This window comes from Giraffa tippelskirchi, chromosome 7 (assembly GCF_054371585.1).
Source record: "Giraffa tippelskirchi isolate mGirTip1 chromosome 7, T2T-mGirTip1v1.2.pri, whole genome shotgun sequence".
NCBI lineage: Eukaryota > Metazoa > Chordata > Mammalia > Artiodactyla > Giraffidae > Giraffa > Giraffa tippelskirchi.
Genome location: NC_137281.1, coordinates 4,971,967 through 5,115,752, shown reverse-complemented (window position 1 = coordinate 5,115,752; position 143,786 = coordinate 4,971,967). Strand labels below are relative to the sequence as shown.

The following is a 143,786-nucleotide window of genomic DNA, read 5'->3' as shown; positions in this document are numbered from 1 at the left end:
TTTGAGCCCCGGGGAAGCCCAGGTATCTGCGTATCGTACTGTATATTATACTGTTGCCTGTGCATTCAGTAGGATGCAGATAGTAAATTAATTTGTGATTATTTTTCTGTCCGTCTATAATGTCCATCACTTCTTGGCTGACAAAAGAGGTGGGATTCTACACCTGGCAATGCAGGAGGCACAGGGTCTAGGTCCTCTTTAAAGCAGGCCTCTGAGCTTGCTTCTAACCTGCCTGGACACTGCCCTGACTGTGAGTGCCCTGACTGCCTGCTGTGAGAGCAAGGCTTGCAGCACCAGAGATAAGATAGGGGACAAATCTTGAGATTGTCAAGCCCTTGGGGGACCCTGGCCTACTCAGCCGCAGACTTAGCAACATTATAGGTTTTGTAAGACAAACAAATAGCATTAACATGCAACCAGAGCTGCTCTTTGCTCACAGGTTCCTGATGATATCAGTTAGCGTCCTGGGATTATAAATGGGAACCCAAAACTGCAATCTTTGAAGTCTCACCCATGACTGTAACAGGCTACCTGGGACCTTTTCCCCACTGGGTCTCCAGATGGGCTGTACCCCAGGACTTCGCAATGCTGTTTGAGTCTGTATGTTGGTCAGAACCCAATTTGGTGATGTATCTTCTGCTGTTTCTACTTCTCTTTGCTTTTATTGTTAGCATATTGAAAGTTAGCTAGATAATTCTATGATAAGAATTTGTGTTATTTATTTCTACAGAATGAGTGGCTTATTTTGTTAACAAATCTTTGAACCTGAGACGAAGGTGACAGCTTTTGCAAAACTTTAATTGGCCCTGTGAGCAGTATTTGTGAGACAAAATGCCACTCTGTAAGAAGAAAGAGGTTAAGGCTGATGAAGTTTTTATTCCCTAATGCGAAGATTCTCCTTTCTACTAGTTAGCTAATACATGGGACATCTTCACTGGATGGTGTGAGAATTAGAACCTTAAATTAAACAGGGCTGTACCCTTAGCAGTTACTGAATGTTTGTGATTCTCGCCCATTGAGAAAGTATAAGAATCTGCCCTGCTGGATGAGAGTCTGAATCCTCCTGTCTCCTACAGTGAGGTACATTAAATGAAAGTGAAAGTCGCTCAGTCATGTTGGACTCCTGGCAACTCCATGGACTATAGAGTCCATGGAATTCTGCAGGCCAGAATACTGGAGTGGATAGCCTTTCCCTTCTCCAGGGATCTTCCCAACCCAGGGATCGAACCTAGACTTCCAAATTGCAGGAGGATTCTTTACCAGCTGAGCCTCTGTCATCCCCTTCTCCTGCCTTCAATCTTTCCCAGCATCAGGGTCTTTTCCAATGAGGCGGTTGTTTGCATCAGGTGGCCAAAGTATTGGAATGTCAGCTTCGCCATAAGTTGTAGGGGCCACTCTGTAGTTGCATGCGTGGGCCCCTCATGCCAGTGCTTTCTCTTTTTGTGGTATGTGGGCTCTGTGTGTGGGCTCAGTAGTTGTGAATCCCGAACTCAAGAGTACAGGACCTTCAGTTGGGGCGCACAGGCTTAGTTGCTCTGAGGCATGTGGGAACTTCCTGGATCAGGTGTGTGCCCTGCATCAGCAGGCAGATTCTTCACCTCTGAGCCACAGGGAGGCCCCAAAACTTGTTTCTTTTCATGTATCTTGGAGCCAATGAACTGAGTAAATTAAGGTTACTGTATAGAATGACAATTGCAATATTGAATGGCCGTTATTTAAGCAGAGAATGTTTCATTTACTAATTCTTTGTTATTTAAAGATGACGGTTGTTATGTTTTACAAAGTATAACTGACATGAAACGCTTCTTGTTATAAAAGCCTGTATGTCTATCTACTGATAGATTTATAGGAGGTATTTAGAAAAGTGTTCTTTCTCTTTTTTTTTTAAATTATTTTAGGGAACTACCTGAAAGTCCAGGGGATAGGATTCAGCACTTTCACTGCAGTGATTTTGGGTTTAATCCATGGTCAAGGAACTAAGATCTCATAAGCCCCATCCATGATGTGGGGGGGCAGGGGGACTGTTTTAACAAATTCTTTATTTTCACCATGCAGTATTTGTTGAACAGTTGTCAACTGCCATTTATGTTTTACAATATTCATTAGAATACTTCCTTGGGATTATTTACCATTACACTGTATTCCTCTTTGATCCTTGCTTACTCAGTCCCTCAGGCCTGTCTGACTCTTTGTGATCTCATGGACTGTACCCCTCCAGTCTCCCTGTCCATGGATTTTTACTATTTTTTCTCCTCAATTATGAGACAGAAGTGTATTTACTACCAAGTAGAATGAGCTTTGAGATCATGGTGGGAAATACCTTTTCCTTTGAGGCCTGACATGAGTTTGCGCAAAATGAATGTTTTCCTGATTGTGTCTTTGAAACTTGGCTACCCTAAAATTAATTTGAATTCTATGTAATTGCTGTTGTGTTTGTTTTTTTTTTTAGGAATTTTATTCTTTAAGTGTTCCTTATATTTTTAAGTTCATCATTGGGAAGATTCATAATTCTGTTCAGGATGGGTATGACTTTTGGTATAATATCATGTGCTCAACATGAAAGAATTTATTTATTAATTGTAATTAATAGGATACCTGTGGTTCTTTATATCTTGTAGGTTTGTCTTGTATACATATGACCAAGAAATTACAAGCAAAAGGAAACAGTAGAAAAGGAGAAATTTTGCAAAGAGTGATGTTTGGAAGAGCTGAAACCTATGAAACCAAAGATTTTTTCCTCAGAAAGATACAGGAAACTGTGCATGGTTTTGAGAGTCTGTGGACAGATGCTGAAAGAAATGACAAAGGAATGTCTATATCCCATAACAGAAATCTCACTGGTGGAAGAGATCATCAGAGTAGAAATGATGGAGGAGATAAGCCTGTTGAAAGGCATGGATCAAGCTTTCAAGATCAGTTGCAGATACTTGAATCTGAAGGGACAGTTTCTGAAAGTCGTCAGGTTATGGCGAACATCAACAGTAGTGCCTCAGGTTTGCCACCTCGGAGAACTCGTAGTGTCCGCAGAGGCATTTCTCATAAACATGAGAGTGCTGTCACACATCCCTCAGAACTGGCACCAGACCAGGAAGCACACAGGAAAAAATCCTACAAATGTAATGAGTGTGATAAAACGTTTCTTCAGGACTCAGAACTCACTAGACATCAAAGAATACATACAGGAAGAAAACCATATAAAGGTGACATGTGTGGCAAGGCCCTTAATGATAATGTGAGCCTTGCAGTTCATCAGAGAAATCATACTGGAGAGAAGCCATATACATGTGATGTGTGTGGAAAGGCCTTTACTCGCAGAGAAAGCTGTGCACTTCACCAGATCCTTCATACTGGAGAGAAACCATATAAATGTGATGTGTGTGGAAAGGCCTTTACTTACAAAAAAAGCCATGCACTTCATCAGACCCTTCATACTGGAGATAAACCATATAAATGTGATGTATGTGGCCGTGGCTATACTCGAAAGTCAAAACTGGAAATTCATCAGAGAATTCACACTGGAGAGAGTTCCTATAAATGTGATGTATGTGGCCGTGGCTTTACTGGAAAGAGACATCTTGGAACTCATCGGAGAATTCATACTGAAGAGAAACCTTACAAATGTAATAGCTGTGACAAACGTTTTTTTACACTGTCATCCTTAAATATACATCAGGCAGTTCATACAGGAGAGAAAGCATGTAAATGTAATTTATGTGGCAAAATATTCAGTTCCAGGGGTAACTTTGCAGTTCATCAGAGAACTCATACTGGAGAGAAACCGTATAAATGTGATATGTGTGGAAAGGCCTTTACTCGCAAAGAAAGCCATGCACTTCATCAGATCCTTCATACTGGAGAGAAACCATATAAATGTAAAGTATGTGGCCGTGGCTATACTCGAAGCACACATCTTGCAATTCATCAGAGGGTTCATACTGGAGAGAAACCATATAAATGTGATGTATGTGGCAAGGCCTTTATTGTAAATGGCAGCCTTACATCTCATCGTAAAGTTCATACCAGAGAGAAACCATATAAGTGTGATGTATGTGGTAAGGCCTTTAGTGTAAATGGAAGCCTTACATCTCATCGGAATATTCATACTGGAGAGAAGCCATATAAATGTGATGTATGTGGTAAGGCCTTTAGTGTAAAGGGAAGCCTTACATCTCATCGGAAAGTTCATACCGGAGAGAAACCATATAAATGTGATGTATGTGGTAAGGCCTTCAGTGTTAATGGAAGACTTAAATCTCATCGGAATATTCATACTGGAGAGAAACCATATAAATGCGATGTATGTGGCAAGGCCTTTAGTGTAAATGGAAGCCTTACATATCATCGGAAAATTCATTCTGGAGAGAAACCATATAAATGTGATGTATGTGGCAAGGCCTTTAGTGTAAATGGAAGCCTTATATCTCATCAGAAAATTCATTCTGGAGAGAAACCATATAAATGTGATGTATGTGGCAAGGCCTTTAGTTTCAGTGCAAGCCTTTCAGTTCATCGGAGAATTCATACTGGAGAGAAACCATATAAGTGTGTTGTGTGTGGAAAGGCCTTTAGACAAACTGCATCGTTCGCAGTTCATCGAAGAATTCATTCTGGAGAGAAACTGAGAGGGTGACATGCAGGAAGGACAGGTCTCCAAACAGAGGAAATAGGCTGCAAGTGTCTCTTAAAATTCTGTGTCGCTGTGATGACACCTAGTTCCACCTGAACTTAACTTTTCTCTAACCTTGAGCTAAACCTCGAGCATTTTTCTTACGGAAATGTTTTTCTTAAGCAATGTTAATGAAACTATGTATTTGCTTTGGAATTGGCCTTTCTTCAAAATTATTCCTCCTAAGATGATCATCAAATTTAACTATCATCAAACCATGGGCTGATGATAGCTCAACAAAACAGTATTCGTATCAATTGCTTTATGGCTGGGGGATGATACACCTCTTGCCATCCTATCTCAAAAATACAGATTGTGGGAGAGGGGCCTGCTGAAACTCCCTCAGTCTTGAGGTGTCTCTCTTATCTGATGAGTAACTTTCTAACGGACATAAAACAGCTTGCTAAAACTAGCAGTGAGGCACTCTCCATCCCCCTTCTGATGTCTATGTTGGAAGCTTTCTCTGTCTCTTTTTCACTTTAATAAAACTCTTGCTATACAAAAGCTCTTGATTGATCAAGCCTGGTCCCTGCTGCTGCTGCTAAGTCACTTTAGTTGTGTCCGACTCTGTGCGACCCCATAGACGGCAGCCCACCAGGCTCCCCCGTCCCTGGGATTCTCCAGGCAAGAACACTGGAGTGGGTTGCCATTTCCTTGTCCAATGCGTGAAAGTGAAGTCGCTCAGTCGTGTCCGACTCTTAGCAACCCCGTGGACTGTAGCCTACCAGGCTCCTCCATCCATGGGATTTTCCAGGCAAGAGTACTGGAGTGGGGTGCCATTGCCCTGGTCCCAGCTAAATCTTCAGAGATCGCGAATCCCACACTATTCATGATAAGTTATCAAAACCTTACAAATGTAAGAATTGTGACAAAGGTTTTAGCACACAGTCAGCCTTAACTCACCATCAGGGAGTTCATCCAGGAGAGAAAACATAGGAATGTGATGTATGGCTGGTGCTTGAAATGACCATCATAGGAAGCATCAGATAATTCATAGTGGAGAAAAACATTACAAATGGAACAACTGAGAAACAGTGCAAATGTAATGAGTGTGGCAAAGCCTTTAGTTAGAGTTCAGGCCTTATAATTCATCAGAGTAGTCATACTGTATATAAAGCATACAAATGAATGTGGCAAAGCTTCTATTTCATGTTCAGCCTTAACTGACCATCAGGCAGTTCATACAGGAGAGAAACTGAAGAGGAAAAGTTAAAATTTTACCTCCTCCTCCTCCTGCCTCTAACTCAGCTTGCTTCTTGCAAAGTCTAGAGCACGTAGGTCTCAGAAAGTGGGGATTCACAATACTAGTGACCGGAGCTTATCCCATTCACCCTTGTCCTGCTCTTTGCAATCGCCCTAGCCCCTGCAAACCTGCTTAATCATGCCTGTCCGTGTATAAAAACTCTGTAAGCCCTTTGTTCGGGTCTCAGAGCTTGGAGTGTTAACTCCTCTGGGCCCACCAGCGTAATAAACCTGAGTTCTCCAACTCGCCAAGTGTGGTGCTCGATTTCTGCAGCATTTCTGGAGGCCCCAGCCAGATTCCACCCACTCTGGCCCCTTAGCTGCCGGACTGGTGGCTTGGCTGGGTCAGAGCAGAGGAGCCCCGAGTCGGATGAGGAGGCGCGCCACCCGACGGTATTCTAGGCTCTCTTTCGGACCGGCGTTCCAATGCTCCAGATGGCCACACCCCAACTGGGCTCACCAGGAACGGCCACAGGGTAAGGTAAGGCCCCAGGGCCGGTCCCCAGTCAGGAGGTCCTACCCCAGTGGGTAGAAGAGGAGACTGATCACCTTCTTGGGAAGGGAGCATCAGATAGGGAGACCTGGGGACTTGGGGAAAGGGACGTATTGTGATAAACGGAGTGATTGTGTGTGCATGATTGCTGACTGAAGGAAGTAAAGGTGAGCTCCACAGTCCTCAGACTATGGAGCCTGAGAGGGTCCAAAACCTGTGGTTCCATGACGACCTCAAGGCTGAAAGGTGGTGCCAGTCTCTGGGGGATTTGATCCCTCCCTGTGAGGCTGGTCCGGGTCAGGGATTTATACCGACCTGCCAGTGGTAAGAGGCGTCTTAAATCTCCCTTGGGAGAGCAGCCAGGGGGATGAAAAATGAATATGAACAACTGTGTGACCTGATTCGCTGGCACTTCAGGCTCGATTGTGTGGCTTCACGGCCTTCATGGCTACGGAGTCTGAGTGGGCCCTAGCTTGCAGTTCCGTGGCGACTTCATACTGCTTAAGGCTGTGTCTGCCTCTGGGGGATACTGTCCCTCCCTGCGAGACACATCTGGATCAGGTGTTTATACTGATCCGCCAATGCTAAGAGGCACCTAAGTTCCCCCTGGGGATGCAGCCAAATGGGCATCCAAATGGTCTCCTCTTTTGAGGGGGCATCCACCCTTGTTTGTCTTTGTGCCACCGACTCAGGGCGGGATACACAGGGAGGAAGAAATTATTGGTTACCGGTTATTCTTCTGTCGACTGACTCCTTGAGCCGACATCTAAGAGATTAGGTTTTCCTCAAAACACTGCCAGGTAGATTAGATTTGTCAACATGGGTAGAAGTTCCTTTAAGCCAACAGTTTTAGACTGCATGATAAAGAGCTTTAATAAGGGCTTTGCAGGAGATTATGGAGTCAAGATGACCCCCACGAAGCTTTGTAACTTATGTGAGCTCCATTGGCCATCCTTTGAGGTCGGATGGCCGCCAGAGGGCACTCGACCTGCCCACTGTCCAAGCAGTGCACCAGGTAGTCACTGGGACTCCAGGACGTCCAGATCAGATTTCATACGTAGACTCCTGGCTTCTAATAGCACAGACCCTGTCCCCATGGGCAAGATTTTGCACAAATGTACAGGGACAGAGTAGGGTATTTGTGGCCCAACCACTCAGAAAAAAGAAAGGAGCAGCAAAAAAACCTATATTCCAGGGACATCCAGTGAAACACCCACTACTGCCCCCACCATACATTCCCCTGACTCCACAAGCCCTGGCACAGCTAGTGCCGGACCCATTGCCAGACAGTCCACCTCCCTCCATGTCCCCCCGCATCACCTCATGAGGAGGACTCCAGCCCTGAGCCAGTAGGGAAGCGGCTCTGCTTGGCCAAACAATCTAACCAGCTGGCCACGGCCTGTCAGATGCCGCTGCAAGAAACTCAAAGTCCTCACAACAAGTGAACGAGGATGGCTCAGTCCAGCCTGGTCGCTCCATCTTCTATTACCAGCCCTTCAGCACTACTGATCTCCTAAACTGGAAACACCATAGCCCAGCGTACTCTGATAAACCACAGGCTAGGATGGACCTCCTGGAGTCCATTTTCCACACTACCCAGCCTACATGCAACGACTGTTATCAGCTCCTTATGTCTACACCACTGAGGAAAGGCGACACATCTCAAAGCCCGAAAATGGCTCCAAAGACAAGCCCCCACAGAGGGCTTAGATGTAGAAGGATGGGCATGAGAAGCGATGCCAGAGATGAGACTTAATTGGGATTTCAATATCAGAGAAGGACAAGAAACCCTGGGTCTCTACCATGATGCCCTTCTACATGGACTTCAAGTGGGAGCCAAAAAGCCCACCAATCTGTCCAAAATTACAACGATAACCCAAAAAGTGGATGAGACCCCCACGGATTTCTGTGAAAGACTGTAAGTGTTCCAGACATAGATCCTGTTTGACACTGAGACAGCTGAGAATCAATGAATGATTAATGCTGCCTTTGTGGCTCAATCCTGTGCAGACATCCAACGAAAGCTCCAAAAGCTGGAAGGCTTCGGCTGGTATGAATGCCACACAGCTTCTGGAGGTAGCAGATGAAGTCTTTGTGAACTGAGACCGTGAAGCCCAACAAGAAGCAGATAAAAGAATGAAACAGAAAGAAAGCGGCCCTGCTAGCAGTGGCACTGAGGAGCTCAGATCAAGTGAAACAGACTGATCCCTCGTGGAAAGGGGAAACTAAGAAGAGACCACCTCTATGCCATGAGCAGTGCGCCCATTGCAAAGAGACCAGATCCTGGAGGAATGAGTGCCCCCAACGCAGAGAGACATCAAAAGGGTCCAAGAAGTTCAGTCGACCCAGCACAGAAAGGTACCAGCCTGAGCCAATTGTCCAAAACCTTTTCAGCCTGGCTGGAGCAGAATCAGACTAGGAAACACCGGGCTCCCTGATCCTGGGCCCCTGGGAGCCCACAGTCTCGATGAAAGTAGGGGGCCAATCAATGACTTTTATGGTGGATACCAGAACTGAACACTGTGGTGATCACACCTGTGGCTCCCCTCACAGGCCAAACAGCAACTATTGTGGGGCCACAGGGGACATAGCAGCCCCCTCATTTTGCAAGGCCTGTTTGTGTCAGCTAGGGGGCCATCTGGTGACTCATGAATTTCTCTACTTACTGGAAGGCCCCATTCCCCTGCTAGGTAGAGACCTACTGACAAAACTGAGGGGAGAAATGACCTTTGCCCCCAGAAAGCCTGCAAGCCTGACCTTGGTGAGCCAGTCAGCTCTGATGATGGCCGTGACCATGCCCAGGGAAGATGAATGGCATCTCTATTACTCAGGGAGGGAACAAATAAATCCCCCCAGACTGCTAAAAGAATTCCCTGATGTCTGGGCATTGGGGGCCCAGGTTTGGCCAGAAACTATATGCCCACTGTAGTGGACCTGAGGCCAGGAGCCACTCCTGTTAGAAACAATATCCAGTACCACGGGAGGCACGCCTGGGAATTCGGGACCACATCTGGCGCCTACGAGATGCCTAGATCCTAATCGAATGTCAGTCTCCCTGGAACACTCCGCTCTTACCAGTCAAAAAGTCTGGAGGGAACGACTACTACCCCACCCACTGTTGACCTTTGTGCTGTCAACAATGCAGTGATCACCATCCATCCAGTGGTCCCAAATCGCTACACTGTCCTGAGTCTCTTACTGGCTCAGACAAGCTGGTTCACCTGCCTGGATCTCAAGGATACATTCTTCTGCCTCCGACCAACTGACCAACCAGCCCTTGTTTGCCTTTGAATGGGAAGATCCACACGCCAGGAGAAAGACACAGCTGACTTCGACCAGACTGCCACAAGGCTTCAAAAACTCATCCTGTTTGGTGAAGCCCTGGCTGTGTACCTTGCTGCATTTCCCGGAGAAACTTTCAACTGCACCCCACTCCAGTACGTGGATGAGCTGTTGCTAGCCAGTCCCACCCAGGGGACTGCTGGAGGCACCAAAGCCCTGCTGGATCTACTCTCCACCACAGGGCACAACGTGTCATGGAAAAGGGGCATCGGGCACTTGGACAGGAGAGGAAGCAAGCCATATGTTCAATAGCTTTGCTGAACACCAAGAAAGGAATCAGTGAGTTTCTCGGGGCTGCTGGATTCTGCCAGGTCTGGATATTGGGTTTCTCTGAAATTGCCAAGCCTTTGTTTAAAGCCACAGCAGTGTATGATAAGGACCCCCTAGAGTGGGGACCTGAATAGGAAAAGGCCTTTAAGGACATAAAGAGAGTCTTGACCAGTGTTCCAGCATTAGGGCTGCCTGATGTGACACGGGACTTTAACCTCTTTGTACATGAAAAAAATCACACTGCACTGGGGGTCCTCACACAAACAGTTGGGCCATGGCAGCGCCCAGTTGCATACCTGTCCAAATGACTGGATCCAGTGGCCACAGGATGGCCGCAATGCCTCTGGGCACTAGCTGTCAACTGTGGTTTTGGTCAGAGAAGCAGATAAGCTTACTCTAGGACAAAATATAAATGTAAAGGTTCCACATGCTATTACTGCCCTGATGAACAGCCAGGGGCATAAGTGGTTGACCAACTCCAAGATGACTCACTATCGTGAAAGTGAAAGTGAAATCGCTCAGTCGTGTCCAACTCTTTGCGACCCCATGGACTGTAGCTCACCAGGCTCCTCCATCCGTGGAATTTTCTAGGCAACAGTACTGGAGAGGGTTGCCATTTCCTTCTCCAGGGGATCTTCCCAACCCAGGGATCAAACCCAGGTCTCCCGCATTGCAGGCAGATGCTTTACTGTCTGAGCCATCAAGAACTGCTTTGCAAAAACCCATGGGTCCAACTCGAGACTATGCGGACTCTGAACCCCGCCATGTTTTTACCTACAGAAGCGGGAACTCCCGATCATAACTGTGAGGAGCTCATAGATGAAATCTACTCGAGTAGGCCGGACCTGACAGACACTCCCCTCCAGAACCCAGAACTGAAACTGTTCACTGACGGAAGCAGTTTCATCCAAGACAGGCAGCACAAAGCAGGCTCTGCCATAACAACAACTGACGAGATAGTGAAGGCCGAGGCCCCGCCACAAGGGTGGTCAGCACAGCGGGTAGAGCTATGGGCACTCGCCCAGGCACTAAGACACGCCGAAGGGAAAGGCGTCAACATCTATACTGAGGCAAGGTATGCCTTTGCTACTTTACATGTACATGGAGCCATTTATAAAGAAAGGGGACTATTCACAGCAGGGGGAAAGGAGATTAAAAAGCAAAAAAATCCTTCAGCTGTTAGAAGCAGTCTGGAAGCCTTCCCAAGTGTTAGTCATCCATTGTAAAGGCCATCAGCGAGGAACTGATCCAATCAGCAAGGGGAATCAGTTGGCTGACCAGGCAGCCAAGGCGGCAGCAACCCATCCAAGCCCCACAGTGGGCCCAATCTTTAAGGTCCTCTTGGCACCAGAATTGCCTCCATCCCCAAGGTATCCCAAGGAAGAAGATCAATGGGCTCTAAATGAGGGAGGAATAAAAGAAAAGGAGGGCTGCTGGAAGCTCCCAGACCAAAGACTCTGCCTCCAGCAATATAGAAATCCAGCTGGTAAAACAACATCATGAGAAAACTCGTTTAAGAAAAACTGCACTGGAGAGCTTACTGAGCCACTACTATTTCTTTCCTAAGCTCCCAACCTTGTGTGTGCAGATCAGGGCTAGCTGTGTGACTTGTGCTCAGAACAATGCCAGTGAAGGACCGAGACCCAACCCAGGGGTGCTGACAGTTGGGACACTGCCCTTTGAAGGTCTAGAAGTGGATTCTACTGAAGTCAAGCCCTATAGGGGCTTTAAGTATTTCCTTGTGATAGTCTGCACCTACTCGGGATGGGCTGAAGCCTACCCCATGTGCACTGAACGGGCATGAGAAGTAAACAAGGCCCTGTGAAGAGACATGATCCAGAGATATGGGCTGCCTCTCTCTCCATAGGGTCTGACAATGGGCCAGTTCTTGTGTCTCAGATAACCCAAACTCTATCCAGGACACTGAGAATCAAATGGAAGCTTCACACCGCTTATAGGCCACAGAGCTCAGGGAAAGCTGAATGCATGAATTGTACCCTCAGGACAACATTAGCTAAACTCTGTCAGGAGACCAGTTATCTTGGGTCAATATGTTAACCCCCAGCCTTACTCTGAGCCCGATGCACCCTGAGTCCTCAGGCTATTCTCCCTTTGAGATCTTATATGGGAGAAAACTCCCAGTGATAGGAAAACTCAAGGGAAACCCACAACTAGCTGACCTGGAGATGTCCCGACACCTCCAGATCCTGGGAAAAGTCTTCCATCATATCACCTGAGAAACCTTAGAAAGGACACCCATTCCTTTGGGCAAATGGGTTCATGCCAATCAGCCAGGAGATGAGGTATGGGTAAAGATTCGAAAAAAGAACCACGTCAGCCAGTTGGGACAGGCCTCACACGGTTGTCCTGGCAACACCTACTGCTCTTAAAGTTACAGGCATCATTCCTTGGATCCACCACACCAGAGTCAAGAAGGCAGCAGCTTCCTGTGATGAGGACACCTGGAAAACAGTTCAGGACCCTGAAAATCCTCTCAAGGTCTGGTTCCAAAAACAACAGCCCTCACCCACAAAAGACGCTGAGCCCCGCTCTAGTCACCCCAGAAGCTGACTAGTCCACACAGGGCAGAAGCTTGAGGATTCCTCAGCCTTGCTCCAGTCACACTCCGGCAGCTGGCTGATCAACGCATGGCAGAAGCTTAAGGATCTGGCTATCCAGATATCAATGGGTGTTTATTGTCAACCCTGGCCTCTATGCCTGATTGGTATTATTGCTGTGCTCTTTGCTATAGGACTAGCTTCAGTCACACCCCAGGACTGGGATTTGGGTGAGAAGCTGCGGTTAGCTCTCTGTTATCTCACCTTAGTGGGAAGCCTCATTCTAATTAGCTGTTTCTTATGATCGATTCTCCCTACTATCTAAATCGCTCATAGTATAGCTGACCCCCCTTCATGATAGGCTCAGTTGCTATAGCCGTGACATCCCAAAGATGGGGAGAAAACCTTTTGCTAGTGTTCAGTTATCTGCTTTGCAACCATTCGGGGTCCCTTGCTGTAATAGATGGTGCCGTTCCTTATCCATCACGCATCTGTCAACATTACAGTCAACACTTGGAAAATTGCTTACTTACCCATCAGCTAAAACAATGTATAGATAGCCAATCCCATAGGCTGATCATCTACTGCCTTCATAACCATGTGATGTATATCCAGGGTCCTGGTGCCAAAAATGTTTTCCAGTTATGCCCCCCACTGCTGCTGCCTTTCCCCCACCAGAGGATCCAAACCCTGGGCAGTATTCTGATACCATGGCATTGCCACCATGCCCCTGCACCTCCGTCTACCCCCAAATGCCACGCAGATGTTACAACTCAAAACAGGTGTCTGTCTGCCAAATAAATGGAAAAACCTCCTCGACAGGGACAATAATGCAGACAAATGAAATCATAGACCAACTTTGCCCTAAAAAATCAGGCTCTGCCTGTTGGCAATATGACCCAGTTTACAGAGTTAACTCCCCTTTAGACCTTCATCTGTACCAGGTTCTCAATGCAACTCATCACCTTCTAAATGACACCAACCCCCAGTGGGCCAGGGATTGCTGACTTTGCTCATCCTTAGGAGCTCCATGGTATTTAGCTACACCGGTACCATCAAAATAATGCAAGAGCCATGGGAATTCCTATAGATCCACCCTTACAAGGGCCAGTCTTAAGGGCAATGGAGTTAACTCAAAAGGTTCCAGAATGCTTTACAAATGATGGAGGAATTGAACCTGTAGGCAGTTTAGCCAGGGACCAGTGTAACTGCCTGTAGGCAGTTTAGCCAGGGACCATGTAATCATGGATGAGTGGCCCACTCGTCCTCCCACAAACACAATATGTTGCCGCCCCATCAAGGCCTTTTCTTTGTGGGACAGATGCTTACTTATGTCTACCAATCAATTGGATGGGTATCTGCACCTTAGCTTTCCTCACTCCCCAGATGAATATTGTCCCTAACAACCAGACTCTCATTTTACCTCTGACAGCACATCTGTGGTCAAAAAGAGCCATCCAGTTTATACACCTACTAGTTGGTTTGGAAATTATGACTGGGATAGGTATGGGAATAGGAGGAATTGCTTCATCAACCACCTTCTACCGTACACTGTCCAAGAACTTCACAGACGACATTGAGAGAGTAGCCATATCTTTAGTGGCTTTACATGACCAACTAGATTCCCTGGCTGAGGTGGTTTTACAGAATAGGAGAGGGCTTGACCTACTGACAGCTGACAAGGCAGGCCTCTGCCTCTTCTTGAATGAAGAATGCTGCTTTTATGTAAACCAATCAGGAATAGTCAGGGACATAGCCCAACAGCTAAGGGGATGAATCATAAAAAGGAGAGAGGAACTAGCGAATTCCTGGGCTAAATGGAACAATATCTGGAGCTGGGCATCGTGGCTTCTCCCTTTAGCCAGTCCTCTCTTCATGTTCTTTGTGGCGCTCTTGTTTGGCCCTTGTATTCTCAATGCAATTACACAGTTCATAGCCTCTCAGAAAGAATCCATAAAGTCACAAATGGCTATAGCTCAATATAGCCCCCCTAAAGGATGGAGAGCTCTGAATGTCCTTCCAAACATGAGATGATACTTTGTACAATGACAGCAGTGAAGAGGAAAAGTTAAAATTTTACCTCTTTCTCCTCCTGCCTTTGTAACTCAGCTTGCTCCTTGCAAAGTCTACATCACGTAGGTCTCAGAAAGTGCGGACTCACAGTACTAGGAACTGGAGCTTATCTCTCTCACCCTTGTCCTGCTCTTTGCAATCGCCCGGCCCCTGCAAACCTGCTTAATCATGCCTGCCCATGTAGAAAAACTCTAATCCCTTTGTTCAGGGCTCAGAGCTTAGAGTGTAAAAACCCCTGGGACCGCCGATGTCATAAACTTGAGTTCTCCAACTCTGAGTGTGGTGCTTGGTTTCTCGAGTACCGGTTTCTGCAACAAAACCACACAAATGGAATTTGTATGACAAAGCCTGCAGTCACAAGGAATGACTTTGCAGATTATCTGAGAATCAATACTGCAGTGAGAACTTAGAAATGTAATGAATGCAGTAAAGTATATGAAGTTTTTGACCTTCAGAAAAGTCAAACTGGAGGAACACTGGTAGATGTGGCAAAGCCTTGATTCTGTATTCAGACCTAACTAGAGATCTCTTCAAGAAAATTAGAGATACCAAAGGAACATTTCATGCAAAGATAGGCTCGATAAAGGACAGAAATGGTATGGACCTAACAGAAGCAGAAGATATTAAGAAGAGGTGGCAAGAATACACAGAAGAACTGTACAAAAAAAGATCTTCACGACCCAGATAATCACGATGGTGTGATCAGTCACCTAGAGCCAGACATCCTGGAATGTGAAGTCAAGAGGGCCTTAGAAAGCATCACTATGAACAAAGCTAATGGAAGTGATGGAATTCCAGTTGAGCTATTTCAAATCCTGAAAGATGATGCTGTGAAAGTGCTGCACTCGATGTGCCAGCAAATTTGGAAAACTCAGCAGTGGCCACAGGACTGGAAAAGGTCAATTTTCATTCCAATCCCAAAGAAAGGCAATGCCAAAGAATGCTCAAACTACCGCACAATTGCACTCATCTCACACGCTAGTAAAGTAATGCTCAAAATTCTCCAAGCCAGGCTTCAGCAATATGTGAACCGTGAACTTCCAGATGTTCAAGCTGGTTTTAGAAAAGGCAGAGGAACCAGAGATCAAATTGCCAATATCCACTGGATCATCAAAAAAGCAAGAGAGTTCCAGAAAAACATCTATTTCTGCTTTATTGACTATGCCAAAGCCTTTGACTGTGTGGATCACAATAAACTGTGGAAAATTCTGAAAGAGATGGGAATACCAGACCATCTGACCTGTCTCTTGAGAAACCTGTATGCAGGTCAGGAAGCAACAGTTAGAATTGGACATGGAAAAACAGACTGGTTCCAAATAGGAAAAGGAGTCCGTCAAGGCTGTATATTGTCACCCTTCTTCTTTAACTTATATGCAGGGTACATCATGAGAAGTGCTGGGCTGGAAGAAACACAAGCTGGAATCAAGATTGCCGGGAGAAATATCAATAACCTCAGATATGCGGATGACACCACCCTTATGGCAGAAAGTGAAGAAGAACTAAAGAGCCTCTTGATGAAAGTGAAAGAGGAGAGTCAAAAAGTTGGCTTAAAGCTCAACATTCAGAAAACTAAGATCATGGCATCCGGTCCCATCACTTCATGGGAAATAGATGGGGAAACAGTGGAAACAGGATGAGACTTTATTTTTTTGGGCTCCAAAATCACTGTTGATGGTGATTGCAGCCATGAAATTAAAAGACTCTTACTCCTTGGAAGGAAGGTTATGGCCAACCTAGATAGCATATTTAAAAGCAGAGACATTACTTTGTCAACAACAAAGTATTAGTTATTGTAATAACTAATTAAAAATACCCAGTTTCCCCCTCAGTCATTCTCTCCCATCAGAAATATTCCATAAGCCTCTTATCCTTCTCCTTCAGAAGGCAGACAGACTGAAAACCACAATCATAGAAAACTAACCAATCTGATCACATTTACCACAGCCTTGTCTAACTTAATGAATCTATGAGCCATCTTGTGTAGGGCCACCCAAGACGCACAGGTCATGGTGGAGAATTCTGACAAAATGTGGTCCAGTGGATAAAGGAATGGCAAACCACTTCAGTATTCTTGCTTGAGAACCCCATGAACAGTATGAAAAGGCAAAAATATAGGACACTGAAAGTTGAAATCCCCAGGTCGGTAGGTACCCAATATGCTACTGGAGATCAGTGGAGAACTAACTCAAGAAAAAATGAAGAGATGGAACCAAAGCAAAAACAACATCCAGTTGTGGATGGGGCTGGTGATGGAAGTAAAGTCCAAAGCTGTAAAGAGCAATATTGCATAGGAACCTGGAATGAATCAAGGAGTGAGTCCATGAATCAAGGCAAATTGGAAGTGGTCAAATGGGAGATGGCAAGAGTGAACATCGACATTTTAGGTATCAGTGAACTAAAATGGACTGGGATGGGTGAAATTAACTCAGATGACCATTATATCTACTACTGTGGGGAAGAATCCCTGAGAAGAAATGAAGTAGCCATCATAGTCAACAAAAGACTCCAAAATGCAGTACTTGGATGCAGTCTCAAAACCGACAGAATGATCCGTCATTTCCAAGGCAAACCCTTCAATATCACAGTAATCCAAGTTTTTCCAGTGGTCATGTATGGATGTGAGAGTTGGACTATAAAGAAAGCTGAGTGCTGAAGAATTGATGCTTTTGAACTGTGGTGTTGGAAAAGACTCTTGAGAGTCCCTTGGACTTCAAGGAGATCCAGCCATTCCATCCTAAAGGAAATCAGTCCTGAATATTCATTGGAAGGACTGATGCTGAAGCTGAAACTCCAATACTTTGGTCACTTGTTGACAAGAACTGACTCATTGGAGAATACCCTGATGGTCAGAAAGATTGAAAGCGGGAGGAGAAGGGGATGACAGAGGATGAATTGGTTGGATGTTGACCGAGTTGATGCACATGAGTTTGGGTAAGCTCCAGGAGTTGGTGATGAACAAGGAAGCCTGGCGTTCTTCAGTCCATGGGGTCGCAAAGAGTTGGACACAACTGAGCGACTGAACTGTACTGAAAAGTAAACAATGTCCTTGCTAAAGAGTATCAAGGGGGACATTCTTCGTCCCCCTTCTGATGTCTATGTCAGAGGCTTTCTCTGTCTCTCTCTCTTTTTTTTTTTTCCTCTGTCTCTTTTCATGCTTTAATAAAACTCTGCTGCACAAAAGCTCTTGAGTGAATAAGCCTAGTCCCTGTTCTCAGAGCTAAATTTTCTTCTTCAGAGATCAAGAATCCGACACCGTTCACAGTAAGCTATCATCCTGCGGGCTCGTCCGGGATCTTCAGGACAAGGTAAGAACGCTCAGAGCTTTAGACTCTCTGCTTTCTCAGTATACACGTTTTCTGCCTTACCTTACTAACTCTATGGTGTGCTTGTGTGAATGAATGACACTCCCTGCGCGAAGCAAGTGATGAGCCCTTTTCTGTGGTTTCGCGGTGCCTCATAATGACTGAAGGCAGCCCCCAAAGGGGAGCCTTGTCGGGGGTTTATACCGACCTGCCAATGCCAAGAGACACCCAACATCCCTGGGAGGGGAGAGGCCAGAGATGGGCAAGGCGTGTGGACTGAACTTTCCTTTCTCGATCTTTTCCTGGTCTCTTTGACCATTTTGTAATTGCGTGGGAAATTAGAACAACTAACATCATCTGTCGGATCCTGGACTTTCAAGGGACTTGTGATCCCTGCTGTTACTATGTACTTTTACTTAGACCCCAAGTATGGAAGCGCCTAGCCTTGCTAGGAGCCGAAAGTTACTAGGAGCACGTATGGAGAAAGGTGGAACTCTAGCTCCAGGAGTGTCTCTCAGGCTAGAGGTCACTCTCTTGGCTGCCTGCCTAAGGGGCCAGCGACCTGAAAATGAGTCTTTGTCATGGCTGTGCCTCTTATCTATATGGATAGAAGCACTGCTGGTGACCGAGGTTTTTGAGGACGCAGATTGGTAATCGCAGGATCTGTTCAGATTGGAAGTACAGTGGGCTTCTTCCTTTGGTAGTGGTAACTGTTAGTGGATCAGAGGAGGCTCTCTGGTGGCTTTTGTCTCAACTCCCTAGATATTCCTTTTGTGGAATCTGGGAATGAAGTGGAAGGATTGGCCCTAGTAGCTTGAGGACAAAAATCACTTTTTTCTTGCTGGCAAACCCTCCGCCACCTCTTTTGCTATCACATATACTGGCGTGGTGACACTCAGGAGGGACATCCTGGTTGTTGTTCATTCCTTTGTGACTCACCGCTTCTACTGCGGTCAGGACTGTACTCAGGAATGTGTCCAGGCACACATAAGACGGATGCTTCCCCTCGTAGTCCTAGCTTGGGAAACATTCTGGGAAACTACTCTGGCAAATCAAAGAAAGGTCTTGGTGGTAAGGAACTGAAAATCAATCTGGGATGCCATCAGGTCTACCCCTGGTGCATCTCCAGTCTGCCTCGGTGGTAGAACTGCGAGGGACGAGTAAGATGCGTATGTCAGTAAGGGACAGACTGTAAGTCCGACCAGGGAAGGAAAGATTCAGTGGAGAGTCTGTCTACACCCCCATATAGAGCAGGGAGGGACGCTTCCGGTGGAAAGAAGCCACAGCTGTGGATGCTGCTTTTTTCTCTCTCACAGATGGGAGCTAACAGTTCCATAACCACTCCTTTAAAATGTATTTTAAAAAGTGGGACAAGTTTGATCCCCAGAGTTTAAGAAAGACATGCCTGATCTTCTTCTGTGATACTGAATGGCCATGGTATTCTTTGGAAGACAGGGAATGCTGGCCTGTTGAAGGGTCTCTTAATTACAATGCTGTTTTACTAGACTGGTTCCATAGAAAACAAGAGAAATGGGTAGAAGTGCCATACGTGTTGCTCTTTATCTCTCTGCGAGACATTCCAGACTTATGTCCTAAGGGTGCAGATTTGGGTGTGAAGCCTTCAGCTCCCTCCTGTCCTCTTACTTTGCCCCTGTATCTGGGGCTCCCAACTGAACAGGCTGAGTCAGGGCACCCTTCCAGGAGGGGTTGCCTCAGTCTCGGTAGAAATTCAAATAGTCCCAATTGCAGTCGAGACTATCGAGAGGATCCAAAAAGTACATAGTACTTTAAAGGACTAACTTTACTTTATGAGATTACTTGGAGAGATGTAATGTATGTCTTGGGACAGACGCTGACTCCTGACTCGAAAACTTGAGTTTTGAAGAAGATGCTATTTTTGGAGATGAATGGCTTGAACATAAAACAAGGGAAAGAGGGGACATGAAATAGCCCTCCTTCTTACTAGGAGCCAAGCAGTTCCTATAACAGAGCCACTTTGTCAGATGTATTCTTGAAGGACTCAAGCGAGCACGTGCTAAGACTGACTTATGCTAAGCTGTTTGACGTAGAACAGGGAGACAGAACAGGGAGAGAAAGAAAGTCCTGGCAAATTCCTAGATAGACTAACAGGAGGCTCTCCACAAGTTTACTGATGTTGATCTCGAAATTACAGAGGGGGAAATGATCTTAAAAGATAGATTTCTCACTCAGTCGGCTCCAGATATCTGCCATAATTTATCGAAAACAGGCGTATGGACCAAATCAGTCTTTAGATAATCTGTTGCAACTGGCTCAGATGGTATATTATGGTAGAGAATACGAGGAGGAAAATAGGAGGAATAAAAGAACCAGGCAAAAGATTGAAGCCCCAACAATGGCTGTTAGACCTGCTCTGAAATAGCCTGAGAAAAATGCCCAGAGGGACCCAGGTGAAAAGGGATGAGCTTGTTATTACTGTGGGAAGGAAGGGCATCTCAAGCAGGATTGCCCCCAGCTCCATGTCCAGTCTGCAAGGGACCACACTGGAGAAGAGACTGCCCTCCGAGGTTTAGGTCCCAGGGGTCAGACTCTCAAGACAACCAGGACCAAAGGTGCCCAGGGGTCCCCACACAAGCTCCCAACCTATTAACACCTGAGGAACCCCAGGTATTAATAACTGTGGAGGGCCAATCCGTCGATTTTCTTTTGGACACCAGGGCAACTTTCTGCTCATTAAAGCCCCTGGTCTGCTTTCCTCCACTACGGTAATGAGGCTGTCTGGACGAGCCAAATATATTTCAATCACTGATTTGAAGGACGCTTTCTAGAGTTAAAGCTATATTAGATCATCCTCTACCTATGGCTTTAAGACAATGAGAGGATTCTTGGGCATTACAGGCTACTGCCACATTTGGTTTCCAGGTTATGGGGACTTGCCCGTCCTTTATATAAACTTATAACTGGGACTCAGCAGGTCCAAACCAACAAGCTGGTTTGGTCCCTAGAGACTCAAAAGGCTTTTAAGTCTCTTTAAACTGCTGTCTTGCAAGCTCTCACTTTGACCTTGCCCACAGGATCAGAGTTTGTTACTGAAAAAAAACAGGCTATGGCCACATGGCTTAATGGTAATTGTTACTATTGTTTTGCTAATGCATAAAGCTCAAAAGTTTACTAATGGGTGAAATTTTACTGTAGTGACTTCTCATGATGTAAGTGCGATCTTAAACTCTAAAGTTCAGAGCAACAATGCTCCGTCTTTAAAGCTGCTATAACTCAAGAGTTGTCAAAAATTCTAGGAATAGAATATCACTTACAGTGTTCCTGGAGACCCCAGTCTTCAGAAGTTGAAAAGGCTAATGGCATTATTAAGAGGCGTCTGTGTAAGCTAACTCAGTAAACACAAGACGGTTTAAAGTTCTACCTGTAGCTTTAATGAGGACTTGAACTGCCACTAAGAAGGTATTCTCTCTATGACAGATCCTGAAGCCTTAAAATTAACTATGTGACTCAGCTTTTAGCTTTTCAACAGACATTACCAGACATTACCAGGAGGTTAACTCCTGACCCAGCCTTTGAGTCAAACTAGCCACTGTTTGAGCCAGGAACGAAGATGGGCCTGAGAATCTAGGTGGGCTTTCTTTTGCTGACTCCAAATACCCTGAGTCTGCCTTTGACCCTCAAGACAGCACCTTCGTGTCCTGGACTCATTCCTATGCTGCATTCTACAATCTGTCTAATTGCTGGGTCTGCAGAGCACTATCCCTCTTCATCAACTGAAGACTTCTCATGGTGGGTTTCTCTACTTCAAAGAAAGGACTTTCTTCAACTCTGTGATAACATCTAACAAGCCTAAGATGGACTGGTATAACATATTGTACCTTAACTATGGACATAATGTGACTTTCAACTTTGATTATACATTATCTTGGTTTAATGATTATTTTCCTGCACATAAGAAAGTAAATGGGTCTAGCTCTGGTGGTTTTCTACCTGATGTTTATCAAATATGGCATGAGGTCATATGGCTAACTCCTAAAAAGGGACGCCTACTATCTAATGCTCCCAAATGCAGGGAACGAATAGAGCCAACCCCGGAAGTTAGCCGACAACGTATTATAATGATTAGAAACAATTGGGATTTTTGTCTCAAGAAATATGCAATGTAATCATTCCTGTGTTTTCCAGTCCCAGTTTAGGTCCTCCTTTTGCCTGGCCAGGCACTGACTGGGACTGGATCCCTTAGCCACGCTGGCTTGCTCCAAACAGGACCCACTGGATATGTGGCTCTTACCAATGGGCGTGGCTTCCCCTTGGCTGGATAGGTGTCCTGGTCTGGGAGCGGGATGGAAAATAATTTTCAGACATGAGACAGAGTGAAAGAAGAATAAAGTTTATTAGAGTGGGAGACGCTGTTAGAACAGCAGGCCAGCTCTAAGGAGAACCAACATTGAATGTTGAAAGAGGGTCCTTAGTCTGATTTATACCCAGGGTACAAGGAGTGGGGGAGAAGGCAATGGCACCCCACTCCAGTACTCTTGCCTGGAAAATCCCATGGACGGAGGAGCCTGATAGGCTACAGTCCATGGGGTCGCTAAGAGTCGGACACAACTGAGCGACTTCCCTTTCACTTTTCCCTTTCATGCACTGGAGACGGAAATGGCAACCCACTCCAGTATTCTTGCCTGGAGAATCCCAGGGACGGCGGAGCCAGGTGGGCTGCCATCTATGGGGTCGCACAGAGTCGGACACGACTGAAGTGACTTAGCAGCAGCAGCAGCAGCACAAGGAGTGGGATGGGGTCTTGCAGGTCATTTGCTGATTGGATGAGGCACGTATACTGGGTGGGGTGAAGAGTAAGGCAAAATACCTCCTCCCTATGGGGTAGAAGGGGAGACAGTTTATACTGTTCCATTAATAGTTACAACATGGCGGAGAGAAGGACGATAAGGGTCTGGTTTCTCCATTCCTGTATTCCAAGACCCTCCTTGGTTATCTACTCTTTTGTCCTTGGGTCACCGCATGGCTGGATAGGGAGATGCACCCTAGGTCTAGCTTTTACTGTTGGCTTCATATTTTCAGAGCTTCCAGAGAAGCCTACTAATCTGCCAAACCTTAAAACTCACGGGGCAAAATATGTATTTCACTGGTATGATTATCTGGCTGCAGTAGTGGTTCCCTCTCTGGGAACTACAGATCAGATGTGATGCTAAGAGCTGATACTCTGGCTAACTTTCAGCCCTTAATGCTGAACAAATACAAATTAGAAAGGTGGTTTTACAAAACAGATTGGCCTTAGATATTCTAAGGGCTGCACAAGGAGGAACTTGTGCCATTATTCATACCCAATATGAGCACTAATGTTACTGACTTTACTAAACACATGAACAAGATGATTAAGGCTACGGATTCTCCTGAAGCCTCAGTCACCTCACTTTGGGAAAGGTTAAGCAGCTCCCCATGGTGGAAAACTATCTTAATCATAATAATTCTAATGGTTCTGTTGTTAATATTTGCTCCCTGCATCTGTAACTGTATAACTGGATTTGTTTCTAACCCTTTGAAAGCTTTTAAGTTACAAACGGTTGTTCAGGCTCCTAGGAGTGCCACAGACTCCTCCAACTATTACCTGGGGCCACTGGACCAGAGACCCTCAATATAAGGGTTAGGAGAATATGTTGCCTCAACAATTTAGGGGCAGCACCCCATCACAGCAGCAAGTAGTTATGGAATGAAAACCATGCCCCATACCCTTGGCAACATAATTCTCCTAAGAAAAAAGGGGGGAATGAAAGAGTCAATTCCTAGGCAGGTTGATAAGAAGTCTGGGGTCCCCAAGGAGGAGAAAGGGGTCTGGGGTTCTCAAGGAGGAGATAGGGGCCTGGAACTCTCCAGAAGGAGGAAAGGACAAATTTTTTTCCCCCTCTACATTCCTTAGTCTTAGTCACATAAAATGGCCTTTTTTCTTTAAGCCTAGAACTGATGATTACACAACTCAGTTTAAACTCTGTACTAGGGATTATATAACAACAATGTATCCTGCTTGAGGACACTTTCTCCTTCCTGAAAACCTTCTGACTAATCCTGATATTTTAGAATGTATATTATGGGAGTGGATCTGGTAGGATCTTTCTATTGTTAAGTTCTAATCCTGTTATCCTAAAATGTAAATTGTGAGAGTGGGTCTGGTAAAATTTTCACAAACTTGAGACATTCTTTTGACTTATTGTAATAACTAATTAAAAAGTATATAATTCCCTTGCTAAAGACTAGTGAAGGGGACACTCTCCACCCCCTTCTAATGTCTATGTCAGAGGCTTTCTCTGTCCCTTTTCATACTTTAATAAAACTCTGCTACACAAAAGCTCTTGAGTGATCAAGTCTGGTCCCTGGTCCCAAAGCTAAATCTTCAGAGATCAAGAATCTGACACCATAAGCTATTATTGTGACCCAGATTTAATGTCTAATTTACAATTCTTCCCTACCTTAGGCTATCAAATACATTAGTCTGTGGGTTATTTTGAGACCTGTAAGATTAAAATGTACATAAGACAATCACAGGGGACATAGTACGTGCCCTATAAATATGAACACATTTCCTTCAGGACATAACTTCAGTCAGTTAATACACATAGAAATATTTATAAGTGGTGCAAAGTTGATAATTTTGGTGAAAATAAACTCTGTCTTCTCAAGAATTTATATGTTACAGTCTGCTTTGTTGTCCACATCTGACAGAGCTTTCTGAAACAACAAAGAAAAGGAAGAAAATATATTCAAATTTATAAACAAACAACAAACTGCCTAATTACCATCAAATGACCACCTAGTAATTTGACGTTCCATTCCATTAAAGAAGTATTGACTTAAGTAATATATATTATGATGTAAACAAGTTTTTCTCAAATGCATTTGAAGCTATGTCATCACAAGCATGGAACAGAAACACTTTTTATAAACAAGAATATAGTTCTCATTACAGGAGATTTTTTCTCTCTTCTTTAATAATTTTTTAAACTTATTTTTGGCTGTGCTAGGTCTTCATTATTGCACTGGCTTTTCTCTCTTTGCGGTGAGCAGGGGCTATGAATTCTGTACATAAAACACATAAACCTGGCCGGGCCTTGCTTGGAGACAGGAGTCCTGACGCTCCTTGTCTTGGTCAGTGCACAGCACTCAATGTCTTTTCTGTTTCCGGCTGTGCTGATTCAGTTTTGCTGCTCGTGGACTTTCTCTAGTTGCAGCAGGAGCTACCCTCTAGTTGCTGTGTGCAGGCTTCTCACTGCTGTAGCTAACTTTTGTTGCAGAGCACAAGCTTTAGAGCACAGGCTGAGTACTTGTGTTGCACAGGCTTGTTGCTCCTGGACACGTGGTATCCTCCCAGACCAGGGATCAAACCCGTGTCCAATGCATTGGCAGGTGGATTCTTTACCACTGGACCACCAGGGAACTGCCACTAAGTGTCTTTCAACTGAGGAAATCCCACTATCTTTCAACCAGGATCTGCGTGTATCTTTTAACTGGGGGGCTATGTATGTTAATACATTGCCATATAAAATTTGGTGTCCTTAACCAATAATTGGGTGATCTGAAACCAGGAGAGAATCCCCCAAACTTATCTGGACCTGCTGAGGAAGAGGATGGGCCCAAGCGGCCCTTCCGGAAATACCAAGGCCAGAATGTCCAAAGCACAGAACGGTGCCTGCTTTTCTCTGTCCTGCATTCCCCTCAGGGTGCACTGTCGCTGGGCCACTGCAGTGACTACTAAACTGGATCCTTGGATAAGTGGTATGTCAAGACATTTTTCTCCCTAAAAGGATTAGTATGAAGTAGCCCATTCTAAGAGCTTTATATTCTAGCTTGTCATTCACACAAATCCAGTTCTTCTTTACTTAAACTGCTTAAATTAATTCAAATCGCAGGAATATTCCTGGGTCCAGCCACCATCCCACATCAACCCCCACCCCACCCCCACGACCGCCTCACATCAACCCTCACCCACCCACAGCCCTGCGGCCACACCAGGCTTCAGTTCCCTGACCTCTGAATCGCTTCAGCCTCATCCGCAGGAATCCTGTTGTTAAGAGGCAACCTTCATCGTTTCAAACGTAATTATCCCACAGAATTTTACGCTTTTACTTTAAAACTGTTACTGTTATTTAAACTAATGAAGAATCTATGCTGCAACCCAACACGTGTAAAACCCTCTGTGGGCGTGTGTGAGTGCTTAGTCGCTCAGTCGTGCCCGACTCCTTGGGACCCTATGGACTCTAGCCCGCCATGCTCCTGTTTATCGGGATGCTCCAGGCAAGAACAGAAGCGGATGACCATGCCCTCCTTCAGGGGATCTTCCCAACCGGGCGATGGTACCCAGGGCTCCCGCATTGCAGCCGGATTCTTTTCGAGTCTGAGCCACCAGGAAGCCCTCAAGTACTCAACACTGACAAGATAACTCGGGAACCAAACGTAGAAGCTTGCGGGTGTCCTCTTGGCCCCGCTCAGTCCGCATGGTCCCTGCTCGGTCCATTTCGGTCCCGTTCGGTCCCGCTCGGCTCCGCCCCTCGCCGCCCCAGACGCAGGCGAGTATCGTACGCTCTCTCCCTCCGTGTGCCTTTCGCCTCCTACCTCTGGCAGAGGAGCCTATCGCGTCTCTACACGACGCAGGCGAGTTTACAGCAAATTCCGAAGCCGACTCTTGGTAGGTGCGGTCGCCCTGGGAATCGTGAGGTAGTTTTATGTTTTATTTTTCTTAACCTGCTCCTGCGGTATCCCCCTCTCCTCTATTTCCGTGGTCTCGGGTCACCTCGAACCTTCCTGTTCCCCAACCCGTTCCTCCACCCCAAGTCAATTCAGATGTGGCCGTGAGAGGCCCGGGGTCTGATTTCTTTTCGGTGTAAAATCCTGAGTTAACGCATATAGTGTACGAAATACCTAGTAATTTTTAGGGAAAAAGTCATTTTATTTATGACATGGCACCTGATCATTTTTTAAATATCCGAAAACACGTGTTCAGGAACTAGTTTTGAATTTCAGCTTTGGGACTGCTGGTGGAGCTGGAGTTTTTTCTCAGTATTAGGGAGCCATATTACTGTCCTTTTCAGGTTTATATGACCAGGGTACTAAATTGACTGCAAAGACTGTTCATTTTAGGAAATTATTTTCAGTGCTGCTAGTTACTGGTATGAGCACAGAACTCAAAGAGAAATATAAATATTCTCTGTGGTCAGTCTTGTCTGACTCTTTGCGACCCCAGGAAGTGTAGCCGGCCAGGCTCCTCAGTCCATGGGATTTCCCAGGCAAGAATACTGGAGTGGGTTGCCATTTCCTCACCGTGGGGATGTTACGACTCAGGGAAGGATCCCCCTTTTCTTGCATCTCCTTCATTGGCAGGCGTATTTTTTACGACTTAGCCATCAGGGGAACCCCTTTGGTCTGATACTAGTGTAGACAGTTTTCTTTGACTTAACGAAGTGGGTTTTGGTTGCATGTTTTCCAGTGATATGAAGCCCAGTGGGGATTATGCTGATATTTGGATTGCTGACAAGTGCAATGGAAAGTGGTGTATAATAGTAGGAAAATATCCTAAGAGACTGGAGAATTCGAAGACATTTGAGGGATAATTTTAGATTTTGTGCTTTAGGTTGACTGCCAGTGCTAGACTCAAGCCTGATATGATTACGTCCCTGGGGGGGCGGGTGGAGGAAGGGAGGTGAAGAGCAGTTACCTTCAAGTAATGAGGCCCAGTTATTTGTGGGACTGCTGTTTCTGGAATATAGTCAGAGATAAGAAATGGTTGAAAATACTTCCAGTAATAGAGCTTTGATGGAGTTGAGTAGGAGTGGGTTGTCTTCATTAACTAAAATTAATTGGAGAAGGGAGGTTGTTCTAGAATTGGGAAGATAACAAGAGTGCTGTACACAGCTGTGTAGAATGTAGAGACAGGGTTATTAATAGGCTCAGGTCTTGGTGTGCAACATGTGGGCGGATTAAATAAAAGATCTGTAGAGTAGAAGCCTGTTGAGGAATGGTATTCCTGTTAATGGAAGACTTCATAGGAGGGCTGTTGCACGCATTGCTTCCAGCAATTTAGCTGCTCAGAGCGGAGGATACTGATTTTACTGTGGTTAGAGTGGCCAGAAGCTTTGGAATCTAAGGGGGTATGAAGGAGGCCCCCCTGTCCTTAAAGAGCTGGGGTATCTTCCATTTAGCTCTGAGTGGGGGAGGACACTGGGCAGTGATATTGGGGCCTCTCTCTCTTTGTGACTTCTTCACTGAGCTCAATCCAACCAATTCTCAGGGGCCTAAACTTTGAGATGTCCCCAGTTGCTGGCAGGTTTTCCCAGGAGGATCAGCTTCTTGGTCTCCGTACTGAGTGCCCAGTGTCCTCGGAGTTGCCGCTTGTGAGTTTCTGTTGCAATGCCCATGCTCAGTGGTCTCTGCCGTGTAACCCTATTGCTCAGCTGCACATGAAAACTGGTGAAAAGTGGGAGAAAGTGGAGGGGAGCCTGTTGGGGTCTGCAGGAGAGTTGTGGGAAGGAGCAAGTGTGAGCCTCTGCTTGAGCCCCACGCGTGGCGTATGGGTGTGTTCCAAGTTTAGTGTTGTGACCAAGTTCAAGCTCACTGTGTCCCCCGTAAGACAGGCCAGTGCTTCAGAGTGACTGTCATGGTCCGTGCACAGCTTGAAAAAGGATTTCCAGACATGAGGCCGAAAGGGAGGAGAATAAAGTTTATTAGACTGGATGACAGTGTTAGCACAGTGGGTCAGCTCAAGGGAGAGTGAAATGCTTTCCCAGGCTTGCAGCCAAGTTTTATAGCCCTAAGAGAAAATTCCTACTGGAATGGTAGCATTAGGTGATTGCTTATGACGCTGTTGTTGTTCAGTCACTCAGTTGTGGCCCGCACTTTGCAACCCCATGGACTGCAACAAGCCAGGTTTCCCTTTCCTCCACCATCACCCAGAACTTGCTCAAACTCCTGTGCATTGAGTCAGTTTTGCCATCCAACCATCTCATCCTCTGTCGTCCCCTTCTCCTCCTGCCTTCAGTCTTTACCAGCATCATGGCCTTTTCTAATCAGCTCTTCACATCAAGTGGCTAAAGTATTGGAGTTTCAGCTTCAACATCAGTACTTCCAATGAATATTCAGGACTGGTTTCCTTTAGGATGGACTGATTGGATCTTCTTGCAGTCCAAGGTACTCACAACAGTCTTGTCCAACACACAGTTCAAAAGCATCAATTCCTTGGCTCTCATCTTTCTGTTTATTTCAACTCTCACATCTGTTTATGAGTCCTGGAAAAACTATATCTTTGACTATACTGACCTTTGTCGGCAGTATAATGACTCTGCTTTTTAATATTCTGTCTAGGTTTGTCATAGCTTTTCTTCCAGTGAGCAAGCGTCTTTGAATTTCATGGCTGTGGCCACCTTCTACAGTGATTTTGGAGCCAAGAAAATAAAGTCTGTCACTCTTTCCACTGTTTCCCCTTTTATTTGCCATGAAGTCATGGGACCTGATGCAGTCAAATCAAAAAATGTTTTTAAAAAAGAACTCAGAAATGTGCATTAGACGCTGAGTCTGTGGTTCTTCTGTTCTAACCAGTTGGTGGTTGAGCCTTTCTCTTGTGTGTCACTGGGGTCTGGGAGACTTCAGCTTTTCTATCAACAAGAGACAGAAGAGAAAGACATATATCATATGGTATCGCTTATCTGTGGAATCTAAACAAAGGGTACAAATGAACTTCTCTACAAAACAGGAATAGAGGTGCTGACATACAAGACAAGGTATGGTTATCAGGGCGTGAGAGGTGAAGGAATAAACTGGGAGATGTGGATTAACATACCTTTCACTTCATCTCACTACTATGCATAGAGTCAGTAAGTAATGAGGACCTACTATACAGCACAGGGAATTCAACTAAATACTCTGTAATGAGCTATATGGGGGAAAAAAACCTTAAAAAGAATGGATATATGTATATGTATTCTGTTGTTCCCTCGCTCAGTGGTGTCCAGTTTGCAACCCGATGGACAGTGGCATGCCAGACTTCCCTGTCTTTCGGTGTCGCCTGGAGTTTGCTCAAATTCATGTCCATTGAGTCAGTGATGCTATCTAACCGTCCTCTGTCACCCCCTTCTCCTCAATCTTTCCAGCATCACGGTCTTTTCCAATGAGTCCGATATTTGCATCAATTGGCCAAAGTATTGGAGCTTCAGCATCAGCATCAATCCTTCCAGTGAAAATTCAGGGTTGATTTCCTTTAGGATTGAATGGTTGATCCACGTGTTGTCCAAGGGACTGTCAAGATTCTTCTCTATCACCACAATCCAAAAGCATTAATTACTTGGTCAATTACTTTTATGGACCGACTCTCACATCTCTACCTGCTACTGGAAAAACAACAGCTTTGACACTAGGGACCCTCGTTTGCAAAGTGATGCCTTTGCTTTAAAATACACTGCCTACTTTTATGATACCTTTCCTCTCAAGGAGCAGGCCGTCCTTTCATTTCCTGATTGCAGCCACCTACAGCAGTGAGGGCCCGGCCGCCTCACCCTCCCACTGTGCCCACGAGGCCTGACTTCTCTCCAGCCCGCGCCCCTGACCGCTGGGCTCCGCTCGGGCCCCGCCTCCAAGCCGCGCCGCCTTTTCACTGCGCGTGCGCGCAGCGTCACACACCCGGAAGCGGCGAGCGGCGAGCGGAGGTCTCGGCGCCAAGTGAGTTTCTGTCTTGTCAAATTTTCTTCTGGTCGTTAGCTTTCCTCTGTAATGTGAGTTGAGGGTCGCTGCTGAGTCTAAATCTCCGCGCCCGTCCCACCACCCCCAGCAAATTCAGATGTCCCTGTGTGGCGAAGAGGCGCCTCCATTTTGCTTTAAAGTCGCTCTGAAGCGGATGCCTGCGTTTGGTCCCTGAGACGCTTCGTTTCGCATCTCTTTGCTGCTTAAAACCAATTTCTGAGCTCAGTGACCCCTCTGCCCTTTCTTCACCACGTGAAATTCTCTTGGGCGATGTGGGTTTATTCGCTCCGCGGTCCCCAGGCTCGCGCTCTCGCTCCCAGGAGGCCGCGCCGGCCCCCGCTCCCGGAGAGGCCGGGTTCTCTCCCCGCTGCTGGGGTTCTGGAGAGCCCGCCCCGCTCCTGAGACCCCCAGCCTCCCAGCCGCCCAGTCATCGCGTCTCATCAGGCCGGTAGTTTTGCCCCTCAGGCGTTCCTTTCTTAGAGCGTTACCCCGACTCCGTGTGGGGGGAGGTGGCCTGGGCCAGCCACGTGACACCCATGGTTCTGCGTCCCAAATACCAGCCGCTGGAATGTGTCTCTTGCGGGTGGGGGCTTCTTATTCATTCGCCATCCCTGCACATAGTAGGCCAGGAGGGTCAGAAGAAGCAGAGAGAGCAACTCCAAGAGAAATAGAAAATTGAAAATAGCATGAGGGAAGAGCGATGGCCACGAAGAGGATTGGTGAGGAACTTGCGGAGAGAGAGCAACGTGAAAGAGCCTTGAAGGTAATGGTGGGTAAAGGAGAGAAGTTTAGAGAAAAGCAGGATCTCCTTAAAGGTGAACAACATATGGAGGTGGTGTTGTTAAGTCTGAGTCTTTGCGACCCCTGTATCTCCCAGAGTCTGCTCAAATTCATGTCCAGGGATGCTATGTAACCATCTGATCCTCTGCCGGCCGTTTCTGTAGCCTTCAAGGGAGACAGGCTGTGAATCACGGGTCCCAAAGAGGGCGATGGGGGAGAGGCAGTTCACACAGAGAGCCAGCAAAGGGGATGCAAGAGTTGAAACCTTGACCTACAGACAATATCCTGCTGGCAGAGAAAGGGGAGCACTAGTGAACAGAAACAGTGACAGACTTTATTTTCCTGGGCTCCAAAATCACTGCAGATGGTGACTGCAACTATGAAATTAAAAGATGCTTGCTCCTTGATAGAAAAACTGTGACCAACCTAGACAGCGTATTAAAAAGCAGAGACATTACTTTGCCAACAAAAGTCTATAGTCAAAGCTATGGTTTTTCCAGTACTTATGTGTGCATGTGAGAGCTGGACCATAAAGAAAGCTGAGAACCAAAGGGTTCATGGTTTTGAACTGTGGTGTTGGAGAAGACTCTCGAGTGTCCCTTAGACTGCAAGGAGACCAAACGGCTTAATCCTAATGGAAATATGTCTGGAAGGGCTGATGCTCAAGCTGAAGGTTCAATACTTTGGCCCCCTGATGAGAAGAACTGAGTCACAGGAAAAGAATGATGCTGCATAAGATTGAAGGTGGGAAGAGAAGGGGCCGGCATCACCGACTGGATGGACATGAGTTTGAGCAAACTCTGGGAGTTGGTGATGGACAGGGAAGCCTGGCATGGCGCAGTCCATGGGATTCCAAAGAGTCCGACTCGACTGAGCAACTGAACTGAACTGAGTGATTGGAGCAGCTGAGAAAGAAAGTGAGCTGAAAGGAAGCATTGCACTTGGAGATGCCAGAGAGTTGGGAGGAAGGGAGGGCAGACATGGAGGAAGAAAGGCAGAAATACAGGGAGATTTTGGATTATTAGGGAGGTTGGAGAGAAAGCATCTTTATGGGGAACAGACGGCAGAGAGAGGCCGGATGGGAGTCAGGGAAGAAGTAGATAGGACAGGCACAGCAAGAGAGCCGAGGGGGAGAGGAAGGAGGACGGAGAAAGAAGTAGGGAAACAGATAAACCAGATGAAGTGGAAACAAGTAGTGTGCAGGTGGTGGTGGGGACTAGATCCAGAAGAGGGCTGAATCGATTGGATAAAGAATTAAGTCATGATATATTGATTTTTAGCTTTACAATCTAATAAATTTAAATCTTGCTCCTTTAAATTATACAGAGAAGGATGAGAATTGCAATACTTCTGTCTGTAAGGCTTGTGGTTGTTGTAATTATTTGTATTGAAAGATAGCATCCATGTGCAGAGTCTGTTGAATTGGTGGGTAAGGCAGTGACTTGACTCTCAGAGGTGGGTCACCCGCTTCCCTTTTCCTGGTGTGGAGTAGAGGTTGTGGGAGAGGAGAAGTGGTTAAAGAATTGACAGACTGTTACTACATGGTACCTTTTCAAGGAACTTTAAACATGTTCTTAGTGATGGTTTTCCGTTTTGCTTTCTCCTTTGTTTACATTTAATTCTTTTTTTAGCTTGGGATAAAGATTAGTTCATTTCAATATTTACTTTGTTGTAAACAACTATTGAATCTGAAAAGATTTGGTGGTCTCTTGAAATTAGTTCATGTTATTCTTTTGTAAATATGCTATATTATCAATTGGTTTTTATTTTTTTCCACTTTGCACCAGAGTTTTTCAATGAAAAAATTTTTAATAAGCTGATTAACTTAGGTTTGTTTCACATTTATTTGAAGCCCATTTCCTGTCTTCTCTTTATGTTATCTCTTGGAAACATTTTTTGGTAACTAGTAAATAGTTATAAACTGTTTTGATGAGTATGTAGTAAGAATGTGAATGATCTTTTTCATTGAATCAAGACCTAATTTAAGCAGTTAGTATGATGGTCCATTTTCCTCTCTTTTATGTGATCTAGTAACTAGTGAGCTATGAGTTGATCTGATGATGCTTCCTCAGGTCCAGAAGCTGAGCAACAGTGACCCCTGAAATGATTGGCCAAATTGGGTGTGTGACTGTGTGTGGCAGTTTTTCTTGGAGGGAGTTCCCACTTGTTATTAGAATTTGAAATGAATTCCAGTTTTCCACAATACAAAGGACAACTGTAGGATGGAGGCAGGAACACAGGCTCAGAGTCAGACAGACAATCATGAGCCGTCTTCTGTGAATAAAAGTCGATGTGAAGGGAGGCCTCCCACCTCCGCTGGCTTCCTCGTGGTGTCACGGCAGCATCCTAACTCCTCAGGTGGCTCCACAGCCCTTTGTCATCCTCAGGTCGCTGCCAATGTCTCCACCCTTATCCTGGGAGCTGACCCCGTTCTCATGGTCAGTCTGTCCTGGTCACATTCACTTAGTCCTTGTTCATAAACACCAAAACCTTCTGTCTCGGATCATTGGTTTTTCTCCTACCGTTGGTCATTAAATCGTGACCGTGGCTCTTGCTCTTTCTGTTCTTTCAGCTCTAGGTTAGTGAGGTCTCCGCATCTCCTGATATTCGCTGTCAAGTTAGCCACATTTACTGCCTCTGTATCACCCTCATCAGAGATGCCCTTCTCCTTTAATTATTTGGAGTGGTTCCTGTTTTCCCTTCATGGAGGGGGCACCGTGTTCCTGTTCCTGCCAGGATGCTTTCAGCATCTCACTCTCGGGGTGAGGACTAGGACTGTGGGTTGGGCACACACTTCTTATATTAGCTCCACCTTACTGCAGCAGGAGTCAAAATAAAGCCTTCCCTGAATTTCTCCTTTGGTCTCTTAACTAATGCTGTTGATTAAAGAGCCCAGGTTCCAGGTCAGTAACATTCACACAAGTGAACACACACATATATAATGACATATTGTGCACCCAAAAAATGGCGATTTTTGTCACTTGGGACAACTGGATGAATGTAGAAAACATTGTGCTAAGTGAATTAAGACAGACAGGGAAAGACTGATACTATATGTGCTTCCATTATGTGGAATGTAAAAAAGTGAAAACCACTAGTACCAGACAGTGGGATGGTGGTTATCTGGGGCTGGGAGGTGGGGAAGATGGGGAGATGTTGGTCAAAAGGTACAGATTTGACTTGTAAAATGAGTACGTCCTGGTGCAGCATGCTGACCGTAGTTGATCCTGTGTTACTGGAAATTTGACAGGAGAATAAATCGTCAGTGTTGTCAGCACACACGAGCCATGGGAATTTGGAGGTGATGAATGTGCTGGTTAGTGGTTTGTGATAAATATTTTACAGTGTATACATGTGTCATATGGTCACAACGTACATGGAATGTATACACAACACCTTCTTGATAGGCGGTTCTATGTCAGTAAAGCTGGAAAACAGGAAAGTGGGAAAAGCTGGAAAACAGGAAAGTGGGAAGTAGGCTGGACTTGACTCCTTGAGTGGTGTTCAACCCAGGCTTCAAATGAGATCATGAGGCATTTTGCCCAGGCATGTTTTGTACCCCTCCCCCAACAGACACGCTCCTCAGGTTCTCGTGTGGGGCCTCGCCCCAGGAATGTGCACAGGCTGCAGATGATTCTGATCTACATTGAGCACCAGGTCTCTTAGCCTCCACTTCTGAGACTGAGATCGGGCCCTGGGGGAGGGGAGGGCGCTCTGCTCTGAGTGGGGCTGGACCAGGGCCTGCTCTGTGACCTGAAGGGGATCATGGGGTGAGCGGAGGTGCCCCCTGCTGCTGTGTGCATGAGGCCTCACCAGGAGGGGAGTGAGATCCGAGGGAAAGTGTGGGAAAGTCCCGTGTTGGACGCTGTGCGGGAGTTGACCGTCCTGAGTCCCTCATGAGACAGTGGGCACAGAGGACTCTCTGCTCCTCATGGTGAGGGCTTCGCTGTGTGTGTGGGGTTGGGGCTCAGGAAGGGGGTGTGTTGACCCTAAGTATTAAACACCATGTTTTCCACCTTTTTTATATGCCTTGAAGACTCGTGTCACCTGAGGAAGCCCAGAAGAGGAGGAAGATGAAAGAAAACAAGTCAGGCATGGCTCTTTCCCAGGTAAGGTCATATTCTCAGTGGATTCTCAGTCTGTCCTTCCTGAAATGCCCTTCTCTGGACTCGCTAATCGTGTCTGACTCTGGAGTGTCCTGTCTGACTCCGGTACACGCACACTCACCTCGGGCCTTCCCTCAGGGCCTGTCGTCTCCACTTAGATCTCATCTCCCCGTGACCCGCTGACCTGGCCCTTGTGAGGAGGCTCCCCTGGGCACCGTCCTGGGCAGGGCTTCTCCCCCACGGGTTGGAGACGGGGTCTCAGTGCTGTTGGGCAGCAGGGACTGCTGAGGGCCCATCTGGATGCCCTGTCTGCTCTCTGTCAACCAGGGTAAGGAAGCTGCACGTAGATGTGAGGTATTAACATGCACAGTAGATGCTGAAATCTGGAAAAGAGACCAATGAAGGGGAATCGGTCCTGACTTTTTATAGTAAATATAAAACTAAATGAGGACCTCCTTGAAAATTTTAAGTGTTTGGGAGTGAAATGGAAAGTTCAGAAACAGACCTCAGGACTAGAGAGTGTTTTAAACTGAAATATAGTTTGCTGATTATTTATTCTTGCTTTTTGGCTGCATGATGCAGCTTGCAGGGTCTTACGTTGAACCTGAAACCCTGTGGTGGAAGTGCAAGATCTTAAACCCTGGACCGACAGGGAATTCCCCCAACTTTCCTCATCTTGATGCAATATTTGCTCATGGAATAAAAAGATAACCTTTGGATTTTGTTAATAACTACATATGTATCATTAACAATGTTACCATATTATTATATTTGAATATACTTTTCTGCTGTACTGGCTCTTCATTGCTTCAATGGCTTTTATCTAGTTCTGGCGAATGGTGGCCACTCTCTAGTTGCAGTGTGCGGGCTTCTCAGTGCTGTGGCTTCTCTCATCTTGCAGCCCAGGCTCTAGAGCGCACTGACTTCAGTAGTTTCACCTCCTGGGCTCTAGAGCTCTGGCTCAGAAATTGAGGCTGACGGGCTTAGTTACCCCTTGGCATGTGGGATCTTACTGGTCCAGATATCAACCTGGGTCTCTTGCACTGGCCAGTGGATTCTTTATCACTGAGCCACCATGGAAGCTCTCATATTATTTGTAAATACAGGTATTTTTATACGGATTAGAATAAATCTTCTGTATATATTTTCTGCTTGTTTTTCATTTTTTTGAGCTAGTATAAGATAATGTTGAGGACTTCCCTGGTGGTACAGTGACTAAGAATGTGGCTACCAATGTACGGTGCATGGGTCCCATCCCAGGTCCAGGAAGATGCCTCAGAGCAACTAAGCCCATGCGCCACAACTACTGAGCGTGAGTTTGGGAGCCCGGGAGACGTAACTACTTAAGCCCACACGCTCTAGACCCTGTGCTCCGAAACAAGAGAAGCCACTGCAATGGGAAGCCTGTCACTGCAGCTGGAAATACAGAAAGCCTGCTCACAGCAGCAAAGGCCCAGCAAAACTAAAATAAATAACTTTTTAAAAAGACATAGAATGCAGACAAATTACTGAAGTACAAATTGATGCATTTTTAATGTCCCAAAGATGCAGAAATACACATGAATAAAAGAAAATGGGAGTATCATCCCAGAATGTGTCAAAAGGCATCTCGTTGGAGTAGGAAATGGCCACCCACTCCAGTATTCTTGCCTGAAAATCCCATGAACAGAGGAGCATGGCGGGCTACCATGAGGTCACAAAGATCTGACATGACTGAGCGACTAAGGAGCAGCAACCTCCACACACAGCAGAGTGAGCTCTGAAAAAGAAATCTAAACCTCTGATTTACCTCCTGCAGATTCTTCAGTGACTTCTAGTAGCTTTTGGAATAAAGTCCTAAATCCAAAGACCTTGTAGAAAGCAGCCTCTACCTGGCATCACCCCTCTTTGTTCCCTGTGTCCCAGTCAGGCTGGCTGGCTTTCTGTTCACTAAACATCTTCCTACCTCAGAGCTGGCACTCAGGCTGTCCTCTCTGCTTGCAGCACTCTTCCATTTCCCACCTTGCCAATCCTAAGTGTTTCCTCCTCACAGAGACCTTGTCTGATTTCTTGATGTACGTCAGGACTTTCCGATAAATCTTCTCTTAGCACCAGGCCTGTTTCAGAGCACATATTGCAATAATAATGTTAAAATTATCGATGTAATTGGGTGGCTGGCTGCTAGACCATAAGCTCCATCATGTTCACTGCTGTATTCCTGGTTTGGGGCCCAGAGTTGACACTCGGTATATTTTGATTGAAAAAACAATAAACACAACACTTCCTTGTTTCAACCAGTTGTGTGTTTACGTGTGCATGTGTGAGTGCATGGATCTGTAATTCCATGCTTTTATTACAGAACATCATCTCATAAACATGTTTGATGCTGTGTAGCAGTTGAAATTGGATCTTAAGTGTTTTCCATTCCCTTAAGTTTTTTTCTACCTCATCACATGCATGATGGAAATAGTAGTTAGAGTATTGACATTGTGTGGTTGGTGGGAAGAGGGGTGACCCTGTATAGTGACCATTTATCCTATAGTCGTGCCCGATTCTTTGTGACCCAGTGGGCCATAGCCCTTCAGGCTCCTCTGTCCCTGGAATTCTCCAGGCAAGAATAGGGGAATGGGTTGCCATGCCCTCCTCCAAGGAGATCTTCCCCCCCAGAGATGTCAACACCATGTCACCTGCATTGCAGGTGGTTTCTTTACACTGAGCCTCAGGGCAGCCCAGATACCTACATATCAAACTGCATATTATAGTATTCCCTGTGCATTCAGAAGGAGTCAGATAGTAAATTGATTTGTGAATATTTTTCTGTCCATCTATCATGTCTGTCTTTCATTGGCTGACAGAAGCTCTGGGATTCTCACCTCCACTGCACTTCAGCTCCCTTGAACTTGTTTCAGGTATTCTCAGGGACTCTGTGGATGCACTTTTGTGCTTGGGTACTTAAGTCGTTGATTCCTTAGGTTCAGTTGTCTCTCCCAGCCACCTGACCTCAGGTGCTGTTGCCTCAGTTCTTAACTGTTTGATCTGAGCACATTCTTAGAATGACGAGTTTTGTCCCCAGTCAGATGGGCACAGATCTTCCACTGACGTGCTGTCATGTTGATGCCAAGTTCATCCGTGTAAAGTCTTTAGAGTAATGCTTAGGTGTAGGAAGTGCTGAGACACCTGGCATCAGTGTGATGATGTCATCCTCATCACAATGGGTGTTCTTTTAAAGCCCCTGGGACTTTGCTGTCTGAAGACACCAGACTTGGTGTAACTCATCTAGATAATGAAGGTCCCTCAGTGTGTAGAGTGTAGCACTTCTGCATAGACAACTCACTGAATGAATTTTATTTGTATATTCTTCATGTATTGTCCACACAAGTGACAAATTCACATTGATTGGAAGATGTCATAGTCTTATGAAACAACAGGAAATTAGAGACCCACAGTTTGTTCCAAATAGCTTTTAATGAATCTATCAGAATAATACATTACCTGAATTGCTCCTTACCCCTCTGACCTCTTCTCATTTCGTGTGAAAATAGGAATCCTCTCCAGCGCCTGTTAGAGAAATGTGCTTTCATTTCAGACACAATTGACCGTCGAGGATGTGGACATCATGTTCACTCCAGAGGAGTGGGAATGCCTGGACCCTGCTCAGAGGGCCTTGTACTGGGATGTGATGGAGGAGACCTACAGGAACCTGCTGTCTGTGGGTGAGGATCACTTCCCTGTGAAGTTGGAATCTGGTTTGGGGTATCTCTGCATTTTCCCTCTGTGTCTTTTGGGAGCTCCTGTTTTGCTTGACTGAGTCCACAGCCTTGTTGATTCAGACCTCAAAAAACTTTGTGATTGGCATCAGGAATTTAACCTCGTCCTTTCTTCAGGTGATCTGTGCACTGTGTGATACACAAGTTTCTCCACAGCTTGAGTATTTATAACTCAATTTACGTATTTATATATATAATACATATATTGTATAATGTAAACTATATGTTTATATATTTTTATATTTTTACATGTTTATATAATTTATATACTTTATATATAAATATGTTAAATATATTTATATATTTTGAACTTTGAAATATCCAATTCCCTGTTTTCTACCCCTGTGTTCTTGGTTCAGTAGTTCTTGGAAAGGAACTAGATACATGGATGCCTGTGTGCTCAGTTGGTACAGTCGTGCCTGACTCTTTGTGACCCAGTGGACCATAGCCCTCCAGGCTCCTCTGTACATGGGATTCTCCCTGCAAGAGTACTGGAGTGGGTTCCCATGCCCTCGTCTAGGGGCATCTTTCCCTGCAGGGGTCGAACCGACGTCTCCTGTGTGGCAGGTGGATACTTTACCTTTGAGCCCCGGGGAAGCCCAGGTATCTGGGTATCATACTGTATATTATACTGTTTCCTGTGCATTCAGTAGGACTCAGATAGTAAATTAATTTGTGATTATTTTTCTGTCTATAATGTCCATCACTTCTTGGCTGACAGAAAAGGTGGGATTCTACACCTGGCAATGCAGGAAGCACAGGGTCTAGGCCCTCTCTAAAGCAGGCCTCTGAGCTTGCTTCTAACCTGCTTGGACACTGCCCTGACTGCGTGCCCTGACTGCCTGCTGTGAGTGCAAGGCTTGCAGCACCAGAGATAGGGGACAAATCTTGAAATCGTTGATCCCTTGGAGGGGCCCTGGCCTACTCATCCCCAGGCTTGGCAACATTTTAGGTTTTTTAAGACAAACAAATAGCATTAACATAAAACCAGAGGTGCTGTTTGCCCACAGATTGCTGATAGCATCCTGGGATTATAAGGGGGAACCCCAAACTGCAATCTTTGAAGTCTCACCCAAGACCGTAACATGCTGCCTGGGACCTTTTCCCCACTGGGTCTCCAGATGGGCTGTGTCCCGGGACTTCCCAGGGCTGTTTGAGTCTGAATGTTGGTCAGAACCCAATTTGGTGATGTATCTTCTGCTGTTTCCACTTCTCTTTGCTTTATTTGTTAGCATATTGAATGTTAGCTAGATAATTCTATAATAAGAATCTGCTGTATTTATTTCTACAGAACAAGTCGCTAATTTTGTTAACAAATCTTTGAACCTGAGACAAAAGTGACAACATTTTGCAAAACTTTAATTGGCCCTGTGAGCAGTGTTTGTGAGACAAAATGCCACTCTAAGAAGAAAGAGGTTAAGGTTGATGAAGTTTTTATTCCCTAATGCGAAGATTCGCCTTTCTACTAGTTAGCTAATACATGGGACGTCTTCACTGGATGGTGTGAGAATTGGAACCTTAAATTAAAGAGGGCTGTACCCTTAGAAGTTACTGAATGTTTGTGACTTTCACCCATTGAGAATGTATAAGAATCCTGCTGGATGAGAGTCTGAATCCTCCTGTCTTCTACCGTGAGATACATTAAATGAAAGTGAAAGTCGCTCAGTCCTGTTGGACTCTTTGCGACCCCATGGAATTTAGAGTCCATGGAATTCTGCAGGCCAGAATACTGGAGTGGATAACCTTTCCCTTCTTCAGGGGATCTTCCCAACCCAGGAATCGAACCCAGGTCTCCCTTCATTGCAGGAGGATTCTTTACCAGCTGAGCCACCAGGGAAGTAACGTGAGGTACATAAAGGTAAATTAAAATTGTCTGAAAAGAAGTTACAACTGGAAACAGAATTGTGCACTTAGTGAGGATGATTGTCCATATTACAATGTCAAATTATATTTCAGCTGATCAACTCCTCACTTTTTAAGGGGGCTCTCTGTTGAGCTGGCCCACAGCTCTAACAGTGTCCACCACTGCCCTTTCTGTCTCCATTATCTTTGTCCTGTTGTAGCCTTTCTCTCCTCTCAACCCCTCTGTCTCCCTCTCCATCAGCTAGTCCCCTGCTAACTTCCCCTGTCTCTCAGTGGGTAGGGGGAGCCCAGCTTCCCCCACTCCTGCCCCAACTCTAGCAAATTTCTTTACCCCTTCAGATTCTTCTGATCAAGTGAAGACCCGCATCTACCCAGAGGGACAATCCATGATTTTCATCATCCCTGTGCCCCTGTTATCACAGTCAATTTGAGAATTATTTGATCTGTATTTTAGATACAAAACTGTGACTATAGAAGGGGAAGATAACGTTTTTGACACAGGGATTGCTGTGATATTCTTTAGAGTCTGGAGAATACTGGTTAAAATGATTTTTCTTTTGAGAGTACAAAACAATTTCTTTTTGCATATGGAATAAAAACAGCTAGCTTCTTAAAAAGCCCTACCTACAGAAAAGCTTGAAGTTAACTTTTACCAGGGATACAAGATGACTCTAGGGGTAATGTAGCTGCCTGCCAGTGTGGGAGACGCAGGAGATGTGGGTTCGATCCCTGGCTTGGGAAGATCCCCTGGAGGAGGCAATTTCAATCAACTCCAGTAGCGTCAGTGAGACATTTTAAGTCTGTCTGGATTTATGCATGTCTCAGTGTGTGTCTTTGATTTTGGATAATATTGCTGAGGTTTATTTGTAAATGAGCTCTTACTCAATTGGCTTTAAAAGAAAGTAAGCACTTGGCTTACCATTGGTGGCTCAGTGGTAAAGCATCCACCTGCCAGTGCAGAAGGTGGGTTCGATCCCTGATCTGGGAAGATTGCACACGCCTCAGAGCAACTAAGCCCGTGCACCACCACTACTGAACCCCCTGTGCTCTACCGCTTGTGGTCCACAAGAGAAGTAACTACGGTGAGAAGGTCATGCACCACAACTAGAGAGTAGTCCCCGCTCAACACAACGAGAGAAAGATGGAGCAGCAACGATGATCCAGTGAAGCCAAAAATAACAAATAAAGTTTTTTTTAAAACAGTAAGTGCGTACAAATCAGGTTCACTTGAACTGAGAAATATTCAGTATTAAATAGCTAGTATTTAACGTTTGCTCATCTATTAATACATGTCTTTAGTCATCAACATTGTGTAATCCTTCTATTGTATTACACTGAGAAATTTTGGACTATTGATGAGTATCCTGAGATGCTGTCTATAAGAAAGCAAATGTTTTTAGAAGCTATCACTGGTATTTTTGTTCACCAATCTAGAAAATGCTAATAGAAAGCACAGTTCATGGTTACTTAAGGAAAGTAAGATGGGTGTTTTCAGTAAAAAAGGTATGAGAAATGAAATTGAGTTTGGATGCTCATAGCAGTGAGCAGAAGCGAGCAGAAGCTGGAAGCAATGTCTTTGTTTCCCAGACCGAGAGTCCTGATCATTGGACCACAGCAGCCAACAGTTAGGGCTAAGGTCCCTAGTCTTGCCTGCCTAGTCAAGAACGAATTCAGATAAAGAGGCACAAGGTAAAGAGTAAAGAAAAAAAGTTTATTGAAAGGAAAAGTACATGCAGAAAGGCACATGGGCTAGCTCAGAGAGAGAGCCCCACCTTTGGGAAGTGTCAATTCTTTAGAAAGGTACTGTTTTCCAGGTCTTCCTGTACCCTTGGGCCAGTCACCTTCCTTTGTCCCCTCTGGTTAATTTGTCTCAGCACTCTCCCCTGGGGTGCAGACGCATACCGTAGCCACGATGGATCTCAAAGTGAAGGCTTCTGGGAGGACCAAGACTCGTAATGGCCTGGAATTATCCTCTGACTTGACCTCAACGAACCTTCCTGCACATGTGTAGTGTCTCCTTTAATAGACAGGGTTTTTTGCTTTCTTTGTCATTGCCATGGTTATTCCCTTGAGGTAAGAGACAAAGACTGGCTGTTTACCCTGTTTTTGTTATAGATTCCTATAGATTCCTCAACTGGAGGCCAGCTATCTTTTATCTCAGCAAACGAAGACACAAGGAGACTGATTGTAGATATTCAACCTGTAGCCCATCTGTCTCCTACATGAAAATTATATTTTATTAGGGAAAAAGAAATTAGGTCTGACTTACAGGTAGCTGTTTACAAATGAAAAAAGTGATTTAAAAAAGAAAGGAGAGAGAGGTTTATGGACAGTGGACCCCAAGAAAAGAGGTCCCAAAGGGTAGGTCTTTATAGGATCTTTAGCAGTGTGTCATTTGACTCCTGTCAATGTTGTTGCTTCACTTTGGGGAGCATGTAAAGAGATGTTTCAGAGGGATCTGTTTCTTCGGATCTGTTTCTTCTTTGTCCCCCTTCTGTGCTGGATTCCATGGGATGCCCACTTTTTGATGCATGTGGAGCAACGGTTACACCTCCAGAGACATAATCCTTGGAGCCAGCCTGGTTCTCTTCCTATTTGCTGCACTTGGGAGACTTCATTAGAAGAAGGGGAGAGACTGTCACCTCTTCGATTGCATTTGATGTCTCAGATCGTACACAGAGCTGCCCTCAACCTGTCTTCCTGTTCAGAGTCCTCAGCTATTCCTGTTGTTACTGCTTTTACCACAACCTTCAGGGGTGTGTGTAACAGGAATGTGGTTTGGATCTTCTGTGATTGTAACTCAGGAAACCTATAAGGACAGTGAACATTGAGGTCCTCTGTTGGATCCCCAGTCTTGCACGTGATGCATATATGAATCAGGCTGCATGTTCCCTCCTTGCTCATACTGTACAAAATGACCCGTGCTCATCCACTGAACCACATTTTCAGGACACAACCTGAATTGATATGTGGGGGGGTGGTACCTCGGAAACCATTTCTAGGTGGGATGGCTGAGTAAGGCTGTTAGTTACGCAGGTCAGTTCATGTGTCTCACTTGACCTTATCTTTTTAAACTCCTGAAGTTTGTTGTAACCTTTTGTAATCTGCTCTGCCCAAGGGGGCCCTGGTGGTTAAGAACATGTATGAATCCGTAGGTCTGGGTTTCAGTCCTGCTTTACTCATTCCTTTCATGTACCATGTGGTTGTGTACATGAACCCTGTGAATCCACTACCTTTATTTGAAAAATTGAGTTAATTCATGCTCTTAGATGTCATAAAATTTTGACTATTTTACTGAAAAGGTCAGAAGCTATTTTTTTTTTCCTGAACCATGTGGCAGACGCGATTGTAGTTCTCCATTCAGGGATATAATCTGTAACCCTATGGTGTAAGCATGTAATGCTACCCACTGGACCATCAGGAAATTTGCCTCAAAGGTTACTTTTGCATAAAATATATATTTACTTCATGTCATGGTTATTGTGACATGTCTCTTTGTCTGCATTACATATTGTATATTGTTAGTTTATATTTCCTTCCCAAGAGTTTGTCTCTGACTCTAGTTAATAAGTTTTCAAATAATATTCCATTTTGATAGCGGATTCTTTACCTCTGAGCCATAAGGAAGTCCCCAAAGCTTGTTCTTTTACATGTATCTTGGAGCTCATGAACTGAGTAAGTTAAGGATTCTGTATAGATAGGCAGTTGCTATATTGAATGGCTGTTATTTAATTAGAGAATGTTTCATTTTTTAATTCTATGTCATTTAAAGATGACAGTCTTTATGTTTTCCACAGTATAACTGACATGAACCACTTCTTGTTATAAAATGTCTGTACGTCTGTTTGCTTATAGATTTATAGGAGGTATTTAGAAAAGTGTTCTTTCTTTTGTTTTTACAATTATTTTAGGGAATTCCCTGACAGTCAGTGGACAGGATTCAGCACTTTCACTGCAGTGATCCTGGGTTTAATCCATGGTCAGGGAAGTAAGATCTCATAAGCCCTGTGATGAGGAGTCGGGGGGTAGGGGGTAGAGCTGTTTTAACAGATTCTTTATTTTCACTATGCAGTGCTTCTTGAACAGTTGTCAACTGCCATTTATGTTTTACAATATTCATTAGAATGCTTCCTTTGGATTATTTACAGGGTATTGGCTTTTTGATCCTTGCTTGCTCAGTCCCTCAGTGCTGTCTGACTCTTGTGATCTCATGGAGTGTAGCCTGCCCATCTCCCTGTCCATGGAATTTTTACTGTTTTTTTCTCCTCAATTATAAGACAGAAGTGTGTTTACTGCCAAGTAGAATGAGCTTTGAGGTTATGGTGGGAAAATAGCTTTTTCTTTGAGACTCGACACAAGTTTGCATAAAATGAATATTTCCCTGATGGCATCTTTGAAATTTGACTACACTAAAATTAATTTGAATTATGTGTGATCACTTTTTTTTTTTAACGAGTTCTATTTCTTTGTAAATGTTGCTTATATTTCTAAGTTCATCATAGGGAGGATTCTTAATTCTGTTCAGGATGGGTATGACTTTTGGTATAATATCATGTGTTCAATATGAAAGAATTTATTTATGAATTGTAATTAATAGGATACCTATGGTTCTTTATATCTTGTAGATGTGTCTCATATACATATGACCAAGAAATTACAAGCAAAAGGAAACAGTGGAAAAGGAGAAATTTTGCAAAGAGTAATGTTTGGAAGAGCTGAAACCCATGAAATCAAAGATTTTTTCCTCAGGGAGATAGAGGAAACTGTGCATGGTTTTGAGAGTCTGTGGACAGATGATGAAAGAAGTGACAACGGAATATCTATATCCCATAACAAAAATCTCACTGATGGAAAAGGTCATCAGAGTAGAAATGATGCAGGAGATAAGCCTGTTGAAAGGCTCCAGTCAGGCTTTCATGATGAATTGCAGATGCTTCAGTCTGAAGGGACAATTTTTGAATGTAGTCAAGTTTTGATGAATATCAACAGTAGCGCCTCAGTTTTGCCAATTCAGAGAACTTGTAGTGTACTCAAAGGCATTTCTTATAAACACGAGAGTGCTGTTATGCATCCCTCAGAACAGGCCCCAGATCAGGAAGCATACAAGAAAAAATCTTACAAAACTCGTGAGAGTGGCATAACCTTTCTTCAGCACTCAGAACTCACTAGACATCAAAGAATCCTTACAGGAAGATTACCATATAAAGCTGACATAGGTGGCAAGCCCTTTAATGATAATGAGAGCCTTACAGTTCATCGGAGAAATTGTAATGGAGAGAAACCGTATAAATGTGGTGTATGTAGCCACAGCTTTAAACAGAACACAGCCCTTCAAATTCATCTGCGAGTTCATACTGGAGAGAGACCATATAAATGTGATGTATGTGGCCACTCCTTCAAGCACAAAGCACACCTTCAAAATCATGGGAGAACTCATACTGGAGAGAAACCATATAAATGTGATGTGTGTGGAAAGGCCTTTACTCGCAAAGAAAGCTGTGCACTTCATCAGATCCTTCATACTGGAGAGAAACCATATAAATGTGATGTATGTGGCCGTGGCTATACTCGAAAGTCACAACTTAGAATTCATCGGAGAGTTCATACTGGAGAGAAGCCATATACATGTGATGTGTGTGGAAAGGCCTTTTCTCGCAAGGAAGGTTGTGTACTTCATCAGATCCTTCATACTGGAGAGAAACCACATAAATGTGATGTGTGTGGCCGTGGCTATATTCGAAAGTCACAACTTGGAATTCATCAGAGAATTCATACTGGAGAGAAGCCATATAAATGTGATGTGTGTGGAAAGGCTTTTACTCGCAAAGAAAGCCATGCACTTCATAAGATCCTTCATACTGGAGAAAAACCATATAAATGTGATCTGTGTGGACAGGCCTTTACTCGCAAAGAAAGCCATGCCCTTCATAAGATCCTTCATACTGGAGAGAAACCATATAAATGTGATGTATGTGGCCGTGGCTATACTCGAAGCACACAACTTGCAATTCATCGGAGACTTCATACTGGAGAGAAACCATATCAATGTGATGTATGTGGCCGTGGCTATCCTCGAAAGTCACAACTTGTAATTCATCAGAGAATTCATACTGGAGAGAATCCTTATAAATGTGATGTATGTGACTGTGGCTTTACTGGAAAGAGACAACTTAGAATTCATCGGAGAACTCATACTGGAGAAAAACTGTATAAATGTGATGTCTGTGGAAAGGCCTTTACTCGCAAACAAAGCCATTCACTTCATCAGATCCTTCATACTGGAGAGAAACCGTATAAATGTGATGTGTGTGGCCATGGATATACTCGAAAGTCACGACTTGTAATTCATCACAGAGTTCATACTGGAGAGAACCCTTATAAATGTGATGTATGTGGCTATGACTTGACTGGAAAGAGACAACTTAGAACTCATCAGAAAATTCATACTGAAGTGAAATCTTACAAATGTAACAGCTGTGGCAAATGTTTTTTTGCACTGTCATCCTTAAATAAACATCAGGCAGTTCAAACAGATGAGAAAGCATGTAAATGTAATTTGTGTGGCAAAATGTTCAGTTCCAGGTGTTATTTAGCAGTTCATCAGAGAACTCATACTGGAGAGAAACCATATAAATGTGATTTATGTGGCTGTGGCTATCCTCGTAAGTCACAACTTGTAATTCATCAGAGAATACATGCTGGAGAGAATCCTTATAAATGTGATGTTTGTGGCTGTGGTTTTACTGGAAACAGAGAACTTAGAACTCATCGGAGAATTCATACTGAAGTGAAATCTTACAAGTGTAACAACTGTGGCAAATGTTTTTTTGCACTGTCATCCTTAAGTAAACATCAGGCAGTTCAAATAGGTGAGAAAGCATGTAAATGTAATTTGTGTGGCAAAATGTTCAGTTCCAGATGTTACTTAGCAGTTCATCAGAGAATTCATATTGGAGAGAAACCATATAAATGTATTGTGTGTGGCTGTGGCTATACTCGAAAGTCACAACTTGGAATTCATCAGAAAGTTCATACTGGAGAGAAGCCATATAAATGTGATGTATGTGGCTGTGACTTTATTGGAAAGAGACAACTTAGAACTCATCGGAGAATTCATACTGAACTGAAATCTTACAAATGTAACAGCTGTAGCAAACTTTTTTTTGCACTGTCATCGTTAAATAAACATCAGGCAGTTCAATCAGATGAGAAAGCATGTAAATGTAATTTGTGTGGCAAGATGTTCAGTTCCAGGTGTTGTTTAGCAGTTCATCAGAGAACTCATACTGGAGAGAAACCATATAAATGTGATGTGTGTGGAAAGGCCTTTACTCGCAAAGAAAGCCATGCAGTTCATCAGATCCTTCATACTGGAGAGAAACCATATAAATGTGATGTATGTGGCCATGGCTATACTCGAAAATCACAACTTGAAATTCATCAGAGAGTTCATACTGGAGAGAAGCCATATAAATGTGACGTGTGTGGAAAGGCCTTTACTCGCAAAGAGAGCCATGCACTTCATCAGATCCTTCATACTGGAGAGAAACCATATAAATGTGATGTGTGTGGCCGTGGCTATATTCGAAAGTCAAAGCTTGGAATTCATCAGAGAATTCATACTGGAGAGAATTCATATAAATGTGATGTATGTGGCCGTGGCTTTACCGGAAACAGACAACTTGGAATTCATCGGAGAATTCATACTGAAGTGAAACCTTTCAAATGTAACAGCTGTGACAAACGTTTTTTTACTCGGGCATCCTTAAATATACATGAAGTAGTTCATACAGATGAGAAAGCACGTAAATGTACTTTATGTGGCAAAGTCTTCAGTTCCAGGTGTTACCTTGCAATTCATCAGAGAACTCATACTGGAGAGAAACCATATAAATGTGATGTGTGTGGACAGGCGTTTACTCGCAAAGAAAGCCATGCAGTTCATCAGATCCTTCATACTGGAGAGAAACCATATAAATGTGATGTATGTGGCCGTGGGTATACTCGAAGCACACAACTTGCAGTTCATCAGAGGGTTCATACTGGAGAGAAACCGTATAAATGTGATGTATGTGGCAAGGCCTTTAGAGTAAATGGCAGCCTTACATCTCATCGGAAAATTCATTGCCGAGAGAAACCATATACATGTGATGTATGTGGCAAGGCCTTTAGTGTAAACGGAAGCCTTATAACTCATCGGAAAATTCATACTGGAGAGAAACCATATAAATGCGATATATGTGGCAAGGCCTTTAGAGTAAACGGAAGCCTTACATCACATCAGAAAATTCATACTGGAGAGAAACCATATAAATGTGATGTATGTGGTAAGGCCTTTACTATAAATGGAAGCCTTACAACTCATCGGAAAATTCATACTGGAGAGAAACCATATAAATGTGATGTATGTGGCAAGGCCTTTAGTTTAAATGGAAGCCTCACATATCATCGGAAAATTCATTCCGACGAGAAACCATACAAGTGTGATGTATGTGGCAAGGCTTTTAGAGTAAAAGGAAGCCTTACATCTCATCAGAAAATTCATACTGGATAGAAAGCATATAAATGTGATGTATGTGGCAAGGTCTTTAGTTTCAGATCAACCCTTGGATTTCATCAAAGAATTCATACTGCAGAGAAACCTTACAAATTAACAATGGTGACAAAGCTTTTAGTGCACAGTCATCCTTACCTCTCCATCAGGCAGTTCATACAAGAGAAAAAGTATAGAAATGTATCTATGGGACAAAGTCTTCAATTCCAGCTGTTACTTTGCAGTTCATTGGAAAACTAATATTTGAGAGAAACCATATAAATGTGATGTATGTGGCAAGGCCTTTAGTCAAACTGCAAACCTTGCAATTCATTGGAGAATTCATACTGGAGAGAAAGCATTTGAATGTGTTGTCTGTGGCAAGGCCTTTAGTCGTATTGGCAAGCTTGCAGTTTATCCAAAATTCATACTGGAGAGAAACCATATAAATGTGTTGTGTGTAGCTGATCATTTACTTGAAGTGCACAACATGGAATTCATCAGAGAATTAATACTGGAAAGAAAACATAAATGTGGTCTCAATGTCAAGGCTTGTACTCTAAACACAAACCTTGCAGTTCATCAGAGAACTCGTATTAGAGAGAAACCTTACAATTGAAACAATGATGACAAACGTTTTAGTGCACAGTCTTAGCTCACTATCAGGCAGTTCATACAGGAAAGAAAGCATAGAAACGTGAAGTATGTGCTTTACTTGAAATGACCATCATAGGAAGCATCAGATAATTCATAGTGGAGAAAACTGTTACAAATGGAAGACTTGTGAGAAACATTTTAGTGCTAATGTAATGAATATGGCAAAACCTTTAATCTGAGTTCAGGCTTTGTAATTCATCTGAGAATTCATACTATATAGAAAGCATAAAGATGAATATGGCAAAGTTTCTAGTTCACATTCAGCTGTAACTGACCATTCGGCAGTTCATACAGGAGAGAAGCCACATAAATGGGATTTATATGACAAAGCCTGCAGTCACAAGGAATGACTTTGCAGATCATCAGAGAGTCAGTAGTGCAGTGAAAACGTACAAATGGTAGTGAATGGAGTAAAGTGTATGAAGTTTTGGGCCTTCAGAAAAGTCAAACTGGAGGAAAACTGCACAAATGTGGTAGATGTGGTAAAGCTTTGATTCTGTATTCAGACCTAACTGATCCTCAGGTAATTGATGTGAATTGAAATCTTACCCACGTAGTGCATGTGGTAAGTCTTTTGGCAGGTGTTCAGTTTTTTACAAAACATGAGAAAATACCTACTGGCAAGAATCCATACATTCAGAGCACAATCATACCTCCAGTGGAGGAAATCATATAAAGATAATGTCTGTGGCCAGGATTTCAATAACAGGCAGATCATTCCCTTCATCAAAATTCATTATTACTTTTGGTGCCAGTCAGTCCTAAAGACATCAAGTGACACATACTCTAGAGACCTTCCAAATGTTATCAATGTGGCCAGGCTTTTTGTTTACACCTTAAGCTTCTTGAGAATATTCACACTAGATAAAAACTGTATCAATGTAATAATAAGTGTGTCAGGGTTTTGAGGCAACAATCTGAAGTCACGCTTTAGTAAAGAACTCATTTTGTAGAGAATGCTTACAAGTGACATGAGTATGTAAACTTTAACTCGGGATCACATCTCACCGTCCATCAGATCATCCATACTAGAGAGAACCTTACCAGTGAAGAATATCTGGCAAGGCTTTTAGGTACTCCCTGTATCTCAGTGTTCACCAAATACTTAGAAATGCAAATATTATGGCAGTTGTGACAATTACTGCTCACTCTCTAGGTATCTAAGAACATACATCCTGGAGATAAACCACACTAATACAATATTTGTTGAAAGTTTTCGTGAAGAAACTTGAGTCAAAAGAACCAGAAAAGTATGCGTGTGTATCTGTTTCATCATTGATTGCTGCCATTTCTGTTGTACCGTTTTCTTCAGAATGTATCAGAAGTCTTGTGCTCTAATAAAATTTGTATAATTTTCCCCATAACCCTGAATGGATCATGTTTCTTCCAACAACACAGTTTTCGCCGCCTCGGTACTTCATAACAGAAACTAGCAATGCACCAAAGGCTCTCAAGGTTGAAAGAATGTAGAAGAATTTCTTTTCATGATGAAATCAAACAATAGACCATTTTGGGATTATATTCTAATAATTTGTACTTGAGTTATTCTTTCCACACTCTGTACGTAACGGTGCGGTTATATTTCCTGAGTCCTCTTATGCCAAAATGAAACTAATAGCATGTGCCTAATTTACATGAAGTGAAAATAGGAACAATAACTGTGCAAAAATTACGAAAAAAAAAACTTTGGAAATAAGGTTAAAAGTGATAGCTCTTTTTGACCTGGGAGCATTCTGAAATAAATTATTTTTTATTAATTTGTTATTGGTTGTATAGTTGTGTCTCACGGGATATCTCCAAAGCATGTAGGAATTTCCCAGACCAGGGATCAGTCCCATGTCTCCTCCTTGGCAGGCGGACCCCTCACCACTGAGCACCAGGGAAGACCCGGAACTAGTTTACAATCCACACTATATAATGGGAAGTTTTTTTGTTTGATAAACTAGAAATTTCATATATTCATTTCCCAATATGTTGGTTCTTGTTACTTTGCAGTCACTGAAAGAAGAAGCTGGAACCACACCCAAAGTTTGGTTTGGATATTGAGACAGATGAAGCCATACGTTGAACTCTTATGATAATGTTAACTGCTGAAGCTTTATAGTTGAAGCATGGTAGACTTCCAAGCTGTTCAGTTCAGTTGCTCAGTTGTGTCCGACTCTGGGACCCCATGGACTGCAGCATGCCAGGCTTCCCTGTCCATCACCAACTCTTGGAGCTTGTCAAACTCATGGCCATCAAGTTGGTGGTGCCATCCAACCATCTCATCCTCTGACATTGCCTCCTCCTCCTGCCTTCAATCGTTGCCAGCATCAGAGTCTCTTCAAATGAGTCAGTTCTTCTCATCAGGTGGCCACAGTATTGTAGTTTCAGCTTCAGCATCAATCCATCCAATGAATATTCAGGTCTGATTTCCTTTAGGATGGACTCGTTGGATCTCCTTGCATTTCAAGGGAATTGCAAGAGTCTTCTCCAACACCACAGTTCAAAAGAATCAATTTTGTGGCACTCAGTGTTCTTTATAGTACAAATCTCACATCCATACGTGACTACTGGAAAAACCATAGCTTTGACTAGACGGATCTTTGTTGGCAAAGTAATGTCTCTGCTTTTAAATATGCTGTTTAGGTTGGTCATAACTTTTCTTCCAGGAAGTAAGCATCTTTGAATTTCATGGCTGCAGTCACCATCTGCAGTGATTTTGGAGACCAGGAAAATTAAAGTCTGCCACTGTTGGCACTGTTTCCCCATCTATTTGCCATGAAGTGATGGGACCAGATACCATGGTCTTAGTTTTCTGAAGGTTGAGTTTAAGCCAACTTTTTCACTCTCATCTTTCACTTTCATCAAAAGGCTCTTTAGTTCTTTGCTTTCTGACATAAGGTCACTGTCCTCTGCATATCTGAGGTTATTGATGTTTCTCTTGGCAATCGGAGAAGGTAATGGCAACGCACTCCAGTACCCTTGCCTGGAAAATCCCATGGACGGAGGAACGTGGTAGGCTGCAGTCCATGGGGTCACGAAGAGTCGGACACTACTGAGTGACTTCACTTTCATGCATTGGAGAAGGAAATGGCAACCCACTCCAGTCTTCTTGCCTGAAGAATCCCAGGGACGGCGGAGTCTGTTGGGCTGCTGTCTGTGGGGTCACAGAGTCGGACACGACTGAAGTGACTTAGCAGCAGCAGCAGCAGCAGCTCCCAGCAATCTTGATTCCAGTTTGTGCTTCATCCAGCCCAGAATTTCTCATGATGTAGTCTTCATATAAGTTAAGTAAGAAGCGTGACCGTATACAGTCTTCACGTACTCCTTTCCCTAGGTGCAACCAGTCTGGTGTTCCATGTCCAGTTCTAACTGTTGCTTCCTGACCTGCATACAGATTTCTCAAGAGGCAGGTCAGGTGGTCTGGTATTCCCATCTCTTGAATTTTCCAGAGATTGTTGTGGTCCACACAATCAAAGGCTTTGGCATAGTCAATAAAGCAGAGATAGATATTTTTCTGGAACTCTCTTGCTTTTACAACGAATCAACAGTTTAGTCGCTCAGTTGTGTCCGACTTTGTGACCCCATGAACTGCAGCATGCAACGCCTCCCTCTCCATCACCAACTCCTGGGAGTCTACCTAAACTCATGTCTGAGTCGGTGGCCATCCAACCATCTCATCCTCTGTCGTCCCCTTCTCCTCCTGCCCTCAATCTTTCTGTGCATCAGGGTCTTTTTAAGTGAGTCAGCTCTTCGCATCAGGTGGCCAAAGTATTGGGAGTTTCAGCTTCAACATTAGTCCTTCCAGTGAACACCCAGGACTGAACTCCTTGCAGTCCAAGGGACTGTCAAGATTCTTCTCTATCTTCACAATCCAAAAGCATTAATTACTTGGTCAACTCTGTTTATGGACCGACTCTCACATCTCTACCTGCTACTGGAGAAACAACAGCTTTGACATTAGGGACCCTCGTTTGCAAAGTGATGCCTTTGCTTTAAAATACACTGTCTACTTTTATGATATCTTTCCTCTCAGGGAGCAGGCCGTCTTTTCATTTCCTGACTGCAGCCACCTTCAGCAGTGAGGCCCCGGCCGCCTCACCCTCCCACTGTGCCCACGAGGCCTGACTTCTCTCCAGCCCGCGCCCCTGACCGCTGGGCTCCGCTCGGGCCCCGCCTCCAAGCCGCGCCGCCTTTTCACTGCGCGTGCGCACAGCGTCACACACCCGGAAGCGGCGAGCGGCGAGCGGAGGTCTCAGCGCCAAGTGAGTTTCTGTCTTGTCAAATTTCTTCTGGTCGTTAGCTTTCCTCTGTAATGTGAGTTGAGGGTCGCTGCTGAATCTAAATCTCCGCGCCCGTCCCACCACCCCCAGCAAATTCATATGTCCCTGTGTGGCGAAGAGGCGCCTCCATTTTGCTTTAAAGTCGCTCTGAAGCGGATGCCTGCGTTTGGTCCCTGAGACGCTTCGTTTCGCATCTCTTTGCTGCTTAAAACCAATTTCTGAGCTCAGTGACCCCTCTGCCCTTTCTGCACCACGTGAAATTCTCTTGAGCGATGTGGGTTTATTCGCTCCGCGGTCCCCAGGCTCGCGCTCTCGCTCCCAGGAGGCCGCACCGGCCCCCGCTCCCGGAGAGGCCGGGTTCTCTCCCCGCTCCTGGGGTTCTGGAGAGCCCGCCCCGCTCCTGAGACCCCCAGCCTCCCAGCCGCCCAGTCATCGCGTCTCGTCAGGCCGGTAGTTTTGCCCCTCAGGCATTCCTTTCTTAGAGCGTTACCCCGACTCCGTGTGGGGGGAGGTGGCCTGGGCCAGCCACGTGACACCCATGGTTCTGCGTCCCAAATACCAGCCGCTGGAATGTGTCTCTTGCGGGTGGGGGCTTCTTATTCATTCGCCATCCCTGCACATAGGAGGCCAGGAGGGTCAGGAGAAGCAGAGACGGCGACTCCGAGAGAAATAGAAATTGAAGAAAGCATGATGGAGAAACGATGGCAACGAAGAGGATTGGCGAGGAACTTGGGAAGAGATTGCAACATGAAAGAGCATAAGCCTTGAAGGTAATGGTGGGTAAAGGAGAGAAGTTTAGAGAAAAGCAGGGTCTCCGGTAAGTTAAAGGTGTGCAACCTTGGGAGGTGGTGTTGAGTCCAGGGATGCTATCTAACCATCTAATCCTCTGCCGCACTCTTCCATAGCTTTCAAGGAAGAGGGGTTGTAAATCAGCGGTCCCAAAGAGGGCGACAGTGGAGAGGCAGTTCACACAGAGACCCCGCAGGGGAGATACAAGAGTTGGAACCTTGACCTACAGACAATATCCTGCTGGCAGAGAAAGGGGACTACTAGTGAATGGAAACAGTGACAGACTTTATTTTCCTGGGCTCCAAAATCACTGCAGACGGTGACTGCAGCCATGAAATTAAAATACACTTGCTCCTTGAAAGAAAAGCTATGACCAACCTAGAGAGCATATTAAAACGTAGAGACATTAATTTGCCGACAAAGGTTTATAGAATCAAAGCTATGGTTTTTCCAGTAGTTATGTATGGATGTGAGAGTTGGATCATAAGGAAAGCTGAGCGTGGAAGAATTGATGCTTTTGAACTCTGGTGTTGGAGAAGTCTCTTGAGAGTCCCTTGGACTGCAGGGAGATAAAACCACTCAATTCTAATGGAAATCAGTCCTGAATATTCATTTGAAGAATTGATGCTGAAGTTGAAGCTCCAATACTTTAGCCACTTGATGTGAAGAGCTGACTCTTTAGAAAAGACCCTGATGCTGGGAAAGACTGAAGGCGGGAGGAGAAGGGGACGACAGAGGATGTGATGGTTGGATGGCATCACTGAGTGGGTGCACATGAGTTTGAGCAAACTCTGGGAGTTGGTGATGGACAGGGAAGCCTGGCGTGCTGCAGTCTGTGGGGTCGCAGAGTCCGACGCAATTGAACTGAACTGAATGATTCGAGGAGCTGAGAAAGAAATTGAGCTGAAAGGAAGCATTGCACTTGGATGTACCAGAGAGTTCAGAGGAAGGGAGGGCAGAGATGGAGGAAGAAAGGCAGAAATACATGGAGATTTTGTATTATTAGGGAGGTTGGAGAGTAAGCATCTTTATGGGGAACAGATGGCAGAGAGAGGCAAGATGGGAGTCAGGAAGAAGTAGACAGGAGGACAGGCACAGCAGGAGAGCAGAGAGGAAGAGGAAGGGAGACGGAGAAAGAAATAGGGAAACAGATAAACCAAATGAAGTGGAAACAACGAGTGTGCAGGTGGGGGAGGGGACTAGATCTAGAAGAGGGCTGAATCGATTGGATAAAGAATTAAGATGTGATACATTGATTTTTAGCTTTACAGTCTAATAAATTTAAATCTTCTCCCTTTCAATTATACAGAGGAGGATGAGAATTTCTAAACTGTCTGTAAGGCTTGTGGATATTATAATTATTTGTATTGAAAGGGAGCATCTATGTGCAGAGTCTATTGAATTGGGGGCTAAGGCACTGACTTGACTCTCAGAGGTGGGTCACCCGCTTTCCTTTTCCTGGTGTGAAGTAGAGGTTGTGGGAGAGGAGAAGTGGTCCAACAATTGACAAACTTTGTTACTACATGGTACCTTTTCAAGGAACTTTAAACATGTTCTTAGTGATGGTTTTCCTTTTTGCTTTCTCCTTTGTTTACATTTAATTCTTTTTGTAGCTTGGGTTAAAGATTAGTTCATTTGGTACCTACTTTCTTGTCAACAACTATTCGCTTCTGATACGATTTTGTGGTCTCCTATAATTAGTTTGAGTAATTCTTTTCCAAATATGCTGTATTAACAATTTTTTCTTTCACTTTTCACCAACATTTTTCAATGAAAAAAATTTTAATAAGCTGATTAACTTTAGGTTTGTTGCATGTTAATTTGAGGCCCTTTTGCTGTCTTCTCTGTAGGTTATATCTTGGAAATGTTTTTTGGTAACTAATAAATCGTTATAGACTTTTGATGAGTACTTAGTAAGAATGTGAATGATCGTTTTTATTGAATCAAGACCTATTTTAAGCAGGTAGGGTGATGGTCCATTTTCCTCTCTTTTATGTGGGCTAGTGACTAGTGAGCTATGAGTTGATCTGATGATGTTTCCTCAGGTCCAGAAGGTGAGCAGCAGTGACCTCTGAAATGATTGGCCAAATTGGGTGTGTGACTGTGTGTGGCAGTTCTTGGAGGGAGTTGCCACTTGTTATTAGAATTTGAAATGCATCAGTTTTCCACAGTGCAACAGGGACAACAGTGGGATGGAGGCAGGAACATAGGCTCAGAGTCAGAGAGACAGTCATGAGCCATCTTCTGTGAATAAAGGTCAATGTGAAGTGCCGCCTCCCACCTCCACTGGCTTCCCTGTGTCCTCAGGGCAGCATCCTGACTCCTCAGGTGGCTCCCCAGCCCTTTGTCATCCTCAGGTCGCTGCCAGTGTCTCCAGCCTCATCCTGGGAGCTGACCCAGCATAACCAAAATAAATAAGCTTTAAGGAAGAAATAGAATGTTGACATACTTACTGAAGTACAATTGATTCATTTTTAATGTCCCAGAGATGCTGAAATATACATGATTAAAATGTAAATGGGAGTGTCATCCCAGAACGTGTCAAAAGACAACTGTTTGGAGATGGGAATGGCCACCCACTCCAGGGTTCTTGCCTGGGAAATCCTGTGGACAGAGGAGACTGGCAGGCTACAGTCCATGGTGTTGCAAAGACTTTGACACAACTGAGCGATGAAACAGCAACCTCCACACTCAGCCAAGTGAGCACATAAAAACAAATGTAAGCGTCTAACTTTCCTCTGGCAGATTCTTCAGTGGCTTCCAGTAGCTTTTGGAATAAAGTCCTAAGTCTATAGACCTTGCAGCACCTTTCAGAAATCAGCCTCTACCTGGCATCACCCCTCTTTATTCCCTACATTGCAGTCACACTGGCTGACTTTCTGTTCACTAAATATCTTCCTGCCTCAGAGTCAGCACACAGACTGTTCTCTCTGCTTGCCTCACTTTTCTGTTTCCCATTTTGCCAATCCTAAGTGTTTCTTCCTCACAGAGACCTTGTCTGACTTCTCAGTGTAGGTCAAGACTTTCTGTTAAATCTTCCCTTAGCACCAGGCCTGTTTCAGAGCACTTACTACAATAGTAATGTTAAAATTATGGATGTAATTGGCTGACTGGCTGCTGGATTGTAAGCTCCATCATGTTCACTGCTGTATTCCAAGTTTGGGGCACAGAGTTGTGCTCAATAAATTTTGATTGAATGAAAGAAAAAACTATAAAGACAGGTCTTCCTTGTTTCAACCAATTGTGTGTTTACATGTGCATGCATCAGGCATGGTTATATAACTCCATGGTTTTATTACAAAGCATCATGTCTAAAATACGTTTTATGCTTTGCAGCAGTTGCACTTGTATCTTAAGTGTATTCCAAGACCTTAAATTTTTTCTACCTCATCACATGATTGATGGAAATAGTAGTAAGATTATTGACAGTTTTTGGTTTGGGGGGTGACCCTATACAGTGACCATTTATACTGTTCCATTGCATTTCAGTTTTCTTGCACTTGTTTCAGCTTTTCTCAGGGAACTCTCTATGGATGCTCTTTCCTGCTCTGTTACTTAGCTGTTTGATTCTTTGTCAGGCTTAACCACCTGACCTCAAGTGCTGTTGCCTCATTTCTTAACATTTTGATGAGTGATTTCTTAGGGTGACAGAGTTTTCTCCCCATAAGATGGACACAGATCTTTCTCTAATGTGGTGTTATGTTGATGACAAGTGCATATGTGTAAAGTGTTTAGAATAATGCTTAGTGTGTAGGACGTGTTGAAGCACCGATAGTGTGATGGTGTCATCATCTTTACAATGTAAGATCTGGTGTTCTTTGAAAGCCACTGTGGACTTTGTCATCTCTAAAGATACCATTCTTGTTGTAACTCAGCTAGATATGAAATGTCACTCAATGTATAAAATGTAACACTTCTACATGGACATCTGATTGTTGAATTTTATTTGTATGTTTTTCATGTATTGTCCAGAGAAGGCAATGGCACCCCACTCCAGTACTCTTGCCTGGAAAATCCCATGGATGGAGGAGCCTCGTGGGCTGCAGTCCATGGGGTCGCACAGAGTCGGACACGACTGAAGTGACTTAGCAGCAGCAGCAGCATGTATTGTCCACACAAATGACAAGTGCGTGTCGATTGGAATATATCATAGTCTTATGCAAAAACAGGAAATTAGAGACCATCAGTTTGTTTCAAATAGCTTTTAATAGATTTATCAGAATACTACTTCCAGTGAATTGATCCTTACCCCTCTCACTTCCACTTTTGTGTGAAAATAAGAACCCTCCTCACGGGTGGTTGGTGAAATGTGTTTTCATTTCAGACAGAGTTGACTGTCCAGGATGTGGACATCAAATTCATTCAAGAAGAGTGGGAGTGCCTGGACCCTGCTCAGAGGGCCTTGTACCAGGACGTGATGGTGGAGACCTATAGGAACCTGCTATCTGTGGGTGAGGATCACTTCCCTGTGAAGTTGGAATCTGTTTTGGAGCATCTCTGCATTTTCCCTCTGTGCATCTTGGGAGCCCCTGTTTTGCTTGCACAGCCTTGTTGATTCAGAGATGAAAAAGCTTCATGATTGGCATCAGGAGTATAAGCTTGTCTTTCCTTCTGGTGATCTGCTGACTGTGTGATACACAAGGAGTTTTTCCACAGCTCGAGTGTTTGTAAGTAACCCTGACTTTAAACTTTGAAATATCCAAATCCCTTTTCCTTCCCCTGAGTTCTTGGTTCAGTATTTCTTCGAAAGTAATTAGATATCTGCATGTGTGCATGCTCAGTCACTACAGTCATATCCGACTCTTTGGGACCCAGTGACCATAGTTCTCCAGGCTCTTTTGTCTGTGGAATTCTCCAGGCAAGAATACTGGAGTGGGTTGCCATGCCCTTGTCCATGGGGATCTTCCCCATGCAGGGAACGACTGCATATTCCTGTATATTATGCTGTACCCTGTGCTTTCAGAAGAAGGCTGATAGTAAATTAATTTGTGAAGAGTTTTTCTATCTATAATGTCCTCATTTCTTGGCTGATAAAAGAGCTGGGATTCTACCCCTGCCAATTCAGGAGACGGGTTCAATGCCTGGTCTGGGAAGATCCCACATGTCACAGAGCAGCTGAGCTAGTGTACCACAGCTACTGAACCCGCACTCTAGAGCCTGGAAGCTGCAACTACTGAGCCCACATGGGACAGCTTCCGAAGCCCATGCACCCAAGAGAAGCCACAGCAGGTGAGAAGTGGAGCACTGTAACTGGAGAGTAACCCCCACTTGCCAAACCTCGAGTAAAGCCCAAGCAGCAGTGGACACTCACCATAACCAATATAAATCAATGAATAAACAGAAGTGTTGAAAATAACATTCATTTAGATAACAAGGAGAGGTTGGATTTTGGAAGAAGCCACAGAACACAGCATTTTTTCTGAGCAAGAATTTCTGTTTCTGATCTGAATCTTTTTTTTTTTTTTTTGTAGCACAAGGAAGGTCCTTGGATTGTGGAGGATGAGGTGCAAATGTCCAGAAACCAGATGAGTTGTAATGTATCAACAGTGTGACCAGAGGTCAGATCTCACAAGGACAGAGAGGACACCACACCATACATAGTGTTTGGGAAACTCCAAATGGGAAGTTCTGTGAGAAAACAGATGTTCAGTGTTTGTGAACTCTCACAGGAGATTTCTCTTCTTACCAGCTTCCTCCTACATTCTTTAACATGTGAAATGTATACCACCTTCTTGTGGTCCTGTGTCACCCAAAGACCCAAAGGCAGGGTCTTTTCTTTTTGGCTGTACTTGGTCTTTATTGCTCTGCATGCTTTTCTCAATTTGAGGCGAGCAGCGGCTACTCTCTAGTTGTGGGGCACACGGCTTCTCATTGCAGCAGCTTCTCTTGTGGTGCAGCACCGGCTCTAGCCTGTCCGTCACCAACTCCCAGAGTTTTGTCAAACTCATGTCCACCCGTTCGGTGATGCCATCCAACCATCTCATCCTCTGTTGTCCCCTTCTCCTCCCGCCTTCAGTCTTTCCCAGCATCAGGGTCTGTTCCAATGAGTCACCTCTGTGTCAGGTCGCCAGTCTATTGGAGCTTCAGCTTCAGCATCAGTCCTTCCAATGAATATTCAGGACTGATTTCCTTTAGGATTGTCTGGTTTGATTCTGCTGTCCAAGGGAATCTCAAAGAGTCTTCTCCAACACCACAGTTCAAAAGCATGAATTCTTCAGCACTTATGGTCCAAATCTCACATCCATACATGACTACTGGAAAAACCATGGCTTTGCCAATAAAGGCCTGTCTAGTCAAAGCTATACATGGAATTTTATTGGAAAAGTAATGTCTCTTTAATATGCTGTCTAAATTGGGGATGGTCTTGATCACTGCCTCCTGTACAGTGTCACGAACCTCAGTCCTTAGTTCTTCAGGCACTCTTATCAGATCTAATCCCTTTAATCTGTTTGTCATTTCCACTGTATAATCATGAGGGATTTGATTTAGGTCATACCTGAATGGTCTCGTGGTTTTCCCTATTTTCTTCAATTTAATTTTGAGTTTGGCAATAAGGAATTCATGATCTGAGCGACAGTTAGCTCCTGGTCTTGTTTTTGCTGACCGCATAGAGCTTCTCCATCCTTGGCTGCAAAGGACATAATCTGTCTGATTTTGGTATTGACCATCTGGTGATGTACATGTGTAAAGTCATCTCTTGTGTTGTTGGAAGAGAGTATTTGCTATGACCAGTGGTTTCTCCTGGCAAAACTCTGTTAATCTTTGCCATGCTTCGTTTTGTACTCCAAGTCCAAACTTGCATGTTATCCAGGTATCTCTTGACTTTGTACTTTTGCACTGCAGTCTCCTATGATGAAAAGGACATGGTTTCTTTGCTGTTAGTTCTAGAAGGTCTTGTAAGTCTTCTTAGAACCATATACTTCAGCTTCTTTGGCATTAGTGGTTGGGGCATAGAATTGGATTATAGTGATATTGAATGATTTGCCTTGGAAACGAACAGAGTTCAATGCCTTTATTGTTCCTTATGTTTTTAAGATCTTTGGGAATATTCATAATTCTTTTCAGAATGGGTATGAATTTGGTATCATATCATGTGTTTAACATGAGACAGTTTATTTATGAATTGTAATTATTAGGATACCTGTGGTTCTTTGTATCTTGCAGATATGTCTCAAGTATATATGATTAAGAAATTATAAGCAAAAGGAAACAGTGGAAAAGGGGAAATTATTCAAAGACTGATGTTTGGCAGACCCAAAAGCCATTAAATCAAAGATGTTTTCCTCAGGAAGATACAGGAAGCTATGCAGAATTTTGAGAGTCTGTGGACAGATAATGAAAGAAATGACAAAGGAATGTCTATATCCCATAACAGAAATCTCACTGGTGGAAGAGATCATCAGAGTAGAAATGATACAGGAAATAAGCCTGTTGAAAGGCATGAATCCAGCTTTCAAGATGAACTGCAGGTACTTCCATCTGAACGGACAGTTTTTGAATGTAGTCAGGTTGTGGCGAACATCAACAGTAGCACCTCAGGTTTGCCACCTCAGAGAACTTGTAGTGTCTGCAGAGGCATTGCTCATAAACATGAGAGTGCTGTCACCCATCCCTCAGAACTGACACCAGACCAGGAAGCACACAGGAAAAAATCCTACAAATGTAATGAGTATGATATAACGTTTCTTCAGGACTCAGAACTCACTAGACATCAAAAAATACATACAGGAAGAAAACCATATAAAGGTGACATGTGTGGCAAGGCCCTTAATGATAATGTGAGCCTTGCAGTTCATCAGAGAAATCATACTGGAGAGAAGCCATATACATGTGATGTGTGTGGAAAGGCCTTTACTCGCAGAGAAAGCTGTGCACTTCACACGAGAGAAACCATATAAATGTGATATGTGTGGAAAGGCCTTTAGTCATAAAGAAAGCTGTACACTTCATGAGATTCTCCATACTGGAGATAAACCATATAAATGTGATGTATGTGGCCGTGGCTATAGTTGAAGCAGACAATTTGCAATTCATCAGAGGGTTCGTGCTGGAGAGAAACCATATATATGTGACATATGTGGCAAGCCCTTTAGTGTAAATGGAAACCTTACACTTCATCCGAAAATTCATACTGGAGAGAAACCATATAAATGTGTTCTGTGTGGCAAGGGCTTTAATCAAACTACAAAGCTTGCAGTTCATCAGGGATATCATACTGGGGAGAAACTGTGTAAATGTGGTGTGTGTAGAAAGGACTTCAGTCAAACTTCAGGCTGTGCAGTTCATGGAAGAATTCATACTGGAGAGAGACCTTACAAATGTAACAATTGTGACAAATGTTTTAGTGAACAGTCATCCTTAACTCGCCATCAGACAGTTCATATAGGAGAGAAAGCATAGAAATGTAATTTTGTGGAAGAGTCTTCAGTTCCAGCTCTTACTTTGCAGTTCATCAGAGAATTCATGCTGGAGAGAAATCGTGTAAATGTGATATCTGTTGCAAGGGTTTTAGTCATATTGGAAGCCTTGCAGTTCATTAAGGAAGTCATACTGGAGAGAAACCATATAAATGTGATCTCAGCGGCAAGTCCTTTAATCTAAATGCAAACCTTGCAGTTCATTGTAGAATTTATACTGGGGAGAAACCTTAGAAATGTAACAATTGTGCCAAACATATTAGTGAACAGTCAGCTTTAACTCACCGCCATGCAGTTCATGTAGGAGAGAAAGCGTAGAAATGTGATGTATGTGGCCAGTGCCGTATTTGAAATGACCATGTTAGAAATCATAGATAATTCATAGTGGAGAAAAATGTTACAAACGGAACAATTGTGAGACACATTTAGTGCAAATGTAATGAGTATGGCAAAGCCTTTAATCTGAGTTCAGGACTTACAATTCATCAGAGAATTCATACTATATAGAAAGCATTCAAATGTGGCAGAGCTTCTAGTGCTTGCTCAGCCTTATCTGACCGTTAGGCGGTTCCTAGAGGAGAGAAACCACATAAATGTAATTTATGTGACAAACCCTTCAGTCACAGGGAATGATGTTGCAGATCATCTGAGAATCCATATGGCAATGAAAACTTACAAGTGTAGTAAATGCAGTAAAGTATATACACTTTTTGACACTCAGAAAAGTCAAACTGGAGGAAAACCACATGAAATGTGCTAGGTGTGGCAAAGCTTTGATTGTGTTCAGACGTAACTAACCATCAGATAATTAGTTAGAATTGAAGTCTTACCCACGTAGTGCATGTGTTATGTGTTCTGGAAGCCATTTGGTTTTTACAAAATTCATACTGGTGAGAAGCCATACATTTAGAGTGCAGTCAATTCCGCCAGTCTAGTTGGAGGGAATCATAAATATAATGTGTGTGGTCAGAGCTTCAGTAATGGGCTGATCATTCCCATCATCAGATTATTCATAATATAGAGACATGTTACAAGTGTAAGAGTATGGCAAATCCTTTACGTGGCGTTCAGGCCTAAAAAGACATCAGGTGATCCATATTGGAGAGACCATCCTAATGCAATCAATGTGGCCAGGCTTTTCAAGTGTTTACACCTTCGTCTTCTTGAGAATATTCCCTAGGTAGAAGCTATATCAATGAAATGAGCGCATCAGGGGTTTTAGACAGCAATCTGAAGTCAGGATTCAGTAAAGAACTCATTCTGGAGAGAAGGCTTACAAGTGACATGAGTGTATAGAACCTTTACCTTGGGGTCACAGCTTACCAACCATCAGATGATCCATCCTAGAGAGAAGAACCTTGCTAGTGTACAGAATGTGGCAAGGCCTTTAGGTACTGCTTCAAACTCAGGGTTCACTGAACACTTTATACTTAGAAATGCAATGACCATGATAGTTTTCAAAATTGCCTCTCACTCTTTAGGTATCTGAGAATAGATATTCTGGAATTAAATCACACAAATACAGTATTTGTGAAAAGGATTTTACTGAAACATCCCAAGTTGGGGAACATACTGGAGCAGTGCTTTACAGATGCAACAGAAGTGGAAAAAGTTTCACTGTGCATTGAAGTATTAGGTAAGAATTCATAGTGAAGAGGAATCTTGGAAATGGATGGGCAAGGGCTTTCTGCAGGCTTCAGAGTGCACTAGACTTCAGAATATATGTCTTTCAGAGAAACCACACAAAAGTAAACGTGCACACTGAAGCTTTAACCCATGGATCAAAACTGGAATGTGAGAGGATTTATATGGAGAGCAAGCTTGCACAGGTAATGAATATTGTGTAGTTTTTTCCATCAAATATTCACACCTTGGGCATAATGAAGTGATTTGTGCAGGTCAGAAACTGTACAGGTATACCGAATTTGGAAACACATTGAAGAAAACCATATTTCCTCAAGATTCCACCCAAAATTCATATCGGGGAGAATCCTTACAACTGCAATGAATTTGGTAAAATTTTGGACAGTTGTTACAACAGATCACAGAAGAGATAATTCATTTTAGGAAAACATGAATCTTTAGTCTTACAACAATGAACCTACTATATTAAGGCAGTATAATTATGTTAAGTATGTTGAAACTTAATAACGTGTGGAAATGACCCATTATCTTCAATTTGTATTTAATTACTTGAGTTTTCTTGAGAAGGTGACATTATTTTTTTATGACATTTCTGCAAGGTTTGAAAGCTTTTATAGCTTTCTTTGAGACATTCATGATGGTCTCTACAAAGAAATGAGTAAGATGAAGGGGCAGACTTCATTAGCTGTGGTGCATTCATATCCGTCTTTCGTGGGTAAACAGGGCCACTAAAATACCAAATTCAATGGTGTGTGAATTAGAATCAGTGAGGGACATAGAATAACGTAAAAAGCTAAGACATCATTCTTATGTTCCGGGTGCCCTTCCGTAGATAGGCTACCTTGGCTTATAGGACTGAATGCTGGACCATCTGACCATGAAAAGGGCAGGCTAGACATTACGGGACTTGGGCTTTTCTTGGGAGGAGAGTTGACAGGTTATTTGGGACTGATTATTATGTGGGAGAAGTTATACCAGGGAAATGCTGGTCGTTTTCTCCCTTAACTGGGAATTGCTGTTGTGTATAAATGATTAATGGAAACTTATTCTTGGAAATTGAAGAGAGCAGTTTTCCTGAAGAAAGTTTAGTCAGAAGAACCAGAAAACTATGTGTGTGTATCTGCCTCAAATGAATTTCTGCCATTTACGTTGTGCCTCTGTTTCATTTGAATGTATCATAAGTCTTGCGCTCTAATAAAGTTTGTATCATTTGTCCTATGACTCTGAATGCATCATGTTTCTTCCAACTGCACAGCTTTATGCCACCTCAGTTCTTCATAACAGAAACTAGCAATGCACCAAAGACTCTCAAGCTTGAAAGAATCTGGAAGAAGTTGCTTTCGTGATGAAATCAAAGAATAGATGACGATTTGGGGATTACATGCTAATAATTTGCCCTTGAGTGATTCTCTCCACACTGCCATCGTGGAGTGGTGATACTTCCCGGTGCTGTCTTTTGTGCCCAAATGAAACTAATAGCATGCGCCTAATTTACATGAGGTGAAAATGGGAATAATAAATGTGCAAAAATTAGGAAATGAAAAACTTCGGGAATAAGGTTAAAAGTGGTATCTCTTTTTGAGCTTGGAGCACTCTGAAAGTATTTTTGATTTATTTGTTTATTATTGGCCGAATAGTTGTGGCTCGCGGCGTCAGTAACTCCACAGCATGTGGGAACTTCCCTAACCAGGGATGTGTCCCATGTCTCCTGCATTAGCAGGCGGATTCCTTACCACTGAGCCACCAGGGAAGCCCTGGAAATCGTTTAGAATCCACATTATATGATGGGAATTTTTTTTTGTTTGATAAACTATAAATTTCATATATTCAGTTCCCAACATTTTGGTTCTTGTTAGTTTGCAGTCACCCACTGGAAAAGGATGGAACCAAACGCAAGGTTTGTTTTGGATATTGAGACAGATGTAGCCATATGCTGAATGTTATGAGAATGTTCACTGCTAAAGCTTTCTGGTGGGAGCAGGGTAGACTTCCAAGCTGTTGGAAAAAGCTTGACTAACCAGGAATGGTGACATTCTTGGAGTGTAAGATGATTACTGGATGGTAAGGAAGAGAGGGTACCTGCTCTGGTGAGCTACCTTGGTATCGAAGGAGAAAGTGAAAGTAAAAGTCGCTCAGTCGTATCAGTCGTATCCAACTCTTTGGGACTCCATGGACTATAGTCCATGGAATTCTCGAGGCCATAATACTGGAGTGGGTAGCCTATCGCTTCTCCAGCGGATCTTCCCAACCCAGGAATCAAAACGGGGTCTCTTGCATTGCAGATGGATTCTGTACCAACTGAGCTATGAGGGAAGCCCAAAGGAAGGAGGACTTAGTCTTTTTCTCTCAGCCCACCCAGAGAGGCAGCACGGGACGCGGTTGTTTTTAAAGTCAAACATGGTAGTCAAACATGGAAAAGCCACAGTGAGACTGTGTAAGAAAACACTGACTGTTTACTCATGCTATGAATTTATAACATTCCTTTTCCTGCTGTACCCATATGTTCCATTGTTCTATACGGTTTTTGAAGATGGTAGTAGCTTACTATTTATCTATCTTACTAAACAGATAAATTACTATTTACTATCTCTTGCTTAAGATATTTTAACAGTAGCCTAATGAACATTAATGTTTGGAAATATTTATTAGGTAATACTAAATAGAAGTCCCAGTTTTCCCGAGGATATTAAAGTGTTGATGTCAGATTATACAAATAAATAATAGCCTTCATGGTTCATTGTCAGCTGTAGTAAAATTCCTGTGTTTTTTTTTTACACTATTGTGATGGATTTTGCCACACATCAACATGAATCAGCGTAGGCATACATAGGTTCCCTCCATCCTAAACCCACTTCCCTCCCCAGCCTATCTCTCCAGGTTGTCACAGAGCAGTGGCTCTGGTGCCCCGTATCATACATCAAACCCCCCCTGTCTGTCTAGTCTACATATGGTAATATACATGTTTGAATGCTATTGTCTCAAATCATGCCACCCTATTTCTTTTGTTTTCTCAATAGTTTTTCCTTAGTGTTCTTTTTTCTGTCCACGTTTTGACCTAGATTTAATTGTAATTTCTGTTTCTTCCCTGCCTTACACTAAAAAATATATTAGTCTATAGGTTGTTTTGAGACTTGTAAGATTAAAATGCACATAAGACAATGGCAGGGGACATAGTACATGCCTTATAAATATGAAGAAAGTTTCTTTAGGACTTGTGTTCAGTCAGTTAATACATGTAGAAGTATTTATAAATAGTGCAAAGTTGATAATTTTGGTGAAAATAAACTCTCTCTTCTCAAGATTTTATATTTTACATTCATCTTTGTTGTCTACATCTGACAGCTGTCTGGAACAACAAAGAAAAGAAAGAAAATATATTACAATGTTAAACAAAAAGTGAACTGCCTAATTACCATCAAATGATCATCTAGTAATTTGACTGACGTTCCCTTCCATTGAGGAAGTATTGTCTTAAGTATTATATATTATGATGTATACAAGTTTTTCTCAAAAGTATTTGAAGCTATGTCATCACAAGCATGGAAGAGAAACACTTTTTATAAAGAAGAATGCAGTTCTCATTAAAGGACTTTTTTTTTCTTTAATAATTTTTAAATTTATTCTTGGCTGTGCTGGCTTTTCTCTCCTTGCCGTGAGCAGGGGCTATGAATTCTGTACATAAAATACATAAACCTGGCTGGGACTTGTTGGAAACAGGAGTCCTGTTGCTCCTTGTTTTGGTCAGTCCACAGCACTCAATGTCTTCATTTTTTTCTGTTGTGCTGATTCAGTTTTACTGCACTTGGACTACAAAGACTCTTCATTTTAGGAGATTAATTTCAGTGATGCTAGTTACTTGTATCAGCACTAGAATCATTGTATCAGCACTAGAGTCAAAGAGAAATATACACTGGTCGCTGTGCTCAGTCGCCTCTGACTCTTTGAAACGCCATGGAGTGTAGCCTGCCAGGCTCCTCTGTCCATGGGATTTTCCAAGCAAGAATACTGGAGTGGGTTGTATTTCCTAATCCTGGGGGTCCTTGACTCAGGGATTGAAGCCCCATCTCTTGCATCTCCATTGGGGGGCAAATTCCCACTGAACCACGTAGGGAGCCCCTATGGCCTGATACTAGTGTAGAAAATTTTCTTTGAATTAAAGAAGTGGGTTTTTGTTGGATGTTTTCCAGTCCATTGAAACCCAGTGGGGATAGGGCTGAATTTTGGATTGCTGACATGTGCGGTGGGTAGTGCTGTGTAATAGTGGGAAAAGATCCTAAGAGACTGGAAAATCTGTAAACATTTGAGGGATAATTTTACATTTTGTGCATTAAGGTTGATTGCCAGTGCTAGACTCAAGCCTAAGGTGATTATATGGGAGGGGTGGAGGGAGGAGCAGTTATTGTTCAGTCGCTTAGTCGTGTTCGGCTCTTGGCCACCCCATGGACTGAAGCAGCCAGGCTTCCCATCCTTCTGCATCTCCTGGAGCGTGCTGAAACTTGTCCATCCAGTCGGTGATGCCATCCAACCATCTCGTCCTCTGTAGTCCCCTTCTCCTGCCTTCAGTCTTTCCCAGCATCAGGGACTTTTCTAAGAGTCAGGTTTTCCCATCAGGTGGCCAAAGTACTGGAGCTTCAGCTCCAGCATCACTCCTTCCAGTGAACATTCCGGACTGATTTCCTTTAGGATTGACTGGTTTGATCTCTTGAAGTCCAAGGGACCCTCAAGACTCTTCTCCAGCACCACAAGCCAAAAGCATCAGTTCTACTATGTTGAGCCTTGTTTATGGACCAACTCTCACATCCTTATCTGACTACTGCAAGAACCATAGCTTTGAGATTAGGGACCTTTGTTGGCAAAGTGATGCCTTTTCTTTTTAACACACTGTCTGGTTTTTAGCATAACTTTCCTTGCAAGGAGCAGGCCTGTTTTAATATTCCGGCTGCAGTCACCTTTAGCGGTGATTACAGTAATGAATTGTTTCTCCCCGCCCACTGCACCCCGAGGGCCTGCACGCTTAGACCTGTGCGCTCCCCCGCCGCGCCGTGCCGTGCCGCCCCGCCCACTGCGCCCGGAGGCCCGGCCCCGACGCCTCGAAGCCCCTCCTCACGCTCCCGCCATTTTGCCTTAAAGTCGCTCTGAAGCCGCTTCGAGCTTTTGGTCCACAGAGACGCTGCGTTTCGCTCCTCTTTCCTGCTTCACACCATTTACTGACCTCACTGACCCCTCTGCCCTTCCTACACCGCATAAAATTCTCTTCGGTGAGGTGGGTGTATTAGCTCCGCCGGCCCCAGCCTCGTCCTCTCGGCCCCTGGCCGCGCCGACCGTCCCGCCCAGCCCGCTCCCGGAGAGGCCGCGTCGTCTCCCAGGTCCTGGGATTCTGGAGAGCCCACCCCGCTGCTGAGACCCCTTCCCTCCCAGCCCCTCTCACCTCAAGTCTCCTCAGGTGGGTCCTTCTGCCCCGCAGGCCTTGCCTTCATAGTGACGTTGCCCTGAGCCGAGTCGGGGGAGGTGACCTGCGCCAGCCACGTGACACCCGAGGTTCTTCCGTCCCAGATTCCACCCTTGCAGTTTGGCGCTTGCGGGAGGCGGGCTTCTTATTCAGTCGCCATTCCTGCAAATAGGAGGCCAGGGGTTCAGAAGCAGCAGAGACAGCGACTCCTGGAGAAATAGAAAATGGAGAAAAGCATGAGGGAGAGGCGATGGCAATGAAGAGGACTGGTGAGGAACTTGTGAAGAGACAACAGCATGAAAAAGAATCGGCCTTGAAGGTAGCGGTTAGGGGAAAAGTTTAGAGAAGAGCAGAATTTCCTGAGAGTTACAGGTGAGCAAGATAGGGAGGCGGTGTTGTTCATTCTGAGTCTTTACGACCCTTTTATTTCCCAGAGTTTGCTCAGATTCATGTGCGTTGAGTCCAGGGATGCTATCTAACCATCTCATCCTCTGCCGCCCCCGAAGGCTATAGAGCCTTCAAGGAAGAGGGGCTGTAAATCAGGGGTCCCAAAGAGGGCGACAGTGGAGAAGCAGTTCACACAGAGCGCCCGCAAAGGGGATACAAGAGTTGGGGCCTTGGCTAACAGAGTAATATCCTGCTGGGAGAGAAAGGGGACTCCAAGTGATTCGAGGAGCTGAGAAAGGAAGCTGAGAGGAAATAGGCACTTCGGGGTGTCAGAGAGTTGGGAAAACGGAAGGGCAGAGATGGAGGAAGAAATGCAGAAATACGGAGATTTACGACCGCCTGGGAGGTTGGAGAGAAAGCATCTTGACAGGAACAGATGGCAGAGAGGCGGGATGGGAGTCAAGGAAGAAGTAGAGAGGAGGACAGGCACAGCAGGAAAGCAGAGGGGAAGAGGAAGGGAGACAGAGAAAGAAGTAGGGAAACAGATAAACGAAATGAAGTGGAAACAACTGGTGTGCAGGTGGGGGAGGGGAGCAGATCCAGAAAAGTGCTGAATCGATTGGATAAGGATTTTTAAGTCGTGATACATTGATTTTTGGCTTTAGAATCTACTAAGTTTAAAACTTTCTTTTTAAATTATACAGATGAAAATGAGAATTGCAAAACTTCTGTTTCTAAGGCTTGTGTGTGGTTGTAATTTTCTATCTTAAAAGATAACATCCATGTGCAAAGGCTATAGAGGTGTGGGCTGCGGCAGTAACTTGATTCTTTCAGAGGTGGGTCAGCCCCTTCCCTTTTCTTGGTGTGGAGTAGAGGTTAAGAGTCATGATGTAGTTTAAGCAGTTAGTCTGATACTCCATTTTCCTCTCTTTTATGTGATCTCGTTACTAGTGAGCTATGATTTGATCTGATGATGCTTCCTCAGGTCCAGAAGCTGAGCAACAGTGACCCTTGAAATGATTGGCCAAATTGAGTGTGTGACTGTGTGTGGCAGTTCTTCTTGGAGGGAGAGCCCACTTGTTATGAGAACTTGAAATGGGTCCCAGTCTTCCAAAATGAAAAATGACAATAATAGGGTGGAGCCGGGAACATAGGCTCAGAGTCTGAGAGGCAATCATGAGCTGTCTTCTGTGAATAAAGGTCGATGTGAAGGGAGGCCTCCCACCTGCGGTGGCTTCCCCATGTCCTCAGGACAGCATCCTGACTCCTCAGGTGGCTCCACAGCCCTTTGTCATCCTCAGGTCGCTGCCAGAGTCTCCAGCCTCATCCTGGGAGCTGACCCTGTTCTCATGGTCAATCTGTCCTGGTCCATTCACTTAGTCCTTGTTCGTAAACACCAAAACCTTCTCTGTCTCAGATCTTAGTTGCTGCGTCTACCTTTGGTGATTATATCACTGCTGCCCTGAAAGGTTGTTGTTGAAAAACAACAACGTAAAGACGCCGGGATTCTTGGCCTCCGGAGGAGAAGAATTCAATACGGGGCCAGAGAGGAGGCTTGATCGCTCAGAGCTTTTGTGTAATAAAGTTTTATTAAAATATAAAGGAGATAGAGAAAGCTTCTGACATAGGCATCAGAAGGGGGCAGAAAGAGTACCCCCTGCTAGTCTTCAGCTGGATGTTATCTAGTCACCAGCAGTCTTAATGAAAGAAAGGAATGTCTTAAAACTTAGAATGGCACCAGGCCCCTCATCCATAAGATGCATTTTGGGATAATCTTGCCACCAGACAGTTATCCTGAGCCATAAAACGATTGACTTGAATCTTGTAGACAGGCAGATTACCATACAAATAGTTTTGTTTACATAGATTAGAGGAACAACATACTGGCTTGTCAAGTCAGTTCTGAGCCATTAGGCGGAACCTACTTGAAGACAGTCTGGGGTAAATGCATAGGACATTAACATAGCTTAAGACAAACCTTTCCATTAAAAAATGCATTGGTTAACTCAAGGTTTGAGAATAGTTAACTTCAGGTGAAACCAGGTGTCATTATGGCAACACAGTATTTTAAGAGAAACCTCTTTTTAAATTTGTATAGAGAAGGGAAAAAAATATATCACTAGTTTGTTTCCTCTTGCCGCTTAAGAGAGAGATAAAAATGTCTGACACTTGCACCCCATTTCCTCCGTTTGGAGACCCCTGGCCTTCCTGCCTGTTACCCTCTCAGCCCTTGCTCTTTCTGTTCCTTCAGGTCTAGGCCAGAGAGGTCTCCCCATCTCCTTCTGATATTCTCTGTCATGTTAACCAGGTTTACTGCTTCTGTATTAATTACCCTCATCAAATATGCCCTTCTCCTTTAATTATTTGGAGTCTTTCCTCTTTTCCCTTCATTGAAGGGTTCACCATATTCCTTTTCCTCCAAGGATGCTTGCAACATCTCACTCTGGGGGTGAGGACTGGGACTGTGGGTTGGGCTGAAGAATCCTCAGGGGCGATGGGAGGTTACAGACTTGGTGATGATGGCACCCATATTTGTTCTAGACATTTCAACTCTAATTGATCCTTACCCCATGCTGCTGCTGCTGCTAAGTTGCTTTAGTCGTGTCCGACTCTGTGCGACCCCATAGACGGCAGCCCACCAGGCTCCCCCTTCCTGGGGGGGATTCTCCAGGCAAGAATACTGGAGTGGGCTGCCATTTCCTCCTCCATTGCATGAAAGTGAAAAGTGAAAGGGAAGTTGCTCAGTTGTGTCCCAACTCATAGCGACCCCATGGACTGCAGCCTACCAGGCTCCTCCGTCCATGGGATTTTCCAGGCAAGAGTACTGGAGTGGGGTGCCATTGCCTTACCCCATGTGGAGACTTAATTACTCAAAAGCAAAAAGATATGGGAGTCCTAAAGAGCCTGGCAGATCTAGTGTCTTGAGGTGTCCCCATGTTTAGTCCTCTGTGTCACTGCTCCACTGCAGCCCCCAGGTCTTCTAAGCTCTGTCCATCCAGGGACCAGTTGCCATCTTGGATAGCAGCTTTGCCTTCCAGCAGTTCATCTGCTCAGCGGCAGATGCTGAGTTTCCTGTGATCAGACTGGTCAGTATCTTAAGGGAGTATGTAGGAGACAACACCTCCCTATCCTCAAACCACCCTCCCCCCCTTTAATGAGCTGGAGTATCTTTCAGTTAGTTATGAGCAGGGAGAACAGGAGCCAGTGAGACTGGGGCCTCTCTCTCTTTGTGACTTCTTTACTGAACTCAGTCCAACCATCCCTCAACCACATAACGACCTTGTTGCTGAGTGGTTTTCCCAAGAGGACTGGCTTCTTGGTCTCCATACTGAGTGCCCAGTGTCCTTGGATTTGCAGCTAGGGCGCATTTCTGTTGCAATTCTCATGCCTAGAGGTCTCTGCTGTTGTTCATCTGTGCACAGAGAAGAGGTACAAAAATGGGAGAAAGTGAGGGGGAGCATATTGGGGTTTCCAGGAGGTTTGTGGGAGCAGGAGTGCGCCTTTTAATGAACCCGATGAATAGGGTGTGTGTGTGTGTGTGAGAGAGAGAGAGAGAGAGACAAGCATAGTTGTGAGATCATGGGGCGTGTGGACCTGTTGGCAAAGGCGGTCTCAGTTCTGGCTGGAGGCCCTGGACGTGGGCTCATGGCTAATTGTGAACTGCATGGAATGGTGGGCGTGCCAGTGTCTTTGCTCAGTTTTCCTGGGACACAGATGCTGTGACTGAGGTTTGCATGTCTGGGTTTAATTGGGAATCTCGTGATCACACCTGTGGAAGAAGGAGAACGTGGGATTGGGAAGAAGAATGTTATCCTGCAGTGTGTTAGAAGCAAGGCCTGAGCTGAGCCCACAGGGAGGTCTGGGTGCAGGAGGACGGGCACAGTGGTCCCAGAGAAGGGGGGCGAGATCCAGGAGGTGCCCCACAGCACCCCCTCAACACTGGATTTTTTGTGTTCTTTAGGGAGGGCAAGAATTAAGTATGCAACCCATAGAATAACTTGTCAGTAAAACCCCAGAGATCACTTCGTGGGTTACCTTTGGTATTTTCTGTTATTTTGAGTTGCTCATGAAGAACGTTTCAGATGCATTTGGAAGTTAAAAAAAAACAAAACTTGGAGTGTTTCTGTGGAAGATACTGAAGTCACATTGAGACATGTGCATCAGCCCACATATCAGTCTTTTACTATTAAAGTTTGGAGATAACAGTTTGGGGACTGGCTGGGGTCACTTGTGTCTGACTCTTGCAACCCCATGGAGAGGACCCCTGCGAGGCTCCTCTCCATGGAATTCGCCAGGCAGGGATACTGGAGTGAGCTGCCATTCTCTTCTCCAGGGCGTCTTCCTGACTGAGGGATCAAACCTGGATCTCCAACATTGGCAGCAGATTCTTTACCATCTGAGCTACCAGAGAAGTCCTGGTTGGTAGCATACACTCAGAGAAACACAAACACATATATAATGACATATTATGCACCCATAAAAATGGCGATTTTTGTCACTTGGGACCACTTGGATGAATGTAGAGAATATTATGCTAAGTGAATTGAGGCAGATAGGAAAAGACTGATTGTATGTGCTCGCTTGTATGTGGAATGTAAAAACGTGAAACCGCTAGTAGCAGACAGTGGGATTGTGGTTATCTGGGGCTGAGAGGTGGGGAAGATGGGGAGATGTTGGTCAAAAGGTAGAGACTTTGAGTCGTGAAATGAGTACGTCCAGGGGAGGTGTGTGCAGCATGCTGACCGAAGTTAATCCTATTCTCTTACTGCATACTGGGAATTTGTCAGGAGAGTACGTCGTCAGTGATGTTACCACACACAGAACATGGGAATTTGGAGGTGATGGATGTGTTGGTTCGTGGATTGTGATAAATATTTCACAGTGTACACATGTGTCACATGGTCACATCGTGCATGGTATGTATACACATCCCTTCTCATTACTCCGTTCTATGTCAATAAAGCTGGAAAAGAAGAAAGTGAGAGGTAGGCTGGACTTAACCCCTTGAATGGTGTTCAACCCAGGCTTCACATGAGATCATGAGCCATTTTGCCCAGGCATGTTTTGCACCCCTCCCCTAACAGACATGCTCCTCAGGTTCTCGTGTGGGGCCTCGCTCCAGGAATGTGCACAGGCGCAGATGATTCCCATCTGGATCCTGCATTGAGCACCAGGTCTCTTAGCCGCCACTTCTGAGACTGAGATTGGGCCCTGGGGGGGGGGGGGGGGAGGGCACTCTGCTCTGAGTGGGGCTGGACCAGGGCCTGCTCTGTGACCTGAAGGGCATTGTGGGGAGAGCGGAGGTGCCCCCTGCTGCTGTGTGCATGAGGCCTCACCAGGAGGGGAGTGAGATCCGAGGGAAAGTGTGGGAAAGTCCCGTGTTGTTCTCTCTGCGGGAGTTGACTGTCCTGAGTCCCTCCTGAGACAGTGGCCACAGGGGACTGTCTGTTCCTCATGGTCAGGGCTTCACTGTGTGTGGGGTTGGGGCACAGGAAGGGGCTGTGTTGACTCTAAGCATTAAACAGCATGTTTTCCACTTTCTTGACACCCCTCTGAAGACTCCTGTTGCCTGAGGAAGCCCAGAAGAGGAGGAAGAGGAAAGAAGAGGAGTCAGGAATGGCTCTTTCTCAGGTAATTTCATATTCTCAGTGGATTCTCAGTCTGTCCTTCCTGAAATGCTCTTCTCCAGACTCGCTAATCGTGTCTGACTCTGGAGTATCCTGTCTGACTCCTGTACACGCACACTCACCCCGGGCTTTCCCTCAGGGCCTGTCATCTCCACTTAGATCCCATCTCCCCATGACCCGGTGACCTGGCCCTTGTGAGGAGGCTCCCCTGGGCACCATCCTGTGCAGGGCTTCTCACCCACGGGTTGGAGACGGGGTCTCAGTGCTGTTGGGCAGCAGGGACTGCTGAGGGCCCATCGGGATGCGGTGTCTGCTCTCTGTCAACCAGGGTAAGGAACCTGCATGTAGACATGAAGTATTAACATGCACAGTAGATGCTGAAATCTGGAAAAGAGGCCAATGAGGGGGAATCAGTCCTGACTTTTTATAGTACATTTAAAACTAAATGAGGACCTCCTTGAAAATCTTAAGTGTTTGGGAGTGAAATGGAAAGTTCAGAAAGAGACCTCAGGGCTAGAGTGTTTCGTTACAGCATCTAATTTAAACGATGAAATATAGTTTGCTGATTATTTATTCTTCCTTTTTGGCCACACGGTGCAGCTTGCAGGGTCTTAGTTCCTTGAGGAGGTGTTGAATCTGAAACCCTGTGGTGGAAGTGCAAGATCTTAAACCCTGGACCAACAGGGAATTCCCCCAACTTTCCTAATCTTGATGCAATATATGGTCATGGAATGAAAAGATAAACTTTGGATTTTGTTGATAACTACATACCTAACGTTAAGAATAAGATAATATAACTATATTTAAATACACTTTTCTACTGGACTGGTGCTTCTTTGCTTCAGTGGCTTTTATCTCGTTCTGGGAAGTGGTGGCCACTCTCTAGCTGTGGTACGTGGGCCCCTCATTATGGTGGCTTCTCTGTTCTTTTAGCCCAGGCTGTAGAGTGCGCTGGTTTCAGTAGTTTCACCTGCCTGGCTCTAGAGCTCTGGCTCAGAAATTGAGGCTCACAGGTTAGATGCCCATTGGATGTGGGATCTTACCGACCAGGGATCAAACCTGCGTCTCCTACACTGGCCAGTGGATTCTTTACCACTGAGCCACCATGGAAGCCCTTATATTATTTGTAAATACAGGTATTTTTATACTGATTAGAATAAATCTTGTGTATATATTTTCTGCTTGTATAAGATAATGTTGAGGACTTCCCTGGTAGTACAGTGACTAAGAATGTGCCTGCCAATGTACAGTGCACGGGTCCCATCCGAGGTCCAGGAAGATGCCTCAGAGCAACTAAGCCCATGTGCCACAACTACAGAGCGTGGGCTCTGGAGCCCAGGAGGCATAACTACTGAAACCCACACGCTCTAGACCCTGTGCTCCGAAACAAGAGAAGCTACTGCAATGAGAAGCCCGTCACTGCAGCTGGAAATACAGAAAGCCTGCTCACAGCAACAAAGGCCCAGTAAAACCAAAACAAGTAAAAAAGACATAGAATGTGACAAATTACTGAAGTACAAATTGATGCATTTTTAATGTCCCAAAGATGCTGAATTACACATGAAGAAAAGAAAATGGGAGTATCATCCCAGAATGTGTCAAAAGGCATCTCCTTGGAGTAGGAAATGGCCACCCACTCCAATATTCTTGCCTGAAAATCCCATGAACAGAGGAGCATGGCGGGCTACCATGAGGTCGCAAAGATCTGACGTGACTGAGCGACTAAGGAGCAGCAACCTCCACACACAGCAGAGTGAGCTCTGAAAAAGAAATCTAAACCTCTGATTTACCTCCTGCAGATTCTTCAGTGACTTCCAGTTACTTTTGGAGTAAAGTCGTAAATCCAAAGACCTTGTAGAAAGCAGCCTCTACCTGGCATCACCCCTCTTTGTTCCCTGTGTCCCAGTCAGGCTGGCTGGCTTTCTGTTCACTAAACATCTTCCTACCTCAGAGCTGGCACTCAGGCTGTTCTCTCTGCTTGCAACACTCTTCCATTTCCCACCTTGCCAATCCTAAGTGTTTCCTCCTCACAGAGACCTTGTCTGATTTCTTAACGTACGTCAGGACTTTCTGATAAATCTTCTCTTAGCACCAGGCCTGTTTCAGAGCACATACTACAATAGTAATGTTAAAATTATGGATGTAATTGGGTGGCTGGCTGCTAGACCATAAGCTCCATCATGATCACTGCTGTATTCCTGGTTTGGGGCCCAGAGTTGACACTCGGTATATTTTGATTGAAAAAACAATAAACACAACACTTCCTTGTTTCAACCAGTTGTGTGTTTATGTGTGCATGGGTGAGTGCATGGATCTGTAATTCCATGCTTTTATTACAGAACATCATCTCATAAACATGTTTGATGCTGTGTAGCAGTTGAAATTGGATCTTAAGTGTTTTCCATTCCCTTAAGTTTTTTTCTACCTCATCACATGAATGATGGAAATAGTAGTTAAGAGTATTGACATTGTGTGGTTGGTGGGAAGAGGGGTGACCCTGTATAGTGACCATTTATCCTATAGTCGTGCCCGATTCTTTGTGACCCAGTGGGCCATAGCCCTTCAGGCTCCTCTGTCCCTGGAATTCTCCAGGCAAGAATAGGGGAATGGGTTGCCATGCCCTCCTCCAGGGGGATCTTCCCCATGCAGATATCAGCCCCATATCACCTTCATTGCCGGCAGATTCTTTACTGCCAAGCCTCCGGGGAAGCCCATATACCTACATATTATACTGTATATTATACTCTTCCCTAGCATTCAGAAGGAGTCAGATAGTAAATTGACTCATGAATATTCTTCTATCCGTCTATCATGTCTGTCTTTCCTTGGCTGAGAGAAGCTCTGGGATTCTCACCTCCACTACACTTCAGCTCCCTTGAACTTGTTTCAGGTATTCTCAAGGACTCTGTGGATGCGCTTTCCTGCTCTGGTACTTAACTCGTTGATTCCTTAGGTTCAGTTGTCTCTCCCAGCCACCTGACCTCAGGTGCTGTTGCCTCAGTTCTTAACTGTTTGATCTGAGCAAATTCTTAGACTGACAGAGTTTTGTCCTCCGTCAGATGGGCACAGATCTTTCTCTAACGTGCTGTCATGTTGATGCCAAGTTCATCCGTGTAAAGTCCTTAGAGTAATGCTTAGTGTGTAGGAAGCACTAAGACACCTGGCATCAATGTGATGATGTCATCATCATCACAATGGGTGTTCTTTTAAAGCCGCTGTGGACTTTGTTGTCTCGGAAGACACCAGTCTTGGTGTAACTCATCTAGATAGTGAAGGTCCCTCAGTGTAGAGTGTAACACTTCTGCATAGACAACTCACTGATTGAATTTATTTGTATATTCTGCATGGATTGTCCACACAAGTGACAAATTCATATTGATTGCAAGATGTCATAGTCTTATGAAACAACAGGAAAATTACCTGAATTGTTCCTTACCCCTCTTACCTCTCTTCATTTTGTGTGAAAATAAGAATCCTCATAAGAATCCTCCTCAGCACCTGTTAGTGAAATGTGCTTTCATTTCAGACAAAATTGACTGTCGAGGATGTGGACATCAGATTCACTCCAGAGGAGTGGGAATGCCTGGACCCTGCTCAGAGGACCTTGTACCAGGACGTGATGGTGGAGACTTATAGGAATCTGCTGTCTATGGGTGAGGAGCACTTCCCTGTGAAGATGGAATCTGCTTTGGGGTATCTCTGCATTTTCCCTCTGTGTCTCTTTGGAGCTTCTGTTTTGCTTCACTGAGTTCATAGTCGTGTCCTGTCTTCAGGTGATCTGTGCACTGTGTGATACACAGTTTCTCCACAGCTTGAGTATTTATAAAGCTGATTTCGAAAGTTAAAATATCCAATTCCCTGTTTTCTACCCCTGTGTTTTGGTTCAGTAGTTCTTGGAAAGGAACTAGATACATGGATGCCTGTGTGCTCAGTTGGTACAGTCGTGCCTGACTCTTTGTGACCCAGTGGATCATAGCCCTCCAGGCTCCTCTGTCCATGGGATTCTCCCTGCACGAGTACTGGAGTGGGTTCCCATGCCCTCATCCAGAGAGCTCTTACCCGGCAGGGGTCGAACCCACGTCTCCTGCATGGCAGGTGGATACTTTACCTTTGAGCCCTGGGGAAGCCCAGGCATCTGCATATTATACTGTATATTATACTGTTTCCTGTGCATTCAGTAGGACGCAGATAGTAAATTAATTTGTGATTATTTTTCTGTCCGTCTATAATGTCCATCACTTCTTGGCTGACAAAAGAGGTGGGATTCTACACCTGGCAATGCAGGAGGCACAGGGTCTAGGTCCTCTCTAAAGCAGGCCTCTGAGCTTGCTTCTAACCTGCCTGGACACTGCCCTGACTGTGAGTGCCCTGACTGCCTGCTGTGAGAGCAAGGCTTGCAGCACCAGAGATAAGATAGGGGACAAATCTTGAAATCATTGAGCCGTTGGAGGGGCCCTGGCCTACTCATCCCCAGGCTTGGCAACATAATAGGTTTTGTAAGACAAACAAATAGCATTAACATAAAACCAGAGGTGCTGTTTGCTCACAGATTGCTGATGATAACAATTAGCATCCTGGGATTATAAGGAGGAACCCCAAACTGCAATCTTTGAAGTCTCACCCAAGACCCTAACACGCTGCCTGGGACCTTTTCCTCACTGGGTCTCCAGATGGGCTGTGTCCCATTACTTCCCAGGGCTGTTTGAGTCTGGATGTTGGTCAGAACCCAATTTGGTGATGTGTCTCCTGCTGTTTCTACTTCTCTTTTCTTTTAATATTAGCATATTGAAAGTCAGCTTGATAATTCTATAATAAGTATTTGTATTATTTATTTGTACAGAACGAGTGGTTTATTTTGTTATAAAATCTTTGAACTTGAGATGAAAGTGACAACATTTGGCAAAACTTTAATTGGCCCTGTGAGCAGTATTTGTGTGACAAAATGCCACTCTAAGAAGAAAGAAGTTAAGGTTGATGAAGTTTACATTCCCTAATGCGAAGATTCGCCTTACTACTAGTTAGCTAATACATGGAATGTCTTCACTGGATGGTGTGAGAATTGGAACCTTAAATTAAAGAGGGCTGTACCTTTAGAAATTACTGAATGTTTGTGACTCTTCGCCTGTTGAGGAAGGATAAGAATTTGCCCTGCTGGATGAGAGGCTGGATCCTTCTCTCTCCTACCGTAAGGTACTTAAAATGAAAGGGAAACTCGCTCAGTTGTGTCGGAGTCTTTGTCACCCCATGGACTCAAGTCCATGGAATTCTCCAGGCCAGAATTCTGCAGTGGGTATCGTTTACCTTCTTCAGGGGATCTTCCCAACCCAGGGATGGAACCCAGGTCTCCTCTTCATTGCAGGAGAATTCCTTATCAGCTGAGCCACCAAGGAAGTACATGAGGTACATAAAGCGAGCTTAAAATTATCTGTAGAGAAGTTACAAGTGGAAACAGAATTATGCGATTAGTGATGATGGTTGTCCATATTACAATGTCAAATTATATATTACCTGATTGTACAGGAGACAGGGATCAAGACCATCCTCATGAAAAAGAAATGCAAAAAAGCAAAATGGCTGTCAGAGGAGGCCTTACAAATAGCTGTGAAAAGAAGAGAAGCAAAAAGCAAAGGAGGAAAGGAAAGATATTCCCTTCTGAATGCAGAGTTCCAAAGAATAACGAGAGACAAGAAAGCCTTCCTCAGTGATCAGTGCAAAGAAATAGAGGAAAACAACAGAATGGGAAAGACTAGAGATCTCTTCAAGAAAATTAGAGATACCAAGGGAACATTTCATGCAAAGATGGGCTCTATAAAGGACAGAAATGATATGGACCTAACAAAAGCAGAAGATATTAAGAAGAGGTGGCAAGAATACACAGAAGAACTGTACAAAAAAGATCTTCACGACCCAGATAATCACGATGGTGTGATCACTCACCTAGAGCCAGACATCCTGGAATGTGAAGTCAACTGGGCCTTAGAAAGCATCACGATGAACAAAGCTAGTGGAGGTGATGGAATTCCAGTTGAGCTACTTCAAATCCTGAAAGATGATGCTGTGAAAGTGCTGCACTCAATATGCCAGCAAATCTGGAAAACTCAGCAGTGGGCACAGGACTGGAAAAGGTCAGTTTTCATTCCAATCCCAAAGAAAGGTAATGCCAGAGAATGCTCAAACTACCGCACAATTGCACTCATCTCACATGCTAGTAAAGTAATGCTCAAAATTCTCCAAGCCAGGCTTCAGTAATACGTGAACTGTGAAATTCCAGATGTTCAAGCTGGTTTTAGAAAAGGCAGAGGAAGCAGAGATCAAATTGCCAACATCCGATGGATCACGAAAAAGCAAGAGAGTTCCAGAAAAACATCTATTTCTGCTTTATTGACTATGCCAAAGCCTTTGACTGTGTGGATCACAATAAACTGTGGAAAATTCTGAAAGAGTTGGGAATACCAGACCATCTGACCTGTCTCTTGAGAAACCTGTATGCAGGTCAGGAAGCAACAGTTAGAACTGGACATGGAACAACTGGTTCCAAATAGGAAAAGGAGTACGTCAAGGCTGTGTATTGTCACCATGCTTGTTTAACTTATATGCAGAGTACATCATGAGAAACGCTGGGCTGGAAGAAACACAAACTGGAATCAAGATTGCTGGGAGAAATATCAATAACCTCAGATATGCAGATGACACCACCCTTATGGCAGAAAGTAAAGAGGAACTAAAGAGCCTCTTGATGAAAGTGAAAGAGGAGCGTGAAAAAGTTGGCTTAAAGCTCAATATTCAGAAAACTAAGATCATGGCATCTGGTCCCATCACTTCATGGGAAATAGATGGGAAAACAGTGGAAACAGTGTCAGACTTTATTTTTTTGGGGTCCAAAATCACTGCTGATGGTGATTGCAGCCATGAAATTAAAAGACACTTACTCCTTGGAAGGAAGGTTATGACCAACCTCGATAGCATATTTAAAAGCAGAGACATTACTTTGCCAACAAAGGTCCGTCTAGTCAAGGCTATGGTTTTTCCAGTGGTCATGTATGGATGTGAGAGTTGGACGGTGAAGAAAGCTGAGCGCTGCAGAATTGATGCTTTTGAACTGTGGTGTTGGAGAAGACTGTTGAGAGTCCCTTGGATTGCAAGAAGGTCCAACCAGTCCATGCTAAAGGAGATCAATCCTGGGTGTTCATTGGAAGGACTGATGTTGAAGCTGAAACTTCAATACTTTGGCCACCTCATGGGAAGAGTTGACTCATTGGAAAAGACCCTGATGCTGGGAAGGATTGAGGGCAGGAGGAGAAGGGGACGACAGAGGATGAGATGGTTGGATGGCATCACCGACTCGATGGACATGGGTTTGGGTAAACTCCAGGAGTTGGTGATGGACAGGGAGGCCTGGCGTGCTGCAATTCATGGGGTCACAAAGAGTCGGACACGACTGAGTGGCTAAACTGAACTGAACTAACTGATGAAATTCTCACTTTTTAAGTGCGCTCTCTCCTGAGGTGGCCCACACCTCTAACAGTGTCCCCCACTGCCCTTTCTGTCTCCATTATCTTTGTCCTGTTGTGGCCTTTTACCCCTCCCACCCCTCTGTCTCCCTCTCCTTCAGCTAGTCCTTTTCTAACTTTCCCTGTCTCTCAGTGGGGAGGGGCAGTCCAGCTTCCCCCACTCCTTCTCCAACTCTAGCAAATTTCTTTACCCCTTCAGATTCTTCTGATCAAGTGAAGACCCCCCATTTCCCCAGATGGACAACCTATGATTTTTATCATCCATCTGCCCCTATTAATCACAGTCAATTTGAGCACTGTTTGCTCTGTATTTTAGATATAAAACTGTGAGTATAGAAAGGGAAGATAATTTTTTTTTTGAAAGTACAAAACCATTTCTTTTTGCATATGGAATAAAAACAGCTAGCTTCTTAAAAAGCCCTGCCTACAGAAAAGCTACTAACCTTTACCAGGGATCCCAGATGACTCTAGGGCTAAAGAAGCTGCCTGCCAGTGTGGGAGACGCAGGAGATGTGGGTTTGAGCGCTGGCTTGGGAAGATCCCCTGGAGGAGGGGATGATACCAACTCCAGTAGAGTCAGAGAGACATTTTAAATCTGTCTGGATTTATGAATGTCTCAGTGTGTGTCTTTGTGTTTGGATAATATTGCTGAGGTTTATTTGTAAATGAGCTCTTACTCAATTGGCTTTAAAAGAAAGGAAGCACTGGGGCTTCCCTGGTGTCTCAATGATAAAGAATCCACCTGCCAGTGCAGAAGACAGGTTCGATCCCTGGTCCAGGGAGACTCCACATGCCGCAGAGCAGCTAAGCCCATGTACCACCACTACTGAAGCCCACGTGCTCTAGACCTCATGGTCCACAAGAGAAGTAGCTACAATGAGAAGCTTATTCGCCACAACTAGAGAGTAGTCTCCGCTTGAGACAACCAAAGAAAGCCACAGCAGTGATGATGACCCAGTGAAGCCAAAAATAATAAATAATTTTTTTAAAAAAACAGTAAGTGCGTACAAATCAATTAGAAGAGAAATTAATCTAAATGACTTTCAGGTTCATGTGAACTGGGAAATAGTCAATATTAAATATCTAGTATTAATGTTTGCTCATCTAATTAAGACATGTCTTGAGTCATCCACATTGTGTAATACTTCTATTGTTGAGAGATTTAGGACTATTGATGAACATGTTTGGTGCTACCCTGAGATGCTCTGTATAAGACAGCAAATATTTTTAGAAGTTATCATTGGTATTTATGTTCACCAAGCTAGAAAATGCTAACATAAAGCACCGTTCATGGTTGCTTAAGGAAAGTAAGATGTGTGTGTTCAGTGAAAATGGTGTGAGAAGTGAAATTGAGTTTGGATGTTCATAGCAATGAATGGAGGCGAGTGGAAGCCTGAACACAACTGGTCGTTTCCTAGACCGAGAGTCCTGACCATTGGACCACAGCAGCCAACAGTTAGGGCTAAAGTCCCTAATCTTGCCTGCCTAGTCAGGAATGAATTCAGATGAAGAGGCACAAGGTAAAGAGTAAAGGAAAAAGTTTATTGAAAGGAAAAGTACATGCAGAAAGGCACATGGGCCAGCTCAGGGATAGAGCCCCACCTTTGGGAAGTGTCAGTTCATTTTAAAGGTACAGTTTTCCAGGTCTTCCTGTACCCTCGGGCCAGTCACCTTCCTTTGTCCCCTCTGGTTAATTTGTCTCAAGACCCTCTCCTGGGGTGCGGATGCACACCCCAGCCGAGATGTATCTCAAAGTGAAGGCTTCTGGGAGAAGCAAAGACTCATTATGGCCTGAATTATCCTCTGACTTGATCTCAAGGAACCTTTCTGTACATGTGTAGTGTCTCCGTTAATAGACAAGGTTTTTTCCTTTCTTTGTTATTGCCATAATTATTCCCTTGAGGTAAGAGACAAAGACTGGCTATTTACCCTGTATTTGTTGGCTATAGATTCCTCAACTGGAGCCCAGCTATCTCTTATCTCAGGGAATGCAGAGAGGCAGGTGACTGATTGTGGAAATCCAATCTGGAGCCCGTCTGTCTCCTACGTGAAAATTACATTCTATTAGGGAAAAAGAAATTAGGTGTGACTTACAGGTGGCTGTTTACAAATGAAAAAAGTGATTTAAAACAGAAAGGAGAGAGAGGTTTATGGACAGTGGACCCCAAGAACAGAGGTCCCAAAGGGTAGGTCTCTCTATGGTCTGTAGCAGTGTGTTGTTTGACTCCTGTCAGTGTTGTTGCTTGACTTTGGGGAGCATGTGATGAGCATGTGTTTCAAAGGGATGTAGTTCCTCTTTGTCCCCATTCTGTGCTAGATTCCATGGGATGTCCACTTTTTGGTCCATGTAGAGCAATGGTCACACCTCTAGAGCTGTAATCCCTGGAGCCAGCCTGGTTCTCTTGCTATTTGCTGCACTTGGCAGACCTCATTGGAAGAAGGGAAGAGAAAGATTCAACCAATCTTTGATTGCATTTGGTGTCTCAGATCCTACACAGAGCTGCCTTCAACCTCTTTCCTGTTCAGAACCCTCAGCTATTCCTGTTGTTACTGCTTTTACCACAACCTTCAGGGGTGTGTGTAATAGGAATGTGGTTTGGATCTTCTGTGATTGTAACTCAGGAAGCCTGTAAGGACAGTGGACTTTGAGATCTTCTCTTCGATCCCCAGTCTTGCGCTGAACGCATATATGAATCAGGCTCCAGGTTCCTTCCATGCTCATACTGTACAAAATAACCCATGCTCATCTACTGAACCACGTTTTCAGGACACGACCTTAACTGATATGTAGCAAGTGGTACGTCGGAAACCGTTTCTAGGTGGGATGGCTGAATGAGGCTGTTAGTTATGCAGATCAGTTCTTGTGTCTCACTTGACCTTATCTGTTTAAAGTCCTGGAGTTTGTTGTTACCTTTTGTAATCTGTTCTGCCCAAGTGCGCCCTGGTGGTTAAGAACATGTATGAATCTGTAAGTCTGGGTTTCAGTCCTGCTTTGCTCATTACTTTCATGTGCCATGGAGTTGTGTTCATGAACCCTGTGAATCCACTACCTTTATTTGAAAAATTGATGTAATTCATGCTTTTAGATGTCATAGAATTTTGACTGTTTTACTGAAAAGGTCAGAAGTTACTTTTTTTTTTTTTCCTGAACCATGTGGCAGACGGGATCTTAGTTCTCCATTAGGGATGGAATCTGTACCCCCTACAGTGTAATCATGTAATGCTATTCCTTGGACCATCAGGAAATTTACCTCAAAGGTTACTTTTGCTTAAAATGTATATTTACTTCATGTCATGGTTATTGTGTATTGTCTCTTTGTCTGCATTACATCCTGTATGTTGTTAGTTTACATTTCGTTCCGAAGAGTTTGTCTCTGACTCTAGTTAATAAGTTTTCAAATAATATTCCTTTTTTATAGCGGATTCTTTACCTCTCAGCCATAAGGAATGCCCCAAAGCTTGTTCCTTTACATGTATCTTAGAGCCAATGAACCGAGTAAATGAAGCATACTGTATAGATAGGCAATTGCTATATTGAGTGGCTGTTATTTAAGTAGAGATTGTTTCATTTATTAATTCTTTGTCATTTAAAGATGACGGTCTTTATGTTTTACACAGTATAACTCACACGAACAGCTTGTTATAAAATCCCTGTATGTCTATCTACTTATAGATTTATAAGAGGTATTTAGAAAAATGTTCTTTCTTTTTTGTAAAAATTATTTTAGGAAATTGCCTGACAGTCCATTGGATAGGATTCAGCACTTTCACTGCAGTGATCCTGGGTTTAATCCATGGTTAGGGAACTAAGATCTCATAAGCCCTGATGGGGAGGGGGGCTGTTTTAACAAATTCTTTATTTTCACTATGCAGTATTTGTTGAACAGTTGTCAACTGCCATTTATGTTTTCAGTATTCGTTAGAATACTTCCTTTGGATTATTTACCATTGCAGTGTATTGCCTTGTTGATCCTTGCTTGCTCAGTCTCTCAGTCCTCTCTGACACTTTGTGATGTCATGAACTGTAGCCCGCCAATCTCCCTGTCCATGGAATTTTTACTATCTTTTTATATACTCAATTATGAGACAAAAGTGTGTTTACAAGTAGAATGAGCTTTGAGATCATGGTGGGAAAAGATCTTTTTCTTTGAGAACTGACATGGGTTTGCATAAAATGAATGTTTTCCTACATCAAACATGGGTACCCTAAAATTAATTTGAATTCTGTGTGATCACTCTTTTCTTTTTTAAAGAGTTATATTCCATTAGTGTTCCTTATGTTTTTAAGTTCATCATTGGGAAGATTCATAATACTGTTAAGGATGCGTATGACTTTTGGTATAATATCATGTGTTCAACAGGAAAAAATTTATTTTATTTATGAATTGTAATTAACAGGATACCTATGGTTCTTTATATCTTGTAGATGTGTCTCCTATACATATGACCACGAAATTACAAGCAAGAGGAAACAGTGGAAAAGGAGAAATTTTTCGAAGAGTGATATTTGGGAGAGCTGAAACCCATGAAATGAAAGATTTTTTCCTCAGGAAGATACAGGAAACTGTGGATGGTTTTGAGAGTCTGTCGACAGATAATAAAAGAAGAGACAACGGAATATCTATATCCCATAACAAAAATCTCACTGATGGAAGAGATCATCAGAGTAGAAATGATGCAGGAGATAAGCCTGCTGAAAGGCATGGATCAAACTTTCATGGTGAATTGCAGATGCTTCAGTCTGAAGGGACACTTTTTGAATGTAGTCAAGTTGTGACGAACATCAACAGTAGCCCCTCAGGTTTGCCACCTCAGAGAACTCATAGTGTCTGCAAAGGCTTTTCTCATAAAAATGAGTGTGCTGTTATGCATCCCTCAGAACAGGCCCTAGATCAGGAAGGACACAAGAAAAAATCTTACAAAAGTAATGAGTGTGGCATAACCTTTCTTCAGGACTCAGAACTCACTAAACATCAAAGAAACTATACAGGAAGATTACCATATAAAGCTGACATATGTGGCAAGGCGTTTAATGATAATGTGAGCCTTGCAGTTCATCAGAGAAATCATACTGGAGAGAAACCTTATAAATGTGATGTATGTAGCCACAGCTTTAAACAGAACACAGCCCTTCAAATTCATCTGAGATTTCATAATGGAGAGAGACCATATAAATGTGATGTATGTGGCCATGGCTGTACTCGAAAGTCAGACCTTGGGATTCATCAGAGAGTTCATACTGGAGAGAAGCCATATATATGTGATGTATGTGGCCGTGGCTATACTCGAAAGTCAGACCTTGGGATTCATCAGAGAGTTCACAGTGGAGAGAAACCACACACATGTGATGTGTGTGGTCGTGGTTTTACTCGAAAGTCAAACCTTGGAAGTCATCGGAGAGTTCATACTGGAGAGAAGCCATATAAGTGTGATCTCTGTGGGCAGGCCTTTACTCGCAAAGAAAGCCACACAGTTCATCAGATCCTTCATACTGGAGAGAAACCATATAAATGTGATGTGTGTGGCCGTGGTTATACTCACAAATCACAACTTGCAATGCATCAGATCCTTCATACTGGAGAGAAGCCATATAAATGTGATGTGTGTGGCCGTGGCTATACTCACAAATCACAACTTGGAATTCATCAGAGAGTTCATACTGGAGAGAAGCCATATATATGTGATGTATGTGGCCGTGGCTATACTCGAAAGTCAGACCTTGGGATTCATCAGAGAGTTCACAGTGGAGAGAAACCACACACCTGTGATGTATGTGGTCGTGGTTTTACTCGAAAGTCAAACCTTGGAATTCATCGGAGAGTTCATACTGGAGAGAAGCCATATAAGTGTGATCTCTGTGGACAGGCCTTTACTCGCAAAGAAAGCCACACAGTTCATCAGATCCTTCATACTGGAGAGAAACCATATAAATGTGATATATGCGGCCGTGGCTATACTCGAATGAGACAGCTTACAATTCATTGGAGACTTCATACTGGAGAGAAACCATATAAATGTGATGTGTGTGGCCGTGGTTATACTCACAAATCACAACTTGTAATTCATCAGATCCTTCATACTGGAGAGAAGCCATATAAATGTGATGTGTGTGGCCGTGGCTATACTCACAAATCACAACTTGGAATTCATCAGAGAGTTCATACTGGAGAGAAGCCATATAAGTGTGATCTCTGTGGACAGGCCTTTACTCGCAAAGAAAGCCACACAGTTCATCAGATCTTTCATACTGGAGAGAAACCATATAAATGTGATATATGTGGCCGTGGCTATACTCGAAGCAGACAGCTTGCAATTCATTGGCGACTTCATACTGGAGAGAAACCATATAAATGTGATGTGTGCGGCCATGGCTATCTTCGAAAGTCACAACTTGTAATTCATCAGAGAATTCATACTGAAGTGAAATCTTACAAATGTAACAGCTGTGGCAAACTTTTTTTTGCACTGTCATCGTTAAATAAACATCAGGCAGTTCAAATAGATGAGAAAGCATGTAAATGTAATTTGTGTGGCAAAATATTCACTTCCAGGTGTTACCTTTCAGTTCATGAGAGAACTCATACTGGAGAGAAACCATATAAATGTGATATATGTGGCCGTGGCTATACTCGAAAGTCACAACTTGGAATTCATTGGAGTGTTCATACTAAAGAGAAGCCATATATATGTGATGTGTGTGGAAAGGCTTTTTCTCTCAAAGAAAGCTGTGCACTTCATCAGATCCTTCATACTGGAGAGAAACCATATAAATGTGATGTGTATGGCCGTGGCTATACTCAAAAGTCAGACCTTGGAATTCATCAGAGAGTTCACACTGGAGAGAAACCATACACATGTGATGTGTGTGGTCGTGGTTTTACTCGAAAGTCAAACCTTGGAATTCATCAGAGACTTCATACTGGAGAGAAGCCATATAAGTGTGATCTCTGTGGACAGGCCTTTACTCGCAAAGAAAGCCACACAGTTCATCAGATCCTTCATACTGGAGAGAAACCATATAAATGTGATGTATGTGGCCATGGCTGTACTAGAAGCAGACAACTTGCAGTTCATCGGAGACTTCATACTGGAGAGAAACCATATAAATGTGATGTATGTGGCAAGGCCTTTAGAGTAAAAGGAAGCCTTAAATCTCATCAGAAAATTCATACGGGATAGAAAGCATATCAATGTGATGTATGTGGCAAGATCTTTAGTTTCAAATCAGCCATTCCAGTTCATCAAACAATTCATACTGCAGAGAAACCTTACAAATTAACAAGAGTGACAAAGGTTTTAGTGCACAGTCATCCTTAACTCTCCATCAGGCAGTTCATACAGGAGAGAAAGCATAGAAATGTATCTATGGGGCAAAGACTTCAACTCCAGCTGTTACTTTGCAGTTCATGGGAGAACTCATATTCGAGAGATGTATGTGGCAAGGCCTTTAGTCAAACTGCAAACCGTGCGATTCATCCGAGAAGTCATACTGGCGAGAAAGCATATGTATGTGTTGTCTGTGGCAAGGCCTTTAGTCATATTGGCAAACTTGCAGTTTATCCAAAATTCATACTGGAGAGAAACCATATAAATGTGTTGTGTGTAGCTGATCATTTACTTGAAGTGCACAACATGGAATTCATCAGAGAACTAATACTGGAAAGAAAACATAAATGTGGTCTCAATGTCAAGGCTTGTACTCTAAACACAAACCTTGCAGTTCATCAGAGAATTCATACTAGAGAGAAACCTTACAACTGAAACAAGGGTTACAAACTTTAGTGCTCAGTCAGCATTAACTCACCATCAGGTAGTTCATATAGGAGAGAAAGCATAGAAATGTGATGTATGTGGCCAGTGCTTTACTTGCAATGACCATCATAGGAAGCATCAGATAATTCATAGTGGAGAAAACTGTTACAAATGGAACAACTGTGAGAAGCATTTTAGTGCAACTGTAATGAGTGTGGCAAAGCATTTAATCTGCATTCAGGCCTTATAATTCACCAGAGAATTCATACTGTATAGAAAGTGTACAAATGAAATGAATGTGGCAAAGCTTCTAGTTCATCTTCAGCCTTAACTGACCATTCAGCAGTTCATACAGGAGAGAAGCCATATAAATGGAATTTATATGACAAAGCCTGCAGTCACGAGGAATGACTTTGCAGATCATCTGAGAATCAATACTGCAGTGAAAACATACAAATGTAATGACTGCAGTGAAGTGTGTGAAGTTTTTGACCTTCTGAAAGGTCAAACTGGAGGAAACTGCACAAATGTGGTCAATGTGGCAAAGCCTTGATTCTTTATTCAGATCTAACCAATCCTCAGGTAATTAATTCTGAATTGAAATCTTACCCACGTAGTGCATGTGGTAAGTCTTTTGGATGGCATTCAGTTTTTTACAAAACATGAGAAAATGCCCACCAGCAAGATTCCATACATTCAGAGCACAGTCAATCCCTCCAGTGGAGGAAATCATGTAAATGTGTACTGCCAGCATTTCAATAACAGGCTGATCATTCCGATCATTAGAGAATTCATAATGCAAAGAAATCTTACAAATATGAGTGTGGCAAATCCTTCAGGTGGCATACAGGACAAAAAGACATCAGGTGAGCCATACTCGAGAGGACTTCCAAAGGTAATCATTGTAGCCAGGCTTTTTGTTTACACCTTAGGCTTCTGAGAGTATTCACACTAGATAAATACTGTATCAATGTAATACGTGTGTCGGGTTTTTAGGCAACAATCTGAAGTTAGGCTTCAGTAAAGAAGTCATTTTGGAGAGAAAGCTTACAAGTGACATGAGTATGTAAAACCTTTACTCGGGGTCACATCTCACCAACCATTGGATCATCCATACTACAGAGAAGCTTACCAGTGCAGAATATGTGGCAAGGCTTTTAGGTACTCCCTGTATCTCAGTGTTCAGCAAATACTTTATACTTAGAAATGCAACTGTTATGACAGTTGTAACAATTACTGCTCCCTCTTTAGGTATCTAAGAACATATACCCTGTAGATAAACGACAGAAATACAATATTTGTGGAAAGAATTTTACCCAAACATCAAAATTGGAAAACACTCTGGAGCAATGCCTTACAAATGCAGTGGAGATGGAGAAAGTTTCAGCTTGAGTTGAAGTATTAGACAACAAGACTCCATAGTAAAGAGGAGTCTTAGAATTGGATGGGGAAGCCTTTCTGCAGGCTTCAGAGTACACTAGACTTCAGAATATATGTTTCAGAGAAGCCGTACAGAAGTAATGTGCACACTAAAGCTTTAACGCAAAGATCAAAACAATGGAACCTGAGAGGGCAAGCTTACAGAAGTAATGCATTTTCTCGTGAGATAGTCACACCTTGGGCATAATGAGGTGATTTATTCAGGTCAGAAACTACAGATACACTGAATTTGGAAATACATTTAAGAAAACATTTCCTCAGATTCCCCCCAAGATTCATATTGGGGAGAATCCTTAGAATTGTAATGACTTTCATAAAAGTTTGGGACAGTTCTTAGAACACATCACACGAGATGATTCATTTTAGGAATAACTAAATCTTTAGTTTTTCAATAATTAACCTACTGTATTATGGCAGAATAATTATGTTAAGGGTGTTGAAACTTCATGACATGTGGAAATGATCGCTAATCTTCAGTGTGCATTTAATTACCTGAGTTTTCTTGAGAAGGCAACATTACTTTTCATGACATTTCCACAAGGTTTGAAAACTTATAGCTTTCTTAGGGACTTCCATGATGGCTTCTGCAAAGAAATCAGTAAGATGAAGGGGCAGAGTTCATTAGGTGTGGTTCATTAATATCCATCTTTCATGGGTAAACAGGGGCACTAAAATATCAAATTCAATGGTGTGTGAATTAGGATCAGTGAGGGACAGAAAACCATGTAAAGCCATGACATGACTCAGCATGTTCATTATGTCCAGGGTGCCCTTTTGTACACAGGCCGCCATGGTTATAGGACTGAATGCTGTACCATCTGCCTGTGCAAAGAGCAGGCCTGACATTAAGGAACTTGGGCTTTTCATGGGACGGGAGTTGACAGGTTACTGGAGACGGATTTCCTGGGAGAAATTATAGCAGGAAAATGCTGGTCATTTTCTCCCTTAACTGGCGATTGCCGTTGCATATAAATGATTAATGGGAAGTTATTCTTGGAAATTGAAGAAAATGCAATCAAAAGAAACAGAAAAGTATGCGTGTGTATCTGTTTCATCATTGATTGCTGCCATTTATGTTGTACCTCTGTTTTCTTCAGAATGTATCATAAGTCTTGTGATCTAATAAAATTTGTATCATTTTTCCCATAACCCTGAATGGATCATGTTTCTTCCAACAACACAGTTTTTCACCACCTCAGTACTTCCTAACAGAAACTATGAATGCACCAAAGGCTCTCAAGGTAGAAAGAATGGAGAAGAAATTCTTTTCATGATGACATCAAACAATGGACAATTTTGGGATTATATACTAATAATTTGCACTTGAGTTATTACACCACACTCTGTCCATAATGGGACAGTTATATTTCCCGATGTCCTCTTGTGCCAAAATGAAACTAATAGCATGTGCCTAATTTACATGAAGTGAAAATAGGAATAATAAATGTGCAAAAATTAGGAAATGAAAAACTTTGGAAATAAGGTTAAAAGTGACAGCTCTTTTTGAGCTGGGAGCATTCTGAAATAAATTATTTTTTGTTATTCATTTATTATTGGCTGTATAGTTGTGGCTCACGGGATATCTCCAAAGCATGTAGGAATTTCCCAGACCAGGGATCTGCCCCATGTCTCCTCTTTGGCAGATGGACTCCTTATCACTGAGCACCAGGGAAGACCCAGAAATAGTTTAGAATCCACACTATATGATGGGAATTTTTTGTTTGATAAACTAGAAATTTCATATATTCAGTCCCCAATATGTTGGTTCTTGTTCCTTTGCATTCACTGAAACAACAAGATGGAACCACACCCAAAGTTTGGTTTGGATTTTGAGACAAATGAAGCCATACATTGAACTCTTATGAGAATGTTAACTGCTGAAGCTTTCTAGTCGAAACATGGTAGCCTTCCAAGCTGTTCGGTTCAGTCAGTCGCTCAGTCATGTCCACCTCTTTGCAGCCCATGGACTGCAGAATGCCAGGCTTCCCTGTCTATCACCAACTCCTGGAGCTTGTCAAACTCATGGCCATCGAGTCAGTGATACCATCCAACCATCTCATCCTCGGTCGTCCCCTTCTCCTCCAGCCTTCATTCTTTCCCAGCATCAGGATCTCTTCAAATGAGTCAGTTCTTTGCATCAGGTGGCAAAAGTACTGGAGTTTTAGCTTCAGCATCAGTCCTTCCAATGAATATTAGGACTGATTTCCTTTAGGATAGACTGCTTGGATCCCCTTGCAGTCCAAGGGACTCTCAAGTTTCTTCCCCAACATCACAGTTCAAAACAATCAATCCTTTGGCGGTCAGCATTCTTTATAGTCCAACTCTCACATCCATACATGACCACTGGAAAAACCATACCTTTGACCAGATGGATCTTTGTTGGCAAATAATGTCTCTGCTTTTTAATATACTGTCTAGATTAGTCATAACTTTTCTTCCAAGGAGCAAGTGTCTTTTAATTTCACGGATGCAGTCACCATCTGCAGTGATTTGGGAGCCCAAGAAAATAGTCTGCTATTTCCACTGTTTCCCCATTAATTTTCCTTGAAATGATGGGACCAGATGCCATCATCTTAGTTTTCTGAATGTTGAGTTTTAAGCCAACTTTTTCACTCTCGTCTTTCACTTTCATCAAGAGGCTCTTTTAGTTCTTCACTTTCTGCGATAAGGATGGTGTCATCTGCAAATCTGAGATTATTGATATTTGTCCCGGCAATCTTGATTCCAGCTTGTGCTTCATCCATCCCAGCATTTCTCATGATGTATTCTGCATATAAGATAAATAAGCAGGGTGACAATATATAGTCTTCACATACTCCTTTCACTATTTGGAACCAGTCTCTTCTTGATGTCCAGTTCTAACTGTTGCTTCCTGTCCTGCATACAGATTTCTCAAGAGGCAGGTCAGGTGGTGTGGAATTCCCATCTCTTGAAGAATTTTCCAGAGTTTGTTGTGGTCCACACAATCAAAGGTATTGGCATAGTCGATAAAGCAGAAGTAGATACTTTTCTGGCACTATCTTGCTTTTTTCTGATTCAATGGATGTGGGCAATTTGATCTCTGGGTGCTCTGCCTTTTCTAAATCCAGCTTGAACATCTGGAAGTTCATGGTTCACATCCTGTTGAAGCCTGGCTTGGAGAATTTTGAGCATTACTAGCGTGTGAGAAGAGTGCAACTCTGCAGTAGTTTGAGCATTCTTTGGCATTGCCTTTCATTGGGATTGGAATGAAAACAGACCTTTTCCAGTCCTGTAGCCACTGCTGAGTTTTCCAAATTTGCTGGCCTATTAGTGCAGCACTTTCACAGCATCATTGTTTAGGATTTGAAATAGTTCAACTGGAATTCCATCACTTCCACTGGCTTTGTTCATAGTAAGGCTTCCTAAGGCCCACTTGACTTCACATTCCAGAATTTCTGGCTCTAGCTTGATGATCACACCATCATGATTATCTGGGTCGTGAAGATCTTTTATGTATAGTTCTTCCGTGTATTCTTACCACCTCTTCTTAATATCTTCTGCTTCTGTTCGGTCCATACCATTTCTGCCCTTTATTGTGCCCATCTGTGCATGAAATGTTCCCTTGGTATCTCTAATTTTCTTGAAGAGATCTCTAGTCTTTCCCATTCTATGTTCCTCTATTTCTTTGCATTGATCCTGAGGAAGGCTTTCTTATCTCTCCTTGCTATTCTTTGGAATTCTGCATTCAATTGGGTATATCGTTCCTTTTCTCTTCCATGCTGTTGGGAAAAGAAAACTTAGAAAGGATAGGTGACATTCTTGGAGTGTTAAGATGATTACTGGATGGCAAGGAGAAGAGGGTTTATGCTCTGGTGAACTACTAGTTGGTATCAAAGGAAGGAGGCCTTACTTTTTTTCTCAGCCTTCCCAGAGAGGCAGCACAGGAAGTGGTTGTTTTTAAAGTGTAAAGGAGTCAGTAATCAAACATCGGAAAACCACAGTGAGACTGTTTAAGAAAACAATGAATGTTTACACATGCTATGAATTTATAACATTCCTGTATGGTACACATATGTTCCATTGTTCATATGGTTGTTGAAGACGGTAGTAGCTTACTATTTATCTATGTTACTAAACAGATAAATTACTATTACTATCTTTTGTCTAAGGTATTTTTACGGTAGCCTAATGAACATTATATATCTATACAAAAAAATCTTCACCATGATGGTGTGATCACTCACTTAGTTGAGCTATTACAAATCCGAAAAGTGCTGCACTCAATATGCCAGCAAATTTGGAAAACTCAGCGGTGGCAACAGGACTGGAAAAGGTCAGTTTTCATTCCAACCTCACAGAAAAGCAATGCCAAATAATCTTTAAACTACAACACATTTACACTAATCTCACATGCTAGCAAAAGAAGGCTCAAAATTCTCCAACCCAGGCTTCAACAGGACGTGAACTATGAACTTCCAGATGTTTGACTGGATTTAGTAAAGGCAGAGGAACCAGAGATCAAATTGCCCACATCCATTGGATCATCGAAAAAGCAAGATAGTTCCAGAAAAATATCTACTTATGCTTTATTGACTACGCCAAAGCCTTTGATTGTGTGGACCACAACAAACTCGAGAAAATTCTTCAAGAGATGGGAATACCAGACCACCTAACCTGCCTCTTGAGAAATCTGTATGCAGTTCACGAAGCAACAGTTAGAACTGGACATGGAACAACCGACTGGTTCCAAATCGGGAAAGGAGTACGTGAAGACTGTATATTGTCACCCGGCTTATTTAACTTATATGCAGAGTACATCATGAGAAATGCTGAGCTGGATGAAGCAGAAGCTGGAATCAAGATTGCCGGGAGGAATATCAATAACCTCAGATATGCAGATAACACCACCCTTGTGGCAGAAAGTGAAGAAGAACTAAGGAGCCTCTTGCCTCTTGATCAAAGTGAAAGAGGAGAGTGAAAAAGTTGGCTTAAAGCTCAACATTCAGAAAACTAAGATCGTGGCATCTGGTCCCATCACTTCATGGCAGATAGATGGGGAAACAGTGGCTGACTTTATTTTTTGGGGCTCCAAAATCACTGCAGATGGTGATTGCAGCAATGAAATTAAAAGATGCTTACTCCTTGGAAGGAAAGTTATGACCAACCTAGACAGCATATTAAAAAACAGAGACATTACTTTGCCAACAAAGGTCTGTCTAGTCAAGGCTATGGTTTTTCCAGTGGTCATGTATGGATGTGAGAGTTGGACTATAAAGAAAGCTGAGCGCCGCAGAATTGATGCTTTTGAACTGTGGTGTTGGAGAAGACTCTTGAGAGTCCCTTGGACTGCAAGGAGATCCAACCAGTCCATCCTAAAGGAGATCAGTCCTGGGTGTTCACTGGAAGGACTGATGTTGAAGCTGAAACTCCAATACTTTGGCCACCCGATGTGAAGAGCTGACTCATTGGAAAAGACCCTGATGCTGGGAAAGATTGAGGGCAGGAGGAGAAGGGGACGACAGAGGATGAGATGGCTGGATGGCATCAATGACTCGACGGACATGGGTTTGGGTAGACTAAGGGAGTTGGTGATGGACAGGGAGGCCTGGCGTGCTGTGGTTCATGGGGTTGCAAAGAGTCGGACACGACTGAGCGACTGAATTGAACTGAACTGAAACACCTTTATGGCAGAAAGCGAATAAGAACTAAAGAGCCTCTTGATGAAGGTGAAAGAGGAGAGTGAAAAAGTTGGCTTAAAACTCAGCATTCAGAAAACTATGACCATTGCATCCAGTCTGATCACTTCATGGTAAGTAGGCTGGGAAACAATGGAAAAAGTGAAAGACTTTATTTTCTTGGGCTCCCAAATCACTGCAAATGGTGACTGCATCCATGAAGTTAAAAGATGCTTGCTCATTGGAAGAAAAGCTATGACCAACCTAGACAGCATATTAAAAAGCAGAGGCATTATTTGCCAACAAATTTCCATCTAGTCAAAGGTATGGTTTCTCTAGTAGTCATATATGGATATAAAGACAGCCGAGGGCCAAAGAATTGATTGTTTTGAGCTGTGGTATTGGAGAAGATTCTCCAGAGTCCCTTGGACTGCAAGGAGATCCAACCAGTCCCTCCTAAAGGAAATCGGTGCTAAATATTCATTGGAAGGACTGATGCTGAAGCTGAAAATCCAATACTTTGACCACCTGAGGCGTTTAAGTGACTCATTTGAAGAGACCCTGATGCTAGGAAAGATTGAAAGTGGGGGTAGAAGGGGATGACAGAGGATGAGATGGTTGGATGCCATCAACAACTCAATGGATCTGAGTTTGAATAAGCTCGGGGAGTTGGTGATGGATGGCAGGGAGGCCTCCTGTGCTGCAGTCCATGGGGTCACAAAGAGTTGGACGCAATTGAGTGACTGAACTGAACTGAACTGAATGAACGTTATATGTTTGGAAATATTTATTAGGTAATAAATACTAAATAAAAGTCCAGTTTTCCAGAGGATATTAAACTGTTGATGTCACATTATAGAAATAAGTAATATGCTCTGTGGTTCAGTGTCAGCTGTAGTAAAATTAGTTGTTTTTTTTTTAACAATATTGTGATGGTTTTTGCACTACACCAACATGAATAGGCTATAGGCATACATATATTCCCTCCCTCCTGAACCCACTTCCCTCCCCACCCTATCCCTCCAGGTCTTCACAGAGCAGTGGGTCTGGGTGCCGTGTCATACATCAAACTCCCGTTGGCTATTTTACACATGGTAATATGTAAATTTCAATGATTTTCTCTCAAATCATGCCACCCTATTTTGTTTTTTCAATAGGTTTTCCTTACTTTTTTTTTTCTGTCCCCATGTTGTGACTTAGATTTAATGTCTAATTTACATTTCTTCCCTGCCTTACAGTATCAAATACATTGGTCTGTGGGTTATTTTAAGATGTGTAAGATTAAAATGCACATAAGGCAATGAGAGGGGACATAGTAAAGGCCCTAAAAACATGAAGAGATTTCCTTTAGGGCTTGAGCTCCGTATGTTAATACATATGGAAATATTTATAAGTGGTGCAAAGTTGATGAATTTGGTGAAAATAAACTCTGTCTTCTCAAGATTTTATATTTTACAATCTGATTTGTTGTCCACATCTGACAGAGCTTTCTGAAACAGCAAAGAAAAGGAAGAAAATACATTCAAATTTTTAAACAAAAAATAAACTGCCTAATTACCATCAAATGATCATCTAGTAATTTTGACGTTCCATTTCATTGAGAGTTATTGACTTAAGTATTATATATTATGATGTAAATAAGTTTATTGCAAACATATTTGAAGCTAAGTCATCACAAGCATAGAACAGAAACACTTCTTATAAAGAAGAATGCAGTTCTCATTGCAGGAAGTTTTCTCTCTCTTTAATAACTTTTGAAATTTACTTTTGTCTGTGGTAGGTCTTCATTATTGCGCTGGCTTTTTTCTCTTTGCAGCGACCAGGGGCTATGAATTCTGTACATAAAATCCATAAACCTGGCCGGGCCTTGCTTGGAGACAGGAGTCCTGACGCTCCTTGTCTTGGTCAGTGCACAGCACTCAATGTCTTTTCTGTTTCCGGCTGTGCTGATTCGGTTTTGCTGCTCGTGGACTTTCTCTAGTTGCAGCAGGAGCTACTCTCTAGTTGCTGTGTGCAGGCTTCTCACTGCTGTAGCTACTTCTGTTGCAGAGCACAAGCTTTAGAGCACAGGCTGAGTACTTGTGTTGCACAGGCTTGTTGCTCCTGGACACGTGGTATCCTCCCAGACCAGGGATCAAACCCGTGTCCAGTGCATTGGCAGGTGGATTCTTTACCACTGGACCACCAGGGAAGTGCCACAAAATGTCTTCAACTGAGGAAATCCCACTATCTTTCAACCAGGATCTGCATGTATCTTTTAACTGGGGGGCTGTGTATGTTAATATAGTGCCAAATAAAATTTGGTGTCCTCAGCCAATAACTGGGTGATCTGAAACCAGGAGAGAATCCCCCAAACTTATCTGGACCTGCTGAGGAGGGATGGGCCCAAGCGGCCCTTCTTGAAATATCAAGGCCAGAATGTCCAAAGCACAGAACGGTGCCTGCTTTTCTCTGTCCTGCATTCCCCTCAGGGTGCACTGTCGCTGGGCCACTGCAGTGACTAATAAGCTTGATCCTTGAAGAAGTGGAAGTCAAGACATTTTTCTCCTTAGAACTGTTAGTATGAAGTAGCCCATTCTAAGAGTTGTGTGTTTTATATTCTAGCTTGTCACTCCCACACAAAGCTAGTTCTTATTCACTTTAACTGCTAAATAATTCTCATTCCTGGAATATTCCTGGGTCCAGCTGCCCCCCACTCCCAGCTACCCCCAGCCCTGTGGCCACGCCAGGTTTTAGTTCCCAGGCCTCTGAATCGCTTCAGCCTCATCAGCAGGAAACCTTACTTTTGACGGTTATTATCCCACAGAATTTCCAGCTTTTATTTTGAAACTGTTACAGATGGTTACTTAAACTAATGATGAATCGGTGGTGCAACTCGAGACGTGAAACACCATGTGTGTGTGCTTAGTTGCTTAGTCATGTTAACTCTTTGGGTCCCCATGAACTGTAGCCCCCAGGTTCCTCTCTCGATGGGGTTCTCCAGGCAAGAAGATGAGTGGGCTGCCATGCCCTCCTCAAGGGGATGTTCCCACCCCAGGGAGCGGACCCAGACTCCTGCATTCTGGGTGGATTCCTTTACCATCTGAGCCACCAGTGAAGCACCACGTACTTCTAAACGCTGACAAAATGCCTTGGCAACTAATGGATGGAACATGACTGTTATCTGCTCTGGCCCACTTGCGCCCACCCCTCATGCCCAGAAGCGGAGTTTACAGCAAATGGTAGGGTGTAGTCACCCTTGGAAACGTGTGGTACTGTTTTTTGTTCTTTTTTTCTTGTTAAACTGCGCCTCTGCTCCTATGTGGTCTCGGGTCACCGGACTTTCCTACTTATCTACCTGTTCCTCTACCCCAAGTAAATTCAACTGTGGACATGAGAGGTTTCATTCTTTTCCATGTAAAATCCTGGCACACATAGTGCACGAAATATATAGTAAATTTTTGGGAAGATAATTTTAATTAAGACATGGCACTTAATAATTTTATAAATATCCTGAAATAAGTGTTCAGGAACTAGTTTAGAATTTCAACTTTCAGGACTGGTGATGGAGCTGGAGTTTTTTCTCGAGTGTTAGGGAGGGTTATTATTGTCCTTTTCTGGTTTATATGACCAGAGTAATAAATTGACTACAAAGACTCTTCATTTTAGGAGATTATTTTCAGTGATGCTAGTTACTTGTATCAGCACTAGAGTCAAAGAGAAATATACACTGGTCGCTGTGCTCAGTCACCTCTGACTCTTTGAAACGCCATGGAGTGTAGCCTGCCAGGCTCCTCTGTCCATGGGATTTTCCAAGCAAGAATACTGGAGTGGGTTGTATTTCCTAATCCTGGGGGTCCTTGACTCAGGGGTTGAAGCCCCATCTCTTGCATCTCCATTTGTGGGCAAATTCCCACTGAGCCACCTAGGGAGCCCCTATGGTCTAATACTAGTGTAGAAAATTTTCTTTGAATTAAAGAAGTGGGTTTTTGTGGGATATTTTCCAGTTCAATGAAACCCAGTGGGGATAGGGCTGAATTTTGGATTGTTGACAAGTGTGGTGGTTAGTGCTGGGTAATAGTGGGAAAAGATCCTAAGAGAGTGGAGAATCTGAAGACATTTGAGGGATAATTTTACATTTTGTGTATTCAGGTTGATTGCTAGTGCTAGACTCAAGCCTGAGATGATTATATGGGAGGGGTGGAGGGAGGAGCAGTTATTGTTCAGTCGCTTAGTCGTGTTCGGCTCTTGGCCACCCCATGGACTGAAGCAGCCAGGCTTCCCATCCTTCTGCATCTCCTGGAGCGTGCTGAAACTTGTCCATCCAGTCGGTGATGCCATCCAACCATCTCGTCCTCTGTAGTCCCCTTCTCCTGCCTTCAGTCTTTCCCAGCATCAGGGACTTTTCTAAGAGTCAGGTTTTCCCATCAGGTGGCCAAAGTACTGGAGCTTCAGCTCCAGCATCACTCCTTCCAGTGAACATTCCGGACTGATTTCCTTTAGGATTGACTGGTTTGATCTCTTGAAGTCCAAGGGACCCTCAAGACTCTTCTCCAGCACCACAAGCCAAAAGCATCAATTCTACTATGTTGAGCCTTGTTTATGGACCAACTCTCACATCCTTATCTGACTACTGCAAGAACCATAGCTTTGAGATTAGGGACCTTTGTTGGCAAAGTGATGCCTTTTCTTTTTAACACACTGTCTGGTTTTAGCATAACTTTCCTTGCAAGGAGCAGGCCTGTTTTAATATTCCGGCTGCAGTCACCTTTAGCGGTGATTACAGTAATGAATTGTTTCTCCCCGCCCACTGCACCCCGAGGGCCTGCACGCTTAGACCTGTGCGCTCCCCCGCCGCGCCGTGTCGTGCCGCCCCGCCCACTGCGCCCGGAGGCCCGGCCCCGACGCCTCGAAGCCCCTCCTCACGCTCCCGCTGTCCCCCCGCGTGTTCGGCTTCGCTCAACGCCCCGCCCCGCGACGACCAGACTCCGCTGAGTCCCCGCCCCCTGGCCGCTCCGCCCTTTCACTGCGCGTGCGCGCAGCGTCCCACAAACCCGGAAGCGGGGCGCGGCCAGTGGAGGTCTCTCGGCTCGGCGTGCGTCTCTTTCTAATCCAACCTGCGGCCTGCAGTCTCCGTTCCTCGGTAGCCCGAGCCTCAGGTTCGCTAGTGACTCTAAATCCCCGCGCCCGTCCCAGCATCCCCAGCAAGTTCAGACGTCTTGGTGAGCGGCAAAGGGGCGCCTCCATTTTGCGTTAAAGTCGCTCTGAAGCCGCTTCGAGCTTTTGGTCCACAGAGACGCTGCGTTTCGCTCCTCTTTCCTGCTTCACACCATTTACTGACCTCACTGACCCCTCTGCCCTTCCTACACCGCATAAAATTCTCTTCGGTGAGGTGGGTGTATTAGCTCCGCCGGCCCCAGCCTCGTCCTCTCGGCCCCTGGCCGCGCCGACCGCCCCGCCCAGCCGGCTCCCAGAGAGGCCGTGTCGTCTCCCAGGTCCTGGGATTCTGGAGAGCCCGCCCCGCTGCTGAGACCCCTTCCCTCCCAGCCCCTCTCACCTCAAGTCTCCTCAGGTGGGTCCTTCTGCCCCGCAGGCCTTGCCTTCATAGTGACGTTGCCCTGAGCCGAGTCGGGGGAGGTGACCTGCGCCAGCCACGTGACACCCGAGGTTCTTCCGTCCCAGATTCCACCCTTGCAGTTTGGCGCTTGCGGGAGGCGGGCTTCTTATTCAGTCGCCATTCCTGCAAATAGGAGGCCAGGGGTTCAGAAGCAGCAGAGACAGCGACTCCTAGAGAAATATTTAATTGAGAAAAGCATGAGGGAGAGGCGATGGCAATGAAGAGGACTGGTGAGGAACTTGTGAAGAGACAACAGTATGAAAAAGAATCGGCCTTGAAGGTAGCGGTTAGGGGAAAAGTTTAGAGAAGAGCAGAATTTCCTTAGAGTTAAAGGTGAGTAAGATACGAAGGTGTTGTTCAGTCCGAGTCTTTGCGACCCCCGTATCTTTCAGAGTTTGCTCAGATTCGTATCTGTTGAGTCCAGGGATGCTATCTAACCATCTCGTTCTCTGCCGCCCCCTTCTATAACCTTCAAGGGAGAGGGGCTGTAAATCAGGGGTCCCAAAGGGTGACAGTGGAGAGGCAGTTCACACAGAGCGCCCGCAAAGGGGACACAAGAGTTGGGGCCTTGGCTAACAGAGTAATATCCTGCTGGGAGAGAAAGGGGACTCCTAGTGATTCGAGGAGCTGAGAAAGGAAGCTGAGAGGAAGCATAGCTACTTGGGGGTGCCAGAGGGTTGGGAGGAAGGAAGGGCAGAGATGGAGCAAGAAAGGCATAAATACGGAGATTGAGGATCACCAGGGAGGTTGGAGAGAAAGTAGCTTGACGGGAACAGATGGCAGAGAGAGGCGGGATGAGAGTCAGGGAAGAAGTAGAGAGGAGGACAGGCACAGCAGGAGAGCAGAGGGGAAGAGGAAGGGAGACGGAGAAGGAGGTAGGGAAACAGATAAACGAAATGAAGTGGAAACAACCAGTGTGCAGGTGGGGGAGGGGACTAGATCCAGAAGAGTGCTGAATCGATTGGATAAGGATTTTTAAGTCGTGATACACTGATTTTTGCGTTTAAAACCTACCAAGTTTAAAACTTTCCTTTTGAAATTATACAGATGAAAATGAGAATTGCAAAACTTCTGTCTGTAAGGCTTGTGCATTTTGTAATTATCTGTATTAAAAGATAACATCCAAAGCCTATAGGGATGGAGGCTGCGGCAGTGGCTTATCTCTCAGAGGTGGGTCAGCCCCTTCCCTTTTCCTGGTGTGGAGTAGAGGTTATGGGAGAGAAGTGGAGCAAGAACTGACTCTCTTACTACATGAAGCCCTTTCCAGGCACATTAAAAATATTCTTTGTGATGGTTTAACTTTTTGCTTTCTCCTTTCTTTATATTTCATTTTTTGTATCTTGGGATAAAGACTAGTTCACTGAACACCTACCTTCAGGTAAACAATTATTCACTTGTGAAATAAGATTTGGTAGCCTCCTGTAATTAATTCATGTCACCTTTCTAAATATGCTATATTCTCATTTTTTTTTTTTTTACTTTGCGGCAGAATTCTTCAGTGAAAGAATTTTTAATAAGCTGATTAATGGTAGGTTTGTTTCACTTTTATTAGAGGCCCATTTGCTGTTTCCTGTTTATGTTATATATTGGAAACCTTTTTTGGTAACTGATAAATAGTTAGACACCATTTTGATGAATACTTCGTATGGATGTCAGTGATCTTTTATATTAAGAGTCACAACATAATTTAAGCAGTTAGTCTGATACTCCATTTTCCTCTCTTTAATGTGATTTCATAACTAGTGAGCTGAGTTGATCTGGTGATGCTTCCCTCAGGTCCAGAAGTTGAGCAATAGTGATTTCTGAAATGATTGGCCAAATTGGGTGTGTGGCAGTTCTTGGAGGGAGAGCCCACTTACTATTAGAAGTTGAAATGGAACCCAGTCTTGCAAAATGAAAAAGGACGACAGTAGGATGGAGGCGGGAACATAGGCTCAGAGTCTGAGAGGCAATCATGAGCCGTCTTCTGTGGATAAAGGTTGATGTGAAGGGAGGCCTCCCACCTCCGGTGGCTTCCCCATGTCCTCAGGGCAGCATCCTGACTCCTCAGGTGGCTCCACAGCCCTTTGTCATCCTCAGGTCGCCGCCAGCCTCTCCAGTCTCATCCTGGGAGCTGACCCCGTTCTCACGGTCAGTCTGTCCTGGTCCATTCACTTAGTCCTTGTTCATAGACACCAAAACCTTCTCTGTCTCGGATCTTAGTTGCTACGTCTACCTTTGGTCATTATATCACTGTTGCCCTTGCTCTTTCTGTTCCTTCAGGTCTAGGCCAGAGAGGTCTCCCCATCTCCTTCTGATATTCTCTTGTCATGTTAACCAGGTTTACTGCTTCTGTATTAATTACCCTCATCAGATATGCCCTTCTCCTTTAATTATTTGAAGTGTTTCCTGTTTTCCTTTCATTGAAGGGTTCACCGTGTTCCTCTTCCTCCCAGGATGCTTGCAGCATCTCACTCTGGGGGTGAGGACTGGGACTGTGGGTTGGGCTGAAGAATCCTCAGGGGTGATGGAGGTTACAGGCTTGGTGATGATGGCTCCCATATTTGTTCTAGACATTTCAACTCTTAATTGATCCTTACCCCATGTGGAGACTTCATTACTCAAAAGCAAAAAGATGTGGGGAGTCCTAATGAGCCCGACAGATCTAGTGTCTTGAGGTGTCCCCATGTTTTAGTCTGCTGTGTCCCTGCTCACTGCAGCCCCCAGGTCTTCTACGCTCTGTCCATCCAGGGACCAGTTGCCATCGTGGACAGCAGCTTTGCCTTCCAGCAGTTCATCTCCCAGAGCAGCGGATGCTGAGTTTACTGTGGTTGTCTTGCATTTAGCTTTGAGCAGGGAGAACAGGAGCCAGTGAGACTGGGGCCTCTCTCTTGTGACTTCTTTATTGAATCCAGTCCACGTATCTCTCAACTACATAACGTCCACAGTTACTGACAGGTTTTCCCAAGATGACCAGGTTCTTTTTCTCCATATTCAGTGCCCAGTGTCCTTGGATTTGCAGCTTGGGCAGATTTCTGTTGTAGTGCGCATGCGTAGTCATCTCTGCTCTTTTTCAACCATGCATGGAGAAGAGGTAGAAAAATGGGAGAAGGTGAAGGGAAGCTTTGTCATGGTCTCCAGGAGGATTGTGAGAGCAAGAGTGGACCTTTTGATGAACCCAGTGAATCGGATGTGTGTGTGTGTGTGTGTGTGTGTGTGTGTGTATGTGTATGTGTGTGTGTGTGTGACAAGCATTGTTGTGGGAGATGTTGGTCAAAAGGTACAGACTTTGAGTTGTGAAATGAGTAAGTCCTGGGGAGGTGTGTGCAGCATGCTGACCGTAGTTAATCCTATTCTGTTACTGCATACTGGGAATTTGTCAGCAGAGTACGTTGTCAGTGTTGTCACCACACACAGAACATGGGAATTTGGAGGTGATGGATGTCTTGGTTAGTGGTTTGTGATAAATACTTCATGGTGTACACATGTGTCACATGGTCACATGGTGTGTGGTATGTATACACATAACCCTTTCATTAGTCGGTTCTCCCCCATCAGACACATTGCTCAGGTTCTCGTGTAGAGCCTCGCCCCAGGAATGTACACAGAGCCACAGATGATTCCGATCTGGATCCTGCATTGAGCACCAGGGCTCTTAGCCTCCCCTTCTGAGACAGAGATCAGGCCCTGGGGGAGGGGAGGGTGCTCTGCTCTGAGTGGGGCTGGACCAGGGCCTGCTCTGTGACCTGAAAGGCATCGTGGGGTCAGCGGAGGTGCCCCTGCTGCTGTGTGCAAGAGGCCTCACCAGGAGGGGAGTGAGATCCGAGGGAAAGTGTGGGAAAGTCCCATGTTGGACTCTGTGCGGGAGTTGACTGTCCTGAGTCCCTCCTGATACAGTGGCCACGGGACTGTCTGTTCCACACAGTGACGGCTTCCCTGTGTGTGTGGTTGGGGCTCAGGAAGGGGGTGTGTTGACTCTAGGCATTAAATAGCGTGTTTTCCACTTTCATGATAGACCTCTGAAGACTCCTGTTGCCTGAGGAAGCCCAGAAGAGGAGGAAGAGGAAAGAACAGGAGTCAGGCATGGCTCTTTCTCAGGTAAGGTCATATTCAGTCTGTCCTTCCTGAAATGCCCTTCTCTGGACTTGCTAATCGTGTCTGACTCGGGAATATCCTGTCTGACTCCTGTGCACACACACTCACCTAGGGCCTTCCCTCAGGGCTTGTCGTCTCCACTTAGATCCCGTCTCCCCATGACACTGTGACCTGGCCCTTGTGAGGAGGCTCCCCTGGACACCGTCCTGGGCAGGGCTTCTCACGCACGGGTTGGAGATGGAGTCTCAGTGCTGTTGGGCAGCAGGGATTGCTGAGGGCCCATCCTGATGCGGTGTCTGCTCTCTGTCAACCAGGATAAGGAAACTGCACGTGGAAGTCAGGTATGAATATGCACAATACTTGTTAAAATCTGGAAAAGGGGGGAATCAGATCTGACTTTTTATAGTACATAAATGCTGGAGAGGGTGTGGAGAAAAGGAAACCCTCCTACGCTGTTGGTGGGAATGCAAACTAGTTCAGCCACTGTGGAGAGCAGTGTGGAGATTCCTTAAAAAACTGGAAATAGAACTGCCATACGACCCAGCAGTCCCACTGCTGGGTATACACACCGAAGAAACCAGAATTGAAAGAGACACGTGTACCCCAGTGTTCATTGCAGCACTATTTACAATAGCCAGGACATGGAAGCAACCTAAATGTCCATCAGCAGACGAATGGATAAGAAAGCTGTGGTACATATACACAATGGAATATTACTCAGCCATTAAAAAGAATACATTTGAGTCAGTTCTAATGAGGTGGATGAAACTGGAGCCTATTATAAAGAGTGAAGTAAGCCAGAAAGAAAAGCACCAATACAGTATACTAACGCATATATATGGAATTTAGAAAGATGGTAACCATAACCCTATATGCGAGACAGCAGAAGAGACGCAGATGTATACAACAGTCTTTTGGACTCTGGAGGAGAAGGCGAGGGTGGGATGATTTGAGAGAATAGCATTGAAACGTATATTATCATATGTGAAACACATCCCCAGTCCAGGTTTGATGCATGAGACAGGGTGCTCAGGGTTGGTGCACTGGGGTGACCCTGAGGGATGGGATGGGGAGAGAGGTGGGAGGGGGGTTCAGGATGGGGAACACATGTACACCCGTGGCTGATTCATGTCAATGTATGGCAAAACCACTACAATATTGTAAAGTAATTAGCCTCCAATTAAAATAAATTAAAAAATAATAATAAAACTAAATGCACATCTCTTGAAAATCTTAGTGTTTGGCAATGGAATGGAAAGTTGAGAAAGAGACTTCAGGTCTAGAGAGTGTTTCATTACATTTTCTCATTTAAACTGTGAAATCAAGTTTACTAATTTTTTTTGTTTTTTTGGCTGCATGGTTAGCTTGGGTGGTCTTAGTTCTGTGAGTAGGGATTGAACCCAAAACTGTGCAGTGGAAGTGTCGGATCTTAACCACTGGACCATCAGGGAATTCCCCAACTTTCCTAATCTTAATTAAATATTTCATTAATGGACTATAATAATAAATTTTTGATTGTGTACTTCACACACATACATAACTACATACCTCAACTTAAGGATAAAATCACATTTTTTAAAATATATTTATTTGTTGTACTGGGTCTTCGTTGCTTCAATGGCTTTCCCTTGTTCCAGCGAGTGGTGGCCACTCTCATTGCAATGGGGGCTTCTCCTTGCATTGGCTTCTCTCATTTTGCAGGACAGGCTCTAGAGTGCCCTGGCTTCAGTAGTTTCACCTCCTGGGCTCTAGAGCTCTGGCTCAGGAATTGAGGCTCAGGGACTTAGTTGCCCCTCAGCATGTGGGATCTTACCAGACCAGGCAACAACCCCTGTCTCTTGCATTGCCCAGTGGATTCTTTACCATTTAGCCACCAGGGAAGCTTTCATATTATTTTTAAACACAGGTATTTTATACACATTAGAATAAATCTTCTGTGTATTATTTTCTGCTTGTATTACTTTTTATTTTTTTGAACTAGTATCCTTTTATTTTTTTTAACTACAGTAAGATAATGTTTAGGACTTCCCTGGTAGTACAGTGGAGAAGAAGGTAGCTGCCAATGTAGGGTGCACAGGTTCCATCCCAGGTCCAGGAAGATGCCTCAGAGCAACTAAGCCCATGTGCCACAACTATTGAGCCTGTGCTCTAGAGCCCGGGAGCCTTAACTCCGGAAGCCCGCACACTCTAGAGCCTGTGCTCCAAAACAAGAGAAGCCACTGCAATGAGAAGCCGGGCACTGCAGCTGCAACTAGAGAAAGCCCACTCACAGCAACGAAGACCCAACATAAGCAAAATAAGCTTTGAAAAAGACATAGAATGCTGACAAACTTACTGATGTACAACTGATTGATTTTTAATGTCCTAAAGATGCTGAAATACACAAGAAAAAGAAAATGGGAGTATCATCCCAGAATGTGTCAAAAGGCAACTCTTTGGAGTAGGAAATGGCCACCCTGGCAGGCTACCATGGGGTCACAAATAGTCTGACACGACTGAGCAACTGAACAACAATGACCTTCACACACAACAGAGTGAGCACTAAAAAACAAATCTAAACCTCTTAACTTTCTTCCTACAGATTCTTAAGTGACTTCCAGTAGCTTCTGGAATAAAGTCCTAAATCCAAAGACCTTGTAGAAAGCAGCCTCTACCTGGCATCACCGCTCTTTGTTCCCTGTGTCCCAGTCAGGCTGGCTGGCTTTCTGTTCACTAAAGATCTTCCTGCCTCAGAGCCGGCATTCAGGCTGTTCTGTCTGCTTGCAACACTCTTCCGTTTCCCACCTTGCCAATCCTAAGTGTTTCCTCCTCACAGAGACCTTGTCTGATTTCTTGATGTACGTCAAGACTTTCCAATAAATCTTCTCTTAGCACCAGGCCTGTTTCAGAGCACATATTGCAATAGTAATGTTAAAATTATGGATGTAATTGGCTGACTGGCTGCTAGATTGTAAGCTCCATCACGTTCACTGCTGTATTTCCAGTTTGAGACACAGAGTTGGTGCTCGATTAAATTTTGATTGCATGAAAGAAAAAAGTAAAGACAGCTCTTCTTGTTTCAGTCAGTTGTGTGTTTACATGTGCATGCATGAGTGCATGGATCTGTAACTCCATGGTTTTATTACAAAACATCATCTCATAAATATGCTTTATGCTTTGTAGCAGTTGCACTTGTATCTTAAGTGTATTCCATGACCTTAATTTTTTTCTACCTCATCACATGATTGATGGAAATCGTAACAAGATTACTGACACTGTGGATTAGCAGGGAAAGGGGGTGACCCTGTACAGTGACCATTTATGCTGCTCCATTGCACTTCAGCTCCCTTGAACTTGTTTCCTGTATTCTCAGGGAACTCTCTGTGGATGGTCTTTTATGTTGTGTTACTTAACTCTTTGATTGCTTAGATTCAGTTGTCTCTCCCAACCACCTGAGCTCAGGTGCTGCTGCCTCATTTCTTAACTATTTAATCTGATTGATTTCTTAGAGTGACAGTTTCCTCCCCAGTAAGGTGGACACAGATCTTTCTCTAACATGCTGTTATGTTGATGACAAGTTCACATGGGTAAAGTCTTCAGAGTGATGCTTAGTGTGTAGGAAGTGCTGAGACACCTCCGTCAGTGTGATGAGGACATCCTCATCACAGTGTGTGTTCTTTTAAAGCTGTTGTGGACTTTGTTGTCTCTGAAGACACCAGTCTTGCTGTAACTCAGCTAGATTAGTGAATGTCACTCAGTGTGTAGAGTGTAACACTTCTGCATAGACAACCCACTGTTGATTGTAATTTGTTTATTTTTCATGTCTTGTCCACACGTATGACAAATTCATGTTGATTGGAGGATATCATCATCTTACGAAAAAACAGGAAATTAAATTAGAGAGCAACAATTTGCGCCAAATAGATTTGCATGGATCTATCAGAATATTACTTCAGCTGAATTGACCTTACCTGTCTCGCTTCTTCTCCTTTTCTGTGAAAATAAGAACCCTCCTCAGGGCCTGTTGGTAAAATGTGTTTTCATTTCAGGCACAGTTGACCTTCAAGGATGTGTTCATAGATTTCACTCTCGAGGAGTGGGAATGCCTGGACCCTGCCCAGAGGACCTTATACAAGGATGTGATGGTGGAGACCCTCAGGAACCTGCTGTCTGTGGGTGAGGATCACTTCCTTCCGAAGTGGTGATATACTTTGGGGTATCTTTGCATTTTCCCTCTGTGTCTTTTGGGAGCCCCTGTTTTTCTTGACTGAGATCAGAGCCTTGTTGACTCAGACATGTAAGGGTTTGTGATTGGCATCGGGAGATCAAACTTGTCTTTTCTTCAGGTGAGCTACCCACTGTGTGATACACAAGGAGGTTTTTCAGAGCTTGAGTATTTATAAAGCTGATTTCAAACTTTTGAAGGATCGAACCCATGCCTCCTGTATTTGCAGGCAGATTCTTTACCATAGAGCCACCAGGATGTTAAGGAAATTAAATAAATAGTCTTGTTGAGGCTTCAAGACAAAGCAGTGCATTCCTCTGACCTTCCTTCTAACCTGCCTGGACACACCCTGACTGTGAGTACGCTGACTGCCTGCTGTGAGTGCAAGGCTTGTGGCACCATAGATAAGTTAGGGGACAAATCTTGAGTTTGTTCAGCCCTTGGAGGGGCTCTGGCCAACCAAGCCCCAGGCTTAGCAGCATCCAAGTTTTATAAGACAAAACTAACAACGTTAACATGAAGCCAGAGCTGCTGTTTGCTCACATATTGATGATAATATCAGTTTATGTCCTGGGATTATAAGCAGGAACCCTGAACTGCAGTCTTTGAAGTCTCAGCCACGGAGTGGACACGCTGCCTGGGACCTTTCCCCCATTGAACCTCTAGATGTGCTGTGTCCTGGGACTTCCCAGCGCTGTTTGAGTCTGGATGTTGGTCGGAAGCCAGTTTGATGATGTATTCTCTGCTGTTTCTGTTTCTCTTTTCTTTTAATAATAGTATATTGAAAGTCAGCTAGATAATTCTCTATCTGTATTATGTATTATTTATTTGTATAGGGATTCCCTGGTTTCTCAGATGGTAAAGAGTCTGTGTGCAATGCGGGAGACCCATATTTGATCCCTGGGTTGGTAAGATCCCTGTAGAAGGAAATGGCAACCCATTCCAGTATTCTTGCCTCGAAAATCTTGTGGCCGGTTGAGCCTGGCAGGCTACAGTCCATTGGGGTCGCTAAGAGTCAGACATGCGTGAACACCTTCACTTTCACTTTTTTCATTTGTATAGAACACGTGGCTTATTTCGTTAGGAAATCCTTTGACCCTGAGACGAAAGTGAAAACTTTTGGCAAAACATTAATTGGTGCTGTGAGCAGGATTTGTAAGACAAAATGCCACTCTGTAAGAAAAAAAGAGATTAAGATTGATGAAGTTTTTATTCCAAGATGGGAAGGTTCATCTTTACTCATTAGCTAATAAATGGGATGTATTCACAGGATTATGTGAGAATTGGGACCTTAAATTCAGTGGGCTGAACCCTTAGAAGTTGCCGAATGTTTGTGAATCTCACCCCTTGAGGAAGGATAAGAATCTGCCATGCTGGATGAGAGTCTGAATCCTCCTCTGTCCTACTGTGAGGTACATAAAGCTAACTTAAAATTGTCTGAAAAGAGAAGTTACAAGTGGAAACAGAATTATACAATTAGTGAGGAGGATTGTCCATATTACAATGTCAAATTATATTTTAGCTGATCAAATCCTCACTTTTTAAGTCGGCTCTCTATTGAGCCGGCCCACAGCTCCAGTAGTGTCCCCCACTGCCCTTTCTCGCTCCGTTCTCTGTCCTGTTGTGGCCTTTCACCCCTCCCAACCCCTCTGTCTCCCTCTCCATGAGCTAGTCCCCTTCTGACTTCCCCTGTCTCTTAGGGGGGAGGATGAGCCCAGCTTCCCCCACTCCTGCCCCCACTCTAGGGAGTTTCTTTACCCCCTCAGAGTCTTCTGATCAAACCAATACCCCCATCTCCCCAGAGCAACAATCCAAGATTTTTATCAGCCCATCTGCCCGTTATCACAGTCAATTTGAGCACTATTTGGTCTGTATTTTAGCCTTGACACTATGACTATAGAAAGGAAAGTAGCCTTTTTGATATAAGATGGCCATGATATTCTTTAGACTCCAGAGAAAACATAACTCCTAGGAGTCTACTGCCTTTATTTGAAAAATTGGACTATTAGTGCTGTTAGGTTGCATAGAATATTGCCTCTTTTATAGGAAAGATCAGAAATTTTTGGCTGCAGCATGCAACAGGCAGTTGGGATCTTAGTTCCCCATTCATGGATGGAATCTGCGCCCCCTACAGTGGAAGCACAGAGTCCTAGCCATTAGAGCACCAAGGAATTTCCCTCACAGATTACTTTTGGGTAAAAAATATATTAACTTCTTGTCATGCTTATTGTGACATGTCCCTTTGTCTACATTACATCATGTATGTTGTTAATTTGCATTTTATTCCTGACATTATTGTCTCTGACTCCGGGTAGTCAATTTTCAAAGCATATTCCTTTCTTGTGATAAGACATTTTAAAAATAATTTATTTTTTATTCCTTTTTGGCTGTGCTGGGTCTTCATTGTGATTCAGGCTTCTCTCTACTTCTGGCAAGCAGGGCCTTCCCTCCGGTTACAGTGCCCAGGCTTCTCACTGCAGTGCCTTCTCTGTTGCAGTGCATGGGCTCTACGTGCCCAGGCTTCAGCAGTTACAGGTGCCGGGCTCTAGGGCGTAGGCTTAGCTGCTCCAAGGCATGTGTGATCTCCCCAGACCAGCACTTGAACCTGTGTGCCCTGCATTGGCGGGTTCATTCTTTACCCCTGAGCCACTGGAGAACCCCAAAGCATGTTCCTTTACATGTATGTTGGGGCCAGTGAACTGGATCAGTTAAGATTACTGTATAGATAGGGAATTGCTGTATTGAATGGCTATTGTGTAAGTACAGAATATTTCATTTACTAATTTTTTAAATTTACAGATGATGGTCTTTCTGTATGTATTATCCAGTGTAACTGGTATGAACTACTTGTTAATGTCATAAAATGGCCTATACGTCAGTATACTGATAGCTTTCTAACAGATGTTTATGAAAGTGTGTTTTGGTTTGATTTTAAATCGTACGAGGGAATCCCCTGGCAGTCCAGTGGCTAGAATTCGGCACGTTTAACTGCTTGGGCCTAGGTTCTCTCCCTGGTTCTGCAGTTAAAATCCTGCAAGGGACGTGGTATGACCAAAAAAAATTGTTTTAAATGAATCTTTTATTTCCTAATGCTGTGTTTGTTGTGCAATTGTAAACTTCCCTTTTGTTCTTTTTTTTGTTCCATCACTAAGTCATGTTTGATACTTTGCAACCCCATGAACTACAGCATGCCAGGCTTCCCCGTGCTTCGCTATTTCCCTGAGTTTGCTCAAACTCATGTCCATTGAGTCAGTGATGCCATCCAACCATCTCATCCTCTGTTGCCCCCTTTCCTTCTGCCCTTGACCTTCCCCAGCATCAGGGTCTTTTCCAGTGAGTCAGCTCTTTGCATCAAGGAGTCTAAGTATTGGAGCTTCAGCTTCAGCATCAGCCCTTCCACTGAATATTCAGGATTGATCTCCTTCAGGGCTGACTGGTTTTATCTCCTTGCAGTCCAAGGGGCTCTCAAGAGCCTTCTCCAGCACCACAGTTCGAAACCATCAATTCTTTGGCACTCAGCCTTCTTTATGGTTCAACTCTCACATCCATACATGCTGACTGGAAAAACCATAGCTTTGACTCTGTGGACATTTGTTGGCAAAAGTGATGTCTCTGCTTTTGAATATGCTCTCTAGGTATGTCATAGCTTTTCTTCCAAGGAGTAAGCATCTTTTAATTTCATGGCTGCAGTCACCACCCATGGTGATTTTCGAGCCCAGGAAAATAAAATCTGGCACTGTTTCCTTTTTTTCCCCATCTATTTGCCATCAAGTGATAGGACCAGATGCCATGGTCTTAGTGTTTTGAATGTTGAGTTTTAAGCCAGCTTTTTTTACTGTCCTTTTTCACCCCATCCAGAGGCTGTTTAATTCCTCTTTGCTCTCTGCCATTAAAGTGGATTCATGTGCATATGTGAGATTGTTGATACTTCTTCTGGCAGTCTTGATTCCAGCTTGTGTTTAATCCAACCGGGGATTTTGCATGATGTACTCTGCATATAAGTTAAATAAGCAGGGTGTCAATATACAGCCTTGACTTACTGCTTTCCCAGTTTTGAACCAGTTAGTTGTTCATGTCTGGTTCTAACTTTTTCTTTTTGTCCTGCATGCAGGTTTCTCAGGAGACAGGTTAAGTTGGGTATTCCCATCTCTTTAAGAAACTGCCCTTTAGTTTTTACATTATTCATTATTTAGTTTCTTTTGGATTATTTACCATTACAATATATTGTCTATTCTTTGCATGCATACTCAGTGTTTCAGAAGTGTCTGACTCTTTGTGACCCCATGGACTGTAGCCTGCTGGGCTTCTCTGTCCATGGAATTTCTTTCAGGCAAGAATACTGGAGTGGGTTGTCATTTCTGTCTCCAGAGGATCATCCAGATCCAGGGATTGAACTCTATGTAGTCTTTTGCATCTCCTGTAGTGGCAGGCGGATTATTTACCACTGAGCCACCTGCGAAGCCCTGTCTGTCCTTTAGCATGTAATTATGTATTAAGTATGTGTATATTGTGTATAATGTATTTTTTTCTCCTCAATTATGAGACAGTAGTATGTTTACTACCAATTAGAGCCAAGTAGAGTGTGCTTTGGGGTCATGGTGTGATAATACCCTTTTCTTTGAGAGCTGACATAGGTTTGAACTATATGAATGTTCTTGTCATTGTGTGTTTGAAACTAGCCTACTGTAAAATTAATTTGAATTACAGATGATCACTTTTTTTTTATTTTTTTAAATTTTGTTTATTTATTTGGCTGTGCTGGGTCTTTGCTGCTGCACGAGGTTTTCTCTGTGTAGAGCGGGTGCTACTCTATAGTTGCGGTGTGTGAGCCTCTCATTGCCTTGTCTTCTCTTATTTTGGAGCACAGGCTCTAGGTTGTGATGGCTTGTGTAGTTGTAGAATATGGACTCAATAGCTGTGGCTCCCAGGCTCCCAAGCATAGGCTTAATAGTTGTAGCTCATGGGCTTAGTTGCTCCACAGCATGTGGGATCTTCCCAGGTCAGGGATTGAATCCATGTTTCCTGCATTGGCAGGCAGATTCTTTACCACTGAGTTACCAGGGAAGCCCGATTACTCTTTCTTTATTAAACACACTATTCCTTCAGTGTTTCTTTTATTTTGAAAATCATCGCCGGGAAGATTCATAATTCTGTTCAGGATGGGTATTACTTTTGGTGTAAGATCATGTGTTCAACATGAAAGAATTTATTTATGAATTATAATTAATAGGATAACTATGGTTCTTTATATCTTGTAGATATGTCCCATACACATATAAGCCAGAGATTACCGACAAAAGCAAACAGTGATAAAGGAGAAGTATTTCACACAGTGATGTTGGGAAGACCTGAAAGCCATGAAATCACCGATTTTTTCCTCAGAGAGATCCAAGAAAATTTACATGAATTTGAGTGTCAGGGGAGAGATGATGAAAGAAATTACAAAGGAATGTCTATAACCCAGAACAAAAATCTCACAAATGAAAGTGATCAGCACAGTAGAATTGCGGCAGGAAATAAGCCTGTTGAAAATAGGCATGGATCAAGCTCTCAAGATGAACTGCAGATACTTCAACCTGAAGGGAAAACATTTGAATGTATTCAAGCTGTGAGGAGTATCAACAGTAGCACCTCAGATTTACCACTTAAGAGAACTCCTGGTTTCTGCACCAGCATTTCTAATATATGTGAGAGTGCTGTTATGCACCCTTCAGTACTGGCACAAGACCAGGAAGCACACAGGGGAACACCTTACAAATGTACTGAGTGTGCCATGACCTTTGTTCGGGACTCAGAACTCACTGGACATCAAAGGATCCATAGAGAGAAACCATATAAATGTGATGTATGTGGAAAGGCCTTTAGTCAAAATGCAAGACTTACAGTTCATTGGAGAATTCATACTGAAGAGAAACCATGTAAATATGATGAATATAGCAAAGCTCTTAGTGCACATTCAGCCTTTACTGACCATCAAGCAGTTCATACAGGAGAGAAACCATATAAATGTAATTTATGTGGTGAAGCCTTCAGTCACATGTCTTATTTTACAGTTCACTGGAGAATTCATACTGGACAGAAACCTTACATATGTAATGCGTGTGGCAAAGCTTTTAGTGCACATTCAGACTTAACTAGACATCAAGCAGTTCATACAGGAGAGAAACCATATAAATGTGACATATGTGGAAAAGCCTTTAGTCAAAATGCAACACTTAAAGTTCATAGGAGGATTCACACTGGAGAGAAACCATATAAATGTGATGTATGTGGCCGGTGCTTTACTCGAAAGGCACACCTTGGGATTCATCGGAGAATTCATACTGGAGAGAAACCGTATAAATGTGATGAGTGCGGAAAAGCTTTTAGTGCACATTCATACTTAAGTAAACATCAAGCACTTCATACAGGAGAGAAACCATATAAATGTAATTTATGTGGCAAAGCCTTCAGTCTCAGGTCTTACTTTACACTCCATTGGAGAGTTCATACTGGAGAGAAACCATATCAGTGTGATATATGTGGCCAGTGCTTTAGTCGAAATTCATACCTTAGGAATCATCGGAGAATTCATACTGGAGAGAAACCTTACAAATGTAGTGAGTGTGGCAAAGCCTTCAGTCAGAGTTCAGGCCTTATAACTCATCAGAGAATTCATACTTTAGATAAACCATATAAATGTGATGAATGTGGCAAAACTTTTAGTGCACATCCAGACTTAACTAAACATCAAGCAGTTCACACAGGAGAGAATCCATATAAATGTAATTTATGTGGCAAAGCCTTCAGGTACAGGGCTTCCTTTGCAGTTCATCACAGAACTCATACTGGAGAGAAACCATACAAATGTGATGAGTGTGGCAAAGCTTATGGTGCACGTTCAACCTTTATTTACCATCAAGCAATACATACGGGAGAGAAGCCATATAAATGTAATTTGTGTGGCACAGCCTTCAGGTACAGGACTGACTTTTCAGTTCATCAAATAATTCATAATGGAGAATAACCTTACAAATGTCCTGAGTGTGGCGAAGTCTTTAGTCAGAGTTTAGTCCTTACAGTCAATCAGAGAGTTCATACAAAAGAGAAACCATGTAAATATGATATGTGCGGTTGGTGCCTTACTCAAATTGCATACCTTGGAATTAATTGGAGAATTAATACTGGAGAAAAATCTCACAAATGTAATGAGTGGCAAAGCCTTTAGTGCATGTTCAGCCTTAACTGACCATTAGGCAGTTCATACAGGAGAGAAACCATAGACATGTAATTTATGTGCAAAGCCTTCAGTCACAGGAATCACTTTTCAGATCTTCTGAGAATCCATACTGTTAGGGGAAGCACACACCCTGGCCAGGCACCGTAGTAACCATTTGCATGAGTTGTTTTAGGACAGGAGGTCCTGTTAAGGAATAGGAAACTAATAAGCCTCCACCAACCAGAAGAGTTCGGCAAAGGTCAAAAGGAGACACCACCTGTCCGACCACCTCCCAGAATCCTCTCTGGCATCCATCTTGGCTGAATAAGGGTGCACCACCAGGAAGGACTCTAGTCAGATGATTGGCTAAAAATAACCCCGACACTAATGCCATCACCATAAAACCCGAGACTGCAAGCTGTGTGACAGTTCTGGGTTCCCTTACCCTGCTGCTCTCCACCTGGGTGCCCTTTCCCAATAAAATCTCTTTGTCAGCACATGTGTCTCCTCGGAGAATTCATTTCCAAGTGTTAGACAAGAGCCCAGTTTCAGCCCCTGGGAGGGGTCCCCCTTCCTGCAACAAATGGCGACTCTGGTGGGGACTCTTCTTCACCGCACTGACATCCTGACCACTCGGGGTATTCAGGGGCCAGCTTGCCTGCCAATGGACCAGACCCAGCGGCCGCAACTGGGACCTTTTTGTCTCTGGTCTCCTGACGCGGACAACTGGCCAGAGTGCCCCGGCCGGTAAGGAACAAGAGACTTTATTGACCTCTCTCCCCCTTTCTCTCTCTTTCCTCTCCTTAACCCTTCCTATCCTCCCCTTTTTCTAGTCCCCCGGTCCTGGACGCAGGAGTCTTGTCGAAGGGCCTCAGCCTGAGCTGAGGATTGGAGACTGATCACCTCCTCTTGGCAGAGAACTCGAATTCTGGTTCTGGTCTGGTCTGATTTCTGGTAGGGCTGAGTTCCAGTCCTCCCTTCTCTGGAGGCCCAGGGTAAAGTCCCATAATGCCTGGGTATCTGCAGGTGGCAGGAGACGTCTGTAAGGCCACCCCTTTTGCCCCCCTCTCCCGCCTCCTCCCTTTTCTTTCAACCTGGCTTCCCTTCCTCCCTTTGAAATCTATGAAGACCTGAGATATTTTCCTTTACTCTGTTAGTACTTGGATCTGAAATTCTGTGTCTCTATAGGAGGTTTTCTGAGAGACTGTATTCTTGTATTTAGGGGAGTGTCTGATGAGGTCTGCCAGGTTTATATGTGTGTGTTTTAACTCTGTTCTGTGTTGTGATTTTTGATGGCCATTTTGCTTTGTCTGGCCACCATTTGGTTTAGACCTGCTGCCATTTTGTTAGAACTTGATTTTCTTTCCCTGTGCCTTGAGACCAGGGCTCTCAGGAACACTTACCTAGACCATCTCTAACTCCTGAGACTGAGGGAAAAGGGAAAAAAGCCTTTAAAAATTTTATTTATTTCAACTTTTTTTATAAACTAGTAAATTTTATATTGTAATATCTAATTCATGACTAAACTTAGAAAATGAAGCTAGATCTTGCATTGTGTCTGTCTAAATATGTCTTGGTATGTCTTTGTCTCTGGGTAATGTTTTTGAGGTTAATTTGTAAATGAGCTCTATTTAATTGGCTTAAAGAAAGGTAAGTGCTTACAAATCAAATAATTCTAAATTAAACAATAAATTCCAGGTTCATGTGAACTGGGAAATATTCAGTATTAAATACCTGATATTAATGTTTGTTTGTTGACCTATCTAATATAGACATGTCTTAGAGTAATTAACATTAAATAGAATATTTTCATTGTACCTAGGTTTAATATAAGTTAAATATTATATCTGTTACAAGTTTGTCAACAAGGAAATTACCTCGAGTGAAGAAACTTCTAAAAAAATGTAAATGAGATATGAGCTTTTATATAAACTCTATTAAGAATATTCTTTAGGAATATCTGTCTAAAATCGTCTCTCCAGATTGGCGTAACTTGAATTTCTAAGGGTTGTGCTAAGTGTGCTAAATGTTGGAAGGCTATTGAATAGTTAGGTCATTTCCAAATAAAATAAGATTTTGAAACATTTACTACTAAGCACTAATTTCCTTTTACCAAGAAACTAAAGAGATTTAGGACTATAAATGAATAATGTCTGGTGCCATCCTAAAATGTTCTAAGAAAGTAAAGGTTTTAGAAAAAGTTCTTGGTTGCTAAAGGAAAGTAGGAAGTGTGTTTTCAGTAAAGAAAAAAAAAAGGAATGAAAAAATACTAAAAAGAGTTATGCATGACCAGGATTTTCTAAAATTGGATTACAATTAATTAGATAAATGGATTTTGTTAGGAATGACACAGCCATAAGAAAACTGGTTAGAGCCAACTAGGTCCAAGATGGCGGAGCTGACTTTCACTAGACCTTGAGCCTTGGTATTTATGCCCATTGTGAAATATCAACAAGCTAAATGATACACCCATCAACATTGGCTAAATCTGACCAAATGTTCTAAATGCTTTTAATTGATCTTTTTGATAAAACTTCCTAAATCGAATTCTTTTGAAGTTCCTTTGACCTCTAGCTAACATTGGGGTGCTTCAGAGGGCCCCTGAAACATCCCAAAGAGAGATATTAAACTGTGTTTATTTGGTTGGTTAAATTACATGAAAAAGATTATCAAATGAGCAATAAATCCGCTCATGTTATAATAAATGGTAAAATTACTAATACAGATATCCTAGAAATTATATGGAGTTCTTAACATTTTGATATGTCCTGGTATTCTAATGAAAAACCTGATGATTTCACAAAAGTTAACAAGGGACTGAATGAACCAGCGAATATGCTTATAAATGTTTTGGTTTCTATCTGAAGAATTACAGGTTTGAATCTTGTGTTTTCCGGGAGTAGGGAAAACCTTCCTCTCAAACTAATTATGAAAATAATTTGGTAAAATTATACGTTATAAACAAAACAATTGTATTTTCTCTCTGACTCGTCCAGAAGTTTGAAACTCTTCAGTTCAGTTCAGTCGCTCAGTCGTGTCCGACTCTTTGTGACACCGTGAATCGCAGCACGTCAGGCCTCTCTGTCCATCACCAACTCCCGGAGTCCACCCAAACCCATGGCCATCTAGTTGATGATGCCATCCAGCCATCTCATCCTCTGTCATTCCCTTCTCCTCCTGCCCTCAATCTTTCCCAGCATCAGGGTCTTTTCCAATGAGTCAGCTCTTCGTATCAGGTGGCCAAAGTATTGGAGTTTCAGCTTCAACATCGGTCCTTCCAGTGAACACCCAGGACTGATCTCCTTTAGGATGGACTGGTTGGATCTCCCTGCAGTCCAAGGGACTCTCAAGAGGTGGTTCAGTATCATTAGCTTGGTAAGCTGGTCAGAGCAGCTGTTCATTCATCTGGAGCCCTTTTTGTCTTACTGACTTTTCTGTAAGGTTGGTCAGAAAGTCCACTATGGGTGTGTGCCGGCCCCCAGTGTTTTTGTAAATGGGACAAGCCAAGGCTGAACTGTGTTACACTGGCTTAACTAGGAATGTATTATTACCCCAGCAGGGCCTGGGAGGTTGTAGTTGATCCTCCTCAGTTTGAGGTACTCCCAAACCCCTATGGTTTATGAAATAAAGAGGAAACCACAGGGTACACCAGCAGGAAATGACCAGCTAGAAGTAATTATAGCAGGTAAACTCCTCACAGTTTATACAGACTCAGTTCACTTAAAACATTTTTGAGAACAGAAGGACTCATCATATAGGGAGAGATGGTCTCTCTACATACAGTCTCCTCTGCTGAGTAGGTAACTTTTGGCAAGGCCTTAATAGCGAAAGTCAGGGGTGGTTTCTTGACCTATTGTTACAATTGTCTCTTTCTGTCTGTACTTTATTGAGGTCCATGAAGCATCTGCACTTTTCCTGTGAATTTTTACCCTTTGCTGTCATTTTTAATTGAAAGACGTTAAATATAATGAAATATAAGGCTTTTTTACCTCAAAATCCTTCTGTCTCACAAGGTCTTCCACAAACAGCATACAATTCCCAGGGCTGTTTGGATTGTGTTACAACTCAAGCCTAATGCCAGTCATGTGGTTCTGTCCCTGGGGTTTGCTTCCCTTTTCTTATTTGAGTTGGCCCTGTTTAGCCTGTTTATGGTACAGCATGCAAATTTGTATTCCTTTTTGATATACTGCATCTCCACCTGGCTCTCCTTAATTGTTTGGTACCCTCTGTCTCAAGCATCAACCTGAGACCCACCCTCTTCTCTCTACAACTGTTTGCAAATATTGAGGCTTAGACAGAGATGGTTACTCAGCACAAGTGCTAGAGCCTTAGGACCTGATCTTCCGTTTGGACCACCTGATGAGCCAATGAGGAGAAGGCAATGGCACCGCACTCCAGTACTCTTGCCTGGAAAATCCCATGGACGAAGGAGGCTGGTGGGCTACAGTCCATGGGGTCGCTAAGAGTCAGACACGACTGAGCGACTTCACTTTCACTTTTCCCTTTCATGCACTGGAGAAGGAAATGGCAACCCACTCCAGTATTCTTGCCTGGAGAATCCTAGGGACGGCGGAGCCTGGTGAGCTGCCGTCTATGGGGTCGCACAGAGTCGGACACGACTGAAGCGACTTAGCAGTTAGCAGTAGCAGATGAGCCAACTGAATAACACTTTACAGTTAGTGGCCCAGGGCTGTACCTATTATACAGATAAAAAACATCTTTTACACATTTACCTCCTCCTTTCCTGAAGGTAGTAGATTCACTTCATGTACAACAGAGTATTTAACCTTCTAAATACTTATCTCCATTATGAATGAGTTGCTTTGGCCTTGTCTATATGGAGGGAGGACCCTAGTTTACAGGAGTTACTGTCACATCATACCTAGTCTTTCAGTCCTTGGTCCATGAAGGACGTGCACCTTCTGTCAGCAACTACTGTTTCTGGATTACTGTGGATGTTCGTCTGCCTCTGACTTCGAGGCTTACTGGTATACAATCATGCCTATAGGTTTTCTCCTGTGGTAATTATACCCAATCTTACTTTTGTATCCTGGTGTTGGCCCTTTCTCCCCACAGTAAGCCTCTATTCACCCTGTCATTCAGGTAGAGGTGGCTTACAGTATGGGCATTGCACAGCAGTACAGTTGGTTAAGCTGGCACAAAAGTAAGTTTTCCGCTGCCGTCCTTGAGCATGCACTCCTATGGAAAAGTAACTTGAGTGGTCTACAGTACCTCAGTTTGGACTTCAAGACATTGCCAAGGACTCATTGCCCAAAAGACCTGGGGCCATGACAGGTTCCTCCTGATGGTGGGAAACCATGGTACCACAGGCCAGCTTAGTGGAGAATGCAGGCCTTATACATGTAGCAACAGCCATACAAAAATCTGTGCTTATGGGTGAGTTCCTTAGACACACCAATAATGTGTGTGCACTGTTCCAGGGGTTCATTGTGGGAACTGTTAGAGAGCTCCTTTGAGTTTAAGGGTGGGTCCGAGGCTTTGACACTAGTCCCCATTCTTGCCTTCACAAGGGCTCTTTGGCAGGTGAGGTGGGGTGGGGAAGGTAGAACAGTGTAGACAGTGTGCATGGTAATGCTGGGCCCTGTGAACTTCAGACAGGAATTTAGGGAGCAGAGCACACCACACACGGAAGTGAACATGGAAAGGAACAAGCTCGTATCACGGATTCCTCAACCCCATAACCGGAGCTTGAGGCCAATCAGCAAAGCACAAATAGCCCTTTGAAAAGAGGGTATAATATAAAAGTGCATCTGACCCTAAGTGAAGTTCATTTGCTAATCATCTGGTACCATTGGCTGAGGGTTTGTCTGCTTTACCTGCGGTACAAACCACCGAGTATTTTCAGGAGCTGTGCTCTGCTTAGTCACTGCCCAACTCTTTGCAACCCCACGGCCTGGAGCCTGTGAGGCCCTTTTCTTTGTGATTCTCCTGGCAAGGGACTACTGGAGTGGGTTGCCATGCCCTCCTCCAGGGGATCTTTTGAACCCAGTATCTCTGGCATTACAGGCAGATTCTTTCATCCTCTGAGCCGCCAGGAAAGCCCACCAATGAAGCTGGTTCTGGGACCTTCCGCCTCAGAAGCAGCATCAACACACAGTTCCTCTGACTGCCCCTGCTGGGGACACGAGTCACCTTACAGAAGAGACCATTTTATTAATAAAATATATTAAGTACTAATGATATGCTTCCACTACAATTCAGCAGAAGCTTTTAGATTTCACTTTGATCTTAATGAATTGTGGTGGGCAGGCTTCAAGTCATTCCTGGGATTGAGGCCATGCATCCTGTTTTGGACACAAGAGAAGCCCGTGATGGAGAATCATCTTATTCAGTTGCCAATGTAACTCATTTTTGTGTGTAATATACTGTGTAGGGTATTATATACACCTGGATTAGTTAGCCAGTTATTTTGTTAAAGGATGGGTTTCCAGCTTCAGTGAGAGATAAGATAGTATGGACACACCACATCTGCTTTCCTCTGGATGATACCAAATGCCCTGGGGGGCCCCCTCTCCTTCCCAGCATCCAAAGCGTAGTCGAAACAAGCAGACTCCAGGTTCTATACAGTCACTATGACTACCTTCTTGCCCTGTATCCTCACCAGAGCTGTCTATCGATACTCGTAATGTTACCTTGTGTAGTTGAGTGTGGAGATCTCTCTCATTTCCCTCATGGTGAATTGAACATTTTTGTCTTCTATTACTAACTCTGAAGAAACATGTTGCAATTTTTCTGTGGGCATCTTGTTTGCACGTTATTCGCCATGTAGTCTTTATTGGGGCTTTCTAGTGTCTGTCGGATAAACAATCCTTCTACCACTTGCTTCTAAGAGTTGAAGATTCAGTCCCTTAAAGATTTTCCTTTAGAGAAGGAAATAGCAACCCCTTCCAGTATTCTCAGTCCATGGGGTCAGAAGCGTCCCTCCTTGTCATGTTTGCCAAATTCTTCTGGTATATACTTCAATCGGTCAGTGAATATGGCATCTTTATCAGGGTTAGGGGGGCAGTCAGAGTAGAGGAAAAGGTACGGAGTAAATGGTGAGCAGGCTGTATGTTCTCACGTTCCGGCATGGAGGCACTCGGGCCCGTCTGAGGACACCATCTTGTTGCACACGTGCACAGGTCCAGTGGGTCCAATCAGTCTCAGCTCAAATTGGAGAAGAGCTGACTCCAAGTTCTCACAAAACAATTGAAAACCCATATTAATTAGTATTGTGACTCACGGACGTGTTATATAGGGGTCATTGAAGAGTCCTGTCATATATACTCTCACGGTCAAGTGAAGTTTGGAGGGTGGGTGATTAAATTAGAGGAGGGGAAAAAAAACCCACCAGTGAGCTTAATAAGCAGTTTTATACCCAAAATGGTTTTTGGAGTTATTTTAGGCACTGTGGGACTTCATTTCCAGGTCTAAGATCAAACTAGTCGCTCCCTGGAGTAGAAAAAAAGATGGAGTCCTTTAATCCTTGACTACTGAAGGCTTTCCACCCACTGATCTTTTTATGTATAAGGCATTGTAAGCCAAGCAGTTTCTGTTATCCTATGGGGGCATGATTTTCAACGTCATCCCAATGGAGACTTCACAAAGATGTGGCACAACCTTTCTTACTCTATTATATAGAGTCTGAAAACCCCGAGAATATCCAGTATGGATGACAGTTGGACCATAAAGAAAGCTGGGCAGTGGAAAAATGATGCTTTTGAATGGTGGTGTTGGAGAAGACGAGAACCTCGGACTGCGAGGGGATCAAACCTGAATTAATAATTGGAAGGACTGATGCTGAAAGGCTCCAATAGTTCAGCCACCTGATGCTGGGAAAGATCGAAGGGGACAACGGAGGATGAGATGGCATCACAGACTCCAGTGGACATGAACTTGAGCAAGCTGTGGGAGATGGTGGAGGATAGGGAACCGTGACTACTAGTGCAGTCCATGGGGTCCCCAAAAGTTGGGCGTGACTGAGCGACTGAAACTCAAAATCTATAAGTCAAAATAGTGGTAGAGAGGTCTTACGTATTCTATTGCCCAGAACTGTTTAAAGGGTTATTAACATCAAGGTCTGAGTATCCAGTCTGTTTTCATTCTAAGGAAATGGTACTTGTCTGGCTCTGAAAGTAACTTTCTAAGACCCTTGAAATATTCAGAGTGATAAGGGTGTATTTTTATTTACCTAGGCCCTTACACCCTGTAAGCTAATTTACACTGCTTATTTGACATACCTACCAGTCCATCCTCCAAGCTTGAATACTGGAGTGGGTTGCCATTTCCTTCTTCTCCACCCAGGGATCCAACCCAGGTCCGCTGCACTCTGACAGGCAAATTCTTTACCTCTGAGCCACCTGGGCAGCGTACAGGGAGTCGAGGAGCTACATGTTCCTGTAACAGTTTGACATGCAGAGAAGCTGGCCAGACAAGCGACAAGTGTCTGCGTGACATGCTCAAAAAGCCGGCATAACACAAGCGTGGTGCTGAAGCGACGGCACCGGAAGTTGCCAACGCTGTCTTCCCCTGGAGTCTCTGCTCGGCCATCTTCCTTTGGTCGGGCTTCTCCATTCTGCAAGTCCAGGCAGAGAATCGGTGTATGGAAGGTGAAACTCCCGGAACCTTAATTGTGCTGTTAAAGTTTGAAGTACGACTGAGTTTTTAAAAATAGGGTTTGAAAAACCATTACCGTATACTTACACAACTTTCAAAGCTGAAAGTCTTTGCATGCCGCTTATAGCTTCATCCTCCTCCCCCGCCTAGAAAATTAATACCAGAAAACACGCTTCCTCTGCTTAGTGGGTGTTTTCGTTTCTGCCACGTTACTCAGTTTTACCTACGCTGCATCTTGTACTTTTTAGTAAGTCACCAAAGTTGGTGAGATAACTTTTTAACACTTGGCCCAACGGGAAAAACCTTCACAAATAGAATATAGCGTCACTGTTCTAGAAGAACTAAAACGTGATGCACGCTACAGACTTCCCACAAGAGACTTGTGAGGAAGTAAAATGTCACCCCTTTCATCATAGGTAGGTAGAGCGCATCCTGCCGCAAGCCGGAAACGAGCGCTCACTTGACCCCTTGTTAGTGCCGCTCCTACTAGTGCCTGGCAACTCGAGTCTTGATGCTTTCTCTCCAAAAAGGTGACTTCCCCACAAGGGAAGTCTAAGAAGACCGGAGTGGGTCCCATCTCCCGGGGATCTTCCCGACCCAGGAATCGAGTCAGGTCTCCTGCATTGCAGGCAGATTCTTTACTAACTGAGCTATCAGGGAAGCCCAGACAGAAGTGGCCACTAACACTTTAAAAAGCCGAAAAACCTTTTTTGTTTGTCAAGGGAAAAATGACCTCCCGTTGAGGTGTGAGGAAGCCTCCCTGAGCCGGAGGCCCGGAGAAGGGAGTGAGCGCTCTCCTGGAGCCTGGGCTGCGGAGGCGCCTCCGCGGGGTCTTCCCGGCTCCCGACCCAGAGGCCGAGCCAAGAAGGTGAGTCCTGCGCCCCCGCCCTGGGGCCCCCCCGGGGGAGCGGGTCGGGGGGCTGGGCTGGGGGACCCGGGGCGGGGCGGAGGCACCCGGCTCGCTCTCCGGGCTTCTTGGCCGGGTCTCCGGATCTAGACCCGGGAAAACCCCGCCGAGGCGCCTCTGCAGCCCGAGCCGCACGCGAGCGCTCACTCCCTTCTCGGCCCGCCCCACTCGACCCCGGCCGGTCCCCACCCCGGCGACCTCCTCCCGCTCCCCGCAGCGGCCGGAGGAGAGCGGCACAGGCAGGTCGACCCCGCGGGGCGGCCCCGCAGCGGGGCTGGGAGCGAGGCGAAGGCGGCGGAGGGCATCCCCGTGAACCTGCAGGTACCCCCTCCGGAGAGAGCACACACCGCGGACGATCCCGCCGGCCTCCCGAACTCTGCCTCGGGCACCGCGGCCGAGTCCCTCCACTTGCAGACGTCCCCCGAGCTCGGAAGGGAAGGGGCGATCGATACACATGAGCGGGACGGATTCGGATCGCAGCCAGCCAGGGCGCACCGCCGGGCGCCCGGATGCCCGGCCGCCTCCGCTGAGCGCATCTCAAGACCGACGGTACAAACCCCTGCCCGGCAGGGGAAGCCACTGTGGTCGGGGCACAGCCCCAGGCCCTCTCTGCCGCCCGACGGCTGCACGTGGCGGGCTTCATGCGGCCTTATGCGGCCTGCCGTTTCTCCACGGGATTTCAGGGGCCTCAGCGTCCCCTCTCCTCTCTCAGTCACCTCCATAAATTAAAATCCCCAGGGCACACTTTACACAGTTGTAAAACTGCCAAAAGGATTATTTAGCTTTTCAAAAGCTTTACATCCAACTCAAAGGGACAGAGGAAATTTATAATTGGACGTTTGCCAAGGGAAATGCTCTAAGAAAACAGACTGAAGAAGATTGATTGCAGAAAATGCCAAACATCAAACGTCCAAAAAGGGTTACAGTGACTCCCAGGGAACAAGGTGACTGAGCAAACAGCCTAGTGCCCTCATGCTGGCAGATCTGGGGGACCTACAGTAACCTTTTCCAGGTCCCCTCTTTCATGAATGTGCACGCCCCCAGGCTTAACAGCTTCCTCAGTCCAGGGGTCCCTCTGTCCTTACTTGTCACAATAATAAATGCTTCTGCATTACCTGGAAGTCCTTGGTGCGTTCACCAACTTTGCACCCCAAGGGCAGGGCCCAGTGAGTCTGGTAGTAATAATGACACACTCAGCAAAACTCAGAGGCCGTGCACAGTCATTCTGGGGGGTGAGGTCTGCAGGCTGACGCCTCTCCACAAAGCCTGTGCGCACATTCATGACTCCATATTCACGACCAAAAAGACATGGTAGTCATGATATACACAACCGGAGTATGGGACACATGTCAGAGACTCATGGGAATAGAGGTGTGTGAAACACAAATGCACACGTGCCCTGGGGAGCCTTGTGAGACAGGCACAGTCCAGGGAGGCCCCAGAGCCCAGCCCAGCGTGTGGACACATACAGGATCACACAGTCACACAAATGGACTGAGTGTGACAAGGTGGCTTCAGCCTGGCTGGGAGTTTCCCCCACCTCCGCCATCCTAGCACCACCCCTGCAGGGCTGGTGTTGTGCTGATGGCCGTCAGCACAGGGGCAGGATGCTCACCTGGCCACCACCTGCAGACTCCCACGTCTGAAGCCCAAATGTAAACACACAAGGACATAATGTGGATTTCCATTTGTTTACTTTCCTTCAGAGATATTTTAGTCTTCCTCACATAGCATTTTGTGAAACCTAATGCCCTGTGTGGTCCCTGAGGGTTTTCTCACTATGCCTGCTCCAGTCTAAGCTTCAGCTGGCCTACGTGGCATCATCAGTTCCATGTTATAAAACTCAAATTTTCCATTAAAAAAAAAAAGTATTCTGATGCTAGTGCAGTAGAAAGACCTGGAGCTCACGGCTTCTCATAGGCACGCCCAAATTACAGAGGGGCGTAAAATATTCATCTAAAAATATATGGAAGGAACTGCAGAAAAGTAGGAGAGGCAGAGATACATAGAGTCAACCTGAGCCACAAACCTGGGTGGGCAATGCACAAACAGAGGATCATCACAGTTGCAGGGGTTCTCCCAAAGGAGCAAGGGATCCAAACTCCACATCGGACTCTGCAGCCCAGGGGCTCTGAACTGGTAAGCGCAGCCCCCAGATCACTTGGCTTTGAAGCCCAGCAGGGCTTACTTCCAGGAGAGCCAGCGGCTATAGGAGATAGACTCCACTGTTACAGGCATGCACACAATCTAACACACTCCGAGACCTAGGGCAGTAACTTCAAAGAAGCCAGGGTCAGACCCATGGGCTGGGCTTGGAGCGCCCCCTTGGGGACATGGAATGGATGCTGACTGTCGGGAGCCGCGTTAGGCATTACCGACAAAATGGAGGCACGGCCCCAACCCCCTCTCCTCATCTCGCAGGCACGGTCCGGGATGAAGGAGTTAGGTCTTGTGGTTCTGACTTGTCCTTTCCTTCCTTCGGTTGAGCTGGCTGGAAGGAACGTTAAGGTGCTTATTGTTCTTGCATGAGAAAGCACAAAGCCTTCTGCCGTTGCCCAGGAAATAATCCATAAAGTTATATTTGTTCAAGGACCTTTACAAAGAATGTTCCAGGATGAGCACGTAGGCCGCAGCTTGAGGCCATGGGAAAGATTGTTATTGAGACATGCTTGTAAGGGAAATGTTTATGGCAAAAGAAGTTTGCTGAGTTTAGAGTTTAGGAATAATTAAGAATAGTTAGAAGCTAAAAGTTTAAGGTATTTTGTAGTGCTGGCATATTTTACTATAGCTTATAGAGACTAGGAATTTTAGAGATACTAATAGCTAGAAGCCTTTTTAGGAGATAATGAGCTTAAGTTACTAGGGGATAGCAGGATTTAGAAAGATAAGAAATAAACTGAGGAATGTGGTATGCAGCCCAGAGACAAGCTTGAGTTACAATGTAATCACAAGGACACTTAAGAAGGAATTCTGAAGGACAACAATGATTTATGGAGACAGTAAATCTGGGTGAGGGGAAACTGAAGATGTCAAACTCTGACCTAATGCTTTTGTAAAAGTATAAAAGAAAACTTGATGCTTAAAATAAACATGCAGTTTCGCACTTTGAGTCAGAGGCTGCATCATTCTCCGCTGACACCGCTCATCCCTTCAGGGCGATTCTCTGGCTGCTGGAGCTGGACTCCAGCAGCTGACCATGTTGAGTTCATTCTAGCACAAGGACACTGGTATTGGTGAGCACCAGAGAAGAATCTGAATGGTTATAGCTGTGATCTGGAATTCTTGACCTCTGGAGAATTTCTATCTGGGCCAGCTTCCCAGATGGCACTAGTGGTAAAGAATCTGCCTGCCAATGCAGGAGATGGAAGAGATGCAAGTTCCATCCCTGTGTCAGGAAGATCCTCTGGAGGAGGAAATGGCAACCCACTCCAGTATTCTTGGTGGGGAAGTGCTACGGACAGAGGAGCAGGTGGGCTACTGTCCATGGGGTCACAAAGAGTGAGAAACAACTGAGCCCAGCATGGCTGGTGGCCAGAGACAAGGCTTGACCACTTAGAGCTTTGTGTAGCAGAGTTTTATTAACATGTAAAGGGAAGGAGAAAGCTTCTGTCACAGACATCAGAAGGGGACATAAAGAGTGCCCCCTTGTTAGTTTTTAGCAAAGCATTACATACTGGTTAGCAAGCATTTTGAGACAGAATTGGCACAAGGGGAGTCATCTCCAGCCATAAAACAATCGACATGAATCTTGAAGAAAGGCAGATTTCCAAGCAAATACATAGTTTCACTAACATAGCTTATTAAGAAAAACATTTTCATTTGGTTTGCTGAGCCATTAGCAGCTCAAGGTGAGAAAAACTCGAGTTCAGGAGGAACCGAGCGTCGTCACGGAGCTGCCTTTAATCCTGTGTAGAGAAGAGAAAAAAGTCCGCCACTTGCAGTTTTTTTCCCTCCTGCCATTTAGGGACCCTGGCCTCCCTACCTGACCATTAGCTTTTTCATCCCCCCCTTTTCTTTTAGAATATGGCGGCCAGGGAACAGGTGCGGCGATTCTGTTCTGCTTCCCCAGACCCTACATTGTTGAGGCAGCATATTCTCCTTACCCTCATATTGAGGGTCTCTGATTTAGGGGCCCCAAGGAATAGTCGGAGGAGGCTGTGGCACTTGTAGCCGCTTGAACAACCATTTGTAATTTAAAACCCTTCATGCGGATAGAAACACATCCAACTACACAGGTACAGATGCAGGGAGCAAACAGCAAAAGCAGAACAATCAGAATTATTACCATACCATAATATTACCATTATTAAGATAGTTTTCCACCATGGGGAGCTAGTTAGCGTTTCCCAAAGTGAGGCGACTGAGGCTTCAGGAGTATCCATAGCCTGAATCACCCTGTCATGTGTTTAGTAAAGTGAGTAACATCAGGGCTCATATCTGGTATATTGTACAACATTGAGTCTGAATAATGGCCCAAGTTCCTCCTTGTGTGGCTGTTAGAATATCTAAGGCCAATCTGTTTTGTAAAACCACCTTTCTAATTTGTATTTGTTCAGCATTAAGGGCTGAAATAGCTTTTTGAGAATCTTGTAAAGTCCGTTGAGTAAAGTTAGTCAGAGCATCAACTTGTAGCATGATGTCTGTAGTTTCCAGAAAGGGAACAAATATTGCAGCCAAATACTCATACCAGTGAAATAAAGACCTTTCCAACGAGTTCTAAGGTGTGGCAAATTAGCAGGCTTCCCTGGAAGCTCTGAAAATATGAAGCCACGAGTAAAAGCTAGACCTAGGGTGCATCTCCCTATCCAGCCAGGGGGAAGTCACACCCATTGGTAAGAGCCACATATTCAGTAGGTCCTGTTTGGAGCAAGCCAGCGTGGCTGAGGGATCCAGTCCCAATCAGTGCCTGGCCAGGCAAAAGGAGGACCTGAACTGGGACTGGAAAACACAGGAATGATTACATTGCATATTTCTTGAGACAAAAATCCCAATTGTTTCTAATCATTATAATAAGTTGTTGGCTAACTTCTGGGGTTGGCTCTATTCGTTTCCTGCATTTGGGAGCATTAGATAGTAGGCGTCCCTTTTTAGGAGTTAGCCATGTGACCTCATGCCATATTTGATAAACATCAGGTAGAAAACCACCAGAGCTAGACCCATTTGCCTTCTTATGTGCAGCAAAACAGTCATTAAAACAAGATAATGTATAATCAAAGTTAAAAGTCACATTCTGTCCATAGTTAAGGTACAAAGTGTTGCACCAGTCTGTCTTAGGATCGTTGAGATGTCATCAGATTAAGAAGAGGCATCACATATGAGTGCCATTGGCGAAGGTAGTTGCAGACTTGGAGAAAGTCCTTTCCCTGGGATGGAATGCCCACCACGGGAAGCTTTCAAATGACAAGGAGGGGAGCGCTCTGCAGACCCAGCAATTAGACCGATTCTGGAATGCAGCATAGGAGTGAGCCCAGAAAAGGAAGGTGTTATCTTGAAGGTCAAACCAAAGACTCAGGATTTTTGGAGTCAGCAGAAGCAAGCACACAAAAGTTATCAAGTTCATCTGAAAAGTAAAAAGCATAAAGACATGAAAATGGCATCGCTTAGTTTGGGTCAGGATGCCACCTTTTAACTCGAGTGTGGTGCACCCACGATTCAGTTCCTGGCACTCTGATAGCTGTGGGAGAAGAAAGAACAACCTCGTAAGGGCCTTTCCAGAGGCGCTCGAGAGCTTGTCCCCTAGATCCCAATGTCTTTATCAGGACCTCGGTTCCTGGCTCAAACAGTGGGTTGTTTGACTCAGAGGCTAGGTCAGGAGTCACCTCCCAGAGTTCCTGTAATGTCTGCTGAAAAGCTGAAAGTTGAGTTACATAGTTAATTCCAAGGCTTCAGGATCTATGACAATATCTGTGCGTAAAAATGGTCTGCCACAGAGAAAAAGCCTTTTGAGTCTCTGGAGACCAAACCAGCCAGTCTCTGGCGCCCGTGGTAAAGAACTCGCCTCCCAGTGCTAGAGACATAGGTAGGGGATGATTTAATAATTCTCTCGGGCCTACGGCCTTCATCCCTTCTGATATGATTAGGCCCAGATATTTAACAGATTGTTGACAAAGCTGAACCTTTTCCCTAACGTAGGAAGTCTTCTGAGGCTTGTGAGCAAGCTTCCTCTGTCTCAGCACAGAGCAGAATATCATCTACGTATTGTAGCACCACTGTCTCAGGGCTATTAAAGTTTTGTAGATCCTGTGACAAACTTTGCTGACATAAATGAGGGCTGTGATGAAACCCTTGAGGCAAAACTGTCCATGCTTCTTAACTAAGAAGCTAGGTGGGTAGGATCTTACAAGACAAATAAAAATTGGCTTTGCTCCACCAATGGTATAGAAATCAAAGCATCCTTCAAATCAATGACTGGAAAATATTTGGCTTGTTCAGGAATTTCAGACAGGGCCCCAGAGCCACAGACTTTGGGTCTGAGGTCTGCCCACCAGAGCCTGGGGCTAGCCCTGGGACCTGGGCCCTGGCTGTGACCACCAGTGGGCCAGCAGCAGCTTCAGGACCTCCAGGGCACTGCAGAGAGAGACGAAGGTGCGCAGCCTACCTAGGAGGTAGCAGCTGCCCTAGAGCCCCATGCTGGCCCTGTCCACCAACAGGCTGCCAGCAACTCCAGGATGCCCGAGTGCTGGAGCCGGAGCTCTGGGGACCCTGCTCCACGTGACAGCAGCCACTCCAGCCCTGGGTCTCCCAGGGCCACAGCCCCACCCACCAGGGGGCTGACACCAGATCCAGACCCCTCAGCTCTACAGAAGGGAACCCCAGGGCCCAGCTCAGTCCACCACTGGGGGGGCACCAGTCCTAGACTGCCCTGGGAGCGGGTCTTGCCCAGCAACAGGCAGATACCGGCCCCATGACCGCTGTAGTCTGGCAGCCAGCTGTGTCAGGACTCAGGGTGCCCACCAGCAGGGTGACACCAGCCTTGAGACACCCTGAGGTGCCGAGCCAGCCACTCTGAGATCGGCCCCACTTACCAGTGCACTGACACCAGCTCTGGGACACCTCGGACTCAAGAGCCAGCAGTGTCACAAACAGGCCCCCTAGGACCACCCCCATCAGCGGCTGGCGGCCTCTGCACAAGGCTGGGCGGGCAGGGGGCAGCAGTACTTACCCGACTGTGCAGTGGTCAGCCTGCCACAGAGGAAGGGCCCCCGCCACCCACGTAGGGGGCGCCCCTACGCCAGGGGGCTCTGGTGCTCAGAAGGGAGCGAGCTGCTGGGATGCACAGGCCGTCTCTTCCAAAAGCCTGTTTCCTGCAGAACCAGAAACATAACTGACCTAGAAAACACACAGAAATAAAAACAGTAGATCAGGCAGGACGAGGTGACGGAGGAATTTTTTCCAAACAAAGGGAAGACCCCAGAAGAAGTACATGAAGTGGAGATAAGCCGTCAGTGCAACAGAGTTCAAGATTAGGACCAGCAAAATGCTCAAAGAACTCGGGAAAGGAATGGATAAACAGAGAGGTGGGAGGTCTTTAATAAAGAGTTAGAAGATACAAAGAAGAACCAGACAGAGCTGAAAAATACAATAACAAATTAAAAATACACAAATAACAAATAACAATAACAATAACAAATAAAAAATACACTAGAAGGAATCAACAAGTGATCAGATGATACAGTGAAATGAAGCTGAGAACTAGGAAACAGTAGACAAAATCACTGAAGCTGGACAGGAAAAAAGAATTAAAAAAAATTGAGATAGTTGGAGAGATCTTTGGGACAACATCAAGTATACTAACACTCGTATTATATGTAGACTTCGTAGTATAAACCACACACACACACACACACACACACACACACACACCTCATGGTCAGATATTACAGGAACTGAACACGGGACCATGTGCTCTACCCACAGCTGACAAGCTCAGACCTGAAAGATTCATACATGCTCCCCATGGAGGACTGGGGATCAAAAAGAGGATCTCTCTGTACACTTTCTTTACAGTTTTCCTGAGTAGCGATTACAGAAGATCCAAACCACTTCCCTGTTATATTCACCCTTGAAGGTGGTACAAAAGTCGTAACACAAAAACCAGGTAAGGGATCGATCTAAACAGACAGGGTTTGAGACAGCCACATGCAGGTTCTGGTGTCACCGACGGCATGAAAGAACAGTAGTGTCTTTCCATCTTCGGATTAGGTCTTCCGGGTACAGCCAATGAGGATGGAACCGGGACAGGCCTAGGGGTTAGGACGACAGAGGCTTCTGCTCTAATCAACATAGACTAAGAACTGAGCAACTGATGGTGTCAAAACTAGAAGGGGGACAAAACGAAGATAATCCCTTTGAAACAGGCCATCCTGTGCTTCTCTTAGTCAAGCAGTGAAGGATGCCAGATGACAGAGTATAGATCATGACAAAGACCCTGCCTGTGTCTCCGGTGGAGCTGCAGCACCCCTGGAGGGTGGAAGAATACATTTTACACGCTACAGGCAAGAGTGATACATTAGGAAGAAGACAGATTTCCTCACAGTTCCTTGCAAGAAAAGGTATGACAAATCTAGACAGTGTATTAAAAAGCAGAGACATTACTTTGCTGACGAAGGTCAATCGCGTCAAAGCCATCGTTTTTTCCAGTGGTCATGTATGGACGTGAGAGTTGGACCATAAACAAGGCTGAGCACTGAAGAATTGATGCTTTTGAACTGTGGTGTTGGAGAAGACGCTTGAGAGTCCCTTGGACTGCAAGGAGATCCAACCAGTCCATCCTAAAGGAGATCAGTCCTGAATATTCATTGAAAGGACTGATGCTGAAGCTGAGGCTCCAATGCTTTGTCCACCTGATGCGAAGAGCCCACTCATTGGAAAAGACCCTGCTGCTGGGAAAGACTGACGGCAGGAGGAGAAGGGGGTGACAGAGGCTGAGATGGTTGGATGGCATCCTCAACTCATTCCAGCTTCTCCTCTGTATCTTCCAAAATGCAGGTGAACTTTCCTCACTGCAACCCCAAATCCCTTACCCACTGAAGGCTGCCCACAAGATCTCTGGGATCTTTCTTGTGTTACTCTGTAGGGTGCATGATGATGGCTGCCCTCCAAAGAGACCCCAGGGGAGAGCCCACATGGAGTGAGTACTGTGGGGGGCACCTTTAGATTCATTCCTTCAGGACCATGGCTCTCACCCCCCTGTACCCCCCTCCCACCCCCCTGCAGGGGATCATGGCCCCCTGCACCAGGAATGCCCCATGGGCTCAGTGCAGGACATGGTTCTGAAAACACCATGGGAGCACATCTCTCTCTGCCTGATCCTGCTGCCTTCATCCATCCACAGGCGACACTGTGAGTTAGTCAATTAAAACCAGGCATCCAAACCTCAGTCTCAGGGAACCTGAGCTAAGATGCTGTGGTACCCACACCATCCATAAACCCACGTGCAGATGCTCCAGATGGAAGAGCAGCATCTCTTGCCAACAGCTCCACACACCTCTCAGTGTCATAAGGGATGGGTGCACTGGGCTCACCTTAATGCCCCCACCTGCAGACCCCTCAAGGCTCCCCTTCTCCTCCCTCATTTCTCAGCGTCTCCTCCCTGCATGCATGAGCACATGGGGTTAAAAGGAACAGACACGAGTGGCTGCCCAGAGGACACTTGGGTGTTCAGTGTGAGGATCAACACGCTGGCCCTCCTGTGAAAACTTCCCATCCACCTGAGGCCATCACAGAGTCCAGTTTAAAGGCATCTGATGATGCAACAAAGATAACGTGTGCTACAACTAAGACTTGATGCAGGCAAATTAAATAAAGGCATCTGAGAACTGGCTGGGTTGAGTTCGGTGAGGAAGACAGTTACTCCAGCTCTGGTTTCTGTTCTCCCCACACACAGTTCACTGGAAGAGACTCTACCTACTCAAGGTGGTGGGGCAGAATGGGAAGAGACTGCAGTGAGGCTTAAAGTACTTGCCGTCAGACCTCAAAGATGGAGTTAGACTCTGAGAAAACCGAATGCTTATTCTTGCAACTCCCGACCTCTTGCTGAGTAAAGACAACAATTCCTCAAGTAAATAGCCCACTTTCTCCTTTCCTCTTCCTGATGCACACAGATTCCACCACACAAAGTGATTATTGGGAATAGTTGTGAAATACTGTTTAGATGAACTGCTTATTTTTCTCTTTGTTTCATGAAAGTTAACGTGTGGAAGTGTTTATCAGATTGCAAGTATGCTTCAACGGTTTTTAGAAGAAGCCATTTTTGAAAGGCAATAAAAACCTCTATTTGAAGTCATGGTAATAAGCATTATATTCACAGTCTCAACTGCACTGGAATTCTATTTTGTGAAGCATACATTTCATTTTTATTTTTAGACATACCGTTTGCCCAATTTATATATTGATATTTAATTTCCATTCCTTCCTCTTCAGTGAAAGACCTGCAAGATGTGTAAATCCAGAGGTTGTTTTCAGGTTTGTGTGGCATGAAAATGCACACAGGGAAATGAGACATATGCAAAGTGTGAGTTCGGCAACAATGGAGACAGAAGCTCTGCCCACTGCAACGTCCATGAGATATATGGATGATGAGAAATAATGAACCAGACACTCTCCTGGTGGCCCTGTGGTCAAGAATCCACCTTGCAATGCAGCGGACAAAGGTTCGATCCCTGGTCGGGAAACTAAGATCTCATGTGCTGCACCTAAGCCCGCACCATGCAACTACTGAAGCCCAGGCAAACTGCAGCACCTGTGCAACGTTCCATGTGACAGCAAAGATCCCGCCCGCAGCAACCAAGACCTGAAGGAGCCAAATAAATATATATATAAAGAGAGAGAGAGAACGAACTGAAGTCTCATAATGGCTAAGCAAGTCCGTCACTGGTGTTTTTGGAAACACGGCATGTCACTTTCACCTCACCTCCCCAGTCCCTCACCTTCTTGCCATTATTCCTACCATCATCTTTTCCTTCCAGAAACACCATGGAAATTGGAACTCATGGTCTCCCACACCTTGTGAGCCATGGAGAGTAGATCAGAGCTCTTTTCTGATTCAACATGGAGATGTCAGTTTATGCTCCTTTTATGGAGACATAATTCATACAAAATAAAATGCACACTTTTCATGTGTACTCTTTGCAGTGGGATTCATCACCATTAGCCATTATTCCCTACTCCACCCGCAGCCATTAGCAAACATTAAGCTACTTTCTGTTTCTATGGATGTGGCTGCTCTGGGCATTTCACATAAATTAAGTCACGCTATATGCAGTCTTAGTTCTCCCTTCTTTCACTTAGCACAGCCTTCCAGGGTCATCCACATTCTAACTTTTATGATGGCTGCATAAATTTTTATTCCTGAGTAGTAATATGTCATAAGTTAGGATATAACAGTTAAATTACTATTAAGTTACACTCTAACATTAAATTAAAATTGGAGGTGATCTTAGACTAGTTCCAAGCTTGCAGGCCTTTTTGTATCTCTCTCACTTTTAAGTAGGATGGAATGAATAGAGAACATTTCAAGATGAGATCTTTTATTACCCACCTTGATACTAGAATCAGAATATCTGTATTAAATTAGAGAAATATTTTAGTGTGTTTAGATTCACCCAGAGCAGAAAGGAAACAAATTGGTCAGTTAGAAACCACTAAGTGCTCCAATAATTTTCGCCTGTCACTGGACACACGTAGCCGAGTGGCCCTGTGTTTCATGGAAACTTACACTCTCAGGATAAAGAACAAAGTTCGATCCAGCCTTAACCCTGGACCTCAGAGCACTCCATCTACAGAGCCTAATGAAGGTACAAGCCCCAGGCTGTCCCTGCTCGGCTCTCTGCACCCTGCCCTGACTTCCCACTTGAGGCCTTGATGTTTGCCTTGCAGCTCCTCCAGGATGTGTGAGTAATAAACACTTCCAGTTCACTTTCCTTTGCAGTCTTCTGTTAGCTGTGACATAACGTCCAACACTGAGGACCTTGACTTAACAAATATTAGTGTAACAAAGTCACAACAGCGGTATTAGACACATCTAACAAACATACAAACATACGAAGAAGAACTAAAGAGCTTCTTGATGAAAGTGAAAGAGTGACAAAGTTGGCTTAAAACTCAACATTCATAAAACTAAGAACATGGCATCTGATCCCATCATATCATGGCAAACAGATGGGGAAACAATGGAAATGGTGACAAACTTTACATTTTTGGGCTCCAAAATCACTGCAGATGGTGACTGCAGCCATGAAATTAAAAGATGCTTGCTCCTTGGAAGAAAAGTTATGATCAACCTAGACAGCATATTAAAAAGTAGAGACATTACTTTGCCAACAAAGGCCCATCTAGTCAAAGCTTTGGTTTTTTTCCAGTAGTCATGTACGGATGTGAGAGCTGGAACTATAAAGAAAGCTGAAAGCTGAAGAATTGATGCTTTTGAATTGTGGTGTTGCAGAAGACTCTTGGGAGTCCCTTGGACTGCAAGAAGATCCAACCAGTCCATCCTAAAAGAAATCAGTCCTGAATAGTCATTGCAAGGACTGATGCTAAAGCTGAAACCCCAATACCTCGGCCACCTGATGCAAAGAACTGACTCAATGGAAAAGACCCTGATGCTGGGAATGACTGATGGAGGGAGGAGAAGGGGACAACAGAGGATGAGATGGTTGTATGGCATCACCAACTCAATGGACATGAGTTTGAATAAGCTCTGTGAGTTTGTGATGGACAGGGAGCCTGGTGTGCTGCAGTCCATGGAGTCGCAAAGAGTCAGACACGACTGAGCGACCAAACTGACTAACTGAACAAACATACAAAGAAGATTTAGCAGCAACTTGACATGATTTCTTTTAGATGAAAGGAAAGGAGGGAACACTTCCCAACTCAATTTATGAGGCCAGTATTACTGTGAGACAATACTAGACAAAGGTATCAAAAGAAAAGAAAAGATAAAGATAACTACCAACTAAATCCCACATGAAGAAGCAAACTTTCTTACAAAATATTAGCAATAGAAATCAGCAAGGGACAAAAAGAATTGTATGCCGTGATCCAATGGGGTATATGTGAGGGATAGAAGGCTATCTCGAATTTCAATCAATGTCATTCAGACTGTTGACAGACAAAAGAAGAAAAATCAAATTGTCTTATCAATTGATTCAGAAACTGCATTTAACGAAAGTCAACAACCATTTATAATATAAACTTCAGAAAACAAAGAAGAGTGGGAACCTCCCTCAACTCAAGAAAGAACACCTGCAGAAACTCACAGCAAACACCACACTCAACAGTGAGACCAGATGCTTTTCCCCAGAGGTTAGGAAGCAGACCAATACGTCCACTCTCAGCACTGCCATTGACATTGTTTTAGACATTCTAGCCAGTAAATTAAGAGAATAAAGTAAGTAAAAGCTATAAGGACTTCCCTGGTAGTCCGTCCAGTGGATAAGACTCTGTGCTCCCAATGCAGAGGGTCTGGTTTTGATCACTGGTCAGGGAACTAGATTCCACATGCCACAACTAAGACTTCACGTGCTGCAAGGAAAAGATGCTACAAGGAAGACTGAAGATCCCAGGTGCCACAACCAATGCCTGACATAGACAAATTAATAAATACAAATAAATGTTTTAACAAACAATGATAAAAGCTATATGGAGAGAAAAGGATGTTAAAATTGTACACCCATCAGGAGAAGACAGTCTGGTTTGGTAGGCTGAATAATGCACTCCCCCCGGCCCCAATACTGCCCACGTCCTCTTATCTAGAACATGTTGAGTACTACTTTAAATGTCCAAGGGGAGTTTGCAAATGTGATCTAGTTAAAATCCAGACAAGGAGATTAGATTGGATGAACTGGTAAATGTAATATAATTCCAAAGGTCCTTCTAAGAAAAATACAGATGGCGATAGATCATCTTGAAGCCGGTGATGTGATGGAAGGT

At 44.2% G+C, this 143,786-nt stretch overlaps 4 protein-coding genes and 3 long non-coding RNA genes across 14 annotated transcripts in view; 5 read left to right on the top strand and 2 right to left on the bottom strand.

The window, feature by feature from the left end:
• The window catches only part of LOC145515102 (uncharacterized), a 12,271-nt gene extending 7,101 nt beyond the window's left edge, over positions 1–5,170 (top strand). For 2 of the 3 annotated variants that reach the window (XM_081514683.1, XM_081514684.1), the window contains exon 4: positions 2,619–5,170. In XM_081514683.1, the coding sequence (XP_081370809.1) occupies positions 2,619–4,630 (2,012 nt within the window). In that variant the 3' untranslated portion in view covers positions 4,631–5,170. The remainder of the gene's footprint in view (positions 1–2,618) is intronic. The other variant, XM_081514685.1, reaches the window with a different exon arrangement.
• A 21,259-nt stretch (positions 5,171–26,429) lies between these two features.
• Positions 26,430–49,879, top strand: LOC145512905 (uncharacterized). Its single transcript, XM_081507619.1, has 5 exons — positions 26,430–26,620; positions 30,559–30,639; positions 35,477–35,549; positions 39,112–39,238; positions 45,781–49,879. Exons 1-5 carry the CDS (start codon positions 26,430–26,432, stop codon positions 49,707–49,709), a joined length of 4,401 nt encoding a protein of 1,466 aa, XP_081363745.1. The 3' UTR covers positions 49,710–49,879.
• A 3,207-nt stretch (positions 49,880–53,086) lies between these two features.
• LOC145515182 (uncharacterized) lies at positions 53,087–66,681 on the top strand. 3 transcript variants are annotated; one of them, XR_014060722.1, is made up of 6 exons: positions 54,519–54,592; positions 55,234–55,380; positions 59,372–59,525; positions 59,724–60,066; positions 60,465–60,628; positions 60,871–66,681. It is a non-coding gene; the product is annotated as an uncharacterized LOC145515182 (long non-coding RNA). The 3 variants fall into 3 exon arrangements; XR_014060723.1 differs by lacking the exon at positions 60,465–60,628 and having other exon boundaries at positions 53,087–54,592; XR_014060724.1 differs by lacking the exons at positions 59,372–59,525; positions 60,465–60,628 and having other exon boundaries at positions 54,518–54,592.
• A 1,399-nt stretch (positions 66,682–68,080) lies between these two features.
• Positions 68,081–104,871, bottom strand: LOC145515183 (uncharacterized). Its single transcript, XR_014060725.1, has 6 exons — positions 104,799–104,871; positions 90,060–97,366; positions 77,162–77,261; positions 73,864–74,708; positions 70,889–71,071; positions 68,081–68,806 (listed from the first exon to the last, which is right to left on the bottom strand). It is a non-coding gene; the product is annotated as an uncharacterized LOC145515183 (long non-coding RNA).
• Positions 70,032–94,775, top strand: LOC145515087 (uncharacterized). Of its 4 annotated transcripts, XM_081514604.1 has the most exons (6): positions 70,607–70,903; positions 75,630–75,714; positions 76,394–76,470; positions 76,855–76,927; positions 80,450–80,576; positions 88,861–94,775. In XM_081514604.1, exons 3-6 carry the CDS (start codon positions 76,421–76,423, stop codon positions 91,611–91,613), a joined length of 3,003 nt encoding a protein of 1,000 aa, XP_081370730.1. In that variant the 5' UTR covers positions 70,607–70,903; positions 75,630–75,714; positions 76,394–76,420; the 3' UTR covers positions 91,614–94,775. The 4 variants fall into 4 exon arrangements, with proteins under 4 accessions (XP_081370731.1, XP_081370732.1, XP_081370730.1 ...); XM_081514606.1 differs by lacking the exons at positions 75,630–75,714; positions 76,394–76,470 and adding an exon at positions 71,082–71,281 and having other exon boundaries at positions 70,600–70,903; XM_081514605.1 differs by lacking the exons at positions 75,630–75,714; positions 76,394–76,470 and having other exon boundaries at positions 70,032–70,903.
• LOC145515109 (uncharacterized) lies at positions 104,309–120,286 on the top strand. Its single transcript, XM_081514729.1, is given in 7 exon segments — positions 104,309–104,813; positions 108,853–108,935; positions 109,058–109,273; positions 112,961–113,087; positions 118,395–119,006; positions 119,091–120,139; positions 120,141–120,286. Coding segments are annotated over 5 exon segments (1,890 nt in total). The 5' UTR covers positions 104,309–104,813; positions 108,853–108,935; positions 109,058–109,219; the 3' UTR covers positions 120,189–120,286.
• Positions 120,287–133,416: 13,130 nt separating this feature from the next.
• On the bottom strand, positions 133,417–139,851 carry LOC145515189 (uncharacterized). Its single transcript, XR_014060732.1, has 2 exons — positions 137,020–139,851; positions 133,417–135,417 (listed from the first exon to the last, which is right to left on the bottom strand). It is a non-coding gene; the product is annotated as an uncharacterized LOC145515189 (long non-coding RNA).
• Between the last annotated feature and the right edge of the window lie 3,935 nt (positions 139,852–143,786).

What these genes read in the sequence shown, in the direction of transcription:
- LOC145515087 (XM_081514604.1), top strand. Translation starts at nt 76,421, where the DNA reads ATGTGCACAGGCGCAGATGATTCCCATCTGGATCCTGCATTGAGCACC. An exon ending in GATCCTGCATTGAGCACCAG is followed by an intron (nt 76,471 to 76,854) that starts GTCTCTTAGCCG and finishes ACCCCTCTGAAG; the next exon opens with ACTCCTGTTGCCTGAGGAAG. An exon ending in CAGGAATGGCTCTTTCTCAG is followed by an intron (nt 76,928 to 80,449) that starts GTAATTTCATAT and finishes CTTTCATTTCAG; the next exon opens with ACAAAATTGACTGTCGAGGA.
- LOC145512905 (XM_081507619.1), top strand. Translation starts at nt 26,430, where the DNA reads ATGGTCCCTGCTCGGTCCATTTCGGTCCCGTTCGGTCCCGCTCGGCTC. An exon ending in AATTCCGAAGCCGACTCTTG is followed by an intron (nt 26,621 to 30,558) that starts GTAGGTGCGGTC and finishes CCCGCCTCCAAG; the next exon opens with CCGCGCCGCCTTTTCACTGC. An exon ending in CAGGCATGGCTCTTTCCCAG is followed by an intron (nt 35,550 to 39,111) that starts GTAAGGTCATAT and finishes CTTTCATTTCAG; the next exon opens with ACACAATTGACCGTCGAGGA.